General features: G+C 43.2%; 5 protein-coding genes across 11 annotated transcripts; 4 read left to right on the top strand and 1 right to left on the bottom strand.

Annotated features, from left to right (window-relative positions):
• Positions 1–5,062: 5,062 nt before the first annotated feature.
• CDC25C (cell division cycle 25C) lies at positions 5,063–33,779 on the bottom strand. Of its 2 annotated transcripts, XM_082620426.1 has the most exons (15): positions 33,580–33,779; positions 32,936–33,148; positions 32,141–32,235; positions 31,385–31,430; positions 29,839–29,872; positions 29,634–29,723; positions 28,600–28,668; positions 24,980–25,138; positions 10,491–10,640; positions 9,455–9,556; positions 8,380–8,442; positions 7,011–7,109; positions 6,341–6,474; positions 5,842–5,953; positions 5,063–5,641 (listed from the first exon to the last, which is right to left on the bottom strand). In XM_082620426.1, exons 2-15 carry the CDS (start codon positions 33,130–33,132, stop codon positions 5,492–5,494), a joined length of 1,500 nt encoding a protein of 499 aa, XP_082476552.1. In that variant the 5' UTR covers positions 33,133–33,148; positions 33,580–33,779; the 3' UTR covers positions 5,063–5,491. The 2 variants fall into 2 exon arrangements, with proteins under 2 accessions (XP_082476552.1, XP_082476551.1); XM_082620425.1 differs by lacking the exons at positions 31,385–31,430; positions 32,141–32,235.
• A 325-nt stretch (positions 33,780–34,104) lies between these two features.
• On the top strand, positions 34,105–37,591 carry LOC309804909 (oocyte-specific histone RNA stem-loop-binding protein 2-like). 3 transcript variants are annotated; one of them, XM_082622607.1, is made up of 7 exons: positions 34,141–34,178; positions 34,264–34,329; positions 35,161–35,256; positions 35,363–35,467; positions 36,095–36,238; positions 36,384–36,492; positions 37,341–37,591. In XM_082622607.1, the coding sequence occupies exons 2-7, from the start codon at positions 34,286–34,288 to the stop codon at positions 37,470–37,472; spliced, it is 630 nt and encodes a 209-aa protein (XP_082478733.1). In that variant the 5' UTR covers positions 34,141–34,178; positions 34,264–34,285; the 3' UTR covers positions 37,473–37,591. The 3 variants fall into 3 exon arrangements, with proteins under 3 accessions (XP_082478734.1, XP_082478732.1, XP_082478733.1); XM_082622608.1 differs by having other exon boundaries at positions 34,105–34,329; positions 36,095–36,145; XM_082622606.1 differs by having other exon boundaries at positions 34,105–34,329.
• Positions 37,592–38,527: 936 nt separating this feature from the next.
• On the top strand, positions 38,528–49,096 carry FAM53C (family with sequence similarity 53 member C). Of its 2 annotated transcripts, XM_082620428.1 has the most exons (6): positions 38,528–38,744; positions 40,865–40,936; positions 42,345–42,574; positions 42,966–43,023; positions 44,410–45,194; positions 46,135–49,096. In XM_082620428.1, the coding sequence occupies exons 3-6, from the start codon at positions 42,497–42,499 to the stop codon at positions 46,390–46,392; spliced, it is 1,179 nt and encodes a 392-aa protein (XP_082476554.1). In that variant the 5' UTR covers positions 38,528–38,744; positions 40,865–40,936; positions 42,345–42,496; the 3' UTR covers positions 46,393–49,096. The 2 variants fall into 2 exon arrangements, with proteins under 2 accessions (XP_082476554.1, XP_082476553.1); XM_082620427.1 differs by lacking the exon at positions 40,865–40,936.
• Positions 49,097–52,121: 3,025 nt separating this feature from the next.
• Positions 52,122–113,094, top strand: KDM3B (lysine demethylase 3B). 2 transcript variants are annotated; one of them, XM_082620423.1, is made up of 24 exons: positions 52,122–52,333; positions 64,919–65,086; positions 67,873–67,986; positions 70,885–70,990; positions 72,564–72,688; positions 74,766–74,840; positions 77,510–78,109; positions 81,749–82,985; positions 83,864–84,065; positions 88,061–88,275; positions 89,050–89,202; positions 96,747–96,854; positions 98,410–98,537; positions 99,855–100,134; positions 100,878–101,134; positions 103,943–104,209; positions 105,239–105,410; positions 105,808–105,898; positions 106,042–106,172; positions 107,124–107,243; positions 108,248–108,387; positions 108,668–108,844; positions 109,694–109,828; positions 111,675–113,094. In XM_082620423.1, exons 1-24 carry the CDS (start codon positions 52,142–52,144, stop codon positions 111,753–111,755), a joined length of 5,274 nt encoding a protein of 1,757 aa, XP_082476549.1. In that variant the 5' UTR covers positions 52,122–52,141; the 3' UTR covers positions 111,756–113,094. The 2 variants fall into 2 exon arrangements, with proteins under 2 accessions (XP_082476549.1, XP_082476550.1); XM_082620424.1 differs by lacking the exon at positions 77,510–78,109.
• A 1,738-nt stretch (positions 113,095–114,832) lies between these two features.
• REEP2 (receptor accessory protein 2) lies at positions 114,833–121,027 on the top strand. Of its 2 annotated transcripts, none has more exons than XM_082623388.1 (8): positions 114,833–114,959; positions 116,911–116,983; positions 117,271–117,347; positions 118,536–118,656; positions 118,878–118,991; positions 119,353–119,494; positions 119,592–119,722; positions 119,808–121,027. In XM_082623388.1, the coding sequence occupies exons 1-8, from the start codon at positions 114,928–114,930 to the stop codon at positions 119,874–119,876; spliced, it is 759 nt and encodes a 252-aa protein (XP_082479514.1). In that variant the 5' UTR covers positions 114,833–114,927; the 3' UTR covers positions 119,877–121,027. The 2 variants fall into 2 exon arrangements, with proteins under 2 accessions (XP_082479514.1, XP_082479513.1); XM_082623387.1 differs by having other exon boundaries at positions 119,347–119,494.
• The last annotated feature ends 3,251 nt before the right edge of the window (positions 121,028–124,278 follow it).

The following is a 124,278-nucleotide window of genomic DNA, read 5'->3' as shown; positions in this document are numbered from 1 at the left end:
GATGATAGTTAAGAGACCAAGCTACTCTACCAAGATTAAATACTTAGGAGAACCCAGGACTTCTACATATAAAGATAAGGGTATTTATTAGACTAATTTATTGAGCTGATTCCCACCTGCTCCCAGGATAAAGACAGACAGAATGACTTGGAAGACTGAGAACTAAACAGTACTTAGAGAAGACGGTAATGAAAGGAATTGGAGGGTTTCCTCGCCTAACCCTCCAGCCAAGCCCTCTCCTACTTCCACAGCCCACCTGGCAGAGGGCCAGGAGGGAGGGTACTGAGAAGTGCAATATAGACCTCTGAGATTTATTGGCTGCTGCTTCTGAATATGGCCATCCTGCTGTGGCCTCTGGGGGGCATTTGCCGATGTAATCAGCCCAGAAAGAGAGTCATTCCAGCCAGGGTGTAAATCACCCTTCACAAAGCTAGGAGAGAGACATGTGGTCCTAGATAAGGAAGGAGACTGATGTGGCCTCTTGTGCCCTTTTCTCCCTTCTCCTGCCCAGGGGGAGCTGATTCCTGAGCTGTAATGCACTTTAAATGGGGTTTGTGCTTCATTTTAATCTATATCTGCCCTGCCAGTCTTACAGGAGAGCTGTGAAAGTGAACATCTGGATACTCAGCTTTTGTACAGGGCCTGTTTTCCCCCAGTTGCACCCTACCTCTGTGTACCTTTCCCAAGTCCTTCCCTCCAGTAAGATTAGAAAACCTGTGGCTGGGGAGCTGACAGCCCCCACTTTCCACTTCACTCTGGCAATAGTTTCAAAATGGGATTTACAAGGCAAAAGGTAACAATTTCAGGTCGTTGGGATGCTAGGAAAGGGTGCTATGAATCAACAAAGATGTGGGGTGTTCAAGGGGTGTCACTTCTGCTCACTCTCTCCTTCAGCAACCAAGGCAACTCAAGTTTGGGGTAGGAGGGTAACTTTAGAAAAGGCATTTGCTCAAGGTGCCTACTCAGTGGGTCTACTCAGTGCTCTCCCCACGAAATGGACCAGGAAGGCAGGAACAAGGTCAAGCCAATGGGCTGAAAGCAATACCCAATTCCACCTGTAAAAGGCCAGCCTCTTTTTGAGAGTAAATGAGATACTTGGAGCATATTCCTGTCTGGGCACTGCGGTGGAGAGCTTGACATCACTGGGCCTTTAATGAGAACTGGTAACCAAGGCTAGTGGAGGGTTGCGGAAGCCTCTGCAAATACATATGACTCCAAGACTAATATTGACAGATCCTCCAGCACACTGTCTCCCCACCAACCATGTCCTCTGTGACTTACCAACACCTGCTAGATAAGCAGCATTGTCATTGGGAACCTTGTGGGTAATGACAAATGAGCCAATCCTTTCTACAAAGATGTTACTCTGCCATCATTCAATTCAATAATGTCTTTTGAGATTGATTATGGGTCCAGCTTTGTGCCAGGTGCAGAAATGATTAAGACACAAACTGCCCTGAGAGGACCTTACAAACCACTGATTGGGGCTCAAAGGTCCAAAGACTCTGTATCTAACTCCACTTTCATTTGTAATCTTGTTTTTCTGCCTTCTATCAAGCCCTCTCTCACCACTGAACTTTAATTCCTGTTGCTATCCTTAGCTAATCCAGGGTGTTAGCAGTTTAGTGAGAAACAGTTAAGAGAACAAGCTTTACAGACCACCTGGTTTCAAATGCCATTTCCAACACATGCTGGGTAATCTCGGGCATGTCACTTAATTTTTCTGTGCTTCAGTTTCTTCATCTGTAAAATTAATAGCAGCATTCACTTCATATAACCATTGTGAGGATTAAACAAGTATACACTGAGTAAAGGATTTAGCTTAGTGCCTGGCACATAGTGAACACGGAATGATATCACCCCAGGAGGCAGGCAGGAGTTAATTGTTCTATGAACTCAGCCACCCCCTACCACTGGACCTACTGCTTTGGAGCTAAGGCTAGTTCTTCTTCCTTTTGCTGAATATACTAGAGGGCCAGAGTGCTTGTAGGGATGGGAACAAAAAGAATCATTTTCTACCTTGTCAGTTTCTTGAGGGCAGGAACTGTGTCATATTTGAATGCCTGTGGTGCTTAGAATTGACATCCCTAGAGAGAAACTGGTGTTTCCCTAACATTTGCCTGAACTGAGTGGGGAAAGAAAATCGTCCATGCCCCCCACTTTATATGCCTGGTAAGGAAAGGGAAACGCTTCCCTCTCTGTAGCAGAGGTCAGCCAGGTCCTGGGGCTGAGAATCAAACAGGAAGCAGTATTCAGACCAAAAGGTTTCCATTCTTTATTACCTGACTTCATGATGAACGAATACCAGTCAGTGCAAGGACACCAGAGCAGAGCTAAGCCCCTATATAGCCTCGTGTGGAGGTTCCTGGGCTGGGGTCTTAGTGTCTGCCCTTAGCCTCATTTCTCAAACCCCAGCAACCCTATGGTCCTGACTTCTCAAGAACCGACAATTGAGGCTCTTACACATGTAACACCTGATACAGTGCCAACTTAGAAAGACACATTGTTCATTGATGAGGATTTGGTAACAGCAAAATCTATTAACGGTACAGGCTCTGGAGCCATCTCGGCCTGGGTTCAAATCCCAATTCTGCCATTAATTAACTGTGGGATTTTAAACAAGTTACTTGGGCTTCCCTGGTGGCTCAGTGGTTAAGAATCCGCCTGCCAATGCAGGGGACACGGGTTCAAGCCCTGGTCCAGGAAGATCCCACATGTTGCGGAGCAACTAAGCCCGTGCACCAAACTACTGAGCCTGTGCTCTAGAGCCCGCGTGCCACAACTACTGAAGCCTGCGTGCCCAGAGCCCATGCTCCACAGCAAGAGAAGCCACCGCAATGAGAACAAGAGAAGCCACCGCAATGAGAAGCCTGCACACCACAACACAGAGTAGCCCCCCGCTCGCTGCAACTAGAGAAAGCCCACGTGCAGCAACAAAGACCCAATACAGCCAAAAATTAATTAATTAATTAATTAAATTTTTGAAAAAAACAAGTTACTCAATCCCTCTGTTCCTCAATTTCTTTATTGGTAAAACATGCATAATAGTGAATACTTGCCTCACAGGACTGTTGTGAAAATGAGTTTATGTATATAAAATGAGTTCATGAAGTCTTGCACGCAGTAAACAACTGAAAAGTTGTTAGCTACTATTATTATTGTTCCTGAAAATTACATGAATTAAGTGATGTGGTACCTATACAGTGGGAAGATATTACAAGAAACTATATGGGAAAATGTTGCCTTTTAGGCAAATATAATTTTCCACAAAGTAGATAGCTGATTAAGCCCTAGTTTTATGTGTTGCAACTCAGAATTTCCATTTAAGATTAATGAAACGTGAACACTTGTGCACCAGTTTCTTCCCAGGTAGTGAATTGCTTCTACCTTTCTGGGGAGAATTATCAGGAAATGACCCACTATGGTAGGCAGTGAGTCAGGTACCCCTCATCACACTTGGAAGTGGAGGTGCTTCCAGCAGTTTCCTGCTCAGGCAACTAGAAGTTGCTGCTTGGTGGGGGGAAGTGTGTGGAGTGGGACAGGGAAGCAGCATCTTTCCCTCGGCTATTTCCACCTAATGTAGCAGAAGCTTTTCTCTCCTTTTTCTCCCCGGCCCTTCTGAGCTCTGAGCTGAAGGGCTTAGGCAGAAGGTCAGAGAGGGAGCCTCCCTCTGGACAGACACGCTCCAGCTAGGAGTGGAGGCTGCAGGCTGCAGTGGCTGGCTTAGAGGATACAGCAGCGCCCTCTGCTGTGAGGCAAGCACGCAGCATTCCGGGAGAACAGCACTTGCAAACCTTGCAAAAATCAATCCAGTCACTCTGGCACACTGTTGGGCTGCCCTATGGCTAATGCCCTCCTTCCCTCCCACTCACTTTTAAAAAGTCTTCCTGCTCCAGAACCTGGGAAGATATCATTTTTGTCTCCATTCTATGTCAGTCTAGGCTTCAGAGCCCTTTGTCCTTTTCTAGTCCTGAGCTATCACTACTACTAGGTTAATGCCAGAGAAGACAATGTTCAATTAATTCCGCTGCCACCCAGGCCAAGTAGGGCTGTACCTTATTACACAGACAAAAGCCTACTCACCTTAAAGAGCCCTAAGAGGGGGCTTCCCTGGTGGCGCAGTGGTTGGGGGGTCCGCCTGCCGATGCAGGGGACGCAGGTTTGTGCCCCGGTCCGGGAGGATCCCACATGCCGCGGAGCGGCTGGGCCAGTGAGCCATGGCCGCTGAGTCTGTGCGTCCAGAGCCTGTGCTCCGCGGCGGGAGAGGCCGCAGCGGTGAGAGGCCCGCGTGCCACACACACACACAAAAAAAAGAGCTCTAAGAAAGGAAAGCCTGGGATAATACTGAAGAATGCAATTTAAAATATCTTTCTGAAGTCTAACTGATCTTGCTTGGTACTTTTCTTTTATTCCTATCTTCATATAGCACGGATCTCTACTTCCAACCACCCTAAATCCTAAACTTGTCTCTGTGAGACATGAAGTGGAGTGGAGAAAAAAACTTTGGAAAATGGGAAAAGTCAAAACTCCACTGAGGCTGTAGATAAGGAATCTTTTGAGCCCAACTCAAACCTATGCCTTGGCCTTAGAGAATGGCAATTATTTTGGTTTTCTGAGCCTTGATACCATTGAGTGTTGAGTCTGGGGCACACTTTTAGGCAACTCATACTATGGAATGGTCTAGGAAAGGAAAGCCAGGAACATTGCTGAAGAATGAAATTTAAAAGGTTTTCCTTAATTCCAGAGCTGTGGTTCTCAAGCCTTTCATGTATCAGAAACACCTGAAAAGGAGATTTTTAAAACCCAGATTTCTGGGCCCTAACCTCAGATGTTCTGATTTAGTAGGTCTGGAGTGGGCTGTGAAATTTTGCATTTCAAGCAAGTTCAGATGATGCTGATGGACCAGGGCCCAAACTTTGAGAACCATGGTCTGGAGAAAAGCACCTTGGCCTCAGCTATGAATAGAGATGGCTACATCTTTGTCCGAAGGAGTTTAATGTGGTGATTACTTCCTTATACACATCTTCTAGGAACAGACTGGGCTCACAATCGCATTTCTCATTCTTCAATGTTTATTTTCCCATTTAAAAAAAAGGTGAGAGAGGGAAACAAAGAAGGAAAATATAGAGAAAGAAGATGGGCAACTCTCTCTTGCATAGCCAGAAGCCCACGGGGAAAAAGATGTGGCTGACCTCTGAGGAGACTCGAGCAGTTAGGAAGAGGAATGCAACAGCTCCCTGAAGCAACACAAATCTCTCTGCAACCCAAGGCTCCAGCCTTATAGAGCCAGCTCCAGAACTTCCCACCAGCCAGCAGCTCTACTGACACCTAACCAGTCCCCAGGCCTGGGATTTCAGTAGTTTGGCAGCCTGTTGGTTTGCTGACATCTTTTAACATCTTGGATTTAGCTGCATAGAAGATGGCCTCTTTCTGCTTAGGGTTTCTACAGTGTCTTTTGGTGAGTCCTAGGCAGCCAGTGGGTGATCTGATATCATGGGCTCACATCCTTCACCAGCAAGGCAATCTGCTCCTGCAGCTGCCGCTCCCCTTCCCATGCTTTGCTCTGGTTTCGACACCTCAGCAGCTCAGCCTTATGGTCCTGGTGATGCATAGGGCAGTAGCTCTGTGGTTCGCACAGCTCCTGAAAGGCAGGGGACAGAGTAAGGGATCCTCTTGAGGCCTGCAGTCTGCCTACTAGGTATAATAGAGATGCTGCAAGTAGTGGCTAAGGAGGAGCAGCAGTTTCTTCTCAGAGGGCTTTGCAGGACCTGGGAGCTGCATGCTAAAATAGGCTTCCCCGAGTTTGGGCTCCCCCATTGCCCCATGTGCCCCATCCTTTACCATATATTCTGGAAAGAAGTCTCTGTAGCCCCCTCTGAGGATATACAGCTCTGGGTAGTACAGTGCAGGATACTGGTTCACAGCCCTGTCCTCTTGTCTCAGAGAGCGGTACCTTTAGAGAAAATCCAGGGATGGGTGGGGTGGAAGGAAGCAAGTTCAGGATTCCATGGGCTATTCACTGGGGAAGGGGAGGAAGAATAGACTTTTGCTAGCCCTCAAAAGGAACTCCAGATCTATTTTTGCGAAACAAGGTCCACGTAGCACCACTCTTTCTCCTTTGCTCCATTGGTACCTAATTCCCAATCCTTTTTCCTTCACTGCTTCCAAACTTTGAATTGTAGAAACCCCTTTCCTCCACCTCCCTAACATTCTTCGGACTTCAGTGGAAAGTATTCATTGATTCAGTCTCTGTCTGAACTGATCTGGGAAGGTTCCCTGGCTGTAAGTCCCTACTCAAGATCCATTTCCATCACCCACCCTACCCTGTGTAGACACTCACATTCGGGGACCCCTCTCTGAGGAGAATTCACAGTGGAACACAATGATTATTCTTTTCTGAGTATCCAAAGGGACAATGGGTTTCTTCAGAAAGAAGTTATATAGTTCTTCTTGACTGTACAAGTTTAAAGCTCCCTGTAAAAGAATTTTATTAAGTATTTCCTTAAGGATCTGTGAACAGGGCCAACACTTAGAAATAACTGGAATACCATCTTGAAATATTTGGTTCAGGAAGGCTAGACTATAAGTACTTTCAGAGAGGCAATCTACCTGTATCTACCCCCAGGGCCTGGCATGGAGCTTGGTATGTAGTAGGTACTCAATAAATGTTTATAGAATGGAACTGCCTGAAGTGTAGGGATCATTGTGAGGAATGTCTGTAAGCATCAAGTGTTTGCAAAGTGCTTCTCAGTCCTTGGATGAATGTTTTTACTTCCAGGTAGGAGCTCTTGGCTCCTATAGAAAAAAGGGAGATTGGTCTAAGAGGGAAAGGGAAAGTAAATTGCTCAAAGTACACAGAATTAGAACAGGAATGAGGACTGACAGCCTTGATATGCTCCAGATGTATAATATCTGCCCTGGTTCTAGAGTTCACAGAACCCTTTGTCCAGACTTCTCAATAAAGAGCTATCCCCAGCCCCTTCCCCGCTAAGTCCTCAATGTAACCTTACCTGGATGTGTCCTCCCAGGTACTCATATGGATAGCGGCAATCGATGATATAAAATTTCTCTATCAGACCCTGGAACTTCCCCAAAAGCAAGGCAGCCACCTGCACAGAAACTATGATTGAATATCCTGCTTCTTCTGAGGGAGAGAAGAGCCAGTCACACAGTTCCTGATTTGCACAGCATTCCACTGTATGCCCAGCCTCCAAAGTCCCCCTATGGTTGAAATATGGCAGTGATGCAGCCCCACCCCACATAAGAGGATAAAATAGGAAATGGCCTTTTTGGAGAACCAGAATAGCTGGTATTGCCAGGACATCAGGGAAAACCACACTCAGGCTACTTATTTGGAGGCAGGCATGGCTGCAGTCAGCCTCTGAGAAGATACCCAAGGACTTCTGTAAGGGCACAAGTAGCAGCTAGAGCTCCTGATTTTACAAAAAGAAATGAGAAATGATTCCTCACCCTCCACTGTAAAATTAGAAAGCAAGTTTCCCGAAAGGGATATAGAAGGAAAGGGGTGATATCCAGAAGAGGAAACTTAAGCTTCGTGTAGTTATGTCGATTGGTTCAACCTTTCTGGAGGGGACTTTGTAAATACTTATAAAAATAAATGCAATTACACTTTCAACAATTTCTTTTCTAACATCTTAAGTAAACAGAAAAGTACATAAAGATAAGGCACAATAATATTCATCTCACCATTATTTCATATTATCAAAATACTATGAATAACTTAAATACTCAATAAGAGGGGTTTAGTTAAATAAATTAGACATTAACAGTATAACAGAATATTACATAGCCATTAAAAGGATAATATAGTTATCTTTTTAGTGCTATAGAAAGATGTTTACAACGTCTTACTAAGCTAATTGCAAAATTACATGTTTATTATGATCCTATTTTTATAAAACTTATGCCAGAATAAAATGTGTAAGGCCATAAGGAAAGTATTACTAGTGCTTATTTCTGGTGGTGAGGTTATGGGTAGAGTGACCAAATAATTACTGTACAAACTGGGACACTTTTGAGAGTAAAAGAGAACACTATTAATAATTACCTTACACTAATAGGCATAAACGGGATTGCAACATGTAAACCAGGATGTAAGTTCAGCCTAACTGGGTGATTTTTACTTTCTTCCTTTCCCCTTCCTCCTTCCTTCCTTTCTTTCATAACAATTATATATCATTTGTTTAATTAAAAACAAAGGTGCATATAAAATAGAGTCCTTTAATACAGCTTCAGTTGAATAAAGAGCCTATATGAGTGAACACAGAAATAAATACAAATGGAAGTGGGGATTTTAGGGACAGAACAGACCAGATGGTAGCTTATGTAACCAGTTTCCATCTCCAGAAATCTGCTTACTGTTTCTGGGTTGACGTACTTCAGATCTTGGTGTCTCCCTGACACGGTCGGCAGTGCACATACCTAGAAATACCCAAGAGCTGAAATAACAGCAAGTTCTCTACACCCGAATTTGAGATCATGACCCATATATTGTCCTTTCCAAATGACATTTAAAACCTCAGATGCCTTCAGAAATCAATGGTCTCTATAACATGCATATGCAGCAATTTCATTTCTAAGAACTGATCCTAAGGAAATAATTACAGATGTGTACAAAGTTTTAGATTTAGCTACAAATATGTCCACCTTGGTATAGTGCATAAGGAAAAATTGTAGAAGTAAATATCCTACAAGAAACGATTTATCAAGAAATTATGGGCAGCCAAAAAAGAAAGAAAGAAAGAAGTACTGTGCTGCTATTAAAAGTGATGAAATGATGAAGCAGAACTGTTTATTGACATGAAAAGATGTTCCTGATACATCAAGTGAGAAGGAATAAAAAACTCAGCAGATCACAAAACAAACATGGAAAAACAAAAAATGTATTTGTGTACATGAATTGTGTTTGTGAAAATACATAGAAAAAAGTCTGCAGGAATATACACCAAGAAAATATCAAATAAAAGCAATAATACTCTGACAAGATTTGGGGTAGATTTCATTTTCCATCTTTTCTGTAGTGACCAAGTATGACTTACATAATTTTAAAATATATTAAAAAAAAAAGTAGAAAGCCTCATACTTGGGACTTCCCTGGCAGTCCAGTGGTTAAGACTCTGCACTTCCACTGCAGGGGGGACAGGTTCGACCCCTGGTTGGGAAACTAAGATCCTGAATGCTGCACAGCACAGAAAAAAAAAAAAAAAGAAAGCCTCTTCTTATCTTCCCCACTGCTCTGGATATTCCCAGAACGAATAAGGAATCCTTTCTCATGAAAGGCATAGGGCCTAGATCTACCACTACAGCACTTTCAGGTTATCAGTGAGTACTTGGTGAAGATGCATAATTAATTATACCTAGTGTCCTCTGCAAGCAGAGAAGATTCAGATCCAAAATACAGGATGAAATATAGGATTGGTATAACCAAACTCACCTTGGAGAAATCACCAATCAGAGGCCCCTGGTTAGAATCTTCCTCCAGCATCTGAGTCATATTAATGTCACAGAGGGAGACCATTTTCTTTATACCTAAGCCCTGAAGACAACAAGATTCCCCCCACCCCCAGTCCTCATATTAAAGGTTTAAAAACCATGGGATGCAAGGAGTGGAGGGAGACATTAAAAATATGCATACTCTTTGATCTAACAATTCCACCTGTTTTACTAAGAAAATAAAGATATGTACAAAGATTTGGCTGTAAGGATGTTTACAACAGAGAAAATTTTCTAATAAATGATCAATAACAGGATCTTGATTAAACAAATCATATCCACACACTATAGATTACTATTAAGGAATAAAAAGTATGTTGTAAATTTCTTTGACATGAAAATATGACATGATATCATTAAGTAGGTTAGAAAACATGTACTTTATAATGCCACTTTAATAAAAGAAAAAACATTTGCATTAAAAAATGTCTGAAAGACTATATATCAAGTATTAACAGTAATTATCTCTGGCCTGTGGGATTATGGGCATTTTGCAAAGGCTTCTTTTTGCTTATCTGCATTTTCCATTTTTCTGTAATGTCATACACTGATTTTATAAAATAGCCAAATGTATTCAGATTTTTTTTAAAGGAGGGATAGGGGATGAGGGCTAAGTTTTTCAGAATTTGCTTTCCACCAAACAAGTGTGCTCTAGGATGCTATTTCTCTCAGAATGCATATAAAACAACAATAAATGTCCTTACCAATCAAAGTTCCCTTGTACTCTCTCAGATCTTAAAAAAGAGGTTGGGAAGACAATACAATGACATAATTTCCAAAATTATAATATAACATATTTATTATTAAATATTTTATATATGGATGCAGATGTAGAAAAGAAAACAGGAAGATTGAAAGAAGAGATAAAAGTAAAAGTAATGAAGACCAAAAGATGTACTAAAGCGATCCCCATGCCAGAAAAGTGGAGAAGATGAGATAGAAGATTAAAGAGACTGTCTTCTTAAAAAGTTTCTTACCTTCCTGAGCTCTTTGTGGCTAGAACAATACTTTTTTACTTTATCTGGTATTGTGTTGTCCTTGAATTTTACCATCTGCTTCAGTCTTGGACTGTTCAAACTGTCTGGCAACGAAGAGGAGCGATACAGGCAGCTCCTGTTCACAGATGCCTGTTTGGAAACATGAAACCCCAAGGTTCTTACTCCTTAAAGTGTGTCTGCAGGCCAGCATTGTGAACATCTCCTGGGAGCTTGTCAGAAATGCAGAATCCCAGGGCTTCCCTGGTGGCGCAGTGGTTGAGAGTCCGCCTGCCGATGCAGGGGACACGGGTTCGTGCCCCGGTCCGGCAAGATCCCAAATGCCGCGGAGCGGCTGGGCCTGTGAGCCATGGCCGCTGAGCCTGTGAGTCCGGAGCCTGTGCTCTGCAACAGGAGAGGCCACAACAGTGAGAGGCCCGCATACCAAAAAAAAAAAAAAAGAAAAAAAAGAAATGCAGAATCCCAGATGTTAGGCTTCAGCCCAGACCTGCTAAGTTAAAATCTGCACTCTAACAAGATGCCCAGGTGATTCCTAGGAACACTCAAGTTTGAGAAACAATGCCCCAGGTAAGCAACCTGTCTTCCCCTCCTCATTAACGTCTTTCTCCTCAGACTGCATGATGTTCCATCTCTCAAACATGTTTTAAATCCAGCCAAATTCTCGACCTGACCATATTATATATAACAGTTCTTGTAGAAGAAAGCAAATGCAAGCTTAGTTCCTCCAGTCATATGATAGTTTCTCTATGGGATCCTAAGACCCTGACAATCAAAAAACAATTTTTCTTTTCCAGCTGTGTTGGGTCTTCTTGCTGCACGTGGGCTTTCTCTAATTGCATTGTGTGCTACTCTTCGTTGCAGTGCGCAGGCTTCTCATTGCAGTGGCTTCTCTTGTTGCAGAGCACAGGCTCTAGGCACACGGGCTTCAGTAGTTGCAGCACATGGGCTCAGTATTTGTGGCATGTGGGCCCTAGAGCACGCAGGCTTCAGTAGCTGTGGCATGTGAACTCAGTAGTTGGGGTGCGCGGGCTTCAGTAGTTGTGGCACGAGGGCTCAGTAGTTGTAGCTCGTGTGCTTTAGAGCACAGGATCAGTAATTGTGGCACACGGGTTTAGTTGCTCTGCAGCATGTGGGATCTTCCCGGACCAGGGATAAAACCCATGTCCCTTCCACTGGCAGGAGGATTCTTTTTTTTTTTTTTTTTTTTGATACGTGGGCCTCTCACTGTTGTGGCCTCTCCCGTTGCGGAGCACAGGCTCCAGACGCGCAGGCTCAGCAGCCATGGCTCACAGGCCTAGGCGCTCCGCGGCATGTGGGATCTTCCCGGACCGGGGCATGAACCCGTGTCCCCTGCATCGGCAGGCGGACTCTCAACCACTGTGCCCCCAGGGAAGCCCTGCAGGCGGATTCTTAACCACTGCGCCACCAAGGAAGTCCAAGACCCTGACAATCAAGATCTAAGAACCCCGACAAAACTGAAGATGACAAGCCAAAAAAGTTAGCCTGGGTGAAAAAGTACTAAGAAGCAAGAATATATAGTTGTCCCTTGGTATCTGTGAGAGACTGGTTCCAGGACTACTGCAGATACCAAAATTTAGGGGTGCTCAGGTCCCTTACTTAAAACCATGTAGTATCTGTATATAATCTATGAACATCCTCCTGTATACTGTATTTTATTTATTTATTTTTTGGCCATGCTGCACGGCATGTGGGATCTTAGTTCCCTGACCAGGGATCGAACCCATGCCCCCTGCAGTGGAAATGTGGAGTCTTAACCACTGAACCGCCAGGGAAGTCCCTCCTGTATATTTTAAATCATCTCTAGATTATAAATACAGCTAATACCTATACCTAATACCTATAATACCTAATACATTGTAAATGTTATGTAAATAGTTTCCTGTGTGGGCAAATTCAAGCTTACTTTTTAGAACTTTCTGGGGGAAAATTTTTTTTTTAATATTTTCAGTCTGTGGAGTGAGAGAGAAAAAATGTCATTCAGCCTTCTTAAAGGGGATGAATGGGGAAGAAATATAGCAAAATAAGCAGCATGCAAGGGAAAAGAAAACACTAGAATCTAATATCAGGATGACCATTATAGGATTGATACTATGAAGCCCATCAGGAAAAAAGTAGATTAAATACCATGAAGAACTAGTCTTGGGAGTTGCTGGCCCAGGAATAGACTAAATACAGGAGGATGGACTAATTGTCTCTTTGAAAGGCATGATATGTGTGTTATATACCCAGAGGCAGAGGGATATATTAAAAGACCTCTGATGGCAAGTTTCAACTAATCCAAGATTCTTATCCTCTGTTTCCTTCTTTATACACTCACCTCACTAATTGCCATGGATTGATTTAGGAGGGTGCTAGACCTCCTAAATAAGAGATAAGAGAGCCAAAATTAGAACACACATTGATAATAAATGGTTTCTAGGAGAAGAAAATATGAACATCAGTATTTTACTTTACAATAATTATATCTACACTACAGTGTTTGTCACACCCATGGTCCTAAGGAAAACTCCATTGTTCATGGTACCAGTTGAAGGTACAGTTCACATTTGATATACCAACATTCTATACCTACCTTTTCCTTTGGACCCCTGCCAGTTATCTCCCTATGTCTCCACAACCCTACTCCAAGCCACTGGTGACTGGACCATATTGCTGACTGAACACTCCTATTTAGTGGTCAAGAATATGTAAACATAACCTGGGCCAATCAGGTTCCCTCTCTGGGAGTCTAACTTGGAAAATATCAAAATAATTAGGCAGCAGCAGAAGCCAAAGCTTTATTAAAAGGAAGAAGCCAAGAGATATAGTCAAGGCCATGATGCCAATGATGAACGGATGGATGAACCAAAGGTATGGTGGTAGAGGAAATGTGGTGAAGAACTGAGGAGCAGGCTACCCAGCCTCCATGACAGACTTCCCTTCATATAACTTCAGTTTTGCCCTGAGAAGAATGCAGGAGGAAGTCAGATCAGAATTTCAAATTTGCTGGCCTTAGTGCAATCTTTGTTTCTTTTAACCAAAAGAGCCTCTCTAGAACACACTGTAATTATTAAGCTAAGGGCTCATTTTAAAGAGTTTGAATTAATTATCTACTAAGTAAAATGTATCCATTTATTAGTATTACATCTAAGAAATCTTTGCCTAACACAAGGTCACAAACATTTTCCTCCTGTTTTTTTCCTTCAGTTGTCTTACAGTTTTAGGTTTTATATTTAGGCCCATGATCCATTTTGTGCTAATTTCTATATATGGTGTGAAGTATAGATTGAAGTTTTTGTTTTTGTTTTTCAGATGGATTTTCAATTGCTCCAGCACAACTTATTGAAAAGACTATGCTTTCTCCATTTAATTGCTTTTGTGTCTTGGTTTATTATCAATTGATCATATATGCATGATCATATATGCATATTATCAAATGATCATATATGCATCATATATGCATATATGCATGCATATCTATTTCTCGAATATCTATTCTGTTGCACTGAAGCTTTAGGTTTTTGGTAGATATTATGATGGTGGTAATGAAGGTGATAAATGTCTCTTTGGGTTTCATATTGTCCAAGGACAAGAAGCCAGAAATAAATGGTAGCAAAAAACTACTTTAACAAACAGAAACAGCCACTACTGTTTGACAGATACTTTCCAATACATTTATATAAAAACAAATGGCAACTTATTGCAAGGAGTATAAGTGCTAGGTCATAGAGGAATGATGATGATGATGATGCTTTAGATTTGTCTAGCCAGTTACCAGAAGCTGGTGAGGGGAGATCCCAGGCCAGCTGTCTTAGATCTACCAACTAATGGCTTTCATTGTTTAAGGAATCAATGAACACTTTCCAAATCTGGGAGTTTTAAAGCATTGCAAAGGCCAGAAAGAAGAAAAGTTCAATTCTACTTGAAGATTTTATAAAAAGGTTAAATTAGATAATTATTACTTTATAAACTGAGGAGGCATCATCATTTCCTCATGGCTTATATGCTCTTCAGCACACATAGTCTTGGCTTCTGTCTGTACCGCTCTACTGCTCTTGTCAAGGTTATCAACAATCTTCTTGTTGTCACATCAGACGGTCACTTCTTTAGCCATGTATCATCCTGAATCTCACAGTGCCTTCAACTGACTTGGCTAATCCCTTATTTAGCTTCAATGGCACAGCCTAGTTTCTTAGTTTAGTCCTAGTATAGACAACTGTTTACTAAAAGAACTGTGATGCTTCTACCTCTCTGTTGCTCCTTCTCAGTCTTCTTTGTCAAGCTTCCTCACCTACCAAACCTCTAACAGATGTTGGATTCAGGGCTAGGACCTGCCACTTTTTCAATCTCCTCACTCTTGCCATAGGTGACTTTTTTCTACCCATGAATTTAAACTTTCCCTCTATGCTGATGACTCTCGGATTTTTCTCTCAAGACTTCTGCTCTTACTTCCAGACTTCCACATTCACATACCTGTTTGACAATTTTTAAGTACATACCAAGTGACACAGCAGTGAATCAGAGAGTGGAAGAGACAAACAAATAAATATACTCTGTACTTTCATGTAGTGAAAAGTGCTGTAAGTAAAAAATAAAGAAGGATAAAAGACAGGAAAAATATTGGGGTTAGAAGTTTGTCAGGAAAGGCCTTTCTGTTAAGGTGACATATGTGGAGATAAGAGACTGAAATGAGGGAGAAAATCATGTTTGCCCAGGGGAAGAGTGTTTCAGGATGAAGGAACAACAAATGCCCTGGTGAGAACAGCAAGGCCAGTGATGGCCACATTTAGTATGGTTCCATTTTTATAAAGCTCAAAAACTGAAGCAATACTATAAACCAACTAGATCTAACAGACATCTATAGAATACTGTACCCAACAACAGTAGAATATACAGTCTTCTCAAATACACATGGAACATTCTCCAGGATAGACTATATACTGGGACATAAAAAAAGCCTCAATAAATTTTAAAGGATTGAAGTGATACAAAGTATGTTCTCTAATCACAATTAGAAATTTATAATAGAAAAAAATCTGGAAAACTCACAAATATGTAGAAATTAACACACTCCTAAATAACCAGTGGGTCAGAAAAGATCACAAGGGAAATCAGAGAATACTTTGAGATGAATGAGAATGAAGATATAACATACAAAAACTTAGGTAAAAATGCAACTAAACCAGTGCTTAGATGAAATTTATAACTGTAAATATCTATAATAAAAAAGAAGGAAGAATTCAAGTCAATGACCTAACCTCCACTAAAGAAGAAACTAAATCCAAAGCAAGCAGAAGGAAGGAAATAAGACAGATTAGAGCAAAACTCAGTGAAGTAGAGAATAGAAAAACAATAGAGAAAAACAACAGAACCAAAAGTTGTTTCATTGAAAAAATCAACAAAATTGATAAACCTTTAGCTAGACTGACCAGGAAAAAAAGAGAAAAGACTCAAATTACTAAAATCACAAATGAAAGAGAGGACATTACAACCAATCACATAGAGTTTTAAAAACATCATAATGGGGACTTCCCTGGTGGTCCAGTAGGTAAGACTCTATGCTCCCAATGCAGGGCACCCAGGTTTGATCCCTGGTTGGGGAACTAGATACTACATGCATGCTGCAACTAAGAGCCCGCATGCCGCAACTGAAAGATCCCACATGCCTCAACTAAGACCTGGCTCAGCCAAAATAAATAAATAAATAAATAAATTTTAAAAAATCATAATGATATACCATGAACAATTATATTCTAATGAATGAGAAAACTTAAACGGGAAAATTCCTAAAAAGGCAAAAACTATTGTCAAGGAAAAAAACAGAAAATCTGACTAGACCTGCAAAAAATAAAGAGATTAAATTAGTAATTTAAAAATTTCTCAGTAACAACTGACACTACAGAAATACAAAAGATCATGAGAGATTACTATAAGCAACTCTATGCCAATAAAATGGACAACCTGGAAGAAATGGACAAATTCTTAGAAATGCACAACCTGCCAAGACTGAATCAGGAAGAAATAGAAAATATGAACAGACCAATCACAAGCACTGAAATTGAAACTGTGATAAAAAATCTTCCAACAAACAAAAGCCCAGGACCAGATGGCTTCACAGGCGAATTCTATCAAGCATTTAGAGAAGAGCTAACACCTATCCTTCTGAAACTCTTCCAAAATATAGCAGAGGGAGGAACACTCCCAAACTCATTCTACGAGGCCACCATCACCTTGATACCAAAACCAGGCAAGGATGTCACAAAGAAAGAAAACTACAGGCCAATATCACTGATGAACATAGATGCAAAAATCCTCAACAAAATACTAGCAAACAGAATCCAACAGCACATTAAAAGGATCATACACCATGACCAAGTGGGGTTTATTCCAGGAATGCAAGGATTCTTCAATATACGCAAATCAATCAACGTGATACACCATATTAACAAACTGAAGGAGAAAAACCATATGATCATCTCAATAGATGCAGAGAAAGCTTTCGACAAAATTCAACACCCATTTATGATAAAAACCCTGCAGAAAGTAGGCATAGAGGGAACTTTCCTCAACATAATAAAGGCCATATATGACAAACCCACAGCCAGCATCGTCCTCAATGGTGAAAAACTGAAACCATTTCCACTAAGATCAGGAACTAGACAAGGTTGCCCACTTTCACCACTCTTATTCAACCTAGTTTTGGAAGTTTTAGCCACAGCAATCAGAGAAGAAAAGGAAATAAAAGGAATCCAAATTGGAAAAGAAGAAGTAAAGCTGTCACTGTTTGCAGATGACATGATACTATACATAGAGAATCCTAAAGATGCTACCAGAAAACTACTAGAGTTAATCAATGAATTTGGTAAAGTTGCAGGATACAAAATTAATGCACAGAAATCTCTGGCATTCCTATATACTGATGATGAAAAATCTGAAAGTGAAATCAAGGAAACACTCCCATTTACCATTGCAACAAAAAGAATAAAATATCTAGGAATAAACCTACCTAAGGAGACAAAAGACCTGTATGCAGAAAATTATAAGACACTGATGAAAGAAATTAAAGATGATACAAATAGATGGAGAGATATACCATGTTCCTGGATTGGAAGAATCAACATTGTGAAAATGACTCTACTACCCAAAGCAATCTACAGGTTCAATGCAATCCCTATCAAACTACCACTGGCATTTTTCACAGAACTAGAACAAAAAATTTCACAATTTGTATGGAAACACAAAAGACCCCGAATAGCCAAAGCAATCTTGAGAAAGAAAAACAGAGCTGGAGGAATCAGGCTCCCTGACTTCAGACTATACTACAAAGCTACAGTAATCAAGACAGTATGGTACTGGCACAAAAACAGAAAGATAGATCAATGGAACAGGATAGAAAGCCCAGAGTTAAACCCACGGACATATGGTCACCTTATCTTTGATAAAGGAGGCAGGAATATACAGTGGAGAAAGGACAGTCTCTTCAATAAGTGGTGCTGGGAAAACTGGATAGGGACATGTAAAAGTATGAGATTAGATCATTCCCTAACACCATACACAAAAATAAGCTCAAAATGGATTAAAGACCTAAATGTAAGGCCAGACACTATCAAACTCTTAGAGGAAAACATAGGCAGAACACTCTATGACATAAATCACAGCAAGATCCTTTTTGACCCACCTCCTAGAGAAATGGAAATAAAGACAAAAATAAACACATGGGACCTAATGAAACTTAAAAGCTTTTGCACAGCAAAGGAAACCATAAACAAGACCAAAAGACAACCCTCAGAATGGGAGAAAATATTTGCAAATGAAGCAACCGACAAAGGATTAATCTCCAAAATTTATAAGCAGCTCATGCAGCTCAATAACAAAAAAACAAACAACCCAATCCAAAAATGGGCAGAAGACCTAAATAGACATTTCTCCACAGAAGATATACAGACTGCCAACAAACACATGAAAGGATGCTCAACATCTTTACTCATTAGAGAAATGCAAATCAAAACTACAATGAGATATCATCTCACACCAGTCAGAATGGCCATCATCAAAAAATCTAGAAACAATAAATGCTGGAGAGGGTGTGGAAAAAAGGGAACACTCTTGCACTGCTGGTGGGAATGTGAATTGGTACAGCCGCTATGGAGAACGGTATGGAGGTTCCTTAAAAAACTACAAATAGACCTACCATATGACCCAGCAATCCCACTACTGGGCATATACCCTGAGAAAACCATAATTCAAAAAGAGACATGTACCAAAATGTTCATAGCAGCCCTATTTACAATAGCCCGGAGATGGAAACAACCTAAGTGTCCATCATCGGATGAATGGATAAAGAAGATGTGGCACATATATACAATGGAATATTACTCAGCCATAAAAAGAAATGAAATTGAGCTATTTGTAATGAGGTGGATAGACCTAGAGTCTGTCATACAGAGTGAAGTAAGTCAGAAAGAGAAAGACAAATACTGTATGCTAACACATATATATGGAATTTAAGAAAAAAAAATGTCATGAAGAACATAGGGGTAAGACAGGAATAAAGACACAGACCTACTAGAGAATGGACTTGAAGATATGGGGAGGGGGAAGGGTAAGCTGTGACAAAGTGAAAGAGCGGCATGGACATATATACACTACCAAACGTGAGGTAGATAGCTAGTGGGAAGCAGCCGCATAGCACAGGGAGATCAGCTCGGTACTTTGTGACCGCCTGGAGGGGTGGGATAGGGAGGGTGGGAGGGAGACGCAAAAGGGAGGGGATATGGAAACATATGTATATGTATAACTGATTATATTTGTTATAAAGCAAAAAAATAAAATTAAATTAAAAATAAAAAATAAAAAAAAATAAAACATGTAAAAAAAAAAAAAAAAAAAAAAATTTCTCACAGGGACTTCCCTGGAGGTCCAGTAGTTAAGACTCCACGTTTCCACTGCAGGTGGCATGGGTTCAATCCCTGGTCAGGGAACTAAGATCTTGCATGCCATGCGGCGCAGCCAAAAAATAAAATAAAATAATTAAAAATAACGACGACAAAAAAAAACTTCTCACAAAGAAAAGCTCAGGGACTTCCCTGGTGGCCCAGTGGTTAAGAATCCTGCTGCCAAATTGAAGGAGAAAAACCATATGATCATCTCAACAGATGCAGAGAAAGCTTTCGACAAAATTCAACACCCATTTATGATAAAAACCCTCCAGAAAGTAGGCATAGAGGGAAATTTCCTCAACATAATAAAGGCCTTATATGACAAACCCACAGCCAACATCGTCCTCAATGGTGAAAAACTGAAATCAATTCCACTAACATCAGGAAGAAGACAAGGTTGCCCATGCTCACCACTCTTATTCAACATAGTTTTGGAAGTTTTAGCCACAGCAATCAGAGAAGAAAAAGAAATAAAAAGAATCCAAATTGGAAAATAAGAAGTAAAGCTGTCACTGTTTGCAGAGGACATGATCCTATACATAGAGAATCCTAAAGATGCTACCAGAAAACTACTAGAACTAATCAATGAACTTGGTAAAGTAGCAGGATACAAAATTAATGCACAGAAATCTCTTGCATTCCTTTACACTAATGATGAAAAATCTGAAAGTGAAATTAAGAAAACACTCCCATTTACCATTGCAACAAAAAGAATAAAAAATCTAGGAATAAACCTACCTAAGGAGACAAAAGAACCGTATGCAGAAAACTATAAGACACTGATGAAAGAAATGAAAGATGATACAAATAGATGGAGAGATATACCATGCTCTTGGATTGGAAGAATCAACATTGTGAAAATGACTCTACTACCCAAAGCAATCTACAGATTCAATGCAATCCCTATCAAAATACCAGTGGCATTTTTCACAGAACTAGAAGAAAAAATTTCACAATTTGTATGGAAACACAAAAGACCCCGAACAGCTAAAGCAATCTTGAGAAAGAAAAACAGAGCTGGAGGAATCAGGCTCCCTGACTTCAGACTATACTACAAAGCTACAGTAACCAAGACAGTATGGTACTGGCACAAAAACAGAAATATAGATCAATGGAACAGGACAGAAAGCCCAGAGATAAGCCCATGCACATATGGTCACCTTATCTTTGATAAAGGAGGCAAGAATATACAGTGGAGAAAAGACAGTCTCTTCAATAAGTGGTGCTGGGAAAACTGGACAGCTACATGTAAAAGAATGAAATTAGAACACTCCCTAACACCATACACAAAAATAAACTCAAAATGGATTAAAGACCTAAATGTAAGGCCAGACAATATCAAACTCTTAGAGGAAAACATAGGCAGAACACTCTATGACATAAATCACAAGATCCTTTTTGACCCACCTCCTAGAGAAATGAAAATAAAAACAAAAATAAACAAACGGGACCTAATGAAACTTAAAAGCTTTTGTACAGCAAAGGAAACCATAAACAAGATGAAAAGACAACCCTCAGAATGGGAGAAAATATTTGCAAATGAAGCAACTGACAAAGGATTAATCTCCAAAATTTACAAGCAGCTTATGCAGCTCAATATCAAAAAAACAAAAACCCAATCCAAAAATGGGCAGAAGACCTAAATAGACATTTATCCAAAGAAGATATACAGATTGCCAACAAACACATGAAAGAATGCTCAACATCATTAATCATTAGAGAAATGCAAATCAAAACTACAAAGAGAGGGGCTTCCCTGGTGGCGCAGTTGTTGAGAGTCTGCCTGCTGATGCAGGGGACACGGGTTCGTGCCCTGGTCCGGGAAGATCCCACATGCCACGGAGCGGCTGGGCCCGTGAGCCATGGACACTGAGCCTGCGCGTCCGGAGCCTGTGCTCCACAACGGAGAGGCCACAGCAGTGAGAGGCCCGCGTACAGCAAAAATTTAAAAAATTAAAAAAAAAGAAAACTACAAAGAGATATCTCACACTGGTCAGAATGGCCATCATCAAAAAATCTACAAACAACAAATGCTGGAGAGGGTGTGGAGAAAAGGGAACCCTCTTGCACTGTTGGTGGGAATGTAAATTGTTACAGCCACTATGGAGAACAGTATGGAGGTTCCTTAAAAAACTACAAAAAGAACTACCATATGACCCAGCAATCCCACTGCTGGGCATATACCCTGAGAAAACCATAATTCAAAATGAGTCATGTACCAAAATGTTCATTGCAGCTCTATTTACAATAGCCAGGACATGGAAGCAACCTAAGTGTCCTTCAACAGATGAATGGATAAAGAAGATGTGGCACGTATATACAATGGAATATTACTCAGCCATAAAAAGAAACGAAATTGAGTTAATTGTAGTGAGGTGGATGGACCTAGAGTCTGTCATACAGAGTGAAGTAAGTCAGAAGGAGAAAAACAAATACCGTATGCTAACACATATATATGGAATCTAAAAAAAAAGGTCGTGAAGAACCTAGGGGCAAGATGGGAATAAAGACACAGACCTACTAGCGAATGGCCTTGAGGATATAGGGAGGGGGAAGGGTAAGCTGTGACAAAGTGAGAGAGTGGCATCGACATATATACACTACCAAATGTAAAATGGATAGCTAGTGGGAAGCAGCCGCATAGCACAGGGAGATCAGCTCAGTGCTTTGTGACCACCGAGAGGGGTGGGATGGCGGGGTGGGAGGGAGGGAGATGCAAAAGGGAAGAGATATGGGGACATATGTATATGTATAACTGATTTACTTTGTTATAAAGCAGAAACTAATGCACCATTGTAAAGCAATTATACTCCAATAAAGATGTTAAAAAAAAAAATCCTCCTACCAATGCAGGGGACACGGGTTTGAGCCCTGGTCCGGAAGATCCCACATGCCACGGAGCAACTAAGCCCATGCGCCACAACTACCGAGCCTGTGCTCTCAAGCCTGCGAGCCACAACTACTGAAGCCCACACACCTAGAGCCCATGCTCTGCAACAAGAGAAGCCACCCAGTGAGAAGCCCGAGCACGCAACGAAGAGTAGTCCCCGCTCGCCACAACTAGAGAAAGCTCGCGCACAGGCACAAAGACCCAACACAGCCACAAATAAACAAACAAATTAATTAATTAATTAAAAAGAAATTGAGGCATAGCAAGATCGTATTACTCACCCATACAGGTAAAAGTGGCAGAGTCAAGCTATGAACCCAGGCAGTCTGGCTCTAGAGTCCATACTTTTTAGACCAATATGCTCCATTGACTCCCATGCTCTTGACTTTTCCCTCTAATCCCAAATAATCTCAAAGTCATCCTTCAATCAGGATTGGGAATGGTGGTCAGAAAAACAAAATACCCAAGGCTAATTAACCCTAATTTTCTTTCAAGGAGAATATATTCAAATATACTTTGTGAAATAAAAAATATATAAAATGACTTACTACAAAGCTACAGTAATTGAAACTATGGTTCTGTAAATATACACCTAGACCAACGGAATAGCATAGGGAGTCCAGAAATAAACCCTCACATACACAGTCAAATGAATTTTGAAAATGGTGCCAAGATCTTTCAATGAGGAAAAGACAGTCTTTTCAACAAATAGGGCCAGGAAAACTGGATATTCACATGCAAGAGAATGAAATTGGACCCTTACCTTACACCATAAGCAAAACTTAATTCAAAATGGAACAAGACCCAAATTTAAGAGCTAAAACTATACAGCTCTACAAAGAATTTCTGTGTGGGGTGATGAAAATAAAATTGACACCTCTGTGCCCTAGATCTCTCCTTTCTGATCCTTGAATGATGTTATTCCTGTTATGTATCTACCTCATTATTAGACTCTTCAGTGGCTATTACTCCTTCTTCACAAACTTTCTCTCTGCTTTTAAACTTGGAGTCACTAGCCTTCATTTTCTCCTCTATGCAGATGGTTCTGAAATGTACATTTCCAGTCCTGATGGTTCCAATTCCTCATTCAGTATTTCCATTTAAGCTTCCTGTTACTGCCTCTAACTGAAATGTCCAAAACTGAACACATCTTATTCCCTTTGAATTCACGTTTCTTTTCAAATTCATTACAGTGTCACCATTTCTCCAGTTACTCAGATTGAAGTTACAAGTAGTACCATCCCAAACTCCTAGGTCCTGTTTTCCTATCACTCTGCCATTCACAGCACTTTTGACAATCATTATCTTGTTTTTGACTTACTTGCATTATCTATCTTCTTGACCAGAAAAAATACAAATAGGAACTACATGAAAATTTGAAATCTTGTCCATCTTAATCATGACTCTGTTCTTAGTTCTAGCACAGCACCTGGTGCATACCAGCCTCCTAATAAATACTTATTGAATGTTGTTAACAGCTTATACTAGTTTTTATTAACAATAATAAAGTAGGTATATTATTACAAACTGCTTTTAATACTTTATCATATTAACAATGATTCTCTTGTAGAAGTGTTTATTATCATTACGCTCTCCATTTTATATTTGAGAAACTGAGCCTTAGAGTGGTTAAGTGTCTTGTTCATGGTCATAACACTACATAAGAGAATGAGGTCCAGAATCCAAGGGTTCTAACTCAGCTATATCATATTTACCTTGTAAAATGAATAAGTTTAATAAACACACCCCCTGGACTTCCCTGGCAGTCCAGGGGTTAAGACTCCATGCTTCCAATGCAGGGGGCACAGGTTCAATCTCTGGTTGGGGAAGATCCCCCATGCCACAAGGCAAGGCCAAAACAAAAAACACCCCTACACATATCTGTTTCAAAGAAATGAAGTTGATTCAGAAAATCTAACTGCCTCAGAAACTATCTTTGATATTTCAGTACATCGCCAATAAGCCACAGGCTTCAGATATTCCTCTCAATGATATGGGGAGGATAAAAGACAAAAATATATATTGTAAAATACCTAAAAAATCATGCTAAGTATATCCCATCTATTACTATTATTCTGGAGGCATCACTTACACAAGATTACATTGATGGTGGTCTACTCAAACTGCTAACGAACCTTCTCACCCAGCAGTAATAAGAGTCCCATGATGATCTGATACCCTATCAGTCAGGTAGCCCTTAGAATATAGAGACCATGTCTTCTTGATCTCTGCAGACCTACCACATAGTACAGTGGCTGAAATATATTAGATACACAATATTATTTATTCAAGAATGAAAGAATTTGGGACTTCCCTGGTGGTCCAGTGGTTAAGAATCCACCTTCCAATGCAGGGAACGCAGGTTTGATCCCTGGTCGGGGAACTAAGATCCCACATGCCCCAGGGCAATTAAGCCCATGCACCGCAAGTACAGAGCCAACACGGTCTGGGGCCTGTGCACCACAACTAGAGAGAAACCCGTGTGCCACAACTAGAAAGAAACCCACCCGTCACAACGAAAGATCCCACGTGCTGCAACTAAGACCCAATGTAGCCAAAAACTTAATTAATTAATTAATTAATTAATTTAAAAGAATGAAGGAATTTGAAAAATGCAAAGACACCATCAGAGAGTACTTTACCTTGGCCTCTTCTTGATCTTCCAGAGAAAACTCCATCAATTCATCTGAAATCTCCTCTGTCTGGTTTTCTCCTAGCTCTGGATTTTTATCTAATTTTGAAACTGTAGTAATAGGACTGTCCAGATGTTTCATTTCACTTTCCACCAAGTTTCCACTGTCCTATGAATTATATTGACAATATTAAAAACTATCCAGGACCCTTACCTTACACCATATACAAATATTAACTCAAAATGAATCAAAGACCTAAATGTAAGAGCTAAAACTATAAAACTCTTAGAAGAAAATAGGAGGAAAGCTTTACAACCTTGGATTTGGCAATGATTTCTTGGATATTACACAAAACCACAAGCAACAAAAGAAAAAATAGATAAACTGGACTTCATCAAAATTAAAAACTTTTGTTCATCGAAGAATATTATCAAAAAGGTGAAAAGGCAACCCATAGGATAAAATATTTGCAAATCACATGAATACTATCAAAAAAGTGAAAAGGCAACCCATAGGATAAAATATTTGCAAATCACATGAATACTATCAAAAAAGTGAAAAGGCAACCCATAGGATAAAATATTTGCAAATCACATATCTGATAAGGGACTAATATTCAGAATATATAAAGAACTCCCACAACTCAACAACAATAGCAACAATAACAACAATAGCAACAATAACAACAGAAGCAAACAGGACTTGAATAGACATTTCTCCACAGATATACAAATGACCAATCAGCACATGAAAAGATACACAACATAACTAGTCATTAGGGAAATGCAAATCAAAACCACAATGAGATACTACTTTGTACCCATTAGGATAACTACTATTAAACAAACAAACAAACAAAAAACCCCAGAAAATAGCAAGTGTTGGCAAGGATACGGAGAAATTGGAACCCTTGTACATTGCTGTGGGAAATGTCAAATGGTGCAGTCGCTATGGATAACGGTATGGTGGTTCCCCCAAAAAAATCAAACATAGAATTACTGTATATGACCAGTAATTCCATTTCTTGGTATATACCCCAAAGAATGAAAGCAGGGGTTTGAAGATATTTTTATACGAATGTTCACAGCAGCATTATTCACAATAGCCAAAAGGTGTAAACAACTCAAATGTCCATCAACAGATTAATGGATAAACAAAATGCGGTATATTCATACGATGGAATATTATCCAGCCATAAAAAGGAATGAAATTCTGATGCATGCTACAATATGGATGAACCTTGAAGACATTATGCTAAGTGAAATAAGCCAGAAACAAAAGGACAAATATTATATGATTCTACTTACATGAAGTACCTAGAGTAGTCAAATTAATGGAGACAGAAAAGAGACTAGAGGTTACCAGAGGGAGAAAAGCGCAGTTATTATTTAATAGGTAGACAGCTTCTGTTTTGAAGTATGAAAAAATTCTGAAATGGATAGTGCTGATAGTTGTACAACATTGTGAATGTACTTAATGCCACTGGGTTGTACACAAAAATATGGTTTAGATGGTAAATGTTATGTATATTTTACTACATTAAAAAAAAATCACACACACACACAGAAGATTATCTAGTAATTTACCATGCTCAAAGTCTTCCCCTTCTCCAAGAAATCAAAAATCTGAAACATGATCAGCTTTATCTACTTAGCATGGGATATGTTAAAATGGCTTTCCCAGAGGGTTGAGATTAGAATCCAAATCTCTGGAGTATCTTAAGTCCACAGTCTATTAAAAACAAGTGATGCTGTACACCTGAAACTAACACAACCTTGTAAATCAACTGTACTTCAATTTAAAAAAAAAGAAAAAATCACAACAAGTGAGTGCCTGGGTAACTTAAGACTCCAGTAGCAAAATGGACAAAGGACACAATCATTCACTAGAGAAAATATACACGGCTAATAGTCACATGAAATAATTACTAATTATTTTTAACATAAAATAAAACATTTTACCCATCTAATTAGCAATTTTTTTAAAGTGATAACAAATTATCCAAATGAGCCATGGATTGCTCCTGAAAACGTAAATTCTTAGAACTTTTTTAGGAAGGGAATTTGGCAATATGTACCAAATATCTTAAAAAATATTTAAACCCTTTAATCCATTAATTATGTGTCTTGGTACTAATCCTACATATAAAAATTTTTAACATAGGCAAGAATTTGTGCTCAAGAACTTATATGATAGCATTATTTGTAAAAGCAAAATGTGGATCATCCTAAGTGTCCAACAGTTGGGAAGTATTGTACCTAGGTGTTAGAATAAAAGCATCCCTTAAAAAGTAATGTTTACTAAGACTTTTAATATTAACTTAAAATAACAGGATATGAAGTTATATATATGATATGACCTCAACTTTGTAAAACTGTACACATGGTTAAAAGATTGAAAGAAATGAGGTAAAATGTTAATAGTGGTTTTTCTGTATGAGGAGGTTATTTTCTTTTTTATATTTTCCATTATTTATTTATTTATTTTTAACATCTTTATTGGAGTATAATTGCTTTACAGTGGTGTTAGTTTCTGCTTTATAACAAAGTGAATCAGTTATACATATACATATGTTCCCATATCTCTTCCCTCTTGCGTCTCCCTCCCTCCCACCCTCCCTATCCCACCCCTCTCAGTGGTCACAAAGCACCAAGCTGATCTCCCTATGCTATGCGGCTGCTTCCCACTAGCTATCTATTTTACGTTTGGTAGTGTATATATGTCCATGCCACTCTCTCACTTTGTCCCAGCTTACCCTTCCCCCTCCCCGTATCCTCAAGTCCGTCTTGCCCCTAGGTTCTTCACGACCTTTTTTTTTAGATTCCATATATATGTGTTAGCATACGGTATTTGTTTTTCTCTTTCTGACTTACTTCACTCTGTATGACAGACTCTAGGTCCATCCACCTCACTACAATTAACTCAATTTTGTTTCTTTTTATGGCTGAGTAATATTCCATTGTATATACGTGCCACATCTTCTTTATCCATTCATCTGTTGATGGACACTTAGGTTGCTTCCATGTCCTGGCTATTGTAAATAGAGCTGCAATGAACATTTTGGTACATGACTCTTTTCGAATTATGGTTTTCTCAGGGTATATACCCAGCAGTGGGATTGCTGGGTCGTATGTTAGTTCTATTTGTAGTTTTTTAAGGAACCTCCATACTGTTCTCCATAGTAGCTGTATCAATTTTCATTCCCACCAACAGTGAAGGAGTGTTCCCTTTTCTCCACATTCTCTCCAGCATTTATTGTTTCTAAATTTTTTGATGATGGCCATTCTGACCGGTGTGAGATGATATCTCATTGTAGTTTACTTTATTTTTATACCATTTTCACAATGGGCATATAGTACTTTTAAAATCAGGGAAGGGGGGGCGGAAACACTTAAAGAATAAAGGGGAAATTTTTTAAAAGGCCTAAGAATTTTTTCTTCTCCTTAAACTTAAATGAATAAAGAGATCAGAGGACATCTCCTCCCTTTCCCTGCTCAAAGGTTACTTCTCTAACCTCTTTTCTCACCCAAGTCAGCTTTGAAAAATTCAAAGCGGCATAAATGCACATCTATCATCCTCTACCCCACAATACCTCGGTTGACTCTTGAGGAAGATGTCCAGTGACTCACCAGTAGAAAAAGAGGAGACCTCAGGGTCCTGGGTACCCACCACTCCAAGGGCTTTGAAGTGCTGTTTTCCTGCATAAGAAAAACTACATTGGCTGTAGGAAGAGAAGTGTCAGCAGACCTTGCCAAAAACATTTCATCTGATGAAGCCATGAATAATCCTTACAAAACACAGTATATGTAACCAAGGTTGACCATGTACCCTGAAAATACAAATTATGGTTTGGATTTGTTATGTTGTGTAGATCTGCTCTGGAGGGTACTAATTTTATGATCACAAGCCAAAGGAAGGGAGGAAAAAGGGAGCCTGACAGGGGAAGGAATGATGAGATTTTTAAAAAGTGATTTTAAAGGGAGATTAGAAGGACTGTAATTCAAGAAAAAGCTGATTAGAACAGCCAAAAACATGGGCATAACTTAGGCAATGTGAGCAAAGAAGAACAGCAGCTATCCTTTATAGATACTGACCTGGGGGAAAGGATGGGAGGCAGGGAAAAGAAAAAAATGGCTAGAAAATGGGATTAGTTGAAAGGATTAGTTAGAGAATTATCTTAGTGATTAGGTAGCTTTGGAGAGGACAGTTTCAACTTGGAACTGAAGGATGGTCTGAGACTCAGATGAAAAAGGACAATGACTTCTTCAGAATAGGGGCTAAGAAGCTGGGCTAAGGGGGAAATAAGAAGAAATTAAGAAACCTAGACTAGTATATGAAGCCATGCAAAGAATATGTGAACAAGTTATGTAAATTATCCCTATCTGTTTAAAAAAAAAAAAAGTCCTAAATTCCTTACACTGCAATCAACTGAACATGAGTAATAATGATGACCTGCTGTGGAAGACTTGGAGCTAGGATCAAACTTTAAAGGGTAAAAACAAAACAAACCATAAAGAATTTTTTTTCCATAGTGATGCAATTTGCTTGTCGAGCATACTGAGGCACAAACAGCTCTAGGTCTCATAATGATACTGATGAGTTAGTTGCTCCACTCAGAGGAGGAAAACTGCTAATGGATCTAGGTTTCCATTAAAACACTCACATTCTCTTTATTTGCGGATGAGCTACATATTGCATCTTTCTTCCTGTGGCCATGGTCCAAAGCATTCGGAGTGCTACAAAGCAGCTGTGCCTACAAGAGATTGTTTTCTGAGAACACCCAGCATCCTCAAGCCACAGGTAAGCTGGAAGCCCTCTGCTTCCCACCTGACAAACAAACTCAGACCCAAGAAAGATGAGTTACTCACTGGGCTGCATTTTACAAGGTGTTGGTGATAATTCCTGTAGATAAAAAAAAACTGCCAGTCAGTTAAACCCCAAATAGGATTTGGTTATTCTTCAGTAGCTTGGGACATCCCACTTTTCCTTTCTTCCATTCTAGGAGACCTGTACCTAGTTGATATGTCTCTTCCAATAACAATATGTAGGGTGTTCTCTGTGGTAAATATCAAGACATTGAGCGACATCCTGGGGATAAGGACCTCATTTCACTGGCATAACCATATATATAGATATGCATCAAAGATGATGAGTTTGTCCTACATCTTATGCAGACACAATTTACAATTTACTAATTTTTCAGCATCGACTATTGGGAGTTAATATTTATTTTTTTATGAATTTCTATCCTCCCTTTCCAGATTTTATCTAGTTTACCTGGGTTAGGACATAAACAATTCAAAGAAAATACAGGCAATATAAAGTAAAATTTTCACATGTATTGATTAAAAATACTCATGGAAAGCCTTCCCTAGTGCATGAAAGTGGCACTTAATTCATATAAACATCGAAGAATAATACTATAAAAAGATTATAACAGTCAAATGGAAAATTTATGATAAATTTAAGAAGTTGAATTAAAATTACTTTTCAGTCCTGAGTACTCTCTGATTGAACATTTTAAGATCTCCAACACGGGACTTCCCTGGTGGCTCAGTGGTTAAGAATCCTCCTGCCAAGTCAGGGGACACGGGTTCGATCCCTGGTCCGGGAAGATCCCACATGCCGCGGAACAACAAAGCCTGTGTGCCACAACTACTGAGCCTGCGCTCTAGAGATCCCGAGCCACAACTACTGAGCCCGCGTGCCACAGCTACTGAAGCCCATGTGCCTAGAGCCCGTGCTCCACAACAAGAGAAGCCACCACAATGAGAAGCCCGTGCACCACAATGAAGAGTAGCCCCCGTTCGCCGCAACGCAGCCAAAAGTTAATTAATTAATTAATAGATTAATTTTTTTAAAAAAGATCTCCAACAAAGAATCTTCAACAGTAATAATAATAAACATTATAAAATGTATGGTATGCATTAGGTACACATTTTCATTTAATCCTCAGAGCAGCCATTTATGTAAAGTGTTATAATTATCTCCATTATTATTATTTCTTTATTACAAATAAAGAAACTGAGGTCCCTTGAAATTAAGAAACTTTTCAGAGTCAGCTGGTGAAGTAGTAGTAAGCCACTGGAATCCAGACACTCTGATTCCAGAGCCTGCACTCTGCACTTTCAACCACTAAGATATATATACTCCGTCTAAGTGCAGTATACCATTCTCCTCCATTCTAAAGACAATACTGATTGTATGTGATGGTTAAAATGAATAGCCTTCATTTTCACAACACAACTGAGATCTTGGAAACTTAAAAACATTTCAAGGGAAGAATCTAGGCCCCCAAGCCCACTTATATCTAAAGTGAAACATTCTCTACTCTACAGAGTCTGCATAGGATAAAATCCCCAGGCCAGTGTTGAAAAGGCTTTAGCATGGGGTTCATTTCGCAAAAGAACTTACATCCCAGCTAACTGTATTTCCTCAGGTCCTGTAGAATCCAAGTGACCTGCAATCAGATGTGAAGATTTATTCTTGTCCATGCATTTTGTCTTTCCTTCTCATTTTCTTCATTACCAGTGAGCCATATTAATTTCAAAAGCTGGCCTTGTGAACACAAAGGCTCTTGATAGGTACCAGTTTCATGGTACAAGGTACCATGGTATAAGGTACAAGTTCATGGAAACTTAAGAATTTACATGTGTCACTGAAAGAAAAAATTCTGAGAAGCAGTGCATTATGCTAACCTACAGAGATTTTTTCCATGAGTAGAAAGGAAAGCTTATCACTCAGGAAATGTGAAATCAGAACAAATACTAAAATGGTTGACTAGTAAAACACATTCCTTTGGGGTACACACCCTATAAAAACACATAAGAATTAGTTGACAAAGTATTTCTTTATGTTGGTTTCTTTGCCTCTGCTGAGATTAGACTAGGGCATAAAACTTTTCATCTTTAACTACCACATTCATTCCCACAATCAGTCAACAAAATATTCCTTCTTGTCTAACTTTCTCAATGCAAAGTGACTCCTATTGGGGTCAATTCTCTTCCCATTGGCTGAATCATTCTCCTCAAAAGTCCTCTAGGTACTCAAAGAATTCCATCTTCAAGGTTCTCTATTTACTTTTACCACCTTCCATCTCTATCCTACTACTCTGTCCTCACCCTTAACAGTTATTCCTTCCCTTGAGGCTTTTACATCCCTTTTCCCTACCAGTTTCATCAAGATCTGAAGAAGTGGTAAACTGAGTGGCAGACATCTCCCCGCTGCTAAGATTCGAAAGATTAAGGCAACGTTTGGGGGTTTCTCTGTTGAGACATAATAATACATGAAGATTCCCATTAGATTGTAATATCCTTAAAAGGCAAAGATCACATTATCCTCTTCATTTGAAACACCCCTCAATGACTATCACATAATCTGAGCAGTGTCCAAATAAAGCTGATTGGTTTTTGGAAGTATTTCAGATTAGGCTGAGAAAAATCTCCCACCTTTTCTCTACTCTAATAACCTGTACCTCATTTTCTCCTCACCAACATATTGAGACAAGGGAATTTTTAAAAATTGGCTGAGGTGGGTCTTGACCACACATCTTTTGCCCTGAGCAACATAACAACACAGATTTGATTTCTCCCTGGAGTCTCCAGTACTTCTCTGATTGTGATTCTCCAACTTTGTTGATTAGCTGACGCATCAGGGCATGGCATGACCAGAATTTGAAGTACAGTAACAGTAACGTTAACAGTAGTACTAATAAAGTGGAAACTCATATAATGAAATAAAGTTTTCAAAGACTTTTCCCAGACACCACATCATTTGATTCTCACAAGATCCTAGTAAGATATTACGTCACAGAAAAGAAGCCTGAGACTCAAAACGGTCACATGGCTAGTCAAGGGCAGAGCTAAGACTTAAACCCTGATCTCTGAGCCAGGATAATTTTTAAAAACTCAAAAACTGTTTAGAAGAGCAAAGGAGATAAGGTGTGAAAAGAAAAAGTGTATTTACCCAGACAAAATGCTTAGGTTTGCAGAATCACCAAAAAGTTTCTTCTCCACTGGGGTTCTAGGGAGATCTGAACTGATGGAAAAGGAAGTATCTCTCTCCAGAAGCAGGTTTAATATCTTCCTCTGATTGGACCTAAAACTAGGTCCTGAGCCAGGGCTTCCTTCCTCTCTTGTAGATGAAAAGAATTCTGCAGACATGGTCTCCGAGTTCTCACTAAGAAAAAATAAAACCTAGCTAAGAGAGGGAGAACGTCATCTACACGGGTACATCACAGATGGTCTAGCTGTCAGAACCTCCTCCACCCTTTCCAGCAGCGACCAAGCGGATCAATATTGAAGGAGGGGGCATTCCTAAACGGTGAACCACATCTTGGCTTGAAGGTTAAATAGCACTTGCCCGAAGCGGCTTGGCCTTTCCAGCGGAACCTGAACTTACCGAAAGGCAACCTCAGAACCTAAAAGATGGAATGAAAAGAGGACCTGGACTTGTTAGGAGCCACACAGCTCGTGACTCCTGACAGGAAGGAACTCAGGTCTCCTAACTCGCGATAATGCCTGTTTTGTCCCCCTAACCTCTTTGCGAGGCCCGTGATTCCAAGGAGGACACAGCTCTGGGCTTACCTCAGGTTTGAGTCTGAGACTTACCTTCAGGAGGAAGAGAAATAGGCAGGGAATCACACACAAGCGAAGACTCTAGCAGAATTCAAGGAAATCTGGGGAAAGGAGGCGATTCGACCAGACGACAGCTATGCCTCTCGACCAGTTAGGCTGGAGTCTGGCTTCTCCGCTTCTCTCAGCGGACTGTCGAAGTTACAGCCTCAGAGCAAGTTCAACAGCCATAGGCCCTGACCATTCAAACCTTCCGCCCTCCCAATAACCTATCCCGCTCGCCTCTAAGCTGCGCCAACCAATCTCCGTGCACCCGCCTAGACACCCCCGCCCCCCCACCTCGGCCAATCGTTTGCCTCGTACAGCACCCGGGGGCGTGAACTGTTCCGGAAGGAGCGAGATTTGCCCCGCCCCGCAGCCCAGCGGGCTGCCGATTGGCCCACCAAATTTCGGCAAGGCCCGAGTTAAACCCCGCCCCACAGGGAGTTTGGCGCCTCATTGGCTCTCCCTCTGGCCTATCACCACACCCTTTCTGAGCTCTCCTTTCCTTCAGCCCCTCCAACCCCGGGACATTTAAATTGCACCTTGCTAGGGACGACCACTCCCTAGGATAATACCTGGAGAAATTAATTTAGGTGGGAGGGTGCTTTAAACGTTTTTTGTTTTTGTTTTTTTCCCTTGCTTCTTTCTTGTATCGTTACGTGGACCTTTCCCTCTTAGTTTTGCTAGCCTTCCCCTGTAGATGGAACATTTGACCCCCGTGTGGCAGATGTTGCGGCGAGACAGGTGCGTGTATTTATGATGAGTAGCACTGGCCCCTTCCAAGAGCTTTCCTGGGTCGGTGTCCCTTTTAAGCGCGCAGCATCTGAGACGCTAGGTTATATGCGGTAAAGGGAATTCCTTTTCAAGGAAAGTAGGAGAGTTGAATCATCTCTTGGCGTAATCCTTATCACAGTCCAGAGGATCCCAAACTTTGGTTGTTTATGAAAATTTGAACATTGACTAGGTGATACTAAGAATTTATTCTTAATGTTGGGGATTTGCTTTTAAATAATCCTGTGGGAGTGGTGGTGAGTATAGGTGAAACAAGATTGGCCGTGAGTATTGGGTGATGGGTAGCTAGGGGGTACATGATATCAGTGCTCTCAAAGTTTTATCCGCATACTAATCACCTGCGGGTCTTGTTAAAATACATATTCTGATTCAGTAGATCTGGGTAAGAGCCCAAGATTCTGAACGTCTAACAAGCTCCCAGCTGATGCTAATGCAGCTGGTACTGGGACCATACTTTGAGTTGCAGGGGATTATGCTATTCTCTCTGTATATTTGAAATTTTCCATAAAAATGTTTAAAACAACCTTGGAAGCTCTTTAAAATACATGTTCCCAAAGTGATAATTCAGTAGGTCTAGAGTAGGGCCCAGGAATTATCAAGGCCCCCAGGTGCTACCCAGGCAGATGGCTTGCAGACCACACTTTGAGAAATGAATTAGAAATGCAGCCTTTATCTTTGAGAGACAATAAGTGAGAAATACAACCTTTATCTGGTGTCAGGATCTTGGTAGTGGTAGTGGCTGAGAGTAGCTGGGTTTTATCCTAATACCCTTTTCATCTGTAGAATCTGCTTCCCCAGAAAGGAGGTGCGTGAAGAGTCTTTATCCTCTAGGATAGAGATGGTGAGTGTGGGAGTCAGTACAGAGCCCTGCCATGCCAGGTGAGTTTGACAATCAGGCTGGGGATTAAGGGAATGTGGGAAGAGTTGGTTTCCGCTTTGATGACCATCATCACACTTCATGGGACCACTGTCTACTTCCTCACAGGTGGGAGGTAGAGACAGATGCAATTGTCCTACAGCGGCGGCAAAAGCAGATAGATTATGGCAAGCGCACACCTGGTTACCAGTGCTTTCTGCAGCAGGTCCCCAAGTGAGTGCAGTTGTGGGTAGTCACAACAAGAGTGTCAACCACGTGGCTTTTGTTCACTGTCAGATGATGGAAAGATACTAGAATCTGAATGCTCCCACAAAGTTGTAGCATTACTAAAATAAATTATCCTGCAGTCTAGCCCCCCAGATAAGTTTCCAAGTGTTTTTTCAAATGGAATAAGTTATACGTGGGCCATAAGACTTTTTAAAGCTCTATCCATGTTGGCTAATGAAATTTTTTTTTCTTCCATCCATTTTCACCTCATGCCTCCATCTGACTTGGCTAATTACAACATACTTGCCTAATTACATGTAAGCTTACATGCATACATACAAATTAATGTATGAAAAGGTAGAATGTATTTTAAAGAGATGTCAAATATTTTCTTTTATATCTCTCTTGACTTCTGAGGGAGTTGGAATATCTAATTTACCCTTCCCAGAAGAAAGAATATTAGGGAATTGGGAGGTTTGATGTTTAATCTAATTTAAAGATTTTCTTTGGATTGTGGGCATTGATCTTACCTCATTATCAGAGAATCCCTAATGAGTCTCCTAATTCATCATGATAAGCAGTGAGCTGTGCCCCTTCACCTTGACCTTGGTCTGACATGTATGTTGTTGCCAGGGCACAGCGACAGCCAGGACTTCACCCCCAAACACCAAACAAGAACAGGAGGTACAGCCGTCGCTCCTGGGATGCCCAGATCAGGCAGTGGAGAAGAGCCCTACATTCCTGGGACCCCCCCAGCCAGCCTCTGCAGGCTGAGGGGTGTGTGCACTACTATTCCTTGTTCCTTCCCTGAGTGGTGGACTAAGCCCTACCTCTCCCCACTTTGCAGAGGTTTAGCTTTCACTGGCTGAAAAGGGAGAGTCTGAGTGAGCTGCATGTTCCTCTGACTCTGCTGCCTTCCTAGGTGGGGAATGGACAATCTCTTAGAGCCAATGGATTCCACCCCTTTGGATGACTGGCTCCAGACCCTGGAACCCTCAGAGAATCTGGATGGAGAACAGAAGGGAGCCCAGGTAGTATCCTCTGCTAAAACCCACTGGAGCAGGGTCAGAGATGGGATCTGGCCCAGGAGGTCACAGTTATGATGGGGTTCAAGGTAGTAGCCCAAGAACAAAAGAAGGAAAATGGGACAGAAAGAAAAAATTGCAGGACGTGAGTAAAAAACCTTGAACCAAAAGTGGCATAAGGAAATCTAGTTATAGTTAGTAATGGGGGACAGGTTGGGCTGCACTGGGGGCGCTGTTTTATACGTGATGAAATGGGTGTCATCTTCCTTTGAAAGGAGACATGAAACCTGAGTTGCAGGGTTTGGTTGTTTTAAGTGTCTCAGTTTCTTTCAGTGTTTTCCAAATGCGCCAATGCTAACTTAACTTCTTATTCTCAATCACTTAACTTTAGTAAGCATGGTATTTTGTTATTAAATAAAAAGGGGGATCACCAAGTGGTGAAGACCAAGGGCTTTAGAGCCTCAGACTGCTTTTTTTAAAACTTTTTATTTTATATTGGAGTATAGTTGGTTAACAATGTTGTGAGTCAGATTGCTTTTTAATACTGCTTTTGTCCACCACACGGGCAGTCACTTAACCTCTCCTGCTGTTTAATCCATCAAATAAGGAGATTTTGTCTCATTTCATGATTGTAAACAAAAATGAGAATACACATTTAAAGTATGCAGCACGGTGCCTGGCACATAAGTGCTCCATAGCAGCAATTATTGGAAATCATGTCCCCTACACTTCATGGCCCCTGTCCCTTCTTTTGCCAAGGGGAAATGTGCAGGGCAAACAAATGTGCAGTGTATCTCCCATCCCCCACCATTTTCTTGATACTACCTCACTTTCCCTCTCCTCTTCTTTTCCAGTTTGCAGGTTTGGTGGCTCCTGCCTCCTCCCTTCCCTGGCTCTGTGAGGAAGATCCCCACCACTGGCTCTACCTTCTAGCTGATCACAATTACTTATCTGTCCCAGACTTGAGTGGGACACAAAATATTTAGGGAAAACATGTCTTTCAGGGGACTCGTTGCTGAATGTAATAGTGAAGATTACTTGCACTACTTCTACTTAACAATCGATTAAAAAAGATCTAAAACTCTGTCCTACAAAGAGATCATAACACGAAGTCATTGTTTAAAACCTCTCCTTTTCCCATATTTTACCCTCTCTCTAAACCTTCTTTGCTGGCTGAGACTCAAATTTACATAAGACCCAGAAACCACCTAGCTGTTCCACAACCTCTTCACGTGCTAACTGCTACATTCAGTCTCTTCAAAAAGGACTTAAACTTTGGCTGAGGAGGGAGGTGGTGGTAGTGGTAGAGATTTAATAAAAGGTGGCTTCCTCTTCCTGAAGTATAGCGCCATCAACATCTTTTCCCCAGCTGCTTGTTTCCTCCCTCCCTTTTTGTCTTAAGGAAGGTGGTCCAGCTGTAACCACCGAATTCCCCCCTCCCCCACGCAAGCAACTGAACCGCCTATGATGTCATAATCACAATCCCATTACCTCATCCTGCTGGGGTGGGGGGGCGTAGAGGGAGGAGAAGGAGTGAACCGCCCTCGGCCCTCGTCAGATTTACGGTGTTTTGGGTGACGGTTAATTACAGAACCAAGTGGGAACGGCCCCGCAACCGTTGTAAATCCTGGGTTTATAACGTTCGAGCCCATCCGGCAGCTGGAAGAGAGGCTCCCGGGACTCAGAGCAGGCCCTAATCGGCTCTTGGACTACAGTTCCCAGAAACCTTCACGCCGCGGACGGGTCCTCTGCTGGGGGAAGGGGGAGTCCTTCAGAGTGGCGGCCTTAGAGGGTAGGAGAGCAGGTGAGAGGAATCCTGGCTAATTCTGTTACGCGCCGGAACCGAGCTGGGGGCTGTACAAGGGCCGATGTAGTAACAGAGGGCAGGGGCGATGTCTTTGTTTACCTTCCACCGACACGGCCTCCCCCGAGGGTTTTGAGATTTGCCTCCAACTGGGCCAGTCCACCTTCTGCAATATTTTGCAGGGGGTGACTCGCTAGGGAGGAAACCACCCTCATCGCTAAATTAAAGAGCCGGGCGTCTGCCCGACTGCGCTCTCCAAAAAAGACTTTGCGAGAGAAACGACGCGGGTCTCGAGCCTCCGCGGACGGTTCAGGGGCGTTCTGCGAACCGGAGCGATCTCTCCACTCTCCTCAGGGGTCCGTTGGTTCTGGCCGGCGCCTTTTAAGGGCACCGTGGGGCGAACCGAGCGCTCAGAGCTGCTCCGGCCTCGGCCCTGGGAGCTGGAGGAGCCGCGGTAGGTGGCGGAGGGCAGGTGGTGCTGGGGCCTCGGGGCGGGCACCTAGACCGTCCCTCCCTCCTTCCCTCTTTCCCCTCCCCCAGCCCGTCCACCCTCGAGGCACGGCCTCGCTGGCCGCCTCCGCGGGGAGAGCACGGGACCTGGTGGGGGAGGGGGTGGCGGAGCGCTAAGTCCCAGACCCTCTCCATACCCTGCGTCCTGAGTTCGCTTCCCGCGGCCAGATGATGGAAGCTGATTGGGAAGAGACGAGCGACAGCCCCCCCCAAGCGTGCCCCGGCGCCCCCGGCCCCCCAGGGGCCAGCGGACGCCCCATGCCCCACCCCGCAGAGACAGGCAGGGCAACCAAGGGGGAGAGGTTGAAGATTGGAGGGGGGGGGCTAGCCTTTTGCTTCTTCATTAGGGTGGGGGGAGGGGTGATCCCCACTTGTCACCCCTATCCCCTCAGTGCCATATGGAGGAAGAGCAGTCAGGTCCCCACATACCTACCTGTTCATGTACCTTCATGCCTCCCTCATGTTTTCCTTCAGTCTTCCCCAGAGCTGTGGGACTGGGACCTGGGGGGAAGGTCCCCAGAGGTTTGTGACTCTTCTCTCCCTTGGCCTGACTTGATCCTAGGTTATCGAGGTTTCAGCACAACCTCAGCATCCCTGAAACCGTAATGTCAGGGGTTACTGCCACCCAGTGGGGTGGGGGTCCCGCCTTTATTTGCGGGGGGGGGGTGCTGATGGTGGAGAGAAAGCCTGGATTGAGAGTTGGGCCTGGTGGGGTTTGGGGGAGGGCCTAGCGGCCTGCTGCTCTGTGTAGGGCTGAGCCCCCGTGCCAGTTGTTAAGCTGAGAAGTTTTAACTTGCTTAGTGAACGTTCAGGGCTGTCTCTGCCCCTCAGATACACAAAATGGAAGGGGAAGGAAGGCGGCAAGAGAGGGCTTCTTATACTTTTTCCTCTGCCTGCTTGAGAAAGAGGAGGCCCCTCGCGGAGCTGGTTTGCCTTCTTTTGTGTCCTGGTTTGATTCCTTATGGCTTCCGTTCTGTTCCCCCTCTCAGCCTGGCCTGTTTTAGGAAACTCAGACTGAGAGTATCAGTTGCGTGGTGGTAGCTGCATTGTTCCAATTACCGCCGTGTGTGGCCACATCCCAACAATTAAAATGCAGAAAAACACAAAATCACTCTCTTCACTTGATCCCAGAGAGGGCTGGAAGTTTGCTGTTTGGCCAGATGCCTCATGAAAAGCTTGAAAGAGTTTGCTTCACTCCCTGCTCTTCATGGCTGGTCAGCCTGAGGCCTGGGGTCTCTGGGGGTAAAAGCCTACAGTTAGGTTCCCTTTCTGGTTGATCTTTGAGGGCAGAGTTAAGAAACCAAGAGCAGAAGTGATATAAGCTTTAGCTTCTACAAGAACAGGGGAAGCAGCTGAAGGGAGCACTCAGGAAGCTGGAACTTTGTTCAAGGTGGTAATGATGATTATGCATGAAAATGTTATTTAACTATAGTGATGACTGACTTCTACAACGTTTTTCCCTAAACTCCAAGTACGCCGAGGTGTATTTCTTTGCTTTTCCTTGTGGTCTGCCTCCCTCTGAGGTGGAAATTAGGTAGAGAGGATTCCCTTTTTTTTTTTTTTTTGCCAAGGTAGAAAGTTATCTGCCCTCAAGGTCAAGCCTTTTGGGCTTCTCTTGGTTTGCAGGTGAGGGAGGTTGATATCCAGCCAAATAGATCAACGCAATTGTCTTCTTCATACTAATATTATCACTTGTGGCATTCTGAGGCTTTGTAGAGCAACAAATAGGAGGGGTGAGAAATGGCAGTCTTTTTTTTTTTTTTTTCTTTTCTATTTTTGGCTGCATTGGGTCCTCGTTGCTGCATACGGGCTTTCTCTAGTTGGGCCGAGTGGGGGCTACTCTTCGTGGCGGTGCATGGGCTTCTCATTGTGGTGGCTTCTCCCGTTGCAGAGCACGGGCTCTAGATGCCCGGACCTCAATAGTTGCGGCACGCAGGCTCAGCAGCTGTGGCCCCCGGGCTCCAGAGCGCAGGCTCAGTAGTTGTGGCGCGCGGGCTCAGTTGCTCCGCGGCATGGGGGATCTTCCCGGACCAGGGCTCGAACCCATGTCCCTTGCTTTGGCAGGCGGATTCTTAACCACTGCGCCACCAGGGAAGCCCAGAAACGGCAGTCTTTGTGAACTCCTGATTTGTACAGGTCAGGTGGTGTACTTTTTACATTTTGATATTTGTGTTATACTGTCCCAGTGACATATATTTTTAAAATAAATTTATTTATTATTTATTTTTGGCTGCGTTGGGTCTTTGTTGCTGTGCGCGGGCTTTTCTCTAGTTGCGGCGAGGGCTACTCTTCGTCGCAGTGCGCAGGCTTCTCATTGCCGTGGCTTCTCGTTGCGGAGCTCTGGCTCTAGGTGCGCGGGCTTCAGTAGTTGTGGCTCGTGGGCTCTAGAGCGCAGGCTCAGTAGTTGTGGTACACGGGCTTAGTTGCTCTGCGGCTGTGGGATCTTCCCGGAACAGGGCTAGAACCCGTGCCCCCTGCAGGTAGATTGTTAACCACTGCGCCACCAGGGAAGCCCCCAGTGACATATTAAGATTATTCTGCCCATTTTTCGTATGGGTAAACTGAGGCAAAGAAAAGTTTGATGACTTGCCGAGACCATCACACCAAATCGGATCCAGCTTTGATTTCTTGATAGCTTGTTCTCTCTGCTAGCAAATGCTACTTCCACTGTCTGGTGTGCTGTCTGCCTGCTGGTCATTTCTGGGAAAAGGCAGAACAGTATGGAAATGTTAGGTTAACTTCCCCTCCTCCCTTGAGCGAGGCCCCTCAGGCAATTTTGTGGGCTTGAAGCCTGTCCTCTGATAGAATTAGTTTGCTTCTACTATAATTGACCATGAGAAAGAGTCTTGATTAATTGTATTCATGATCTTTGAGTTAAATCAGGTTAAAAACTTAGTCAAATGAAGTCAGAGTTGCTGTTTTTAAACTCTGTAGAGTTGAAATGTAAATGGAATTACCCCGGTAGCATTTCCTTATCCTCTTATAAGAGAATATGTACAGTATCTGTTGGAGAACAATAATATAATATCAGCTGTTCAGGCTAAAGGAGAACATAATACCTTGTTTATTCTGATTGGTTTGAAGCAGAAAGTCATTCCTACAACCACTGTACTGCTCTGTTCCCTACTACTCTTTCTGTAGTTTAGGAAAAGGGTACCTCTCTTTGCTTATGACTGGAAGATAAAGAAAATATTGGACTAATCAGGATGGAAATAACAATTTGGGCATCTCTCTCAATTGAGCTATTTTCTAAGTGGTGCTAGTATTCTGGGTAGGCAGAGCAGAGCATGAACCAGGTTAGGAGTGGCAAATAGGTTTCAACTTGCTTGCCAACTCCATTTCATTTTACTGGTTATCTGGAGTATCAGGTTGAGAATGTTTCTGAGGCTATGTTTAGGCTTAGCAGGAAAGAGCTGTGATCAATTAATGATGTCTGCCAGAGGCCTGACATAGGGATGCTGTGGTATGTGTGCCATGCATTTTCCATCTCTGGACTAGGTACATCTCTAATATCACTTGGGGCTGGTCCCTCTGTAATTGGCAGACTCAGCAGGCATGACTGGAGAGGGAAGTCTCAATGGTGCTAGAATGGTGCTGCAGTGGCAGAAGACGGCTCACGAGTGAGGTCTGGAAGAACAACAGGGAAGACATCCATCATTTGCTCCAAAGTGTGCAAGTCAAATTCCGGGGAGAATCATGATAACCCTGATCACTGAGCAGCTACAGAAGCAGACTCTGGATGAGCTGAAATGCACACGCTTCAGCATCAGTCTGGTAAAAGACCAGTCTTCCTGCTTCTCTACGACCCCCTCCCCCTTTTTTCGGAGGCTGTTTGTTGTTACTACTTCACCCTTGTCCTGTGCTGTGTGAATCATGGTACTTGTACTGCAAGAGCCCACCAAAGGCTCAAAACCCAGCCCAAAAGGAAGGGGGCAGGGATTTTTTTCACTGTTAGAAAAGGGACACCAAAATTTGGGTGGAAAAGGGTTTGAGATACTGGAAGATGTGGATTATTTTACTCACTAACTTTGGGAGGACAAGAAGAAGAGAACACTTAGGAGTTCCTAACATCCCTATAGCCCATGAATTGCAGGGGTGAGCTGAAGAGGGCTTCCTGGAACTCTGTCCTGATTCTGAATCATGATGGATATTCTCTGTCTCTTAGCCTTTGCCTGATCATGTAGACATCTCCAACTGTGGGAATCCTTTCCAGCTTGTGTCTGGTAAGACATGATGTGTATATTTGTGTGTATGCCCATGCCTCTATCCACGCATTTCTTTCATTGGTTTTCAGTAGCCAGGACTAGCTAGCCTGCCTCCACAATTTTCTTGCCAGGGTCACCTTCTGAGATTGGCACTTGTCTCCATTTTACTGCACCAGCATGGAAGTTACCTGTTTAGTTTGGTCTTATTCTAGTCTTGTAGGAACTTTTTTTTTTTTGCGGTACGCGGGCCTCTCACTGTTGTGGCCTCCCCCATTGCGGAGCACAGGCTCCAAACGCGCAGGCTCAGCAGCCGTGGCTCACGGGCCTAGCCGCTCCGCAGCATGTGGGATCTTCCTGGACCAGGGCATGAACCCATGACCCCTGCATCAGCAGGCGGACTCTCAACCACTGCGCCACCAGGGAAGCCCCTGTAGGAATTTTTATAATCTAATTTTTTGTGTAGGCAGTACATTCACATTTCCAAAATTTTTAAACAGCAAAAACGTTATACTGAAAAAAGTCCCCCTTCCTCTCCTCTCTCCTCTGCACCCAGCTCCCATCACCTCCCTAAAAGTAACTACTATTATTAGTTTCTTGTCTATCCAACCAGAGTTTCTTTATACAGATAGAAGCAAATATAAATGTAAATTTTTTATTCCCACGCTTTTAACACAAAAGGTTGCATTCTGTATATTTGGCACTTTTTTTTTTTTAAACTAACCATAATATGGCTAGAAGATCTTTCCCTATAAGTATGTTCCTTGTGGGTGGCCAGACCCAAAGGAACACAAGCAGTCTTGGGGTTTTTCCCAAGCATGGGTTCCATTGTCAAAGGCCTTCCCCACCCTACTTGCCCTCCCTAGAAATACAAATCATCTCTTAACTGCTTGATCACCTACCTCCTGTCTTGGTGCTTTGACACATAGGAAAGGGAAAGGCTAAGGACTGAGAGCATAGGCTTGCTTTTCACAACTCCGGGCTGGGGGGGTGCGGGAGCAAAGTAGAGCTCGGTGGAGTAGAGTGAGGGATGAGCATGGCACACACACGTTTACCTCTTTTGACTCATTCCACCTTTGAGGGGGAGCAGCAGGCAGTATATGAGACTATATTTTAAGTTTCAGGTGGTTCCTCATACTGGAGGCAATATAGTATGCTGGTTAAAAGGCAGCTTTAGCATCAGACAAATCTGGTTTTGAACCCTGCTTTGGTCATTTGATTCCTGCATGACTTTTGGCAAGTTACTGGACTTCTCTCATCTGTGAAATGGGGGTAGTAATAGTACCTAACTCATGAAGTTTTCGGGAAACCTCACATAAAGTGCTCATCACATTGTATGGCACATAGTAAGCTCTTAAAAATATATTAGCTATCATTAATACTATTTTTATTATGAATGCCTTCCAGAAGGTGCTTCTTGGAGGGGCCTGCCCCACTGTTCCTGTGCTGAATTCCAGGACAGCCTCAATCTCAGCTACCACCCCTCAGGCTTGAGCCTGCACCTCAGACCACCCAGCCCAGGAAATTCCCCACAGGAGCAGCCCCTCTCCCAAGTCCTAAGCCCTGAGCCCCCAGACCCAGAAAAGCTTCCTGTGCCCCCTGCCCCTCCATCTAAGAGGCACTGCCGCTCACTCTCAGTGCCCGTGGACCTGTCTCGCTGGCAGCCGGTGTGGCGGCCCGCCCCCTCCAAGCTGTGGACTCCCATCAAGCACCGGGGCAGTGGTGGAGGGGGTGGGCCGCAGGTGCCTCACCAGAGCCCCCCGAAGCGGGTCTCCAGCCTCAGGTTCCTCCAAGCTCCCAGTGCCTCTTCTCAATGTGCCCCACCCCACAGACCCTACAGCCCCCCTTTCTTCAGCCTGGCCCTGGCCCAAGATTCTTCTCGTCCCTCTGCCACCTCCCCGCAAAGTGGCTCCTGGGAGAGTGATGCTGAGTCCCTGTCACCTTGCCCACCCCAGCGTCGCTTCTCCCTGTCACCCAGCCTGGGCCCACAGGCAAGCCGCTTCTTGCCCTCTGCCCGGAGCTCCCCCGCATCGTCCCCAGAGCTGCCCTGGCGACCTCGAGGCCTGCGCAATCTTCCCCGAAGCCGCTCACAGCCTTGTGATCTTGATGCCCGCAAAGCTGGGGTCAAGCGGCGCCACGAGGAGGACCCTCGGCGGCTGCGGCCTTCCTTGGACTTTGACAAGATGAATCAGGTGGGACCAGTAGGACTAGGGAAGCTTGGATGGGAGTAGGGGGACTGTTCCATTTTCACCTGTGAGTTGTCCTCTAGCTCCAGGCCCTCCTGGCAGGACCTCCCTTGGAGCTCCTTTCTGTCTGAGCTTTTGCTAAGAGTGATCTACCATCCCGATTTGCCCAGGATTATTCTGGTTTTACCATTGAAAGTCCCATGTCCTGTGAAATTTCTCAGTCCTGGGGGTTCCAGAGAAACTTGGGGTGAGTCCCATGTTAAACCTTCCAACGGAGATCCCAGATTGTCCTGCTAGAGGCACTTTCCCTCCTCTCTGAGAATGCATGAGCCACAAAAGCCCCATCATCAGTGCCCCACCCCTCCTCATGTAAGGCTGGTTTTGTCACTTGCCCTTTACTGCTTCATGTGGGTCTGTAAGGGCTTAAGCAAAACAGGCTTTGCATCATTCATCTGCTCAACAGATGTTTTTTGACTTCCCAGTGTGAGTGCAGTTGTTGTAGGCAGTTGCCCACTTTTTTCATATTCTTCCTTCCAGACCACTGGGTCATAAAACTTTCTGAGGACTTATTCACTTATTCATAGAGTCATTTATTCAACCAGTCAGCAAGCAGTGTTGGATACCTACTATGTACCAGGCTCTGACTAGGCACTGGCAATACAGGAGTGAGACAAGCAGACCGTATTCCTGTCCACATGAAGTTTATAAACATGCTTCTAATCTTGAATCTGATAGAAAGAAACTATGGGCACTTTCCTCAAAGAAATGTGCACATACACTGAATTTTCAAAATTTTATCAGGGAGTTTTCGACCTCACCCTAACAGATAGGACTCCTGCCTTCAAGGATAACTAAGAGAGGGGTACTTTGAAATCCAACTTGGGCCAGGGTTCTCTGGGAAATTAGCATCTTTCTTTGCCTTAATTTTGTTTGTTTCGTTTGACAGAAACCATACTCAGGAGGTCTCTGTCTCCAAGAAACAGCCCGGGAAGGCAGCAGTATCTCTCCACCGTGGTTCATGGCCTGTAGCCCCTCACACCTCTCTGCTTCCTGCAGCCCCGCTGGGGATTCCTCCCAGGTGCTGAGTGAAAGCGAAGAGGAGGAAGAGGGGTCCGTGCGGTGGGGCCGGCGGGCGCTGAGCAAGCGGACATTGTGCCAGCAGGACTTTGGGGACCTGGACTTGAATCTGATTGAGGAGAACTAAAACTGAGAGGCTACTTCCTGGGGCCACACAGACTGACTCTCTTATGGCTACTAACAAGTGTCGAGGTCCCAAAGCTGGGGGCCCAGCCTGGGAATAGGGGTGAGTGGAGGGCTCCGACTCAGGGCAGCCGGAAATCTTCTCACTCCAGGAAGCTCGACCATGCCGAGAGACTGGCTGGGACAAGATAAACGGAGCTGGTGGCGGGAGGGACAGCCCCAGAGCAGGCCCTTACCATGGCGGCCCTGAGTGTGAGTATCCCTGCCACCGAGAAAGCAATGGGCAGGGAAGGAAGGGGTCTCCTGACCCCAGCTCGGGGAATTTCACTAGCCCCTTTGCTTCAAAGGGCACTTGTGTCTTAGAATTTGGCCAGGGTGGGGGGTTCATTCAGCCTCCTCTGAGAAATTGTGTGAGAGTGTGTGCGTGCATGAGAGTGCTCGAGGAAAGGTGTGTTTGGGTAGCCTTAGGGAAGGAAGGCAGTTACTCCTTAACAGCAGAGCACCATGGATCTTGGGTTTTTACGGGAGAGCAGGCTTGTTCAAGGAGTCAAGGTTCTAAGGAGCTCTGGAACCAGGCTCATAATCCATTAGCACCAATGGCTCTGCAGAGGATTCTGTTTTGGGGTACAGCAGGGTCTTTTAAGTGCTGTGGCCTCAGCTAATGGTCTTTCCCTCAGGCCCACACCTCCCCTAGATAGATCTAGTATTGGCTGGAGAGGGCTCTCCACACTGATTCTGAGCTGGCCTGTTTTCTCCTCAGATTGCCTAGGCTGTATACAACCTGCCTCTCTCACTCTCTAAGTAGATGCAGGCATTTGTGGGCAACTGAGGCAGGGCTGAAGGGCTCCATCTCTTTCTTTCCCTCCCTACTGATGGGACCTTTTCCCCCTTACCCTCTGCCCTTCGAGGGTCAAGAACAAGGAAGGAAGGCCCTATGTTGAGGCTGACCTGCAGCAGAAGTAGTGTTCAGTCCCCAGCAGGCACCCCAGCACTAACTTTAGAGAAACCAGTTGTTAAAAGATCCAGGCCCAGCCTCTTTTCTGACCTGCTTGAGAAAGAGGAAGGGGATGTCAGCATATACTAGTTTGCTTGTCTTCCACTCCTGCTAGGAAATGTTTGTCTCTAATTGGCCCTTAGAGACCTCAGGGAGGTTGAGGCTCACCGAGGGATTGGCTGAGGATGTGTAAAGCAAAGACTGAGAAGCAGCTGGGAGTTTGTTGTTGGGTTGAATTTCTTTTTTTGTTTCACAGCCACAACTTGTGCCTGGGCAGTGGGTCTCAGTGGCCACGGTGGTGGGTTTAAGGACTGCAGAAGCCCTGTAGGGCTGGCTCCAGTGGAGATGCCTACTGAAGCTGCGGCCACAATAGCTTGTGAGGCTTCGTCCAGCTTTGCTTAGACCCTGCGGTACCAAATTGGACCTGCCCTTCCTGTTTATTGGAAGAAGGGCATTTTTCCAGGGTTTTGAAGGAATCATTTGCTCATGTTAGGGAAGAAGACCAAAGTCTATGAGTTTTCTTCCTCATGGAATTGAACCTGTCATTTTCTGGGTCTGCCACATGTTGGATAGGAGCATCAGTGAGGCCCTAGCCTCCTCGCCTCCACCCCAGAGGAGGTGGCTGTTTCTTTTTCAGCCTCCAGCCCTCAGAGGTTCTACCCTTCCAGGGCTCCTTCACTTCTCCTGCTAGTTACCCCATGTTACAGTGAGCTACTAGGTCTGTAGGGGCTTGAGAGAGAGGCTTTCTGGAGAATTCAAGGAAACCATGAGCCCAGGAGTTGCCCATCCTTGGTTTCATCCCTCCCCTGGCTCTTCTCCTTCTTTAGGCCATAATTTCCCTGGTGCCAGCTTTTCCTCCTGGGGCATCCTCATCCCTGGGCTCTCTGCTACAGAGGGGCTGTGCCAGATGACAATAGGCCACTGGTAATGCCAGTGGGGTATCTGCAGGCCCAAAGCTGAAGAAGCGAGGGCAATAATTCTGCCTCCACCCTGAGTTCCCCAAAGCTCTAGGGCACCATCCTTAGGGGAGAAGATCTGTAGATGCCATATTTGAATTCCATTACTTTAAGATCTGGAAAGTTAAACTAGCTGGAGCTATCATCTTGCTTCCCAATCTAAGTACCTGTGGCCCTGGGACAAGCCTTTTCGAGAAGTGGTTTATTTTGCTTTACACAGTAGAGCTGTTCCAACAGTTCTGTGTAAACCAAATGCTGTTTTCCAATGCATTTGGACTGCTGACCATTTAAAAGCAGCCTGTGATTGCTTCTTTTGTAAAGCAAGCAACCTCCCTCCACTTTAACTGTTTTGACTCTTTGGATTTTCACATATTGGGCTTACCCAGAGTGGAGCACACCTCTGCCGGGCTGTGGTTGACCCTGGGTAGACATCTGCATCTGTGTTGTGTGTGTGGTGTGGCTGACCAGTAGGTGAGTATTCCTGCGTGTGTGAGTGAAGCCACTCCCAGGCTGGTGCTCTCCTCCTGTGCCCGGTGACTGCCCAGTGGCAGCTCCAGCTGCCCTTCACTCCCACCTGCTGCCAAAGTCCCTGTGCTAATGGGATTACAAATACAAAAAGTGAAAAAAAATTTTTCGTAAACTTTGTTTTATATTTTAAAAAAATCCATAAGTCTGTGTATGTTAAACATGAGGTCCTGCCTCTGTGGCTGTGTTTGAAAAAATAAAGTTTTATTAGAATAATTCATTTTCCCAAGCAACCTTGTGTACTACAGTGTCTTCTTCCTCTCTTCACAAAGAAAGGCAAGGAGGAAGCAGGGAGAAGGCCGCCTAACTGTCCCAGCCCCTTCTTCTATGACATGGCTGAGCCTTTGCCCCTCGAAGGCAGTATCGTCGCTGGGCCCTTTGCGGCCACAGTAGTTATATCCTATGCCCAGCTTCTGTTAAGGCCTTGGTTATTTCTGGCAGTCTGATTTGATCTCTTGTTTCCCTGGTACTTATACTCATCTCCTCTTCCCTCCTGTCACTCACTTCCAGCAGGGTGAAGTCAAGTATTAATACATTCTTGCTCCCTGAGAAATGCTTGATGGTGCAGTTAGAAACTTGTCTAGATTGGTTTGTAGGCTTTGGGAAGTGGGGAGAAGGCACGATAGGAGCCTTGACCAGGAATGTCTTTTCAGAGTTTTCACATGTTCTGTCCTGGAGAGATGGAGATAAAGTCATCAGAATTCAGATTCCAAAGACCTAGGCAATTTCTCCATCCTGAAAATACTGATTTTGCAAAATTATCCTAGCAGCAGAGCTTCTCTTTTGCTCTAGAAGGTGGTATTTTCCCTAATGCTTCAGTGTGGAATGTTGATTTGCTGAAAGAAGCTGTATGGCTCTCTCTCTCTCTTTAGACATTTCTCTTCCACCCTTTCTTCTCCCTACGTTAGCATTCTTCCAATGTGTGTGGGTGAAATATAGTTGCTTAGAGAGCCAGGCAGGAGCCTCTTGTCCCTAAGGCATAGCCTTTCTTTACCAGTTGTGGTGCTGACTTGCCAGGCGGCAAGAAGAGTCAAGTTGCTTAGCCTCCAACCCAGTTTCCTGCTTCAAATTGGTGGCACTCATCAGTGAATACCAATGAAGTGTGCAAGAAGACAGGACTGGCTTGATTACCTGGAGCAGGAACTTTGAGGGGATGAAAAAAACACTCCAAAAAGAGTGGGAGTTGTCACCTGCCCTGGAAACAAAGGAAGAAGGGCTTTGAGGGGGTAGGGCAACAGCATGTGGTTAAAGAATCTCAGAATTATAGGTTTGTTCTTTCTTCAGAACTGCTGTTTTGTTTCACCTACTGTTTGAGCAGGGGTAAAGCCTGAGCATCTAAAATTACTTCCCTCTGCTTTTTTTCCTTTCTGTTCAGTTTTTTTGTTGGGTTTTTCTACTGTTTATTTTCTGTGAAGGCAAGTGTGATTTTATTTTCCATTCCTGAAGTATAGGAAAGAATATAAACTTCATGAGGGCAAAGGTTTTATTTTATTCAGTGTTGTGTCCCAACACTTTGAAAAGTTACTGGCATATGAAAAGTATCTGCCATATTTGTTGAATTAATTTTTTTACCTTTGCCTTCCCATCCCTGGGCTTAGGCACATTTCTGTGTCAGTGCTGTGAGAAGCCAGCTTTGGACAGTGGGACAGTAATTAGAGCTCCATATGGGAGAAAATCCCAGCAGTGAATTTTAATGGAAAAGCTGCAAGGCAGCTAGGTCATGTATGGATTCACCCCTGTTTCCCTCCTACCAACTACAATTTTTGGGCTGTGTGCTTTAAGAGGTGTCTCTTGGCACAGGAAAACATTGAGTCAGTGCTCAGGTTGGCTATGGGAAATGGAAGTTATAATGAATAGAAAAAAAGTCCAAGGAAAAGTTTCCTTGGTGCTCCACAGGGTTAGTTCTAGACTGACTTCCCTGGATGTTGTACTTTGACTGAAGTCAATAATTGGTACCTCCCTATTGCCCCCAACTTTTGCTAGAAGACAAGTAGGTCAAGGGTAAAGAAGGCTGAGGACAGATTTCTGGGTAGGCACATAAATCTTGAAAGAACTCTACTGCTCTTAACTGTCTGTAGGTCAGATCAGTGAAAAAAAATGGGCACTTTTACGGTAGTAATCATGCATTAATACTGGACCTTTTTCTGGTTTATATCTGTTTCCACATACACTCTGCATCTATAAGGCCATGGAACTTGTGCTAGTCTCTAACATGACCAACGTTAATGACTTAGGTTTCTCATTGCCCATTGTGAATAAAAATCTAGGCAAAAAAATCTCTATCTCCCCTTCTCTACTGCCCCTTTTCTAATAGGAGTATCAATCTTCCACACCTGTGAATTCAGATAGGAGTTGTGAGGTTTTCTTTGTCCCCAGCCCCACTACTTCCATGGTAAGATGTATATACTTCTGGTCTCTTTCCAATTCCCCTGAAAGTTGAATTGAGAAACTCCTGGACTTAATAACATTGGCTGATTTGGAAGGGGAAGAAGCTCCATGGGGTTATGTCAAAATATTGAGATGTTGGACGCATGCTGGCCTTCAGCCAGTGTAAAGGGTGGCATCATTATATACAATGGGTGTGTAACACATTGGTCAATTGGAAAGGAACCTATGAAGTATTGGTAATATAGAATGGGATGGTACCATGTTATGGACCAGTGAGAAGAAAGATAATTGTGTCCCATGGACCAATGGGAAGAAAGTTTCCTAAAAGATAATGACAGGAGGGGTAGTGCCTATTTTCAGGTTTGGAAATCAATGGGGTATTGGGGCACTAACTTTTTAGCTCAAAATATCAACTCTCTAGGTAATTTGCCCCTCAGGCCCCCAGCCCAGTAAAAGTCTTTGGTGTCCGAGGAGGGTAAGCCAACTCCTTCTCAGATAAAGGGGCCCCCTGAAGGAAATATGGCACCAGGATGGTGCCACGGGGGACTGAAGGACCCGCCCACTTCCCCACCCCGGCCGAAACTGCAATTCCCCTCCCTACCGCAGGGGGCACTGCAGGCCCCGGGGAGGTTGGGGAGGAGCGCTGTGAGGGGCCCGGAGCTGCCGTCCCGCTCCGGAGCGCGGGGGGCGCTGTGCGGGGCCCGGGTTGCGGCTCCGCTCCCGGCCACGGGGGGCGCTGCGCGGCGCCGGTGGTTGGTGGTGGCTGTTTGGGGGGGGGGGAGCCGCGGCCGCGGGTGGTGCGGAGGGAGGCCTTGCGGGCGGATCGGGAGCTCGGCGGCGGAGGTGGTGGGAGGCGGCGGGCGGGAGCGCGGGTCTGGCCGGCCCTGGCGATGGCGGACGCGGCGGCCTCCCCGGTGGGCAAGCGGCTGCTGCTTCTGTTCGCGGACACCGCGGCCTCGTCCTCGGCCTCGGTCCCCGCGGCGGCGGCGGCGGGCGGAGATCCGGGGCCTGCGCTGCGCACTCGGGCCTGGCGGGCCGGCACGGTGCGGGCCATGAGCGGGGCGGTGCCCCAGGACTTAGCGGTGAGTGGCGGCCGAGGCGGGCACTCGAGGCCGGGGTTGCACGGCCTGCGGGCGGCCTCCCCGGGGGCCTTTGTGAGGGGGCGGTGGGGTGGGGGTGACCCAGTTCCGCGCCCCCAGATCTCCTCAGCGCCCCCCGCCGGCATCTCAGCACCCCGAGCTCTGGCCAGCATGGCTTCCGCGTCGGGGTTCGCGCCCCGGTTTACCCCGGGGGGCGGCCGGGGCACTAGGAGCTACTGCCTCCGCCCGGCAGGCCCCGCCTCCTGAGCGACCCCTTTCTCAGCGTTTCCCCCCCCCCAACCCCCGCCAAACACGCCTTCGGAGCAGGTTCTCACACCCTGGGCTCCCGGGTTCCTCAGAGTTCGGCCGGTGCTGCCGTCGCCTCCTTGAAGACGCCGACCTGTAGTCCCCAGCCTCTCCCGGGAGACCTGCGCCCTGTTCCCTTCTTCCCGGAGCCCCGAGTGGGGCGGGAATGTGGGCACTTGTAAGGAGACAGAGAGGCTGCAGTTGGAGCTGCTCGGGGCTGTTTTAGCTGGCAGTTACTTCCTCCTTGTCTGAGCCGGGCTCGGCCTGCCGGTCTCCAGAAAGGCCAGCTCTCAGAACTCTCTTCAGGCTCCTCTCTGCGCTTCTGGGTGACAGGAGCTGCCGTTGTAGCTGTTTTTGATAAGTTTGAGATCTGTCTTGGCAGCCGAATGGGGCTGTTGGGTGGTGCTTTTTTGCTCGTAGCTGGGCTACTCCCCCAAACCTTGGGAGAGGTTTTGTTTTGAAACTTTGTGTCGGGGCTCGGCCGATTTTGAATACTTGTCTTGGTGTATGTTGTGATTAAAGTTGTTCAGTAACAGAACTTAAATAGCATTCGGGATCATGATGTGTTATTTTTGTTAATGTGGCGGCAAAATACTGCCTTTGAGCTTTGGCAAACCTCTTTAGTTCCTCATTCTGATAACGGCCCTAGCTTCTCTGTTGAGATAAGGCTGTGAAAAATAGGGGGATTCTTTTGGATTGTGATAGATGTTCAGGCAGAAGGAAAATTTTCGTGATGAACTTGTTTCTGCAGATATTTTATTCGCTGTAAACGGGAACTCGTAAGATTTGATATTAATATTGCAGGTTTCTGATACTCATTTTTAAACCTATTGATCAGTGGTGTTAGGCTTTTTTAAATTTTCTTCCTGATACGCAAGCTTTATGGGTTGTTTTGCTTGTGGCTGGCTTAGGCTTCTGCTACTTGAGTTCGTTCACTTTGATCTTTCTCCAAGCTCTATACGAAAAAGGCTGCTTGGACATTTATGAGGCTTCAGTGGGGCGAATTTGTAGAGATAACAGGAACATAGTGGGGTGAGGATGATGATTAAGAAAGGGGATTTGGATTTAAATTCCGTTGCGCTTTCTTTAGAAGATCGCTTTTTATAGGCTTGGACGGGGAGAGGTGTCCTTCTCAGATCCAGTAATTTACTCTACCCCCTTAAATGCAAAACTTAAGTAAGATCCACCATTATATGCATATTTTGACCAAAGGCTTAGTCTGTCCTAGCGTTTCAGTCAAAGTTTTATGTTCTAGTTGTTTCCTCCATCAGATGAATTGCTAATGAGCTCTGCACCTGAAATGGCTACCCATTCACTTTGTTGTTTGCTGGGCTCCCTAAGGGCAGAGGTTTTTGAAGCTCACTGAGATGCTGGACACCTACTAAGCTAAATACTGAGTAGTTCTACCACTGCCCTTGGAATTGGTTTCTCAAACCAAGTAAAAAGCTGTAGTGATTCTTGGAAATTAAAGCAAAGTGTATATTACAACTGTGTTGAGGTCTTGCATAGAGCTTTATGCATATAAAAACAAAGGCAGTTTTGGTTTTAAGAATACTCTTACGCTTGTCTCGTGTGTATAATCAAGGGACATAGGTGAGAAAACAGCCACAACAAAACTCAGAGCCTTTAAAATTTTTTACCATCTTGCAAAATTGCTCAAGAATTGCTGTTGTGATGATGAGGTTCTGTTAATGACAATAATTAATATAGGATCAGAACTGGCCGTTTGTTTTCCTTTTTCATTAAAGAGATTTCCTTTGGACCCTAGGCATGTGGGCCTTTCCAATTCGCACCACACACCCGTAGTAAACACAACTGTCTTCCAATCAAAAGTGTTCTTCCTGTACTCAAGGGTGGAGTTTGCAAGCAGCTGGCCTGTGATTGGGCAGATTTTCATTCAGTTATGTTTAAGATGTTTTCAGGCATGCTTAGTTTTGAGTAATGCATGGCAGGGCGCCCCCTGTTAAGGATGAGTAATTGAGGGTTGAATGAATGAGTTTTTGAAGTGATTGAAAACACTTTGCAATTTTAGGCTCCATTAATATCCTCTTTCTAAATACTTTTTGATCCAGAAATCTTTCAAAATGTAGTCCTGATCCATTAATGAACGCTTTTTTTTTGGAAAACAGTTCCAAAGCCATAAGTCAGGATCTTGTTGATCAAGAGTTTTGTTGAAAAGGGTTTGTTAGGTGGGCATCTTCCTCACCAAAGCTATGCTGACAAATAACTGAGATTTTTAGATTAAGTAGATAAACAGCTTTTTTTCCCCCTCATGGAATAGTAGCTTTATTTGTATTTCAAAATAGGCCTGTTATGTGAAAAAAAAAAGTCTAGTTGCAAAATTAGTTTAATGGATTTTTATGCCTTTACCTCTAACTTCTTTTCTAACTCTGTCCTCCTTGTGTTTCTGGTTCATTATTGGTCCATGTAAGTGGCAGAGACCTTGGGACAGTCACATATATACGTATGGTAAATAAACACACAAACCAAAAATAGTGGATTTTTCTTTTTTTGTTATAAAAGCAAAACTTGCATTTTGCAGAATGCCAAACAGCCAAGCATAAACACGGGAAAGCCAACAATCTCCATCCTTTACCAGCTTCCACTTATCAAAGAAGCCTTGTGCGCCTTTCTCAATACTGGTACAAAAAATATGAAAACATTTATCTCTCTACAAAAGGTTGCTTTTTTTTTTTTAGCAAATGGTATCATACTGCACAATATCTGTAGCCTGCTTTTTTTCTTTTTTCCATTTAACATTAGACCATGGGCATCAGTACCTGTAGCTCTTACTCATCCTTTTAGATAACTACATTATATTCCATAGAATGGATGTACCCTTTATGATGGACATTCAAGGTATTTTAAAATTGGGGGCACTTAACAAACAATGCTGCAGTTAATATACTTGTACATATATCTTTGTGTAATCATGGTTTTATTTCTGTAGTTTAGCTATCCAGGATTGTTGGGTTAAGGAGTACATGTATATATTTTTATTTTGTTAGGTAATGCCAGGTTATTTTCCTATGAGATTTTAGCTTTTCATACTCCCACCAGCATTCAGGCAATGCTTGTCTCCCTTCATCCTTGCCATCACTGGTGTCATTGGTCTTTGTTGTTTTTGGCAATCTGATGGGCGAAAAATAGTATCTAGCATTTCATGACTACTGATCTTTTTCTATGTTTATTGGCCTCTTACATTTTTTATGAGTTATCTATGCCAATCTTTTGCGTATTTGAAAAAATGGAAGTTTTCTTATTCTGTACAAGTTCTGTGCATATTTGGCACATTAACCCCTTTACCTGTCAAGTGTGTATTTTCTCTCATTTGTCTTTTAACTGTTTATGGGTTGCTTTGCTACACAGAAAAATAAAATGTTTGTATCATCAGATCTCTTAGACCTTTCTTAATGGCTTCTAAGAAGGGTTTAATTGCTTGGAAAGAGGACCTCCCCCCGCCACCTTGAGCCTATATAAATATTTTTCAGCTCTTCTTTCTAATGTTTCATTTATTTTTACCTTTAGATCTTTGGTCCATCTGGAATATTTTTGTAAGTGGCATGTGTGATGGACAATCTAACTTTTCCTACTGAGTAGTAACCAATTGGGGCAGCACCAACTTTATTAAATAAACCATCCTTTTCTTTCTGTATGATAGAATTAAATGATGCTTTTAGTAGCACTGATTTGTTTTGAATGTGTATCTTACCTATCTCAGCTGTCCAGAACTTGCAACGGGAGTAAAAGCATATCTGCCTTAATTTTTTTAATCCCTTAATCTTTTATCTTTATCTGGGGGAAAGGTGGTCTCTAAAATACTCCTTTTCTTTGATTTGAGATAATGTAATAATTATGGCAGTATCCAGGCTAGTACCGTGTTTCTTCCATCTGGGAGTCTTCCAAGAGGAGTGGAAGCCTACCTGCCTTTTTTTTTTTTTTTTTTTTAACCTCCTCCTCCAATGTTTCCTCTTTGTTTCAGGTTAGGTGGACTTTAAAATACCTCTCTACTTTGTTTCTATATAATGTAATAATTATAGTCAGGTTTCCAGTGTACAATCCAATATAATTTATTCTCAACCTGTGTTCAAAGACAGAATTTAAGCCCTAATTGAAATAGGAGATTATGGCTTTTAATGATTATCCTTAAGTGTCCTTTTCTTGCTTATAATTCCAAAATTAAATAAAAATCCGAATAATATTATAGTATCATATGCTGTTTATTAAAGTCAATAGAATATGTTTTGTGGATCAGTGTGCGGTTTAGAGAACTTTAAATAAAAATGAGATTGTACAAAAGAATATATAACGTTTAAGTGTTAGGCCCTCTATTCACACTTTTCACCTGCACTCTCCTCTTACAGCAGGAGGTCTATTTTTGAAACATTGTGCCACTGTTGAGGTTTTTAGGCACTCAAGTGCTTCATATAGTTGTTTTCTAAAGTTTGTCTTATTTTATGTGTGCATGTAATTTTTAATACCTCTATCTTATTGTCTTTACATTCTCTTTGTTTCAAGACTATACAATATGTCCACCAGTGATCACACTGTACACTGGTCATTTTGTCCAGCAGCCTCTCCCTTTACTACACAATCAGATTTTTCTTGTTAATTTATGCATTTGTTTCTTAGAGTTGCTTCACTAACTCCCCACCTGCCAAGGACTCATTCCCTCCTTTAGTAATCACTTGCCTAGTTCATTTATTCACTCACTCACTCATTTATTTATTTGTTTGTTTGTTTGTTTGTTTATTTGTTTATGGCTGTGTTGGGTCTTCGTTGCTGCGCACGGGCTTTCTCTAGCTGTGGCGAGCGGGGGCTACTCTTCCTTGCGGTGTGCGGGCTTCTCGTTGCGGTGGCATCTCTTGTTGGGGAGCACAGGCTCTAGGCGCGAGGGCTTCACTAGTTGCAGCACACAGGCTCAGTAGTTGTGGCTCCCGGGCTCTAGAGCGCAGGCTTAGTAGTTGTGGCGCACAGGCTTAGTTGCTCCTGTAAGTAACATGGTGTTTTCTGTTAGTGGTTTTCTCAACAACAGCTGGAATGGATTCCTGTAGGCTTTGCTTCCACAAGGCCTGGGGGACACAACACCTGTTGCTGCTTCTCAGTTTTCCGCTGCCTTTGACACGTTGGTGGTTTTTAAGCCCTCCCCACCCCACTATCCCTACTGCCAAAGTATCTTTTACCCTTGTTCTGTAGTTGGGTAAAATCTGCCTGATTGTTTAGTAGTGACTCATACTGCTATCTCTCTCAGTTTTACAAAGGCAGGAGTTCTGGGGGTTTTTTGTGTGACTTCACGGGTAATCAGGCTCTAGGGGACTGATTCCCACTAACCAGACTCTGGAGACTGATTTGTAAATCCACATGTAAGGTTATTAACCTACAGTGGGAGATAAATCTATCCAGAGATCTGCACAGAACCCCCTCCTGGTCTCCTCAAGAGACCAAATTACAGATAAGACAGATCCTTGTGATGCACAGAATCAGACAAGGAAAGAAGGGTGTTGCCAAAAGAATATTTACAGCGAGCAGTCCTGATTTGGTGATCCTCTTCTTTCCTAGTACTTTCTGGCTTCCATTGTTTTATTCCCCCTTTACACTTTGCTTTTGATTGTGTCATCCATTGAAATCCTATAAAGAGAAAAGAAAGCCTGTCCATTCTAGGTTCTTTCACCTCTATAAAGCCTTTCTAAATCCCCAGAGTGTTTTTTGCTTTGCTCCTTTATCACTTTGTGGATACCTCTTTTGGAATATTTATCACAGTTTTTTTTTATATAGATACATAACAAGGTATATAGCTTATCTCCCCTACTAGATTCTAAGTTCATCAAGAACAGGGAACACATGCATTTTTTACTATTATTTTACAATCCTTCTCTGACCACCTTATCTTAAGAAATAGCATATTTAGAAGCCAGTATTAGGTTAACTTTCACTTCTGATTTATTATGGATTTCCTACTCTGTGGCCCCCTGTTATAAGGTATTTATACTTGATCTTTAAGGTTTTTTCTTTTATATATTTTTACTGATATTGCCTACCAATTTTTTTCTTTACACGTTTGGATTTATATTTGGGACTCCCATCCAAAGTACATTGTCCATTGGTTTATGTGATTTACATCTGAGTTGCTGGATTAGAAGCATTAGATGTTTTGTTTTTCTGATTCTCAAGCAATACACGCCTAGTATACAAAATTTAGAAATTATTTTAATAAAAATATAAGTTAAAAAAAGCCCCTATAGTGTCATAACCCGTTAAAAACTATGTTTTGATACATATTCTAATCTTTTTTTAGAATTGCTATAAGTTGAATTCATACTGTATTTTCAGTTTTGAGTTTTGCTTTTTACTTAATGTGGCAATTATTTTCCTGTATTACCAAAAACTTTTGTATTATAGGTGATTTTAATTTTCTTTGTGCTTTTCTGTATTTTCCACAGGTAACATGTGCTTCAGGTGCTTTCGTACCTGAAAGGGAAACAGTAAATCCTCTCTAAGAAAATCTTATAATTTATTTAACCTGGATAATATATTTAACTGTTCTTCTTTCATTGGACATTGAAATTGTCTCAGATTTTAGGCTTTATTAATAATTCATTGATGACCATTTTTGTGAATAAAGCCTTTTCTGTTTTTAGGGTGATTTCCTAGGATTTTTGCCAGGAGTGGTATTATGGAAACACAGAGTATACACATATTTAAGATTCTTGATATATGACAATTTTTTTTTCTTTTAAGTCATACCAGTTTATATTCTGACCAGTAGTATGAGTTTGCTTACAGAATGCATGTTTATCAGGAGCCCGAGATCTGCTAGGCATTTTATGTTATTTCGTTTAATCCTGCCATAATTCTTTGAGGTACTTACTGTCCGTATTAATAGGCAAAGGAAGTAAGGCTCAAAGAGGCTAAAGTAACCTGCTCCCAGTTACACAGATAGGGATGTTGGGATGCAAATCCAGATCTTTGTGATTCCTCTACCCCTAAGAGCATATATCTCTATATGCTTGAGTTTTTATTCAGGTTATTCCTGTGGTACTCAAGTACTTAACATTTAATTTATTGAGGTTGTTAGAAAGTAGGGAAAAAAATGGGAGTAATTGTTAGAAATGTCTCTCTTGATCAAAGGAACCATAGAAAGAAAATTATTTTTTGCTTGAAAACAGCAGTGTTCTAGACATGCATCATTCCCCACTGTGGCTGTCAAGATGTCCCAGTTTTGTAATATCATTTGTAACAGAGTTCATATTTTGTTTAGAATGTAGTTAGAAAAACTGGAAAAGAAAATTTGGGAACCTTGGAAGTTAGTCTTCCATTTTCCTTACCCTCTCACAGTCATCACCATATCCTGTTATTTTTATCTCTAATTTCTCAAATACGTTTTTCATTTACACAGTCTTATTGGTTTAGGCCTTTTACATCTTTTACCTGGGTTTTTATCACTTTATAATTGGTCTCCCTGCCTCCAGTTTCTTGCCTCTATGAGTTCCCTTCCAACCTGATCCCAAAATTAATTCTTTCCTTTAAAAAAAAAGTTATTATATAAATAATATGTTTAAAAACAAAAAAGAAGGAACATTTACTGGTAAGGCTAAAATACTGTTACCTCTCCTATCCTAATCCTTCTCTAGAACGCTCAGTCTGCTCTTAGTTTCTCTGCCTTTGCACCTGCTGGAAAGTCTCTCCCTTCTCTGCCAGAAGAATATAGTTTGTCCGTTGAGATACAGCTTGTATACTACTACCTCTTCTGTGAAACCTTTCTAGTTTACCATGGCAGACGCCTTCTCTAGCATGTTCAGTCTTTATTACTGCCCTTATTACATAACTCTGTAATAATTTCTGTACCTCTCTGTTGGCTCATCTAGGGTTTGATTCCCTCCTGCCGGGTGCTTCCTTATTCACCTTGATACTCTTAGCCCTGGCAAGTGCCGTACACGTGCACACACACATATATTTCTGAGGCGTTCTGTCTATTTTTGTTGAGTGAGTGAATAAATGAATAATTTTATTAATTATAGTAAGAATGGCCTTAGGGAGAACCAGAATCCAAACTGATTATTACATGATTATGTGATAAACATGGAGGTCTATATTACTCAGATTACTATCATTTTTTCAAACTTAGGTTAACTTATTTGATTTTTTTTAAAATTTTGTTTCATTTTAATGTCACTCAAATGAATGTACATCACATATAGACCATAAAAGAGATTTTGAAATGAAAGCAGGAGTTTTACCACTAACTCTTCTTAACTAAGGAAATATTTTACACATCTAGTCCTTGGGTTCTAGCTGTACAATGTATAGTACTATTTGCTGCTTTTACTCTAATAGTAGAAATTTTTAAAAGACTTAAAAAAAATCAACTCAGGGCTTCCCTGGTGGCGCAGTGGTTGAGAGTCTGCCTGCCGATGCAGGGGACCCGGGTTCGTGCCCCGGTCCGGGAAGATCCCACATGCCGCGGAGCGGCTGGGCCCGTGAGCCATGGCCGCTGAGCCTGCGCGTCCGGAGCCTGTGCTCCGCAACGGGAGAGGCCACAACAGTGAGACGCCCACTTACTGCAAAAAAAATAATAATAATAATAATAATAAAATCAACTCAAAGTGTTTTAGTTTTGTTCTGTCCAGATTATCAACCTGCCTTGGCCGTCTCTAACTCAGTCCAACCACCACCATTGATTTTTGTTAGTTTATATCCCTTCTTTCTGTCCTGTGACCTGGCCACTACCATTTTAAGAGTTCATGTTCTGTGTGCTTTGACCTGAAATGATTCTTCACCTTATATGTTCTAACTCCTTCCATCTCTAGCTAGGAGATGAAGCACAGTGCTAGGGCCAGAAACAAGCCTTAATGCTGGTAGAACATGTTTACATATATCCATATTCCATATTGCTCTCAAAACATATTCATATTATTAGCCTAGAGCTGTTGCTTGATCCTAGAACATATAGCACTGTGGTTGTCAAGTTCAACACTTTATTCCTTTGCCCAGGCAGGTTAGGAAATAATTACCCTTAAATTAAGTGAAATATGACTTTCAAATATTTCAGCTTTTCCATGGTGTTTTCAGATGTGTGATGATAGGATTCCTGAATATTAACTTTTTAAATGTTCAAGTTCTTATCTACAAAGAATTAAAATCGTTACAGCTTTAGTACAGTGATATCTTTTAGTGTGTTTGTATATTTGTGTGTTGGTATGACTTAGAATTTTGTGACTCGTATGTTGATTTTTAAAGTGGTTGGCGGATTAGAACTATAGCATGGCACCTAGCTGTCAGGCACCATGAAGCCTTAACGTCTGGTTTTCTAAGTGATGCCCAGTAGAGTACTGTGTCACTCAGGGTACTGAGTGAAGCCCCACTCCGCCTGGGGCTTCAACAGTCTCTGCTCCTTTTCATGGCTTGCAAGGTCTTGTCTGTCCTTCAGCCATTGCCTCCTCCAGACATCGGTTATGGCACCACTGAACAGTAATGGGACCACTGTTCTCCTAGTCTCGGGTTCAAAATCCAAATCATTTTTGAATTTTCCCTTACCCTTATATCCAGCCAGTCATCATGCTTGATGGTAGGACTCATCGATTCTCACGAGCACTAGTAACTTCCTTCCTAGTCTCACTGCTCCCACTGTAGGTCATGTAAGAACACCCCCTGTTCCCCACCCCACCCCCAACTCTAAACCATCTACATCCACTGAGTAGCTGAGTTGTCCTAAAACCAACTGTTTTGTTCAATCTTGACCTCAATCAGAAACCTTTTAATGGCAATTGCATATATACACACCCACACACACATACACACATCTCCCACTGGCAGCTGGATGAACCCAAATTTTATCCCAGTATTCGGGGTCTTCCACATTGACTCTTAGTCTTTTTAGTCTCATTTCCCACTCCTTCTGCAGTGTGCTATAGCTCCTGGCCATCCTAGAACTTGACTGGAACTTTTTTTTTTTTTAACCTCAGCCCATATCAGTCCCTTCACACCCCTGAAGTGATCTCTCCTGCCTCTGAACACCCCCTATACTTTATTTTATTTCAGTTTATCTTATGGCATGTTATTGCCCAAGTAGTGCTTTGCAGTTGACCAAAGTGGTTTTGAATCCATTACTTTACTTAATCTTCACAGCCAGTCTGAGGGTAAGTAAGACAGGTGTGTCTTATCACAAGGGAGGAAACCAAGACTTGAGGAGGGGAGAGTGATTTGCTCAAGTTTTGTGATTAGTAGGGGGGGGGCTAAGACTGAAATCCAAGCCTCCCAGAACATAATCCCCAAGCTCTGTCCATTACTACCTTTCCTGGTGCCTGAGTCTGCACTTAAATGTAAGTTTGAATACGTCTTTTTCCAGTTATCAGCAAGTTACTTAAAGTTGTGTTTGATTCCCCTAGAACATATGTGAATATATGAGTGGCCCCATTCATGTGTTAAATGTATTGCAGTTTAATGTTCTTTCCCGTTCACATGTTAAAGGTATTGCAGTAAAATTATGCTTCCCCTTTCTGAGCCTTATTTTCCCATCATTTTTTTTTAAAGTAGAAGTGAAGGTTACTTGGTATATTATAAATAATAAAATATTGGTAAAATATAAATAATAAAACTGGAGCTTTGTATAATGAATTTAATTTCTGGAATAGCTTTTCCAGCAGTGCACAATTCACAAGTATTTATTACCTGTGAAGAGATTAAGCCTAATGCTAGGCTACTGAGTGGTTCCACACTTTTCAAGTATAAGTATCGTAAATTTTCATATAGTTGTAACTCTAATTTTTAGCTTGACTGGATGGGAACTAATATACTGACAAAAGTTGTTGTGACTTCAGTAGCAATTTTAATGGATTTGAACTTTATTCATTATATGATCTACATATATTTGAAAAATAATGGTGACACATGTACCAGACCTCTAGTATTTAGTCTACAGAAAATGCTTAGTACCCTTAGTACTTAAGATATTCCTGGTAACTCTGTGATTCCTAGTTGGGAATGACTGCTATGGGGATTCTGATGTTGTCCTACATCACTCATTGCTGCCTTAGGAAGTGTCATGTGAGAAATTTCTTGTAGAGCCAAGTAGTTGGAAAAGTGTTGCTTCCCTGAGAAACTGGTTTGTGTTTTACTTTTTGCCAGTGATGAATATGCCACTGACCTCTCCATTTTCAGATTGGCCTTTAGGAAGCTCAGAGCCAAGTCAATCAATGAATCAATCATTCATCATATGTCACTCAGTCATACAGCTGTATAGATCCCTATTGCCTGCTTAAGTTTTCCCTCCTTTTACACTTTGACAGTGACTTCCTGTTGTAGTTTGCTTAGCCCTGGTTTTTTAATTGATATTTTATCATCTTATTGTATATGTTTCCCAAAAGCCAAGTAAAATTCTTTGAAAATGAAGTGGGATATAAATACTCTAGCCTTTATTTTGTAACCAGCTATATTTTAGTCACTAGACATATCTGTTCTAAATATTGATACCTGTATGCATATGTATTGCTTTTATTGCTGTGTAGAACATGCTTCAATGTCAGAATTTATATGGAAAAGTTAAACCTAAGCATACTATTTATTAGAAGAATGTAGTTTTATTTAATATGTATTGCTTTCAGAAACTCTTTACAGATTCTACTTAAGTATATCTGAAAAGGTGGAGTATCTTTTCTGGGAGGAAGCAAAGCATTGTTGTGACAACGGTGTGCCTCTGCTAGCAGATATGAGATCACTCCTGACAGTCAGTGGTACTTTAAAAATCCACACTTGGGACTGGGAGGTTTTTTTTTTTTTTAATTGTTTATCCTTTTGAATTTTGTACCATGTGTATATAACCTATTCAAATTTAATTTTAAAAGTTCACAGTCATTTTCAGTAGAAGTATAAAAAATTTCTCTTCCTACCTATTAGACTGTGAGACCAGGAAGTGTGCTAGATTCCCCTCTGTATTCCTGAACCTAGCATAGTGCCTCATACATAGTAAGCCCCCAGCTAGTGTGCTTAGATGTGAATTGGAAACTAAGAGTTGTAAATCTCAGTAAGACCACGGCTAGAAATTACTAACTGTGGATAACTCATGCCCCCTTAAATCCGTACGCTCTTTTCAGAGTGAGGATGAGACCAACTTCCTGGCTCTGAAGTACGATTGGTTTTTATTGAAATCCATTAAAAGAACTTAAAAACAAGTTAGAATTTTACCTAGTCAGTTTTTCAAAACAGGGGGTTTGTGTTTGTTTTTATATTATAGTGTGGGATTTTTCCAAATGTGACCTCAAGATGGCTTTTTATCTCTTTTTCCAGATCTTTGTAGAATTTGATGGCTGTAGCTGGAAGCAACACTCCTGGGTTAAAGTTCATGCTGAAGAAGTTATTGTACTTTTGCTGGAAGGGTCTCTAGTATGGGCACCCCGGAAGGACCCAGTCCTTGTCCAGGGCACTCGAGTCTCAATTGCACAATGGCCAGCCCTGGTGAGTGACTTTTATTGGCTAGGAACATATTTGGGCTTTATTCCTATTCTATATGGTATTTACCCAATAGCTGAATGCTTTAGAATTCCCAAAACTCCCAGTTTGTCCTTAACACACTTTGATTCTGAAGTTACCAAGCAAAAATTGGGAGAGATCTTTTCTCCTGTGTCTTCCCATACTTTTTATATTAGATAATATTTGATACTTTGTTTCTAAATAATTTTTTACCTTTTCTTTTCTCATAGTTATGTAATGAAACAATGTTTGTAATCCTTCAAGTCTTTTTCTTCCATAGAAACTATTTTATTTTTTTCCAGCTTTTTTGAGATAGAATTGACATATATAACATTGTGTAAGTTTGTGTACAATGTGATGATTTTTTATATATAGTGAAATGATTGTCACAATAAAGTTAATTAACACATCCATTGTCTCACACAGGTTTTTGTGTATGTGGTAAGAACTTTTTTTTTTAACTTTGCAGAACACTTTAATAATCTCAATAAGGTGTAATAATCTCACTTTTATAGAGTACTTGCCTACATATTATCTCATTTGCTTCTCACAACACATATGTGGAAAGAACTTTTAAGATTTGCTCTCTTAGTAACTTCCAAGTATACAGTACAGCATTATTAACTATAGTCACCATGCTATACATTAGCTCCCCACAGCTTACTCATCTTATTATTGCAGTTTATATCCTTTGACTACCTTCATCCATTTCCCCCACTTTCCCCACCCCTGGCAACCACCAGTATATTCTCTGTGTCTGATTTCAGTTGTTTTGGATTCCACATGTAATTGAAATCAGACCATATTTGTCTTTCTCTGACTTATTTCACTTAGCATAATGCCCTGGAGATTCAGCTGTTGTTGTAAATAGCAGGATTTCCTCCTTTTTTGTGGCTCAGTAATATTTCGTTGTGTATAATATTCGTGTGTGTGTGTGTGTGTATACACCACATTTTCTTTATCCATTCATCCATCACTGGACACTTAGGTTGTTTCCATGTCGTTGCTATTGTAAATACTGCTTCAGTGAACATGGGGTTGCAGATATCTCTTCAAGATATGATTTCATTTCCTTTGGATAAATACCCAGAAGCAGGGTTGTTGAATCATATGGTAGTTCTATTTTTAATTTTGGGGGGAACCTCCATACTGTTTTCCATGGTGGCTGCACCAATTTACATTCCCGCTGATGGTGCACAAGAGTTCCCCCTCTCTACATCCTTGCTAGCACTTGTCATCTTTGTCTTTGATGATAGCCATTCTAATAGGTGTGAGGTGATTAGTCATCATAGTTTTGATTTGCATTTCCCTGATGATTAATGCAGTTGAGCCCCTTTTCATGTACCTGTTGGCCATTCATCTATCTTTGGAAAAATGTCTATTCAGGTGATTTGCCCATTTTTAAATCAGATTATTTGTGGGGGGGGTTGTTTTGTTTTTAGCATTTTAAATTAACACCCATTTATTAGTTGGGTAAGTTAGAAGTACAGACACTTTGTGTCCTACTTCTTAGCTCGGAATCTTACAAGGCAAAAATTGGTGTTTGCAATTCTATGTTCTCATCTATAGTAGGTGGTCCTCTTCTAACCTCCCATGTTTATGGCAGAATTCAGTTCCAGTCTCCTTGCTGGCTGTCAGCTGGGGATATTTGTGGGGGATTTTGGCTCTTGAGTTGTATGTGTTTTTTAAATATATTTTGAATATTAACCTTTTATCAAGTATATGATTTGCACATATTTTCTCCCATTCCTTATGTTGCATTTTCATTTTGTTGATCATTTCTTTTGCCTTGTAGAAACTTTTAAGTTTGATGTAGTCCCACTTGTTTATTTTTGCTTTTGTTGGCTATGTTTAAGGTTTCTTTGTTTGTTTGGCCGTGTAGCACGGCTTGTGGTATCTTACTTAGTTCCCCCACCAGGGATTGAACCTAGGCCCACAGCAGTGAAAGTATGGAGTCTTAACCACTGGACCACCAGGGAATTTCCTAAAGTTTTTTGTTGGTTTTTTTTTTAATTATTAAGTTTTGTTTTCTGAAGTCAGACAAAATAGTGCTATAAAATTTAATTCTGAGAGTATCCATTTGTTTCTACCTGTTCTTTTAGCAAAGTATAGGCATAAATAGTTAGATTTCTTTTAAAAATCTAATTCTCCTGTTATTAACCAAATTAAATAATATTCAAAACAAAACTTTTTAACCTATTGATTATACATATCATCACTTACTGAACTGTCTTTTTTCATTTGTTTTTAAGACCACTTTCCAGTTGAACTTTTAGAAGAAGCTCAAATGGATCTGGGTCCCTGGGTGACTTTAGTAGGCAGTTTATTTACAAAACAGTAATGTGAATTTGCCCATGCATATTTATACCACTGATCATTTTAGAAATCTCATGAAGGTTTCAGGAGTTCCAGAGATGATAATGGTGTGACTCTTCATTCTGGGAACTTACTGTAATTTAGCCCTCTTGGAGCCTGACAAGATTAGTCAAATTGCTAGAGAGAATGAGGAATTTCCCATTCTTCTTGTCCTTTTTAGCTGTAAATAAGAGTATTGAACTGACTTTATGCTCTGGTTTGCTTCATATGATTATTTGAGGGGCAGATGCTAGGTTGGGAATGTCTCTGAGGACTTATGCTTTAGCTTATCTATATTTACTGGGGTGAAAGATATATTAATAATGGATATTTTCTCTGCAGTTAGATATTCAGTTGAATTGTTATTTATTTTCTTTTCCAAGTTCTAATCAATTTCTTGTCATTGTACTTTACAGACTTTCACTCCCCTAGTAGATAAACTCGGTTTGGGTTCTGTGGTTCCAGTTGAATACCTTCTGGATCGAGAGCTTCGTTTCCTGTCAGATGCTAATGGGTTACATTTGTTCCAGGTACTTAACATTTGATCTAGTCCTAAACTTATTTCTCTCCTTACTAATTTCTCTGTTGATTATAAATAGGGTACTTCCCCCCCTTTTTTATTTCAGATAATATTTTTAATATCATTGTAAAATTACAGAGAATGGTGGGAATCTTAGAATAAAATTTTAATATTATTCCTCAACAGTCTCGACCAAGGTTTCTCAACCTCAACGATATTGACATTTTTGGTCTGTATTCTTTTTCATTGGGGGCTATCCTGTGTATTGTTTGATGTCTAACAGCATCCCTGGCCTCTACCTACTAGATGCCAGCACTGAGTTGTGATAGGCAGAAATGTTTCCCAACACTGCCAGTTGTTCCAGAGGGGCAAAATCAGCCCAGATGAGAACAGTGGAGTAAAACAATTCCATGGATGCCACAGTTGATGGTGTATGCTTTCAAAGAGATGGAATAATAGAAAAAGCAACACTTTAAGGAGGATAAAACATCAGTTTAATCTTGGAAAGGCTGAGTTGAGGGGCCCACAGAACACCCCATATTATCTCAGAGGTCAAATGTATTGGTCTGGCTATCATCAGTCTGCACAGGTGGCAGTATAAGTCAATTAATTATATTGTCCCCTTTTCTTTTAACGTTGAGTCAAGTTCTTCCTCCCAGTAATTCCATGTACCTTTTAAAGTTTCTTTGCTCCCTTGAAAAGTGTATTTGGTAGCTGAGGCTTCTTTCCTCCTCTACACACCCCCACCCCACCCTAAGACCACTTAAGACTTAAGACCACAATTCTAAGGGTTTTCTCAGAAGAGGTGGCTTCCCAGAGGTGGCTGCTTCTATAACTTGAGTCTAAGAGGTCCTATACTTACGTCTGTGGTAGGGAAGCTGGGAATTTGGGCTGGTTCCAAGCAACATTAAATATTGAAGAGCTTAGGTATATTTTTAGTTATAAGAAAAGGGGTAAGTTAGTAGTTTAAACAAACTAGTGTCTGAGTTAGAGTTTCAGAATTTATGGAGGGTAATATTTTTTTCTCACTTGTAAGGGTTACTGTCTGAAGGTTAAAAATTAGGAGACTTCCAGGCTTCCCTGGTGGCTCAGTGGTTGAGAGTCTCCCTGTTGATGCAGGGGACACGGGTTCGTGCCCCGGTCCGGGAAGATCCCACATGCCGCGGAGTGGCTGGGCCCGTGAGCCATGGCCACTGAGCCTGCACATCCGGAGCCTGTGCTCCTCAACGGGAGAGGCCACAACAGTGAGAGGCCTGCGTACCGCAAAAAAAAAAAAAAAAAAATTAGGAGACTTCCAAGAGTTTTGCTGTCTTATTGAGGCAGCCAAAAGCAGTATTTCCTGAACTGTGTTCTGTGTAATATTAATGATTTTTTTATTGTTGATATGTCTTCCTCCCTCATTAGGCCTCACTCCCTCTCATCAATCTTGCTTTATTTATCTCGTAATCCTAGTGCTTATATGAATAGGCACTCAGTGAATGTCGGATAAGTATCAAAATAAACAAGAAGATTTACATGGAATAAAATGTTTTGTGGTCAAATAAGTTTGAGAAACACTGAGCTAAACATGTTTTTTTCCTACATGTCTTCTCAGAGCCTTTAATATACTGTCGTATGTAGAAAGACATATATGCAGTTGATGCTTGAACAGCACGGATTTGAACTACACGGGTCCACTTATATGTGGATTTTTTTCAGTAAATACAGTACCTATAAATTAGTACGAATTTTTTCACATTATCTTTTCATTTTTGATATCTAGTGTTACTAATACTTATAACATCTAGTGTTTTGTATTATATAAGGCAATCTTGATGTAGTGTACTGACAGATGATTCATCTTGTAAACAGACATCATAAACTTAGGGTATCAATAAATACAGGACTTCGCTGCTGGCGCAGTGGTTAAGAATCAACCTGTCAGTGCAGGGGACGCGGGTTCAATCCCTGATCCGGGAAGATCCCATGTGCCGCAGAGCGTCTAAGCTCGTGCGCCACAAGTACTGAGCCTGCGAGCCACAACTACTGAAGCCTGCGCTCCTTGAGCCGGTGCTCTGCAACAAGAGAAGCCACTGCAGTGAGAAGCCCGCACACAGCAACAAAGAGTAGCCCCCGCTCGCCGCAACTAGAGAAAGCCCATGTGCAGCAACGAAGACCCGAAGCAGCCAAAAATAAATAAATAAATAAATTTATTAAAAAGAAAAGAAGACACAAAGGCAAACCACAAACTGGTAGAACCAATAAACGTCGGGAAAATATTTTTTTTTTAAGTTATATGCAGATTTTTGACTGCATGGGGTGGGGAAGCAGTTGGTGTCCCTAACCCCCCACCTTTTTCAATGGGGGTATAATATTTCCTAAATCTAAATGATCCTAGCATCCTTAACTTTTTTGGTGGGGGGGCCATGCCACTTGGCTTCTGGGATTTTTGTTCCCTAACTGGGGATCAAACCTGGGCCCTTGGCAGTGAGAGCTTGGAGTCCTAACCACTGGACCACCAGGGAATTCCCCTAGCATCCTTAACTTTTTTTTTTTTTTTTTTTTTTTTTTTGCGGTACGCGGGCTTCTCACTGCTGTGGCCTCTCCCATTGCAGAGCACAGGCTCCGGACGCGCAGGCCCAGCAGCCATGGCTCACGGGCTCAGCCGCTCCGCGGCATGTGGGATCCTCCCAGACCGGGGCACGAACCCGCGTCCCCTGCATCGGCAGGCGAACTCTCAACCACTGCGCCACCAGGGAAGCCCTGCATCCTTAACTTTTGTAGAGCATCTTGTGAGACGAGGTTTCTATGGAACATTCTCTGGCAAATGCTGATGTAGAGCTCCTCAGGGGTATAATTTTTCTCTTCTGGTTAGATATTATTGGTACTTACTTCAATACTCCGTTTTTTCTTCTTTTATCTTTATTAGATGGGAACAGATAGCCAAAACCAGATTCTTTTGGAACATGCTGCTCTGAGAGAAACAGTTAATGCTTTGATCAGTGACCAAAAGCTGCAAGAGATATTTAGCCGAGGTAAGAACAGGTGGTCCTCTGTCCCTGAATTCTGAATCAGGTGTATGGTCAGTGTTGAAAGTGATAGACTGGAGAGGACACCATGCAACGCTCAACATTTGTGCTTGTCTTCTTTTTGTGGATGGTGTCAAGAGTAACTCCAGTTAGCTGGATCTCTAGAATAGATTGGAAAAACAGGATCTCACTCAGACCACTATTTCCTTTTTGTATTACATTTCATAATATGCAATTTTGTCTTTCTTTTTTTCATTTCTTAAATATTTCTTAAGTACTAACCTTGTACTAGACACAGTGTTAAGGTACTGAGGATATAACCATGAACTAGAAAGTCTCTGCCCTTGTTGAGCATACTGTCTATAAGGTATGCTCTAAAGACTGTTAACAACAACAAATAACAACTTAGAATGTAAGGTATGTTCATAAAGGAAGGTGTCCACAGACTCATTCACATTAACAGCATGTAAATTTTTAAGAATGAAAACAAAAAAGAATTACTAGCTTTTATTAGCTTTTTCAGTTCACATACAGATTTTTCCCAAGATTCTACACAAAAGGTAGACTGTTGCCTCATTTATCCTTCCCTTCATGTTGTACATCTACTCTATGTCCTTTCTGACCCTCGTGATAATCATGCTTTTCAATGAAGTAGGATCCTTGGTTCTCTTTTGTCAAACTAAATCTAAATAGGTAAAGGTAAGAAAACTTGTCTCTTTGGGAAAGGAAAGTATCAGGGTAAAATGATGTTTAATAATCAAGGAAAGGTATGGAAGAGGAAAGAATGTGAGGAAAAATAGAAAAAAATCAAGTGGACAAAATGATAGGTAGAGATGTTTACGAGTATGTATAGAAAAATTAAGCTTAATTGTAGCTCTGAAACATAATAATTTAAAATAAGCAGTGATTTAGCTATCTAGTCTCAAATGTATAACATATGTAGGAGAGAGAAACTGTCCTTCTTGGAGGGCCAGCTGAAATTGCAGGGTAACATTACCTACTGATAAAGTAATATCTTTGAAACTCTGTGTTCCTAGGAAGACAGGTGCTATATTTGTTCAGACTATTATTAGTGCAGAGGCTGGAGACCTCATAAATTGAACTCTCCACCTACTGTAATGAAAGTCAGATAGCAAAGTGTAAATGGTTATATATCATTCCTATGGTAACATAACAAAATAGTACATTCAACTTACTGGCCTCCCACTTTTTTAATGTATATGTCATATAGATCTGAGTAGATTTTCACATTACCTATAGTTTTTGATTTGTAAGTTTCCTTTCTCTTCCCTGTATTACTTTCTAGAATTGGAAAATTGAGATAAGGTAGAATCAGAGGCCTGGGACATTCTAAGAAATCTCCAAATAAACAGAACTTACAAAAGTCTCTGGGAAAAACTATGTTTTTTTTTTTAATTGCTGTGTATGGTAAATCTGAAATTGTTCATTTATTCAACTCCATACAAGAGGATTAAAAGTGCTAAGTATTTACACTATATAATTTTCTTTCTGTTTTTAGAAACAGTCACGAAATACAGCTTAGCCAAAAATATTCAATACTAACTGATCTCTCCTTTAGGTCCCTACAGTGTTCAAGGTCACAGGGTCAAAGTATACCAGCCAGAGGGAGAAGAAAGTTGGCTCTGTGGTGTTGTAAGCCATCAAGACTCCATCACCCGTCTTATGGAGGTGTCTGTAACTGAGGTAAGGCTCTGTGTTATTTTGTCTGAGGTCCATCCATCCCCTTACCCAGGGTGGTGTAGGAAAAGGGAGCACTTCATTACATGTAAGAAGACTTGGGTTCCATCTCTGGCTTTGTCACTGTTCTTTTTTTAAATTTATTTTTGGCTGCGTTGGGTCTTCATTGCTGCGCACAGGCTTTCTCTAGTTGCAGTGAGCGGGGGCTACTCTTCGTTGCAGTATGTGAGCTTCTCATTGCCATGGCTTCTCTCGTTGTGGGGCACGGGCTCTAGGCGTGCAGGCTTCAGTAGTTGTGGCACTCAGGCTCAGTAGTTGTGGTTCGCGGGCTCTAGAGCGCAGACTCAGTAGTTGTGGCACACGGGCTTACTGGCTGCGTGGCACGTGGGATCTTCCCGGACCAGGGATCGAATGTGTGTCCCCTGCATTGGCAGGCGGATTCTTAACCACTGCGCCACCAAGGAAGTCCCCCTGGTTTTATCACTTATTGATTCTATCACCTTGAGAAAGGCTGTTCAACTTTCTTAACCTCAGTGTTCTCATTTGTAAATTAAAGTTAATTAGGTAACTTCCCCCTGACCTCACAGCATATGTTTTGGGAACTAAGATAATGTATTTGAAAGTGCTTTGAAATCTATGAAAGGGTATACAAATGTGAAGTGGTGTTATCATTTTTTATCGTATTCAGAAAGTTTAGTATTTAAAAATCTAATCAGCATTTGCTTCTATAATACTTATGCCACTCCCCCTTAGATGCTGAAAAAATGAATTGTTTCTAAAGCAATAAATAGAAAAAACATAGCATCTAGAGCTACCTGGAGAATTGTCTATCAAAACAACAAGAATATTTGGGGTCTTCCCTGATGGTGCAGTGGTTAAGACTGCTTCCACTGCAGGGGGTGCAGGTTTGATCCCTGGTTGGGGAACTGAGATCCCACGTGCTGTACAGTGCAGCCAAAAACAAAAACAATAGCGGAGTATTTTGAGTCAAACACGTATGTATTTATGATATCTTTGAATTGGTTTCAGATTTGCCCTCGGCATTCACATGTAATGTAAACATAAATGATTTTAGTTATTTCTTTATTGAATTTTATTTATTAAATTATTCAATCCTCATTTACAAATTTCAAATGATACACATATATATAAAATAGATATTGAAAGCCATCCCTTCCCCTAGGCAAATGTTACTCCCCACAATGGTAATCACCATTAACAGTTTGGTGTATATTCCATATGCTTCCAAATATCTTCTCTGTGTGTGTGTATGATATTTATATATTGTCTATTTAGGAGATAGCTATATAAATCATACTTTATTAACAAATGGGATCATATGATACATATAGTTCTTTGATTTACCTTTTTTACTTAATTTTAAATTGTCAACATCTTTGTGTGTAAATATATATAGAAATCTATCAATACTTTGTCCTTTTAAAATAGATGCATACTATTCACTGAATGGATGTATCATAACTAATTTAAAATTGATGGACGTTTAAATCATTTTTATTATTTTCACTAATATGAATAATGCTGCAGTGAATATCCTTGGGCATATATCATTATACACTTTCACATTATTTATTGGAATAAATTCCTAAGTGTGTAATTGCTGGGTCAAAGAATATGCACATTAAGTCTGATGATGTCTGTCAGATTGGCCCCTCCCAAACCTTTTGTTTTTTAATAGTAGAGTGGTGCTTTTAATGATTACTGGTTCTGAAGGTTTTTTGTTTTTTTAATTTCAGAATAGGAAGGTTTTAGAGATGCAGAATTTGAAATTCATACCCCTAAAAGGGACACTTGGGCATTGAATGCAATTTTTTCATTCATTCGTTTAACAAATATTTGAGTGATTACCATGTTCTAGACCTTGTTTCAGATGTTGTTATTCTGGCAGTGAATGAAATAGTAGAGATCCCTGTTCATGGAGCTTTCATTCTAGCAGGGGAGTAGAAACAAATAGAGATAATTACATAGATTAGAAAAATACATAATTATGTCTTTGGTGGACAAGGCATTAAATCTTTTTCTTCCTTTTTTCATATTTTCTTCTATCCCGCTCCTACTGTAGAGTGGTGAGATCAAGTCCGTAGATCCCAGACTGATCCATGTGATGCTGGTGGATAATTCAACGCCTCAGAGCGAGGTACAGTAATGAACTGAGTCTCTGAGCAGACTCATGAGCTTGCGTTATCTTGTTACATAGACTTCCTTATGTGTGTGTTATCCATGGATGCCCTTTGGGTTTCATCTCTGACCACTGTACATTTCTTGCTCTCTCCACAGCCTTTCCAGTTGAGGGAGGATAATCTCAAGAAAGAGACCTAGTCTGAGCAAACCCTTTTCATCATGGCTATGTTGCCTAGCCGTTTTAAAATCCATGGCCTATTTTTTTTCTTACATTTTTTCAGGACAGGTATATTTGAAAGATACAGTAGATAAAGCTGTAATAAGCAGTAGAAATATTCATGACCTACCCAGTAATAAGAAATAGGAGAAGCTACATCCTCTTTTTCTTTCCATTAGGTGGTAGTGAGCTCCAAGGAAATCTGAAATTCCATATCCCAAGAAGAGTCACATCAAACTGGTGTGTAGTTCAGTGCTCAGCACACAGTGGATTACTCCATAATTACTGTGAATCAGGCCAACTCTTGGTTCATTTAGAATTAACATAACCCATAAAAAGATACATTATATATCAGTGCCTGAACCAATCAAGGAATCCTGTATGAATTTCCTTCAGTAGGACATTGACTTGGACAGCCATCTGTCCATATATTCCTCACAGTCTTTTAGCACCTGCGTGGCTACTCATGCTGAGTATACAGTTCTTCCTCATCTTCTTTATCCAGTCATTTTTGGCTTGATAAAACAAGATTAGGGTAGGAAAAGAAGAATCAGGGTTAAATTTAATAGTTCTTTACTACATATTATATTATTACAAATAAGATAAGTCTCTTGACTGTGTTTACGTGGCTGAAAAACACTTGTTATTTTGATGCCATATTGGGTCCCTCTTTTATTTTCTTCCTTATTTCATTCAATCTTTAAGCACCTATTATATGTCAGGTACTGTTTAGCTGCCCAGATATAGCTAGAGAGTACTGGTCTCAGTGTCCTAGTCTTTCTACTCACATGTGAGTAGCTCACTGTACGTAGGGCATACATGTAAATTGTTGATCAGGGAGATTGCTCTGAGCCAGGCTCTGTAAGTTGGCCGAATGAGTTAAAGGTGAGATCTGTGGTTTTCAGCAACAGATGTTGATTCTTCCCTTTTCAGCTTTGCCATGATGTGACTATCTTCTTAGCTAGCAAAGTACAATTATTGACAGTTCTGCCAAATTTTACAGTAACCCTTCTTAGAGATCCATGGTTACCTCATCTCCTTGAAAGAGTGAGCAAGAAAGAAAGGAGAGATTTCACTGATTCTACTTCCATACTTCACAGCACTGAAAACTGGGTGATGATAGAGGTTGAAGAAAGGGTAAAAAGGTTTTAAAAGGATCAAATGGAAGCAATGCTTAACAAACAGAAACAGTTCTTGAATGAAAGATTTAGAAACTTAGATTAATAGTACCAAAAGCATGGGAGAAACAAATAAATCTTGAACTTTGTTTAAGGTTTGTAGAAGGAAATTAAGGGAGAAAAGACAAATGAAGGCAGCAAAAAAAAGAAGAAGAAAAAAAATTAGAACTGGCAAGAAATGTAAAATTTGAAAAAATTTCAGTTATAACAGCTATAATAATGATTACAACAAAGATAGATCTGCACAAAGAATCTGTAAGTATTCAAGGGCAGTAAGACTAGAGTAATCAAGTTGGTAAATAATAATGGCCAAATAACTATGTCTCTAGCTTATTGCCACCCCAACGTGTTATCTGAATAAAACTGTCTGAAAGTTAGCTAAGTGAAGCTAAAATGAAAACCTGCTTCATGATGGGATACCAATCTAAGACTGTTCCAGATATAAGTTGCTTGAGAGAACGTTAGCTGTGTCCCAAGCCCTTGTCCTCTTGTCCTTCTCAGGGAAAGAGTTTTTATTCAGAGATAGGAATTGCCCCCTTTTAATTCTGTGTCTTTTAAGGTTGTCTGACCTCTCAAATAAGGCACAAATAAGATTTCATGTGATAGGCTAAAATTACTGGAAGAGCTAAGAGATTTGGTGGTTTGGTTATGGTAGCCTGCCTTTTTAGCTTTCCCCTGTCTGATGCTTTGAAATAAGCTCCGGAGATTGATTGTGTCTTTATAGTGTCCATAAGAGCAATTCAGACTTGTTTTTGTTGGGCTCACTTTTGCTCTGGTCACAGACTCATAAATGTTAGTTTTCCTATTGTTAAGTTGTCACCAGTTTTTAGTGACTTCTGGATAGAAAAGTCACTTATTTTTCAGTAGTTGAAATGCCAGTTTCTGTCAAACAAGGAGACAAATATAAAATAAAGCAGATTTTTTTTTCATCAAGAGGCAAATAAGTTCCCAGCCTAGCTCTAGCAGTCTATTTTGTAAAAGAAATTCCACAAATTTTTAAAATCCTAAAAAAAGTCCAGTTGAGGAAGTAGTGGATTTTATTTAAGGGAAAGTTTGCCAAGTGAGTTAACTTCTTAGTAACCATTATCTTGAATATGTGTGCATAAATTGAATCACAGGAAGATTGGAGCTTTTTAACAAAAGGGGGTGTCTTAGAGCTGGCACTGGAATTTGGCAATCTGTACCTGCTTTGATTGTCTGCTTCTAGAGATGGGAAAGAGCTAATGGTTTATGGTTTTCACAGGATGGAAGGTCCCTTGTAATAAATCTTTTTTGAATTTTGTTTTGTAGGGGGGTACGTTAAAAGCAGTAAAATCTTCCAAAGGAAAGAAGAAGAGAGAGAGCATAGAGGGGAAAGATGGCCGGAGGAGGAAAAGTGCTTCGGACTCTGGGTGTGACCCTGCATCAAAGAAATTAAAAGGAGACAGGGGTGAAGTAGACAGTAATGGGAGCGATGGAGGTGAGGCAAGCCGAGGGCCCTGGAAAGGAGGGAATGCCAGTGGAGAGCCAGGGCTGGATCAGAGAGCCAAGCAGCCACCGACTACATTTGTCCCCCAGATTAACCGCAACATTCGCTTTGCCACTTACACCAAAGAAAACGGCAGGACTCTGGTGGTGCAGGATGAGCCCATAGGTGGGGACACACCTGTACCTTTCACTCCATATTCTACAGCCACAGGTCAGACACCTTTGGCCCCAGAGGTGGGTGGAGCCGAAAATAAAGAGGCAGGAAAAACACTGGAACAAGTTGGCCAGGGTATGGTGGCTTCAGCAGCTGTGGTCACTACCGCCAGCTCCACCCCAACCACGGTGAGGATCTCAGACACTGGCCTTGCAGCAGGGACTGGGCCGGAAAAACAGAAAGGCAGCTGGTCGCAGGCCCCAGGAGAGGTGAGTTGTTTCAGGGGCAGATTTGCAAGATTTGGGTTCATTCTTTCACCCTACTTTGTTCTTAACACATTAAAAAAGCATCTCAAATGCCACAGGGAAGGAGTATTTCTGAGATGTGCTTAAATTGTATTCTGTGGATAGTCCTTTACTGCTCGTTGGGCAAATGCATATATCTTTAAAACTATCAGCTCTTAAAAGTCACCTGAACAATTGGGCTAATCAGAAACTGATTATACAACCCAATTTAATGAGTTGTTAAAATAGATCTAATGGGGAATCTTTTTAATTCAGTTATCTATTTAGTTCATGTAGTGGTTGAGCCTCAACCAGGCCTATGAGAGGCAAGGTTAATGAATTATAGTGTTGGCAACAGTGAACACTGTAATTAAGGCTATGTGAAAGCTACTATTACCAACCCCTGTTTTCAGTTCATCATTTTATATATTTTCCTTTGAGGCTGGGCTGCTTTCTTTGATTTGATATGACCATGGAAGGTTGGTTTTTTCTTTCCCTAAGTTAATCTTTTAAGTCTTACCTGGAAATTTTGATGGAATTATTTCATCATTTCATATATTTTCCTTTATGGCTGGGCTGCTTTCTGTGATTTGATATGACCATAGAAGGTTGGGGGGTTTTTTCCCCTAAATTAATCTTGTAAGCCTTACCTGGAAATTTTGATGGAATTAATCACAGTAGTATCCCGTTTACTATGTTCTTTATCTTACATGCATGTATTGTTGCTGAAAAGGAACTTTTGTTAAATACAAGTTAACATCAAGTTGGCTCCCCAGTCAAATTTGAAACAGTGTCAAAATCAGTTCTTATAGTCTTCTGGTTCTTATTTTGGTCACCAAAGTATGATTTATGATGCTAGTCATATTTTTTTCAAACTGGCTGTTAATTCAAGCTGTAATATGAAATATAAATAAAATACTAAAATTTTTTTAAATTATGTATAGGAAACTACTGTGTGCTAAGTACTGTATATTATAAGCAAAGAATTGAAATCCTGTTTGACGGAGCTCACATCCTAAAATGGAATCATTTTATAACAGTGTATAACAGTGCCCTATAAAACATGGCATATACATTTCATCTGACTTCTTCCCCTCCCTAGCAAATGCAGTTTGTTAATCTCTAGTGTGCAGGGTTGGGGAGGGAGGTGAAGTGCCCAGGCAGAAGAGAAGGCCTATAAATGCAAATTTCGCACTCTTCATGGTTTGTTCTCTGTTAGTTTACCAGCATTCCCAAGAGAGCTAGGTGGGGATCTTATGTGGATTTCCAGTATGTGTAAGTCATCATATTGCCCAAATTAATTAAAATCAAATCCATGTCAAAGGCAGAGTAGATATAAGTGGGGATTACAAAACAGACCAAATACTACACTCTGCAAGAAGAGATCCACTGAATGCTGTTGTTCTTGGAGTAGCAAAGCTGAATAAATGAAATGTGGATCAAAGGGCATTTTCCAAACAGGTTTGAGAAATTTCTGTGACTGTATCTGTAATTTTGCTAATGTGTTAGCCTAGGTATTCTCTTGGAATATGGTTTAAAAGTACAGAAATGGATGTTTCCATCATGAAATACGGACACAGCCCTCCAGGAAACTTCTTGCCCTAAAAAGTGTGTTGAAATCAGTTTGTCATCACTTTCTTATAAGAAGAGGATTTGAAATTTAATCATTTGAAGAAAATGAAAGACCATCCAAATTATTTTTCATTCATGTGTGTATTTATTTTTAAAGAGTAACTTTAGTAGTGAAACCTGAGATCCTTATGCTTATTCCTTGCAGTCATGCAGGTGTCAAGGCTCCTGGCCAAATTCTGGCAGTGAAACAACAGCATAGCATCAGTGCTGTGTCTGTCTATTCTCTTCTTTTTATTTGGAGGAGTTTAAGTCTGGTTGCTGGTTAGTGGGAAGGAAAAGAAGAATGAACTAAGTTTTTGACTGTTAAATGCACTGAAGCAGTCTCTGTAGCAGATGTCAGCTGGAGGCAAGCCACAGGTGGTCTGCCTGGTTCTCATGCCTCTTTGCCACCCCAAAGAAAGTCCTAATGTAGACTCCTCTTGTGTATTTAAAGAAAACCTTAAATAAATTGAAACTCCCCCCCCTTCTTTATAAATTTTTTTATTTTATTTTATTTTTGGCTGCGTTGGGTCTTCGTTGCTGCTCGCGGGCTTTCTTTAGTTGTGGCGAGCAGGGGCTACTCTTTGTTGCGGTGCATGGGCTTCTCATGGCGGTGGCTTCTCTTGTTGCGGAGCATGGGCTCTAGGCATGCAGGCTCAGTAGTTGTGGCTTGTGGGCTCCGGAGCGCAGGCTCAGTAGTTGTGGCGCACGGGCTTAGTTGCTCTGCGGCACGTGGGATCTTCCTGGACCAGGGCTCGAACCCGTGTCCCCTGCATTGGCAGGCGGATTCTTAACCACTGTGCCACCAGGGAAGCCCCCCACCTTTTTTTTACAACACCCTTTCATTTATCTGGCATAAGTTTTTTTTAATTATGGTAAAGTAACACATAACATAAAATTTACCACTCACACCATTTGAGGTATACAGTACTGTGGCATTATACATTCACAGTGTTATGCAACCATCACCACTATCTAGTTAAAGAAAGTTTCTTCTCCCCAAAAAGAAACTCCATATCCATTAAGCAGTCATGGAATAATTTTTATTTCCAAGTATTACATAAGTGCTCGTACCTACCTATGGATATTTCTCTGTATTACGCACATATATGGCTGTGTAATATACCATATGAAAGTGATTCTAACCCTTCTTTATGTATACATCCTTCTTTATTCAAATGCAGAAGTTAACATTTTTAAGGTATTAAAAAAAAGAAACTTTTTTCATTCTCCAATTTGTTACGCTGAATGCTTTTATTTGGTGGGTGTATCAGTGTCTACAGTTTTCCACTTTGGAGACTTGTTAGATCCTAATGATAACAGAAGGGTTCAGTAACTGGTGTGCCTTCTTTAATTTAGCACCTTTAGGTCTAACTTTAATTGAAACAGATAATTCAACTTTTAGGTTGACTTGGACCCATAAATAAATGGCCAAATTCCAAAAAGGTCCATCTTGGTGAGTTTCAGACTAATAAAGAAAATACTTTTCCTTAATGTACAGTGGGCTTGTCATAGGGCTGAAGTTGCTTTTGTAAGATGGGCAATTTGCAATGGCTTAAATAAACTGAAACTTTAACCATAGCCCCTAAGGTCTTTGAGATAGATTAATATTACAGGGTCACTAGTAATATTTCACTATATTTCAGAGTAAAAGCTGATGTCCATTGGGGAGCCCTTTTCTTCAGTTCCTGGTGGAGTCTTCATTTCTAAGTAGATACTTAGAAGCCTACACAGCCTCCAAGTGCTCTGACAACCAGTTGGCTAACAACCAAGGGAATGGCAGGATATCATTCATCCTGCCATCTCTAGCTTACCTTGCTAAAGATCCCCTCTGTGCTGTCTGTGGCAGTTTTCTTCCCTGGTGAAATACAGGTATAAGAACAGTTTTCCTGGAATTACAGGAGAGAAAAGTTGATTGACCCTCAGGAAATGTTGGCCTAGGTCCAAGAAGATATCGTAAGGTTGTCAAGAGAAGCCAGCATCACTAACTCAGGCTATCTTCTCTCTTTTCAGAATTCAAGAAGTTCTGTTCTGGCCTCTTCTGGATTTGGAGCATCTCTCCCGAGTTCATCACAAGCTTTGACTTTTGGAAGTGGAAGGAGCCAGTCCAATGGGGTTCTAGCCACAGAGAACAAACCTTTGGGCTTCTCTTTTGGCTGTAGCTCTGCACCAGAGTCTCAGAAAGACTCTGATCTCTCCAAAAACTTGTTTTTTCAATGCATGTCCCAAACTTTACCCACCAGTAACTACTTCACTACTGTTTCAGAGAGTTTGGCTGATGATTCCTCCAGTCGAGACTCATTCAAACAAAGCCTTGAGAGCCTATGTAAAGGAAGATCCGCTCTTGGAGCAGACACTAAATCAGGCTCTAAGGCTGGAAGCTCTGTGGATCGGAAAGTGCCTGCAGAGTCCATGCCCACCCTCACGCCAGCCTTCCCACGGAGCCTCCTAAATGCCCGCACCCCAGACAGTCATGAAAATCTATTTTTACAGCCCCCTAAACTGTCCCGAGAAGAGCCTCCTAACCCTTTCTTGGCATTTGTGGAGAAAGTTGAACATAGCCCTTTCAGCAGCTTTGCATCTCAGGCATCAGGTAGCTCTTCCTCTGCTACCACTGTCACCTCCAAGGCAGCATCCAGCTGGCCCGAGTCTCACTCCTCTACAGATTCAGCATCTTTAGCAAAGAAGAAAACCCTCTTCATCACAACTGACTCCTCCAAACTGGTGTCTGGTGTTCTGGGCTCAGCTCTTACCACTGGGGGGCCAAGCCTCTCTGCCATGGGGAATGGCCGGTCCAGTTCACCCACCAGCAGCCTCACCCAGCCCATTGAGATGCCTACTCTCTCCTCTAGCCCCACAGAGGAGAGACCAACTGTGGGGCCTGGGCAGCAGGACAATCCTCTCCTTAAAACCTTTAGTAACGTCTTTGGCAGGCACTCAGGCAGCTTTCTGTCCTCCCCAGCAGATTTTTCACAGGAGAACAAAGCTCCTTTTGAAGCTGTGAAAAGGTTCTCACTGGATGAGCGAAGCTTGGCTTGCAGACAAGACTCGGACTCCAGTACCAATAGCGACCTGTCAGATTTGAGTGACTCTGAGGAGCAGCTGCAAGCCAAGACCGGCCTGAAGGGGATTCCGGAGCACCTGATGGGGAAGCTGGGCCCCAATGGGGAGCGCAGTGCTGAGCTGCTGCTGGGAAAAGGCAAAGGGAAGCAGGCCCCCAAGGGCCGGCCTCGGACTGCCCCCTTGAAAGGTGATCCTGCTGGGCTTATACATGGGCTTGCTGGCACTAGCTTTAAATGCTTGTTGTGCTCTTGGGCAGCAGAGGCCCTCTCTTTGATGGAAAGTTCTATAATCTCATAGAATTACATAGTCAAAAGGGCGCCATCAGACCTTCTGGTTCAGGGCAGGATTGATCTATACTAGTACTGTAAGAGGGGTATCTGTCCTGTGTAATGATAATCCTAAAAAGTCTTGATAGTCTGTTATTTTCGGTCAGGAACTCTTTTCTGTGTATTTCTCTTGCTTTTGGCCCTTCCTCTTTTATTTACTTAGGCGAGTTACTCAGTACTAGTCTTCATTCTCACATCGCAGCCTTTAGTAGAGTTGATGAAGCAAAGAGAACCACTCCTCAGTTTGCTCCTCTCTGTCGCATATATATGGTTTTAACACCTCTTCCAAAAAGCCTTTAACTCTTGTGGAGTGAGGTTATGGTCCAAAATTGTATAAGGTCAAGTGTTTAAGAGAAAGTCTGATGGTAAAAGTCCCCATTCTTGTTAGGATTTGGTATCCCATGGGAGCCGCAAGAGTTCTTGATCAGTAGAACAATCATATCCTGAGGGGCTAGTGGCAAGAGGCTTCTGCCATCTTGAGTTTTCCTCACCCATGCTCAGAGTTGTTTTGTTGTCATGGGGTACTTCCCACAAATTCTCCATGGTCTTTAACTCCTAGTTGAAGCCTTTGTTCCCTGTGCTCCTTTTCTGTCAAGGATGGACCTGATGGGCTCATGCCCATTCAGTGCAAGGAGGAGTGACTCAGGTCAGGACAAGTGACTGTCCCCAGGAGGATTATATTATTGAGTCTCATTTAAACCTTTCATGACCAACCATTTCTCCCCCTCCCTTGCCACAGTTGGCCAGTCAGTGCTGAAAGATGTGAGCAAAGTGAAGAAGCTGAAGCAGTCCGGAGAGCCCTTCCTGCAGGATGGGTCGTGCATCAATGTAGCCCCTCATCTGCACAAGTGTCGTGAGTGCCGCCTGGAGCGGTATCGGAAGTTTAAGGAACAAGAGCAAGATGATTCCACTGTGGCTTGCCGCTTCTTTCACTTCCGGAGGTACCCAGGCTCCTCTCTTCATCTCCTTCCCAGTTTCGTTAGTGACACTTAACTTCCACTCTTTCTCTGAATCGGTAAACATATCTCACCATCTTTTTATTGTTTTCCTAAATTACATTGCTCTCAGAGTCTGTGCTAAGGTTCTGCTATCCCATTAGTGGCCACTTAGTTGTTTGGATTGTGAAATGATATGTGACTTTGTCCTTAGAGAATTGAAATTGAACAATCTCACCTGCTGCCCCCTGAGCTGTGTTGAGTTATTCCTAACTTGGGTTCCATTTGAAACCAGTGGTGTGAGCAGAAGGATGCCATTTTGTGTCATAGATCTGCCTGACCACTTATTCCTCTTTAGTGCTAGAGTAACTTGAGTCCACTATGGAGAAGGGGAAGTAAGGTTAGGAGATAATGTGAAATAGAGATAACTGTTGAAAATCCTAAGAATATCCCTTGCTTTTACCAAACAACAGCTATTTAGTCACTTTTCTTCTGCTTGATAAACTTAGAAGAGGAATTTCTTCTAAGCAATCATTCAAGTATCCTTAGTTTTTTAAATAAAGAAATCCAGGTGGTTTATCCATGTGGCATGGATTCACTTATTCAGCAAATATTTATTGAGCACTTAATGTGTGCCAGCCATTGTTGTGGGCATTGAGGATTAAACAGTGCATAAAACCATCAAATTCCTGCCCTCAGGAGGCTTGTTGGGGACGCAGAGAGTAAATAAGAAAAAAAAGGTTAAATATATAGTATGTCAGTCTGTAATAACTGTGAGGAAGAAAAAGGAGGGAAAGAGGATTGAAGTGTGGGGAGGCTAGAGAGGCTACAGTTTATTTTTATATCTTTTTTTTTTTTGCGGTACGCGGGTCTCTCACTGTTGTGGCCTCTCCCGTTGCGGAGCACAGGCTCCAGACGCACAGGCTCAGCGGCCATGGTTCACGGGCCCAGCCGCTCTGCAGCATGTGGGGTCTTCCTGGACCGGGGCACGAACCTGTGTCCCCTGCATCGGCAGGTGGACTCTCAACCACTGCGCCACCAGGGAAGCTCTATTTTTATATCTTTATTGGAGGAAGCTACAGTTAAATAGGATGGCTTGATGGGGGAATTCCCTGGTGGTCCAGTGGTTAGGACTCTACACTTCCACTGCAGGGAGCACAGGTTCGATCCCTGGTTGGGGAACTAAGATCCCACATGCCACGTGGCAAGGCCAAAAAAAAAAAAAAAAAGGATGACTTGAGAAAGTGAGTTTTGAGTAAAGACCTGAAGGAGGTGAGGGGAGTGAGCCACACATTTTTCTGGGAGACAAGTATTCGAGATAGAGGGCACAGCAACAGCAACTGTCTTGAGGCTGGAATATTTCTAGTGTGTTCATGGAGCTAGGGTGGGTAAAAGAGAGTAAGCAAGGGGGGGAAAAGAGTAAAGTCAAAGAGTTAATGATAGTTCCAGATTGTAAAGGGCTACTTTTAAGGGCCCTGGCTTTTATGCTGAAGAAGCAGTTGTTGGAGATTTTGAGCTGATGAGTAACACTGATGAATGTTTTAAAGGATCACTGTGACTACCTTCTTGAGAGTAGATTATATTGAGGCAAAAGCAGGGAGAAATTAGGAGAATATTGGAATTATCCAGGTGAGAAATGATGGTGGTTTAGTGTAGGGAGTAATTAATAGAGGTGATGAGAAGTGGTTAAATTAAGGATATATTTTGAAGGTAGAGCCACATGCTTTTCTGATGGATTGCATGTGGGATATGAAAGAAAGGAGTCAAAGATGATTTTACGGCTTCTGGCCTGAAAACTGGAAGAATGGAATTGCCATTTACTGGTAAGGTGATTTCTTAGGGAAAAGTGGGTTTGAGGAGGAAAATGGGGAGTTTTAATTAGTTAATTTATTAATTTATTTTTATTTTTATTTATTTATTTTGGGTTGTGTTGGGTCTTTGTTGCGGTGTGCGGGCTTCTCATTGTGGTGGCTTCTCTTATTGTGGAGCACGGGCTCTAGGTGCCCGGGCTTCAGTAGTTGCAGCACGTGGCTTCAGTAGTTGTGGTGCGTGGGCTCAGTAGTTGTGGCTCATGGGCTTAGTTGTTCCACAGCATGTGGGGTCTGCCTGGACCAGGGATCGAACCCATGTTCCCTGCATTGGCAGGAGGATTCTTAACCGCTGCGCCACCAAGAAAGTGCGGGAGTTTTAATTTAGATATGTTAAATTAGAGATTCCTATTAGATTTCCAAGTAGAGATGTTGAAAGGGCAGCTGGGGAATTCCCTGGTGTTCCCATGGTTAGGACTCTGCCTTCTCATTACCAAGGGCCCGGGTTCAATCCCTGGTCAGGGAATTAAGATCCCACAAGCTGTGTGGTGCACCCAAAAAGAAAAAAAAAAAGAAGAAAGAGCAGCTGGATATACAACTCCAGAGTTGAGGGAAGAAGTCCAAGCTGGAGATAAAAATGTGGATGTCACTGGGTATTTAAAGCTGTGAGTCTAACTGAGATCACTTAAGGAGTCAAAGTCCAGGCAGAGAAGAGAAGTAGTCCAAGGACTGAGTTCTGAAGCTCTCCAGCATTTAGGAATGGGAAAGATGAGGAGGAACTAGTAAAGGAGGCTGAGAAAGAACAGCCAGTGAGGTATCCTGGAAGACAACTGAAGAAAGTGTTTCCGGGAAGGAATTATGAACTCCGGCAAATGTTGGTGATTGGGTGGGGTCAGTTAAGGACTGAAAATGATCATTGGATTTAACAAGGGGGAATGACCTTGTCAAAAACAGTTTTGGGACTTCCCTGGTGGTCCAGTGGTTAAGACTCCACACTTCCACTGCAGGGGGTGCCGGTTCAATCCCTGATCAGGGAACTAAGATCCCACATGCCGCATGGCATGGCAAAAAAAACAAAACCAATTTTGGTAGATTGGTGGGAGAAAGCCTGAATGACGTGGATTAAGAGAAAAGAAAAAGAAAAGGAACTGGTGACTATCAGTATAGACAACTCTTTTAACAACTCCCTGGTGGCGCAGTGGTTGAGAGTCCGCCTGCAGATGCAGGGGACATGGGTTCCTGCCCCGGTCTGGGAAGATCCCACGTGCTGCGGAGCGGCTGGGCCCGTGAGCCATGGCCACTGAGCCTGCGTGTCCGGAGCCTGTGCTCCGCAACGGGAGAGGCCACAACAATGAGAGGCCCGCGTACCGCAAAAAAAAAAAAAAAAGAAAAAAAGAAACTGCTCTTACAAACTGATAAATGGAGGAGGTGGGTGTGGAATCAAGGGGATTTTTGAGATAGCACATTCAAATACTGACAAGAGTGATTCAGTAGAGAGGAAAATAGATGATGTAGAAGAGAGAATTAGTGGAGGGATGCCTATGCAAGAGGATAGGATGTAGAACATAGGTGAAGAGGTTGGTCTTCACTGGTACCTAGTTCATCCATAGTAGCAGAAGATGAAATGGAGTACATGGGGCCAGTGACAAGAATGTGTGGTAGTGTGGTGGTGGGAACTTGTGGGAATTCTCTTCTGGCTCCTTGCGGAATTTTTTCAGTGAAATACTTAGCAAGTCCTTGTGGGGAAAGTAATATCGGAGGTTTGAAAGGAAAGGAGAAGATATTAAACAGGCATTTAGGAGAGGGAGCACACTAGGAAACTGTATTGTGGCTGCCAGGCAATATTAAGGGTTCATGTGAGTAGACATGAATTTCAAGTGTGACAGTGAGCATAGCTCTGTATTTTTCTCTGGTCACATTCAGTGCTGTGGGTGCTGGTGTGAAGCAGGTGGTTGGAGAAACTGGTGGACATTTCTGGGGACAGCTTTTTAAAGAACCCAGACGTACTAGGTGTTAACAAGCCTTCCTATTAGTGCATACTGTGTTGGTCTAATACAGTGAAATTTCTTAACTCAGTCTGATTCCTGTTATGTCTCATTTAATTTCTTTTAGGTCCTAGGATTTTAAGTGTGTGTTGGTTTGCATGGTTGCTGCTATTTACTATGTATTTGACTGTGTACCTTCCTGTCTCAGGTTGATCTTCACTCGAAAGGGGGTACTCCGAGTGGAGGGGTTTCTGAGTCCCCAGCAAAGTGACCCTGATGCCATGAACCTGTGGATTCCCTCTTCCTCCCTAGCAGAAGGAATAGACCTAGAAACCTCAAAATACATTCTTGCCAACGTTGGAGACCAGTTCTGCCAGCTTGTGATGTCTGAGAAGGAGGCCATGATGATGGTGGAGCCACACCGTAAGGCACCCTCTTGCTTGTCTTCCAGTCAGTTCTAGTTGGAAACTCATTTTCTTTTGCTTAAAGGGAGGTGTGGAAGGAGTGGCAGGTAGCATTTTCTATGGATGAATTAAGACCGATAAAACTTCTCTTTGTAGTAAACTAAATAGCTGAAGCCACACCTATCCAGCAGTCCTCATTCTTTTAGTCTTTGGCAGTTAACAAACTAAAAATTCCTTCCCTGTTTGTCTTTCGTTGTTGTAGCACAGTTGTCATAATCTGCATTTTGATCCCTGTTTGGGTTTGATTCACGCTGAATATTTTCAGTTTGCTTTGAACTAATTTGTGTTAGTAAGTGATACTTGATGGTTTGTGAATAGATGAAGTGCTACTGGTTGTTGTGTTTCATACCTAGAACCCACATTTTTCAGACATTTATGATATTTCCGTGTCTATGAGATACTGTACCCTATTTCTAGACCAAAGAATATTGTACTATGAAATTATGCCCTACACTTTAAGAGAAGAATCCTCTTGTTTCAAAATTCCCCAAGTTGAAAATTTTATAGTATCTTAAATGACAACATGTGGCATTCATTCTCATTGACACTTGTTCAGAAATATTAGAAATTCCATGTATTTTGTTTCTCTTACAGTTATAGAAATACAGACTTCATGAACCTTTGAGTTTAATTGCTAGACAAAACACTTGAGTAGAAATCAGTGGGTCTGGGATCTTTTGCTGTTGCTCAGGATGGTCAGTGCCAACAGTATTCCTCTTCCTTTTTCCACCAGAGAAAGTGGCATGGAAGCGAGCAGTGCGTGGTGTACGGGAGATGTGTGATGTATGTGAAACAACTCTCTTCAACATCCACTGGGTTTGTCGCAAATGCGGATTTGGGGTCTGCCTTGACTGTTACAGGCTCAGGAAAAGCCGACCACGCAGTGGTGAGCAAATATTGTCCTGTGTAGTTCTAAAGGTAAACTGTCAGTGGAGGTGTGGACTTGGAAATTGAAGCAGAAATGGGTTTGTGCCTCCTTTTTAGCTGTTTAGCTTCATTTATGTTTTGTCACATTGTGAAGTCTTAAAATTGCCAATACTCCAGCCTAACTGGGAAGGTTAAAACAAGCCAAGAAGAGTAAATCTTCATCTTCCCTGGTTTTGTTTTTTTTTAATAACATCTTTTTTTGAGATATAATTAATATGCTGTAAAATTCACCCTTTTAAAGTGTACAGTTCAAAGGTTTTTAGTATATTCTCAAGGTTATATATTCATCACCATAGTATAGTATAGTCTCAAGGTTATATAGTAATTTCGTTTTCACTGCTCCAAAAACAAACTTCACACCCATTAGCTGTCACTCCCCATTCCTCCCCCTCCTTAGGCCTTGGTAACCACTAATCTACTTACTGTCTATATAGATTTGCCTATTCTGTACATGTCATATAAATGGAATCATACAATATTTGGCCTTCTGTGACTGGCCTCTTTCACTTAGCGTACTGTTTCAAAGTTTCATCCATGTTATAGCACCTAATTCATTCCTTTGTATTGCCAGGTAATATTCCATTGTATGATATACTACATTTTCTTCATCCATTCATCAGTTGATGGACATTTAGGTTGTTTCTACTTTGGGCTGTTATGAATAATGCCACTAGGAACATTTGTGTACAAGTTTTTGTGTGAACATATGTTTTCATTTTTTTTGAGGATATACCTAGTAGTGGAACTGATGGGGCATATGGCACTTCTATTTTTAACCCTTTCAGAAACTGCCAAACTGTATTCCAGAGTAGCTGCACCATTTTTAATTCCACCAGCAATGTACGAGGATTTCAGTTTTTCCAAATCCTTGTCAACACTTGTTATTAAATGTCTTTAATTGTAGCCATCATAGTGGCTATGAAGTAGTATATCATTTTATGTGTGTGTGTGTTTTTAATAAATTTATTTATTTATTTATGGCTGCATTGGGTCTTCATTGTTGCACATGGGCTTTCTCTAGTTGCAGCGAGTGGGGGCTACTCTTTGTTGTGGCGCGCAGGCTTCTCATTGTGGTGGCTTCTCTTGTTGCGGAGCATGGGCTCTAGGCGCACAGGCTTCAGTAGTTGTGGAGCACGGGCTTCAGTAGTTATGGCTCGCGGGCTCTGGAGCACAGGCTCAGTAGTTGCAGCGCACAGGCTTAGGTGCTCCATGGCATGTGGGATCTTCCTGGACCAGGGCTCGAACCCGTGTCCCCTGCATTGGCAGGTGGATTCTTAACCACTGCACCACCAGGGAAGTCCTTCATTGTGTGGTTTTGACTTGCATTTCCCAGATGACTACTGATGTTGAGCATCTTTTCATATGCTTATTGGCCCTATGTTTATCTTCTTTGGAAAAATGTCTATTCAAATCCTTTGCTTCACTTTGTTTTTGCTTTACCTTATTGCCCACCACTTCCTCATTCTTCCCTCTTATAAGATACAGTGTAACCACTGTAACAGTGGTTTTAGAGCTTAGGCTACTAGGATCTGAATCCTACTTGCACATGTTATTATACCAACTATGGTATCTTGGGCTAGCTACTTAACCCCTCAGAACCTCAGTTTCCTTGTCTATAAAACAAAGATAATATGAGTATGTCCCTCACAGCATTGTTTTGAGGATTAAATGAGATGATGTATGTAAAGTGGTTAACACAGGGCCTGACATCCACTAGGTTCTACATGTTAATGGAGCTAAGATCTTCCATTGTTGCCCATGAAAGATAAACTTCTGCACAAATTGCCCTCCTGCCATAAACAACAAGAAAACCAGACAAAATATATGAAACCACAATTTCAGATATTAGACAACAGGCAGTTTGAGTCTGTGTTCCCTAAGAAAAGGGAAGAAACAAGGTGAATCTTACAGTTGCCCCAGTTCACTGCTTGGAGGCAATTTCCATCCTGTACCACAGGGAAAGGCAACTAAAATAGAGTTTGGCAATCTCATGAGTTGAGACAGAGATCAGAATCTGCGAAGAGTAAGGTAGTGTACTGAAGAGGTTACAGCTACACAGAGAGAACACCAGAGATCTGTGGAGAAATCATCTAAATTTTTTTTGTCTTATGGTGATCTGCACATGCATAAGGTGAAACTTTCCTCAAGGCAATCAACTGAGTAGTATACAGAACTGACAGTTTGTATTCCCACCAGCCAGAGTGGAGAGACACTGGATAGAGTTCAAAAGAGTCACACCCTTAGTAGTAAGACTAATGTTGTCCCAGAATACAGGCTGCTCTGGAGCTGCCATAATGAAGTGTAAAGCAAGCCTTGGAAGGATCAAATTCATCTACAAGTTACTTAGTTATATGCCACACTAAAACCAAACATTCTTTAAAGGATTACAACAAAATCCAGTACTCTGAACATAAGACTCACAAAGCTCTGCATTCAGTGAAGAATGATCAGGTATACAGAAAAGCAGAATAATATGACCAATAATCCGGAAAAAAGAAAAAAAAATGATCTGTAGAACAAATCCAGAAATGACAGTAGTGATGGAATTATTGTACAAGGACCTAAAACAGCTATTATAAAACTTTTAAATATGCTTGGACATAAAGGAAAACACAATGAGAAAAACAGAAGACATGTAAAAGACCCAAATGAAACTTCTTGAGATGAAAAATATCTCCCCCCCAAAATTACACTAGGTGGCAGATTAGATACTGCAGAAGAAACAGTGAGCTTGAAGACAGCAATAGAAACTATAAAAACTAAGCACAGAGAGAAGAAAGAAATTTATAAGAGTGGCTTGTTGAACTACAGGATATATTGGGCAGTCTCCAAAATTTATAAATGGAGTTCCAGAAAGAGAAAGGGCAGGAGGGCAGAGACAGAAAAAATATTTGAACAAATAAAGCCAAAAATTTTCCAAATTTGATGTAAAAGCTATAACACCACAAATCCAACAATAATCCTCAAACAGAAAATACGTTAAGAAAACCACACCAGGGCTTCCCTGGTGGCGCAGTGGTTAAGAATCGCCTGGTAATGCAGGGGACATGGGTTTGAGCCCTGGTCCGGGAAGATCCCACATGCCACGGAGCAACTAAGCCCGTGCGCCACAACTACTGAGCCTGTGCTCTAGAGCCCACGAGCCACAACTACTGAGCCCGTGTGCCACAACTACTGAAGCCTGCGCACCTAGAGCCCGTGCTCCACAACAAGAGAAGCCACCACGATGAGAAGCCACCACAATGAGAAGCCCACGCACCACAACGAAGAGTAGCACCCATTCGCCGCGACTAGAGAAAGCCCCGTGCAGCAACAAGGACCCAACACAGCCAAAAATAAACAGATAGATAGATAGATAGATAGATTTATTCAACAACAACAAAAAAGAAAACCACACCAGGGGCTTCCCTGGTGGCGCAGTGGTTAAGAATCTGCCTGCCAATGCAGGGAACACAGGTTTGAGCCCTGGTCCGGGAAGATCCCACATGCCATGTAGCAACTATGCCCGTGCGCCACAGCTTTCAAGCCTGTGCTCTAGAGCCCACGAGCTACAACTACTGAGCCAATGGGCCACAACTACTGAAGCCCGTGCGCCTAGAGCCCGTGCTCTGCAACAAGCAAAGCCACCGCAATGAGAAGCCTGCACACTGCAATGAAGAGTAGCCCCCGCCCGCCACAACTAGAGAAAGCCTGTGCACGGTAACGAAGACCCAACGCAGGCAAAAATAAATAAAAATAATAAATAAATTAAAAGAAAACCACACCAAAGCACATCATAATCACTTACCGAAAAACAGTGATAAAGAGAAAAGCTGAAAAGCACCAGATGAAAAAAGGCACATTATGTAACAAAGATAAGAATGATAGCTAACTTGTCAGAAACCTGTACGCCAGAGACAATGGAACAGTATTTTAAGGTGCTGAAAACAAACCTATTAACCTAGAATTCATACCAGTGAAAATATCTTTCAAGAGTGAAATAGTTTTTCAGACATGGATAAAATGATAGAATTCATCACCAGCAGATCCATGCTACAAAGTTAAAGGTAGTTACTCAGGCAGAAGAAAATGATACAATGTGGAAATTTGGATTAACACAAAGGAGTGAAGAATATCCTACGTGGTAAATATGCAGGTACATATAAGACTTTTTTTCTTAATCTTTTAAAAAGATAATTGTTTAAAGCAAAAGTAGTAACTGTATTGTGGGGTTTATAATTTAAGTAAAACTAAAATATGTAATAACAGCACAAAGGAAAGGAGGGGAAAATGGAAGTACTGTTTTATAAGGGTCTTAACACTGTCAAGTGTTATAGCATTTGAAGATAGACTGTGGTAAGTTAAAGATACTACAAACTCTAAAACAAACCAAAAAAATTAAGAGATATAGCCGCTAAGCCAAAAATGGAAACAAAATCATATTATAAAAAATAATTAATTCAAAAGGTGGAAAAATGAAACCAAAAATGGTACAAATAAACAGATATACAGTGTATCTTATATTCAGATTTCTTGGAGTGGGTAACACAATTACCAAAAAAAAAAGCCTAAGAAGGTTTTTTGGGGGCATGATAAAGAAAAGTTGAAACACTGAACTAGGTATAGATAGGGACATCTTATATAATGTGAAAGACTGCATTTTCCCCCCTAAGATCAGGTACAAAGCAAGGATGTCCACTCATCACAACTTCTATTCAACATTGAACTGGAGTTACTGGTCAGCATGAAGAAATAAAAGACAAGGAAAAGCATAATAATAATTTTTTAAAAAGGCTCATAGGGCTTCCCTGGTGGCGCAGTGGTTGAGAGTCCGCCTGCCAATGCAGGGGACACGGCTTCGTGCCCCGGTCCGGGAAGATCCCACATGCCGCGGAGCGGCTGGGCCCGTGAGCCATGGCCGCTGAGCCTGCGCGTCCGGAGCCTGTGCTCCGCAACGGGAGAGGCCACAACCGTGAGAGGCCCGCGTACCGAAAAAAAAAAAAAAAAAAAAAGGCTCATAGCTTGGAAAGAAATAAAATGGTTTTTATTCTCAGATGACATGATCATCTATATAGAAAATCCCAAGAAATCTACAATAAAGCTACCAGAACTAATAAATGAGTTTAGCAAGATTACAGGATACAAAGTCAACATAACAAAATTCAGTTCTATTTCTGTATGATGTCAGTGAACAATTAGGGATAGATTTAGCAAATATGTAAAAGATACATGTACTGAAGACTACAATATATTGCTAAGAGAAATTAAATGCTAAATAAATAAATGGAGAGATGTACTGTATTCACAGATAGAAGATTGAATATTAAGATGTCAGTTCTTCCAAATTGATCTATAATTAAGTGCAATTCCAATGAAAATCCCAATAGGACTTTTTGTAGAAATTGACAAGTTGTTTCTAAAATTTATATGAAATACAAATGACCTAGAATAACCAAACTTTTGAAAAAGAAGAATGAAGTTGGAGGATTTATACTACTACATTTTAAGACTTTGTATAAAGCTACAGGAATCAAGACACTATGGTTAGTACAACAGAACAGAGTCTAGAAGTAAACCCACTCATATACATTCAACTGATTAGCTGCAAAGGTGCCAAGGTAATTGAATGGAAAAAGATAGTCCTTTCACAAATGGTACTGAAATGACTGTATATACATATTCAAATAATCAAATGAACTATTTTTATTCACATTATATACAAAAGATTAACTCTAGTAAATCATAGACCTAAACATAAAAGTTAAAACTCTAAAACCTCTAGGAAAAAAATAGAAGACCTTTGTGTCCTTGGGTTAGATAAATATTTCTTAGATAAGACACAAAAAACAACAGAAAAATTAATATCAAATTTGAAAACTGCTCTTCAAAAGACATTAAGTAAATGAAAAGGCAAGCCACATAGTGGGAGAAAAGATTTGCTGATCACATATTTGCTGAAGAACTTGCATCTATAATAAAGACCTCTTAAAACTCAATAACAAGAAGACAAAAAACCCAGTTGGTTTTTTTTTACTTTTTAAATTTATTTATTTTTGGCTGAGTTGGGTCTTTGTTGCTGCTCTCAGGCTTTCTCTAGCTGCAGAGAGCGGGGGCTACTCTTCATTGCGGTGTGCAGGCTTCTCATTGCAGTGGCTTCTCGTTGCGGAGCACAGGCTCTAGGTACATGGGCTTCAGGAGCTGTGGCACGCGGGCTCAGTAGTTGTGGTGCATGGGCTTAGTTGCTCTGCAGCATGTGGGATCTTCCCGGACCAGGGCTCAAACTCGAGGCGGATTCTTAACCACTGCACCACCAGGGGAATCCCCACCAAAACCCAGTTTTTAAATGGGCAAAATATTTGAACAGATACTTCATCAAAGAAGATAGATCAATGGAAAATAAACACATGGGGAAAAACTATCAATACTTACTAGGGAAATACAAATTAAAACCATAATGAGAAACCACCAACCCCACTAGGATGGCTAAAATTTTTTAAACTGAGAGTACAAAAGTGCTGTCAAGGATATGGAGCAACTAAAACTTATTAAACGTTGCTGATGGTAATGCAATTTGGTAGCATCACTTTGGAAAATAGTATAGCCATTTCTTTATAAATTTAGACATAAACTAGCATTCCACTTCTAGGTATTTCCAAGAGAAATGAAAATATGTCCACACAAAGGCTTGTACTTGAATGTTTGTAGCACTTTATCCATAATAGCCAATAATGGGAAACAATCCAACTATTTACCAGCTGCTAAGTGGGTAAACACAATAAGGTACATACATACTATGGAACAGCACTCAGACATAAAAAGATATGAATTACTGATAAATGCAACAATATGGATGAATCTCAAAATCACTGCTAAATGAAAGAAGCCCAACACAAATGACAAATGACATACCATATGTTTCCAGTGATATGAAATTCTAGAAGAAGCAAAACTTTAGTGTTAGAAAGTTGGTCATTGGTGGCCAGGGGTTGAGGAAAGGGTATTGACTGTAAAGGGCTGAAGGGAACTTTATGAAGGGATAGAAAAGTTGTAAATCCTGAATGTAGTACTGTTTCTACAACTATATACATTTGTCTAAATTCATCGAAGTGTACACTTTAAATTGTTGAATTAATTTTATGTAAATTATACCTCAGTGTAGCAGTATTTTTATTTATTTATTTATTTATTTTTGCGGTGCGCGGGCCTCTCACTGTTGTGGCCTCTCCCGTTGCGGAGCACAGGCTCCAGACGCGCAGGCTCAGCGGCCATGGCTCACAGGCCTAGCTGCTCTGCGGCATGTGGAATCTTCCCAGACCGGGGCACGAACCCGTGTCCCCTGCATCGGCAGGCAGACTCTCAACCACTGCGCCACCAGGGAAGCCCAGCAGTATTTTTAAAAGTTAGCTGTTATCTTCTTTGACCTATGAAAAAATTGGCCTGTAAAGTCTGAAACTCTGACTTATTGAGAGAGATACATCTTGTGACCCTCATAAAATAAGTAAAGTCATTTCATTTCTGTTTCAGAGACAGAAGAGATAGGTGATGAAGAGGTTTTCTCCTGGTTGAAGTGTGCAAAGGGGCAGTCCCATGAACCAGAGAATCTCATGCCCACACAGATCATCCCTGGCACAGGTAAAGGAATTCCTTTTTTAGATTTGGTGGGGGAAAAAAGATGTTTTTAATCGAGCTATAATTTACACACCATAATATTTGGTAAAATGGTTTATCTCAGCTTGAGTCTTTTCAAGCCTCACTAGATTTCCCTGAGAATTTGAATCTTCAGAAATGTTAGATTGTATGCAGCCACTGCACCCACTTTGCCTCACCTTTCTGGGTGGAGGGGTTGGTTGCTTTTCAGATGTCATTTTACATTCCTATGGTCGGCAGGACCAGAATAGAAAAAGTCAGTCCAGGAATTCCCTGGTGGTCCAGTGGTTAAGACGCTGTGCTCTCACTGCCGAGGGCCTGGGTTCAGTCCGTGGTCGGGGAACTAAGATCTCACAAGCCATGTGGCCCAGCAAAAAAAAAAAAAAGAAAGAAAGAAAAAGCCAGTCCCCTGGCTTCCAGAAAGACCTTTGGTTCTAGGTTTATAAAAATCCAGCTGAAGCTAATCAAAGCTCTTGAATCCATGAAGAAGGCAGCTTAACAGTAGGAATGAATGGTCTTGTGGCAGCTTACTTCTTTGATTCCTCCAGATAGTCTGTTTCCAGCTTCCACAGCTCCATTAACATACACACACTGAAGTTGGTGAATCCTCTGCCTATGTTCTTCTCCACTTTGGGGAGCCACCCCCTGGATCTTTATAACCCAGTGCATCTGAGCAGAAGAGCTCCCTGAGTGCAGTGGTCAGATGCCTGCTCCCTGCTGATCTAAGCATTGGTTAAATGTTTGTGTAAAGTTTACATTAGTCTATTTTTTATTTTTAGGTATAACTTACAGTAAATCTCAAGTATACAATTCAAAATGTTTACATACGCTTGAACAATAGGGAATCTACCCCTAGAATTTCTGCTAAAGGACACCTTGTTAACGTTTACTAGAGGAGGGAGGGAGTGTAGCTTAGTGGTTAAGCGTGCACAGAACTTGCTAGATAGACCTGGGTTAAAGCCTCGGTACTTTCATTTACCAACTTTATGTACTTAAGCAAATAACCTAACTTCTCTGAGTCTCAGTTTCATCATCAAAAATTGAGGGTATTGGGCTTCCCTGGTGGCGCAGTGGTTAAGAATCCTCCTGCCAATGCAGGGGACAAGGGTTCGAGCCCTGGTCCAGGAAGATCCCACATGTCTCAGAGCAGCTAAACCTGTGCGCCACAACTACTGAGCCTGCGCTCTAGATCCTGCGAGCCACAACTACTGAGCCCGCGTGCCACAACTACTGAAGCCCACGCGCCTAGAACCCATGCTCCACGAGAGAAGCCACCGCAATGAGAAGCCCGCACACCACAACGAAGAGTAGCCCCGCAACCAGAGGAAGCCCACACACAGCAACGAAGACCCAACGCACCCAAAAATAAAAAATAAATAAAATTAAAAAAAAAAAAAGCTTTAAAAAAAGAAAATTGAGGGTACAAGCTGCTACCTCATTGAAATGTGGTAAAGCTTGAGAGAGATAATGTAAATAAGGTCTTTAGCACAATACCTGGCACATACAATTATTCTAAGGTTAATTGTTATTTTTTTTCCAGCTCTTTACAATATTGGAGACATGGTACATGCTGCCCGGGGCAAGTGGGGAATTAAAGCAAACTGCCCTTGTATTAGCCGGCAGAACAAATCTGTGTTGAGACCTGCTGTCACTAATGGGATGTCACAGGTAAAGTGGTGTGTATAGGTACAACTGAGAGAAACTCAAGTTCTTTGTACCAGGAAGTGCCTCATTTTCACCTCTGTTGTCCCAGGCTACTGTTAGATTCCTGGGGAATTAGGGGATGGGGAGGCCTGTCTAGAGAGAGCCCCAGAAGTTACTCAAGGGATTTAAATTCCCCCTGACTGGTATGAGTTTCTCTTCCTGTGTCTTTAAAACCAATTCAGGCTTGTTTGATTAATAGCACAAAGAGATTCTTTGCATCTTGTCAAGATTTGTACCTCAGGTTCCTTGTGTAGGTGAAGAGTATAGAAAACGTCACTAGGAATACAATCCTATCTGTATGCATGATCCCTGCCTTGTCATGTTAGGTACTGAGGAAAGAAATATGAATATTAGCCTGCTGATCTGGGATCATTGTACCCTGAAAGCAGTCCTAAGCCTTCACAGAGAGGCAGTGATTTTCTCATTGCTCTGTCAGAGGTGGAGGTCATTCTGGTGTGATGGTGACTATTTTGAATAAGAGGCTATTTTTAAAAAAAGAAAAAAACCACACACACACCTCTTACATTCGGAGGGCTTTCCATGAATGCTACACATGATCAATAAGAGGTACAGGGGTTAATGCTGAGAGATCTCAAAATATCTTTTCAGTAGAGTTGACATATTAGATCAAATCATCAGGAAAATTCAATAATAGAATAATAACCATTTTATTGAGCATTTATGTGTGCCAGACACTATGCTGAGCTCTTTGCATATATCAGTACTATCTCATTTAATCCTCAGAACAGCTCTATGCAGTCAAGTTCTAATCACCAATTTGCCAGTGCAGAATTTGAGCCTCAGGCATGCCAAACAAAAACGCTGTTTTAGGGCCTCCCTGGTGGCGCAGTGGTTGAGAGTCCGCCTGCCGATGCAGGGGATACGGGTTCGTGCCCCGGTCTGGGAGGATCCCATATGCCGCGGAGCGGCTGGGCCCGTGAGCCATGGCCGCTGGGCCTGCGCATCCGGAGCCTGTGCTCCGCAACGGGAGGGGCCACAACAGTGAGAGGCCCGCATACCGCAAAAAAAAAAAACAAAAACAAAAAAAAACGCTGTTTTATTTTCAAGTCTTGTTCAGTGCTCTTTCCACAGAACCTAGCATAGTTTCTGTCACATTGTAGGACTCAACAAATATATGTTAAATTAATGAATGAGTGAAATAGCAGTTTATGGGACAGTTGCTTTCCCAGACCTGTTTAGTGTCAGCTGTCATTACTATTTGCATTGTATTTTTTCTACACAAGGACAAAACTTTAACCATGTTGGCGTTCTGTGCTATAGCTTCCTAGCATAAACCCTAGTGCCTCTTCTGGAAATGAAACCACCTTCTCAGGTGGAGGAGGAACTGCATCGGTAACACAACCAGAGACTGACCATGTTGCCAAAGCCGACAGTACTGACATCAGATCTGATGAGCCTCTGAAAGCAGACAGTTCGGCGTCAAATAGCAATAGTGAGCTAAAAGCCATCAGGCCCCCTTGCCCTGACACAGGCCCACCTTCCTCTGCCCTGCACTGGTTGGCGGATTTAGCAACTCAGAAGGCTAAGGAAGAAACAAAAGGTGAGATTAACACAAGCCTCTGCCCTGCCTGTGGGTGGAACACTTGAGTTATTCTGGGATTCTTCAAACTCACACATTACCATCCACATTTTTGAAACATGCCACTTGCTTTCTCTGGCTGATCATGTAAAATGAGGGAATCTCTTTCCACTTCTTTCTAGAAGTGGAGCTTTTTAAAAAAGGCACATGGCTGGGTTCTACCCCAAACCTCTTTAGTCAGAATCGATATAAGATTTTTAACAAGCTTCCCAAATGGCCCTGATAGCCAGTATTACTAGCCAGGAGGGCTAGACTTGTTTTTCAGTGGGCACAAAATCACCTGGCAAATCGTTAAAAATGCAGATTCCTGTGCCCCACCAGAACTATTAAGTGAAAATCTCTTGGAGTAAGACCAAGATTCTCCATTTTTAACAAGCACTCCAGGTGATTCTAATACAAGTATTCTGGAGACCCACTTGAAGAAACACTGTCTTAGAAAGTGAGGGAAACGAAAGATGGATGGGAACAAAAGGAAGTTTGAAATCCAGATCTGGAAAAGAAAGGAAGAAGTAGGAGAGCTTCTCCTTGGCCATGAGACCTGCCATAGTCATAGCTCGTCAGGCTTGGCCCAGACAAGCCGTACGTAGTTTGGGGGGCAGGGGAGGGGAAAGTCTTTCCTCTTTCCCACTTGGCTGATTTTTAGGAGTCAGTTGCCTGCTGGGTATTCCTTGTGCCTAATGCTATTCCTGGTTATGTTCTTACAGAAGCAGGGTCCCTGAGGTCGGTGCTCAGTAAAGAGTCTCATTCACCCTTTGGGCTGGACTCATTCAACTCCACTGCAAAGGTCTCTCCGTTGACTCCAAAGCTTTTTAACAGCCTGTTACTGGGTCCCACTGCCTCCAACAACAAAACTGAAGGCTCTAGCCTTCGAGACCTCCTCCACTCCGGGCCCGGAAAGCTTCCTCAAACCACCTTGGACACAGGCATACCCTTCCCCCCGGTCTTCTCTACATCCTCAGCAGTAAGTGTCCTCTCTACAACTCTAAGCTTTGAAAGAGCCATCAGAGATCTGATAACTGGGTTAGAGGGTATATGACTGACCTCTGTCCTCCACATTATCAGTCCAGCTGACAAGATCTTTCTTTATATTAAGTTTTGGGAATGTTTCAGATCCTTTTAAGTAGTAAACCTTTTGTGCCATGTTAGGAAGTCAGTAGAAATTGAGACTGAAGTTTTTTAATCATCAGCAGGAATCACTTTATTTTCTTGACAATAACAGACATTAAATTTTTTCTAAACGTAGGCAGTACACTCATATTGTACTTTTTTGGGTATCTAATAGATGCCTCAAACCTAACACCTCTAAAACCACACTCCTGTTCTTCTGCCCGTGAGCCTGCATCTCCTTTATTTTTTACTTCTCTTGGTCAGTGGCTTCCAATTGCTCGGCGAAAAATCTTGTAGTCTTTTGGGACTCCCCTCTCACATTTCGTATCTAATCTGTTAGCATAACCTTTCAGTTTGATCATCAGAATGTATTCAGAGTGCACCCATTTCTCATCAGCTCCACTGCTTCCTCTCTAGTCTGAGTCAACATCCTCTCTTGCCTGAATTTTTGTAGTAAACTCCTTACAGGTCCTCTGTATTTCTTCCCTTTCTAAACAGAGCATCTAGAGTGGTCCTTTTAAGATATGTCACATTATATCACCTCTGCCTAAAATCTTTCAAGGGCTTCCAATTTCATAATAAAAGCAGAGTCCTTTCAGTGGACTATAACGTTCCAGCCCTATCTTCCCCTCACTTCCCTGACTTCAACTACCACTCTCCCTCTTGTTCACTCTGCTCTGGCCACACCCACCTTCTTGCTGTTTCTTGAACATGGCCAGGCATGCTCTCTCTTCAGAGCCTTTGCACTTGTCTTTTTCTCCACCGAGAGCTCTCTTTCCCATGTCACAACATGGCCTGCTTCTTAATCAACTTCCTCTCCTCCCTCCTGAAATGTCACCTCTTTAGTAAGACTTCTTCTTAGATCACCCTTAAAAGTCCATTCTACTCCCATCCTCCACTCATATCTGTTTCCTCTGCACTTTTTTTTTTTTTTTTTGGCTGCATTGGGTCTTTGTTGCTGCGCAGGGCTTTCTCTAGTTGTGGCGAGTGGGGGCTACTCTTCCTCGCGATGTGCAGGCTTCTCATTGCAGTGGCTTCTCTTGTTGCGGAGCGTGGGCTTCAGTAGTTGTGGCACCTGAGCTCAGTAGTCGTGGCTCACGTGCTCTAGAGTGCAGGCTCAGTAGTATGGCACACGGGCTTAGTTGCTCCGTGGCATGTGGGATCTTCCCAGACCAGGGCTCGAACCCGTATCCCCTGCATTGGCAGGCAGATTCTTAACCGGTGAGCCACCAGGGAAGCCCTGCACTTTTTCCATAACACTTATTACCATCTGACTTGCTGTGTTTGATTTATTTTCTGCCTCACCTCCACTTAAAGGCATTTTTGTCTGTTTTTTGTTTTTTTGGTTTTTTTGTGCTGCACAGCTTTCAGGATCTTAGTTCCCCAACCAGGGATCGAACCCAGGTCCCCAGCAGTGGAAGTAGAGTCCTAACCACTAGACTGCCAGGGAATTCCCCATTTTTGTCTGTTTTATTCACGACTGTATCCCTAGTGCCACAATGTTTGATACATAAGTATTTCGTAAGCATTTACTGAACTAATAAATTCAAAACGTACAAAATTTAAATTTTAAAAATACAGTGAAAAGTCTCCTTCCCACTGTTGCCTCCCTTTCTGTAGGTGACCATTGTTTCATGATTGTCCTTTCAGTGATATTAAAATATGTATATAGTTCCCCCCCACTTTTTACACAGATGTTTTTATACATTGCTTTTGTATTTTCAGTTTATGTATTTCAGAGATCATTTCAAACAAGTACACAAATATGTTTCTCATTCTATTTTATGACTAATGACTGAAATTTGATGAACTGTGGGTGGTTGAGCCTTGTACAATGTGGGTTATTTGTTTCTCTTTTGGATAAATGACCAAAAAAATACTTTGAGCTCTGTCTTATTTGTACTGCTCCAACTCCCAGTTCTCCTTTTTCTTTTTAAATTTCCCCAGGATGTTATATGATTACATATACTCTGTAGAGATCATGATTAGTGATACTTCAGACATTGTGTTATCAAGTTAACAAAAGCCCTCCCCTTCCTTCACTTCTATGACCTTAGGTATGTCACTTTCATCTCTGGGCCTGAGCTTTCCCACCAGCTGAAACAAATGAGAGATTCTTGGTAGGGGACGGATTGGGGAGTAGGAGACTGCTTTCAGAATATACAGTTATCTTGGGTACTCTGGTACAACTGTTTATTGGGGTACACTCCCTGGTAAAAAAAAATCACTGCCTTGATAAGTCACCTCAGTTACTTAATTGAAGTATATCCCTTGGGCATGCTGGCCAAAAAAAATGTGTAACCCTCAAAATAAATGATCTTTCTCACTCAGTTACAGCATTTTGTGATCCCTGCATCTACGTGCATATGCTTAAAATGGGGCTGAATGCCAAAGACATTTCTTAGGTCTCAGATCTCCTGCAGTAGAGGGAACCTTTCTGTACTTTTTTCCCATAAATATAAAGCAAAATATGAAGGCTAGGGAAATGTAAGATAGTGACTTACTAGGCTCCCCCCTCCAACTACAAAAGACTTTACAATAACTTTTATGAAATTTAATCAGGTAGATCAGAACTCCGTGTGAATATAACTGTGAGACTGTTTTTGAATACTCTACTGATGGTGCCTCAGTCATACTAACCTGATGGGTTTGTGTCTGGCAGGGAGTGAAGAACAAGGCCAGCCTACCCAACTTCCTTGACCACATCATTGCCTCAGTGGTAGAAAATAAGAAAACCTCAGATGCTGCAAAGCGGGCCTGTAACTTGACTGATACCCAAAAGGAAGTGAAGGAGATGGTGATGGGGTTAAATGTGCTGGACCCCCATACCTCTCACTCCTGGCTCTGTGATGGAAGACTTCTGTGTCTCCATGACCCCAGCAACAAAAACAATTGGAAGATCTTCCGGGAGTGTTGGAAGCAAGGCCAGGTAAGCAAGAATAAGCAGATCCCAGGGTCGGCTGTCTGCCTGCCCACTATAGCTACCAGGATAGTTTCAATTCTCTCTGGGAGACACTTTGCCAAGGAGATTTAGACATATACTAAGTTTGTTGTAGACAGCCTTGCTACTTCGAGTTTTCTTGGATTTTTAAAAGTCAGAAGATTCCTAAAAATACATTGTGGATCTTTTTATTTCTCAGCTGTGTAGCTCTGTGTTCTTAAAAGGGCAGTTGAAATTCCTGTGAGGTTGTGATCTGGCATTAATGACACCTTTAGAGGAAAATCCGTAAGTGTGATATGGGGTGAGGCGAAAATGGGTGGAAGTGGGTGGTACTCTTCTAGGTAAATGTTTCAAGACCATACAAGTCTGTGTGATAGTGTGATAACACTTCCTGATTTTTATACATTAGCAGGTGTGAGGAAGGGGGGGAGGTTGTAGAATTGTCTGGATAGTTTTTCATTCGAGATGTGAGGACGTATTCTCAGAGTTTGCATTTGTCAGCTTTTTATCCTCTCACCTCAAAACAGTGGTAGAGGGCCTCCCTGGTGGCGCAGTGGTTGAGAGTCCGCCTGCCGATGCAGGGGATACGGGTTCGTGCCCCGGTCTGGGAGGATCCCATATGCCGCAGAGCGGCTGGGCCCGTGAGCCACGGCCGCTGGGCCTGCGCATCCGGAGCCTGTGCTCCGCAACGGGAGAGGCCACAACAGTGAGAGGCCCGCATACCGCAAAAAGAAAAAAAAAAAAAACAGTGGTAGATACCAGGGCAGCAGAAGTGATTTTTGTGGAATGCGCCCTCACCCCAACCCCCTGCAGTGAGAATCAAGTGTAATAACAGAGTAGAAGTGTTTTCATTTTCTGTAGCTGACATTGTTGAAATCCATAGATTCTGAAACTGGGAGGGAATAATAAATCATTGTGGAGAAGAGGTTGTCCCCAGGAAACCCTCCTATTCTGTCCCTTAGCCCTGAGCTAAGTATTTCCTAAGTGACTCTGATTGAGATACTTTTGTTTCCACAGCCAGTGCTGGTATCAGGGGTACATAAAAAACTCAAGTCGGAACTCTGGAAGCCAGAAGCCTTTAGCCAGGAATTTGGAGACCAGGATGTGGACTTGGTGAACTGCAGGAACTGTGCTATAATTTCCGATGTGAAAGTTCGGGATTTCTGGGATGGCTTCGAGATCATATGCAGTAAGTAGCTTTGATATCTGGTTCAGTAAAAGCAGACTGCAAAGTAAGCATCTATATGCCCAGCCCTACCGCTGAAATAACAAATTACATCCTCTTAAGAGGAGGAACATTCTATCCTGGTGCCAACCAGGTAGCTCTCATGGCAATCACATGGCTCCCAGAGCATACCTGGACTTAAGCACATGATCACATGGGATGTGTGGAGCACTTTCACTTTGAGATGGAAAAATCTATCATGTACTAAAGCAGTGGCTAAGGAAAACAAAGCCCACCTTATCCATTATGGGGGTTTACAAGTCTGAAAATAAGAGTTTAGTCTTCTAAACCTTTTAGTCACTGGAGAATCAGGCAGCAGCCAACCCAGCAGATATTTGTAGGACTGCTTTCTGTCTTACAGAGCGATTAAGGTCAGAAGATGGGCAGCCAATGGTGCTCAAACTCAAGGACTGGCCTCCTGGGGAAGATTTTCGGGACATGATGCCAACAAGGTTAGTGAACTACAGTGAGTCATCTTGAGAGACTTGTGCTTTGCTAAAGCTGTCACAAAGTAATCACCAAAAAGTGCACTCCACCTCTTTTCCTTTTTCCCCGATAACAAGCTAAGTCATCTTTCGTGCTTTTTTTTTTATAGGTTTGAAGATCTGATGGAGAACCTTCCTCTGCCAGAATATACCAAACGAGATGGCAGACTCAATCTAGCCTCTAGGCTACCCAGCTACTTTGTAAGGCCCGATTTGGGCCCCAAGATGTACAATGCCTATGGTATGAGGGAGAGGCCATAATTGACCTTTTTGGACACTACTATTTCCATTTCACCTATAGAGGGAGATTTGTAGTCAGGATCATGTGTAGAGATGATAGAGGGCAAAGTGACAGGCACTGAAGAAGTTGACAGTATCCAGGATGGGTTAGAATATGTTTGCTTTTGCCATTGATTTGCATAATAGCCCTTTGGGCCCAGTACTGTATATGTATGTATGTGTGTATATACATACACACACACACAGTAGTTAGAAAGTTTCCTTTCAAAGGTTCCATCCAAGGGACTTCCCTGGAGTTCCAGTGGTTAAGACACTGTGTTTCCACTGCAGGGGTTGAGGGTTCTGTCCCCGGTCAGGGAACTAAAATCCCGCATGCCGCACGGCACGACCAAAGATCCTTAGCTTTTAAGAGACTTGATAAGATAAGAGTGAAGACGGCTGAGTACCATGCTACCCAACCAGCTCTTTGTGAATTCACAGTAATGTCCTAAACCACTGTGAAAGCCAGGCTTCATTTGAGTGTCCATAATGCCCATATCTGTTTTGCTTTTGGAGGACAGATCATTTAGGAGGGTGGAATTGGATCGATGGCCAAAGCTAATGATAGTGTCAACTGAGCTCGAAATCAGTTTTAAAACACTAGAAAAGAGACGAGGAGGATTATTTATTGATAAATAGATATACGTTATTCTCCCAGTGTTACACATTTAAGAACATCTTCCAGTATGTTTTCACTTGTAGGGTCTATATGGATTCTTCAGAATATTGCCCTTTCAGGAATTCCCTAGCAGTCCAGTGGTTAGGACTCCATGCTTTCACTGCTGAGGGCACAGGTTCAATCCCTGGTCGGGGAACTAAGATCCTGCAAGCCTCGCGGCACGGCCAAAAAAGAAAAAAAAAAAAAAAAAAGAATATTGCCCTTTCACCTTGCATATCTTCCTTTTACCTTCAGGCTTGATAACAGCAGAAGACAGAAGAGTTGGCACAACAAATCTTCACTTAGATGTGTCTGATGCAGTTAATGTGATGGTGTATGTTGGGATCCCCATCGGGGAGGGTGCTCATGATGAAGGTATGATTTCTAGAACCCAGTGCTTCAGCAGGGTGAGGTTTAGCCTCAGGAGTGAAATGGTATGTCTTTCTCCTCAGTCAGGGCCAGTGGGTTTTTCTTAAATCTCTGCCAGGCATGATGCATAGTAGGTGCCCAGACAAAGGGGTGATTGCAGCAGAGAAGAGTGGTACTTGTGTATCTTTGACCAGAGTTATTCCCTCTCTGGGAATGCTGCCCTTTAACACTGAGTATGTAGCATCACAAAGAGGAATAAAGAAGAAAGGGCAAACTGGCCTACTTTGTCCATCACCCAGTTCAGCTATGGGGTAATAGGTGATAAAGCCAGGTCATTTGCACAGAGATGAAGCATAAAAGTGATATTTTGCTGCATTGCACTCTCCGCTATCTCAGTGTAGAATTAATGTGTGCTAATTATGGAAGTTTTAGAAAACAAAATTTTAAAGAAGAAAACTCAAAATCTCAAAGTTCAGGGGTAATCAATATCATTACTTTGGTATATTTCCTGCCACACATTTGCTTTTGATGCTACACATCTGCACATCTTTCCATTAGGCTGTCATTTAAAGGGTCATAAGAGACAAGGATTAGAAGCCAAGCCTCTTAATTTGCCAGAGAAGCTTTACTCTTCGTGGCCTTAAATCCACAGAATCCTAGAGTTTGAAGAGGTCTTGAGAAAGTATACAGTCCACCTACTTACAGCAGGAAATAACCTGCAATTTGAACATAAAATATGGCTACACAGTTTGAGCAGGAAATACGTTTTAAAGGAACACTATATCTCCAAAAAATGCTGAGTCTCTGTTAAGTATGGAAGATTAGGGTCGCTCTTCCCATGTGTAGGAAGCTTAGACCAATATGAGTTTTGATTCTTTGATTCTACCTTTTATCACTCCAGAGAGATAGAGAATAGTAGAGACTAAACTTGTTTGAATTGGACATTTTGCTTCACTCAGAGGTACTGAAATGGCTGGTTACATTGAAAAGTGTCACTTTGCTCTTTTCAGAGGTGCTCAAGACAATTGATGAGGGAGATGCTGATGAGGTGACAAAGCAAAGGATTCATGATGGAAAGGAGAAACCCGGTGCTTTGTGGCACATCTATGCAGCCAAGGATGCGGAGAAGATCCGGGAGCTGCTCCGAAAGGTATGTCCCTGAGTGGGTTCCCAGCTCACAGACGAAGGGTCTGGGGATGCTGAGACAGCCTGCCTAGGGTTTCTCATGTGGAGTCTGTTGGCATTAAAGACCTGTGCCCTCTGTCAAAATGCTCCATAGGGCTGAATCCACACTTAGAGGATATTGAATAAAGTAGAAACTTTGGCCCACCAGTGATGTTACTGCAGCAAGTTGGATTTATCCTGTTAATAATCTTTATGTATTTATTGATTTTTCCATCTTTGGGTTTTGGTCATGGCTTCACGATCAGGTTGGAGAAGAGCAAGGCCAAGAGAATCCCCCTGATCATGATCCAATTCATGACCAAAGTTGGTACTTGGACCAGACCCTACGTAAGCGACTCTATGAGGAATATGGTGTGCAAGGCTGGGCCATTGTTCAGTTCCTGGGAGATGCCGTCTTCATACCTGCTGGAGCCCCACACCAGGTATGTTCCAACCTGGGGGTAGGGCTGGCTCCACAATTCCCATAGTTTCCTTATATCTGTGGTTCTTGCTAATCTGGCAATAGATATAAATGGCTGGGTTAGACTGATTGCTCTTCAAGTGCAACTTATTTTTTGACGTTTAATTTTCTTCCATGTAATTTTATTTTTTTTAATTTTATTAATTTTTTAAATTAATTAATTTATTTATTGGCTGCGTTGGGTTTTTGTTGCTGCGCTCAGGCTTTCTCTAGTTGTGGTGAGCGGGGGCTACTCTTCGTTGCGGTGCACGAGCTTCTCATTGCAGCTCTTCTCGTTGCGGAGCACGGGCTCTAGGCACGCGGGCTTCAGTAGTTGTGGCTTGCGGGCTCAGAAGTTATGGCTCACGGGCCCAGTTGTTCCGTGGCATGTGAGATGCTCCCGGACCAGGGCTCGAATACGTGTCCTCTGCATTGGCAGATGTATTCTTAACCACTGCGCCACCAGGGAAGCCCCCCTTCCATGTAATTTTAAATGCTCATTTAAAGATTTTTAAATAAGGGAGACTATTAAAGAAAAGGTGATTCTCTGTTCAGCTACCTATGCCATATCCCTTTTCAGTCCCCTTGTCCTGCCTTCTCCAGAAAGTAGCCTACTGTTAACAGTTTGGTGTATATCTTTCCAGATCCTTTTCTGTGCAAATACTAACGTTTTCATCTATAAATGTATATACTTATAGTCTTTCTGCATTTGTTGTCCTTATGAAAATGGAATATCATAAGTATTTCTAAAGTGTTTTTTAAACGATATGATGGACACCTGTTGCTGACTCTCTAGTGCCTGATGTTTGCCTCTGTACTTTTCCTCTCCCAGGTGCACAATCTATACAGTTGCATAAAAGTAGCAGAAGACTTTGTATCTCCAGAGCATGTAAAGCACTGTTTCCGCCTGACTCAGGAATTCAGGCATCTCTCTAACACTCATACAAACCATGAGGATAAACTGCAGGTAAAGAACTCCTCCTCCACCCCAACCCTGTCTTCTCATCTCCTACTAGGCTACATACACAGGAGGCACATTCTGCTTTCTGAGGATATTACCTGGGCAGTATAACCGCAGAGAGATGATTAAGGGACCCATGTCTGGGGTATGGAGTCCTCCCTCCAGGAGGTATTTAATCAGTCCTCTTCAGGTTTGCTTTTAGAGAATATGAATCTTTTAACCTAATCACTTCCAGTGTGACAGTCTTCTATTTCTCTGCCCCTGGAAGATACAGTGTATCCGTGTTAGTAACTGACTAGACTGACTTCCTCAGTCAGGTGGGAAAAGCACTGTGGCAATGTGTTCTAAACCTCTTTCCCGGAAGCTGCTTCTCACAGCAAATTTCTGTGCAAACTCAATTCCTTAGAGCCCCGCTAGGGACTGTAATCCATGTCCCTAAGAGTTGTCTCCCACTTGTAGATCTAAGCTGGACAATCAGATTAGGTTTTCCTCTGCTCAGAAATGGATTGGAACTTTAAGGGCAGAATTTCATTGTTAATATACTTGGATGCTTTAATAACATTAAAAAAGAAAAAGAATAAGGAAGCAAGATTTCCCAGGCAGAACTTCAGCATCTGAATAGGCATTCTTCCAGCCTCTCACATGTGACCTGTTTTCCTCCATCGTGCCTGTGACTCAGGTGTGTTTTCTTTGGTCAGTGGCCCATGAGGTTGTAGATTTTTCTTGGTTGCTGGTAGATTTAATCACCTTTAACCCTGAACTTGATCTGTTTTGCTGTTCCTTTTTCAAAATTATGGAATATTTCAACCATAAAGTTCCTATACAAAGTACCGTCACATTGATAAATAGATAACATTGATATTATAGATATATAATGCAAGTATTCAGGCATACATATTTCAGACCCCACCTCCATTAGGTCTCTACTTGTTACATGTCACCTCCCAATCCTCTGTCACTGCTTTATTTTCTTCTGTAGTATTTTTCACCATCTAACATACTATGTATTTTATGTTTGTTTCTGTCCCTACTAGGACATAAGCTGTTTAAGCTCCATGAAGGCAGGGATTTTACTGTTTTATTCACTGCTTTTCCCTAGCACATAGTAGGTACTCAGTAAATATTTATTGACTTAATACAAAAAATGTAATAGAGAACAGCAAAGGGGGCTTGTGTGCCCATAACTCAGCTTAAGAAATAAAGCATCATATACGTACCACATACACAATATATACATATACAACAACTACATTATTGAAGCCTCCATGTACTCTTTCCCATTCCATCTCCTCAGAAATAATCACGGTGTTGGTTTAAAACCGTCTTTATCCTGTTCACTTTATTTTAATAACTTTTACTTCACATATGTGTTCCTTTTTGACAAATTAGAAAATATGTATAAGCACAAAAGGGAAAAATACCCAATAAATCCTACCTGCCCACTATTGTTTTAGTGCATTCTTATTAGCTACAGGACCTCAGGTAAGATTCTTAACCATGGAACCTCAGTTCTCATCTGTAAAATGGGGATAATAATAGAATCTACCTCATAGTATTATGGTAAGGATTAAATGAAAGTCCACATAAAGAGTTTAACAGTAGTTCCCAGCATATAGAGGATGGTGATTACATAGACTTTCAAATGATGAAATCATTCTTTTTTGAATATAGACTATATATTTTGTGTGACTTGTAAATCATCTTTTGGGATTGATTTAGGAAGTACGCAGTCCTGGTTGAGGGCTTTCCTCACTTATCAGAAGGCTTTTAGTCAGTGTAGGACATAACATTTTCATTTGCAGAACACAGTCTGTGGCTGCCATAAAGTGACTGTGCTGATTGCTCTCTCCAGGTGAAGAACATCATTTATCACGCAGTGAAAGATGCTGTTGGCACCCTCAAGGCTCACGAATCCAAGCTGGCAAGGTCTTAGGCATGGAGAAATTCCAAACTCGCCTGTGAAGCAGGTCTTTCACTCACAACACATACAGGGAACAGCAGGGTTCTCTGCTGGAGCAGAGGTCCTTCACTTGGAGCCAGTGTGGTCAGTATTACAAACTCTCCAGCCACTCTTTGCTGCCTCAACACTGAAGGTTGACACAGGAAAGTCGCACTGTTCACACACACAGTTTCAGACTCCAAGCCAAGGGTGCCACATCCCCATCCTGTGGCCTTTTGGGACTCTGAATTGCCTGAATATCGCTGGGCTTTCCTGCACATTCTCATGATTTGAGATTCGTGGAAACCAGGAATGTGGGCACACCTTTCTTTTCTTTTTCTCTTGTGCCTAGTTAAGTGGGAATGTGTTTGGAGGTAGGGGGAATCACATAACTGGTATAAGTGGGGGCTAATTGCTTAAACACGCCTGGTGGAAGCCTGACGGTGTCTCTGCACATGACCTCTGACACACCCCATCCCGGGAGCCAGGTGAAGCCTTTCCCCACCATCTCTCCCGTAGACAGTGGAGTCTTGAAGGACCCAGGGGGAATCCACTGCTTTTCCCAAGGGGCTCCAGGATTAGGAGGCGTGTGTATTTAGTGAAAAATAGGTTTGTAGTGAAATAGTTACTATTTCATGAAAGTAGATATTTTTAGAACTTTTGAAATACCACAGTTGTTTTCCTGGATTATGAGGAAAGGCACATTACATTTAGTCTTCCTTTCGATAAAACTCTTTGAAGAAATAAGATTTTTAGAAATCAACTGCCCATTATAGCACAAAAATCAGCCAAAGCAGAATTTTAAAGAATTGGCTTTGTAGGATTCTGTTAGTTTCTCCCCATCCCATCTCAGTCCTATCTTGAGGGAACAGCCATCTTGAGAAAGAACTTTGTCATGTCTGTGCTGTTGGTGTGTTCCACGCATACACACACTGGTGACTCCAGGACCCATTTCCATCTATTACCAGCGTTCCCTTGGGACTCCTCTTATAGTTCCAAATGCAAAGGAAAGTTTGCTTTCCTACATGAGGCTTTTTGTTTTGGGGGTGTTTTGTCCGGAAATATTTTCAGCAAAACTTTCCAACTCAGTGGAGTTTTATTAAGAATTTATTTGAAAATGATGGAATTCATTGGCCCATAGGTACATTGGAAAATGTATCTATATTCCCGGCTGTACTGTAGTGCCCTGCAGGCTTGTTTATATGTTCACAGTTACATTTTTTTTTAATAAAAGTCATTTACTGTAGAATACTTTTAATTTCACTTTCTGTATTTTAATTTTGTTGAAGGGCTGATTGGGATTTCCATGTTCTTATTAAAAATCTAACAAATCTGTTTGTAGTGGACTAAATTCTTCCTGTGCCAGCTGTTTTAAAAAGCAGGGCCAGGTTGAGGATGGGGTTGGAGGTGGAGGATGGTTCATTTTCATATCATCATTACATTGTTGCAGCCGATTATTACTTTTTGCTTCCTGAATGTGTCCAGTTGGGAGAGGGAAGTGCCAGGTCATTGTGGTTTGAGGGCTTGGGGATGAAGGGAAGGTGCTACATGAGTTAGAGGGTAGGAGCAAAGATGGGCTTTCCATAGTTTATGCTCTATGGGAAAGCTGGGTTCCTACCTTCCTGAACAGTCTGGGGGGGAAAGGATATGGGAAGTGGCCAGAGCAAGGTTTTGGGCAATCAGTGACAAAAGTTCATCAAAACAAGAGGCCTGGCTGTCCACGTATGAAATTAAAGTGGCTTGAAGGGTGAGGACAGACTGCGTTCCAATTAGAAAAGGCCTTTTGAAGAGGATGTTGTAAAGAATAGCAAGAGGGGTCATCAGAAGCTGCTTCTCTGGATCCTGTTGGAAAAACATCTTCCAAAGTGTTTCAGCCTGGAAATACAATTATCCCAGTGGAAATAGACCATTGTGTGGTTCAAGGATACTGAGCTTGAATAGGACCATAAATGAAATACAGAGTTCTGAGCATGTCCTTTCAGCCTGGATGGGCACGGGTTGATGTTATGGTCATCAGAGGATTACACCTCGACATAAAGAATGCAGAAGCTTTGAAATGGCACAGGAAAGGAAAGCAGTGGGGGAAGGGGGGTTGCAGAGGTTGCTGAAGCTTTGTTGCTTTGGTGAAAATCAGGAGGCAGGCTAGCCTACATTCTGGATATAAATGTCTTCAGAATTAGGGCATCCACTGCCGCCAGTGCTTGCTGGTGGAGATGGAATTGGAACCCCTGGATTCATCTCCTACCTGGACCCCAGGCCTCTCTACCAGCCTCTGTTTACCAAGAGGCACTCCCCTGCCCCAGGGTATCCACCTTGAAAGCACAGGGCTCAGTTCCCTTACAAAACTGAAAAAGCAGACCAGATTTGGAACGGGGTTAGGTCCTTTTCCAACTGGAGTGATTGGTGATGGTGGGGTGGACAGATGCCCCTCTACCTTTGACTTCAGGATTTCCTGGGTGGGCGTCTTGATGGCCTGTGATGGGGGAGGAGGGTTTGATAGTCAGCAGTTGGGAGAAGTAGCCCATTTAGTAGACTTCCTGAGTTCCTGTCTTAGCAGCATGACTTTGTGGTTCTGTGACCCTTGGCAAGTTATTGAACCTCCCTAAAGCTTCCCATTTTCTTATATTCAAAATGAGAATAACTATAACCTCTGCCTTATAGGATGGTCACTGAAATAATGCATGTGAAGCTCTTAGCACAGGGCCTGACACACAGTAAGCACTCAATAAGTCATAGCTATTATTCCTCGTGGGATGTTCTTTCAGACTGTTGTGGGCAGGGCAGGAGGAGGGCTAGGATGTCAGGATGGAACCATGAAGGCCTCTGAGGGCCTCAAGCCAGGGCTTGGAACCCAAGAAAGGTGAACAAACGATTAGAAGAAGGCAGGTCAAAGGCGCATGCCCGGCGACAGCAGGTGCAGGGGGCGCGCCGCCGCCGCCGCCGCCGCCGCGGCCTCCCCTTTAAGAGCCGCCACCGCCCACGGCCCGCCGCTGCGGCAAGGACCTCCCCTTTAACGGCGGCGGCTCGGCGCTCCGCGGCCCCCGCGGCGGCTGCTGCTGCGGGTGCTGCTGCTAGTGCGGCTCCTGCTGCCGCCGCCGCTCGGCCTCCAACAGCTGCATCCTCGGCCCGGGCCGGGTTCCCGCCCTGCGCCCCGCCCGGCCCCGCCATGGTGTCCTGGATCATCTCTCGCCTGGTGGTGTGAGTGCGGCGGCGGCGGCGGGGCGCGGCCGTTTGGGAGGGGGATGGGGGCTAGGGATGGGAGGTAAGGGGTATTGAAGCCCGGGATGGACCACTCCGTGGCTTCATACAGCAGAGTCACCTAAAGACACATCGTCCCTATTTGGGGTCCCCAGAGACGTGGAGGTGTGGGACCTGGAGGAGGGGGAACTGTTAGAGGAGCATGGCAGACCTGGCTTCCCACCCCTTTTATTTTTAATTTCCCTGTTTCTTCACCCTCCCTCACCCCAGGGGCTGGGCAGCACGGCTTGATTTATCAGGGGAGGCGGCTTGCCCCCTCCCCCACGTCGCAGATCTGACTGGAGGAGCTCCTCAAACCTGGGCCCTCATCTCCCTTGGGAAGAGGGCTAATGGAAGAGCCCCGGGAGCAAGGCAGGGCCTCCTCATTCCATAGCTTAGGGCCGTGGCAGCCTTGGCCTCCCCAAAGGGCCGGGTTTCTCCTGCCTCTTCCACTGGCTGTCAGGAGACTGGGGGGTGAGGGCACATGCCCTGAAGACCCCCCAGGGAGGACGGGATATGGGAAGCAGAGATGCTTGGAGGACAAAGTGTGGGAGGTAACTGGGAGAGGATGTGTGTGGCCAGCCTGGGATTGTGAAAGCCGTGGAGGGGAGGGTGTTAGGTGGCCTTCATTTCAGGCTGCCAGCTACATCCCTCCCACCTTCCCCAGGCTGCAGGAGGGTACCCTCTCCCACAATCGGGGACTTTGTCCTTGAGGATTCCGCCCCCCACCCCATCTCCAAAGGCTATTTCTCAGAAGTGTCCTGCCTCAGTGAGGCAAGTCCATGGGGGAACAGGCAGTACCACACACTGTCAAGGGGCTGGGCCTGGCAGGGGCTCCACATGGGCCTCAGCCAACCCCTGCCCCAGCTCAGGTCCCTGCCCCTAAGCCTCTACCTTGGGGGACTGACACCCCAGAATCCCCTCCCTGCTGTCATGTGCTTGTGTTCTGGCTTTCTCTAGACCCACCAGACTCTCCCTCCTGCCTCTCCCCCATCCCACCCCAGAGGGAATCCAGGGGCCTCAGACCTCCCTGTGACCTTCCGAGTGTCTGCTTCTCTCGTGTGAATGAGCTCCCTGAGCGGCATCGGTCCTCTCCTTCCCTCACGTGTGTCCTGTATGTGATCTCTGATGGGATCAGCACCGGACTCCACTCTAGCCAGGACCTCCAGCCCAGCACACTACCCTGAGCCTATTCCCAAAAGTGTTTACATGGGGGAATAAACCTCTCTGCCCCTCTCAGGGCCTCCTGTCCCTGTGCCCTCTGCTCCCCAGGCCCCCAGGGCTACAGTGGTACCTCTGACTGCCAGGTAGAGTGCCCTGTTAGGTGGCCCTACCCAGCTTGGCTCTGCGACAGGGAGGTAGAGGGTAAGGGCAGATGGGTATGAATGGGAGTGGTGTCGAGAAGGAAGACAACCCTGTGGCAGTGACCAGACCCCCACCCCTGATATGCTTATGCACAAACAAGGATCAGGGCTGAAGAGGCCACATCAGACCCTCTGGCTCTGGGTCTTTCTGTGCCTCAGGGGCTGGAGAAAAACTAAATAAAGGGTTACAGAGGAATTCCCTGGTGTCCAGTGGTTAGGGCTCGGTACCCTCACTGCCAAGGGCCCAGGTTTGATCTCTGGTTGGGGAACTAAGATCCCACACGCTGTGCGGCACAGCCAAAAAAAAGGGGGCAGGGGGGGTGTTATGAGGCATCACCCTAGCTGGCTGGGGCTTCCATGCTTGTGTATCACCTCAGGCTTGCCTGCTTTGACCTAAACCCTCTGACCTGAGTTCATCAGTCCAGCTGATGTGGCACTCTGGAGTTCTGTCCATTCTCCCCTTACCTACCCAGGGACTGATGCAGAGCTGGGAGGGAGAGGCTACTGCTCTTGGCCGAGGGGCCCAGTAACCATGCCTGCCTCCCTAGGCTCATCTTTGGCACCCTGTATCCAGCCTATTCTTCCTACAAGGCCGTGAAGACAAAAAACGTGAAGGAATATGTGAGTGTATGACCCTTTATCTCCCACCCAACCCACGTGGCAGAGATCAGGGAGGACACTGGGTCACATGACAGGTCGGGATGACTTTGTACTAATGCTGTCAGCACTAATGAGACCTGGTTCAGGGGAGGTTCCTGTGTGTTCCTTTCCTCCAGGCCTGGTGTGATACGCAGGCAAAGTTGAGGTCCTGAGCGTCCCCCACAGCACCTCCAGCATGGTTGGCAGGCAAAGGTGGGGTCCTGGGTGTTCCCCAAGGCCCCAGCCAACACCACCCTCTGTACCTTCAGGTGAAATGGATGATGTACTGGATCGTCTTTGCCTTCTTCACCACTGCCGAGACACTCACAGATATTGTGCTCTCCTGGTGAGATCTAGCATCCCCTCCCTGCATCTCAGGGGCCAGGGCCTCTGACTTTTTCTACACAGCCAGTCAAACAGAAGACCGAGACCCAGGGTGGAATCCCCCAACAGTTCCATGGGGTCCTGGGTGTCCCCTCCCCCCAATCCCCATCCAGGCCTGGCTTGATCAGCAGAATCAGAACAGACATAATCCTCACATTTCTTTCTGGTGGTAGCCAAATCACCACAACAGAATTCAGGAAACCTGCTTCTGCCAGACTTGCCGTGACCTTGGCAGGTCACAGTTTCTTAAGCCTCAGTTTCCCTATTTGTAAAATAGGCATATGAGTCAATCTTATAAACATTGGATGCTTGTATTTCAAAGGCTTTTTCTAGGCACTACTAGACTATGTATATGTCCTTTGAGGACAAGGAATGCCCTAATCATCTGTATATTCACAGCAGGCGCTCAAAAGTGCTTACTGAATGAGCAAATGCCTCTTGGAAGAGAGGACTAACATGGCACGGTACACTGGAAGTCAAAAGAAAAGAGTTTTACAGAGAGGCAGAGGACAAAACATCCTTGCATTTGTAGATTTCAAGGGCCTATGGCCTTTGAGAAAAACAGTTTTAGAAGAGGAAGTTGAATGGGGTCAAATTAGGAAAGAGTAATGGGTTAAAAATTGAGAACAGTGAGTGTAGGTGCCTCTTGACACAAGCAAAGGAGGGAGCTTTGATGAGGATGGAGGAGACCTGAAGGAGTGTGTGGCCTGGGAAAGAGCCCTGGGGAATGGAGAACGATCCTTAAAAGCAGGGGCCATGCCATGGCATCAAGGGGTGGATCCAGAGCACAGCTGGAGAAGCCCGGCTTCTTCATGGGAGGAAGGGCAGGAAGAGAATGGGGTGAGGACCCAAGAGTGCACCTGGAAGTTTAGGGATCTCTTCCATGGTGTTGACCCCAGGACAGAGGAGTGGGTAGTCTTCTGTCAGAAGAGGGTGAGGAGAGCCACTGCTGCAGGAAATTCCTGCGGGATCACCTCTCACCTTCCCACTTGGAGTCTCAGTTGAGCCTCCCCTTGACCAGTCTCCTGAGCCACATGGGGACCTCAGTGCACTAAGGGGTGGGGGGCCAGCCAGGGTCATGCAGAGGGTCGGCGCACCTCCTGACTCCCTGCCCCAGGCTCCGCCGCTTGCCTCTCTCTCCACCCAACAGGTTTCCATTCTACTTTGAGCTCAAGATTGCCTTTGTGATATGGCTGCTGTCCCCTTATACCAAAGGCTCCAGCGTGCTCTACCGCAAGTTCGTGCACCCAACACTGTCCAACAAGGAGAAGGTCTGTTGGGACGAGGGAAGCTCCCTTCCCATCTGCCCCAGGTCGAGGCAGCCCAGTGCCTGTAACCACGTGCATTCGTGGCTCTCCCTATGGGTGATCTGGCAGGGCCCTGGCCTCCTCGGGCAAGCAGTGCCTTTGTCCAGGTGTGAACAAGGGCAGGGCAGGGCCTGGCCAGCAGGGCCCACCCCTCACCTCTTCCTGCTTCCCCTCCGACCCCTCAGGAGATCGACGAGTACATCACACAGGCCCGAGACAAGAGCTATGAGACCATGATGAGGGTGGGCAAGAGGGGTCTGAACCTGGCCGCTAATGCCGCGGTCACGGCTGCTGCCAAGGTGAGATGGGGGCAGACCCAGCTCCCAGGGCCCCACTTTGCTCATCTCGTCCCCCTGGCCAAGCCCCTTTGCATCCACCAGGTCCTCAGGTCTGTGAAGGTTTGGGGTCTTGTGCAGCTTAGGGTTCCAGTCCTGCCTCTAACACCCTCCAGCTAAGGAACTTGCACTCAACGGGCCAGTTTCCTCATCTGTCCAAAGGGAAAGCATGGCCCCAGCCTGTCAGTGCTGCCATAGGACGGGGTGAGGACACTGCGGGGAGAGCACTGAGCCCAGTGGCTGCCCAGTGCCCCACGGTGACCTCTATCTCCACCCCGCCCCTTCCTCCGGTTCTCCCGGTGCGTGGTGGTGACCCTAGGGCCAGGGGGTGCTGTCAGAGAAGCTCCGAAGCTTCAGCATGCAGGACCTAACCCTGATCCGGGACGAGGATGCGCTGCCCCTGCAGGGGACCGACGGCCGCCTCAGACCCAGCCCTGGCAGCCTCCTGGACACCATTGAGGACTTAGGTATAGGCCAGGCCCAGGGCTGGGCGTGGGGCACAGGGGCAAGGAGGCCAGGTGGGAGAAAGGCCAGACCGCTGTTCTCCTTTCCTCCCCGAACCAGGAGATGACCCTGCCGTGAGTTTAAGGTCAGGCACGAACCAGGCAGATCCCCGGACAGAGATCTCTGAGGATGATACGGGAGACAAGACCCCTAAGAGGGCCAAATCCATCAAAAAAGTGCCCAAAGCTGAGGTGAGAGCTGCGCCAGAGCTTGGGGAAATGGCGAGGGGTTGCGACTCCAGGCTGAGCCCTCTGTCTTCCTGTCTCCTTCCCACAGCCACTGGCTTCCAAGACGCTGAAGACCCGGCCCAAGAAGAAGATCTCCACGGGGGGTGACTCCGCTTGAGGCCCCGGCACGCACCCCCCGCCCCAGGCTGCAGAGCCCCAGCTCCACACTGTGCCAGCAGCCCTCATTCTCAGGTCCTAGGGCCTCTCAGATGGCTGGTTCTGGTGCCTGCCCAGTGGCCCCTCCCCCGGAAGGGCTTGGAAAAGAGGAGGGAGGCCCTGCTGTGGGGGCTGAGGGTAGAGGCTGGACCAGGAGCTGAGGACTGAGCCACTTGAGGAGGTGTGGGCTCCTCAGAGCCTGAGCGCTCTTCTCCCCGCTCCAGCCCTGCCCCCGCCCACCCAGTGCCTTGCTGAAGACCATGGCCATCCCCTTGTCTGAAGTCCTAACATGGTCCCACTTCTCTCCCTGGGTCGGGCTCGGGGTCGGGGGCCAGTCACAGCCCAGAATGACCAGAGACAGGCCTGAAGGCCCTGGGAGAGAGGGAGGGAGTGGGGAAGGCCTCGGAGAACCGGGGCAGGGGCTCTGGGCCTGAAGCTGTGAATGGAGGACACGGGCTTAGTGTGCACTTAAATGACCAGGAGGGCCAGGCCAGAGCTGCAGCTGAGGGCCTTGGGTAGGGCTGTGTGCTACATGCGCCCACTGAAAAGAGCTGGGGCTCCAGGGGTGTGCGTGTGAGAGTGTACGTGTGTGTGCATCTTTCTGGGTCTAGAGCTGGGGGGTTTTGAGTAAAGGACTTTCCCTCTAGCAGTAACCTCCCCCCACCCTCAGCCCTCCCTCCTACTCTGAGCCTCAGAGGACCCCAGCCCATGAGAGAGTAGGGCTCCGAGGGGCCTCTCATCTCCTCCTCTGCCCTTGATCCTCTCCCCTTTGCCTCCTCCCATTCCTGCCCTGCCCTTGGACTGGGCTCCACCCCTCAGAGCCCTCAGTAGAGGCCCTTGCTGAGCTGGTTCCTTTCCTCCTCACCTGGGGGCCCATCTTCCTTCTCCCTAGGGTCCTCGTCTTACGCCAAGCAGACTAGGCCCCATGTAAGCAGACCCCCGTCAGAGCCCAGCCTTTGCCCCACACTTTGCCCCAGCTTCTGCCGTGGCTTCAGTCAGGGCTAGGAGGAATGTATGAAGAAGAAAAAGATATTAGGAGCCAGGGGGCTCCCAAATCCATGGAAAGAGGGTGTCCAATGGACCTTTCGCACTGGATGAGCCAATAAACCAAATTCTGGCACCTCATTTATTTCGGCCTCTGTGCTTTCTTGTTCTACCGGTCTACAGGTGGGAAGGACTTCAAGTGAGAAGCAGGGCTCAGCTGTGGGATGGAGGGGGGAGGAGGCCAGACTGTGAACCCCAGGAGTTCTGATCTCCAAGGTAAGAGATAGGCTTGAGGCGGTTCAGTCTGGGAAGATGGTTTTGAGGTTCAAGATAGAGCCAGGGGACTAGGTGGGGCCAGGACTTAAGAAGAGTGAGCGACAACCCTCAGAGGTTGTCCTGTCCCTCAGAATCTTACCCTGAGACCCCTGCGCGTTCTGGTACCTCACAGAAAGTGCCAGGTGTAAGCTCTAGGGACAGAGATCATGATGAGGCCCCCACGGAAGAGAGAATGGGATATGGGGGCTCCTGGTCAGAGCCAGGAGATTGGATGCCCATAGTGCCTAGAAACGGTGAGCCAGACACTGAAAGGAGGAGATAGGTGGGATGAGGGGAGAGGTGGAGATGAGGAACCAGCCCCATGGTTCATGTCTGACCCTGGGGACAGACAAGGAGGACAGGGAACCAAGGGCTGGGGCCAACGAGGCACGCCCGTGTGGCCTGAGGAGGGAGGGGTCGAGCCCTGAGCTGCTGGGCTGGGGTGGAGGAGAGGAGGAGGAGGGGGTCTGTAGTGCATGGGGTCTGAGTTCTGGGGAGGTAGACCCAAGGTCTCCAGGGGTGGAGTGGCACAGCTGGTGGGGACGAGATCCTGAGGTAGAAGCCAGGAGAAGGAAAGGATGACAGAGGATCAGAGGCAGAGTTAGTTGGAAGAGACAAAGGAAAAGAGTAGAGAGGGAGGGAAGGAGGAGGGGGAGGGGGAAGGAAGCAAGAGAAATAGCGGCTCAGCCTTGCGGAAGGAAAACAGAGGAAGCAGAGCCGGGGATGGGGTAGGGAGTGTGAGTGGGGACCTAGCTCCAGGCCCTGGACCCCAAGGTTGGCAAAATGTCCCTACATCAGGCTTTCCTCTCCCTTCCCTGGCATCACAAGGGCATGTCCTTCTGCCACACTTGTGCCAGCTGGCCAAGAACCTCCTGAACTGAGGTGGCAGTGGAGGTGGGGTGTGAGATGCCCTTTTCATCTTTCCTGGATTCTTCCCGTCAAAAGACCTTTGAATGGCATTCCTTTCACCATTGACCTCTGGGCAATTTGGCCCCTTTCTCTATCAGAAAGGAGAGGAAGTGTCAGGGTAGAATTCAGGGAAGAGACACCCTTGTTCTAGAAAGATCTCCAGAGAGTAAGATGCTGCAGTCTCCTGCTAGCAGCTACCATATGGCCAGGAAAGCAGGTTAGGCCTTCTCTAACCTTAATCCCATTTGCTGCATATCACACACACACACACACATTCACACACACTCACACTCATAACACACTTCCATCCACAGTGACCAGTGGCTAAGGAGGTCACTGCCAGATTCCACATTGTCAGGCTCTCCGTGCACATCTGGGTTTCCCTGTGTCAACAGAAACATGCTCAGATTTCCAAGTTCATTGGTCCGTTGCCATGGAAACATTCAACCTCCTAGAACTAGGCACAGGGCCTGACCCCTGTGGTGCAGGGTAGGAGAGGAGAGATGGAGGGTGACAAACAGAATGTGGGGGAGGAGGCTGGGGAGACACATCTGGGTCTATGTGACCCCTTGCTGTCTCATCCTCTGGGACCACCCACCCTCTCCCCTCTGCCTCAATAGATCTCTCTAGGCCAGGGGAGTGGTATATGGCTAGAGCTATGTGGAGAGTGCTTGATCATTTCCTGGATTCCCATTGGGCATTAAGAGAGATTAGCTCTGGAGTGGGGGCTGAGGTCTAGCCCTGTGACCCATGCCCAGACCATCTTGGGGACACTGGGCAGCCCTCCAGGCCTGAGGTCCCTGGCTAAAATGGCCTCAGGCCTGAAGCTGCTTCAGCTGGCTCCCCCTCCCTTTCTTGTGTGTACCCCACACCCAGGGAACCTGCTTAAAATGGGATTTCCAGGCTGTGATGTCAGAGGAAAGGTAGCTGCCGCTCCAGCCTATGCCAGCTCTCCCTTGATCAGTAGAGCTGAGCCCAGCCTTGCTCAGCCTGGAGGAAAGGGTGTTAGGTAGAGGAAGGAGGGGCTCTGGGGGCTCTGGTCCCCATATGTGTGGCATTCTGGATAATAGGGAGAGACTGTTTCCAGGCCAAAAGGTACTGCTGGCTTCCCCACTGCCTTAAACATCAGCCAGTACGTGATCATCTCCCTCACAAATTCCCCCCAGTTTTTCCCTCTCTGAGCTGGGCCAGGCCTGCATGGAGGAGGAGGGCACCTTAAGTCTTAGAGCCATTTGGGTTCTGCCTGAGAGCTTGTCGCTTATCTAGGATGCAGGCAGCGATGGGTGGGAGGGATGCCTGCAAGGAGGAAAAGAGCCCACTAGATGGCGCAGCTCGCCCCCACTGTGGGATTCTCTGGCCCTTGTCGGGGACAGTCTTACCTTCAGCAGTCAGTCTGCTGAGTAGGATGCTTTATACCCCACTCCCTGGAGTTGGAGGTTCATGAAGAAAGCATCCTTGTGGGTAGATAGGACAGCTGTGGATTCTCAATCACTTCCTAACCCCAGTTTGTGTGCACAGGAGATGGTCAGACCCAGTGGGCAGGTACTCCCTTTGGGCGAGGATCGGGCACCTCCTGGGAGCAGGGAAATTGCCAAGCTGACCCTGGGAGGGCCCTACAGCCCAAGGAACCCAACCTGGGCTCTGAAATGGCACCTAGAGAGTCTGCTGGAGCTGATTTCAGGGTCAAGTCTGGAGAGGGACCCAAGAGGTGGCAAGGCGTAGGGAATTTGGGAGGGACGGGTTGGGCGGGAGAGAGGAACGCTAACCTAGCTGCAGGATTCCCTGGATATGATCTCCTTGATGGCCACAGTGGCAGTCCCAGGCCTGCCCCCAGGTGTCCCTGTCCCTTGCCCCTTCCCTTATTTTCATCTGGGGTACTGTAGGGCTGAAAAAGGAGACAAAGACCCTAATCTCCAAACCCTGGAATCCCAAAGTACTTTTCCAGCAGCCAGGGCCGAGACGCCTCAGTGACCTACCTTTGCCTGACCTCTTTCCCAAACTGACCCCATCAGCCCTGAATACCTAATGTATTACCCTCTCCTTTTGTCCCAGCCAGATGAGTGATCAATAAATAATGCTGCTTGAAATATTAATGGCAAGTTTTACACCAGCATCCCTTAGCTGTGCCTGTCATTGGGGAACTCACTAGAGAGCTG

This window comes from Mesoplodon mirus, assembly GCF_964341445.2.
Source record: "Mesoplodon mirus genome assembly, chromosome: 5".
Lineage (NCBI taxonomy): Eukaryota > Metazoa > Chordata > Mammalia > Artiodactyla > Ziphiidae > Mesoplodon > Mesoplodon mirus.
Note: the sequence above shows the minus strand (reverse complement) of the source record. Positions and strands in the feature narration are given on the sequence as shown.

Coding starts and splice junctions, on each gene's coding strand:
- CDC25C (XM_082620426.1), bottom strand. CDS start 33,132: ATGTCTGCAGAATTCTTTTCATCTACAAGAGAGGAAGGAAGCCCTGGC. Junction 8,443..9,454: donor TGATTGGTGATTTCTCCAAG/GTGAGTTTGGTT, acceptor GGGTATTTCTAG/GTATGTGCACTGCCGACCGT. Junction 6,475..7,010: donor ACCTGGGAGGACACATCCAG/GTAAGGTTACAT, acceptor ATTCTTTTACAG/GGAGCTTTAAACTTGTACAG.
- LOC309804909 (XM_082622606.1), top strand. CDS start 34,286: ATGGAACATTTGACCCCCGTGTGGCAGATGTTGCGGCGAGACAG. Junction 35,468..36,094: donor TTTCTGCAGCAGGTCCCCAA/GTGAGTGCAGTT, acceptor TGTTGTTGCCAG/GGCACAGCGACAGCCAGGAC. Junction 36,493..37,340: donor GAGAACAGAAGGGAGCCCAG/GTAGTATCCTCT, acceptor CTTCTTTTCCAG/TTTGCAGGTTTGGTGGCTCC.
- FAM53C (XM_082620427.1), top strand. CDS start 42,497: ATGATAACCCTGATCACTGAGCAGCTACAGAAGCAGACTCTGGATGAG. Junction 42,575..42,965: donor CACGCTTCAGCATCAGTCTG/GTAAAAGACCAG, acceptor TCTGTCTCTTAG/CCTTTGCCTGATCATGTAGA. Junction 45,195..46,134: donor ACTTTGACAAGATGAATCAG/GTGGGACCAGTA, acceptor TTCGTTTGACAG/AAACCATACTCAGGAGGTCT.
- KDM3B (XM_082620423.1), top strand. CDS start 52,142: ATGGCGGACGCGGCGGCCTCCCCGGTGGGCAAGCGGCTGCTGCTTCTG. Junction 78,110..81,748: donor GGTCGCAGGCCCCAGGAGAG/GTGAGTTGTTTC, acceptor CTCTCTTTTCAG/AATTCAAGAAGTTCTGTTCT. Junction 105,899..106,041: donor CGGGACATGATGCCAACAAG/GTTAGTGAACTA, acceptor TTTTTTTTATAG/GTTTGAAGATCTGATGGAGA.
- REEP2 (XM_082623387.1), top strand. CDS start 114,928: ATGGTGTCCTGGATCATCTCTCGCCTGGTGGT. Junction 117,348..118,535: donor ACAGATATTGTGCTCTCCTG/GTGAGATCTAGC, acceptor TCCACCCAACAG/GTTTCCATTCTACTTTGAGC. Junction 119,723..119,807: donor AAAAAGTGCCCAAAGCTGAG/GTGAGAGCTGCG, acceptor TCCTTCCCACAG/CCACTGGCTTCCAAGACGCT.